The 144,179-nt window shown below is 42.1% G+C and overlaps 1 protein-coding gene across 4 annotated transcripts; it reads left to right on the top strand.

The window, feature by feature from the left end:
• The first annotated feature begins 44,677 nt into the window (after positions 1-44,677).
• CNOT6 (CCR4-NOT transcription complex subunit 6) lies at positions 44,678-109,618 on the top strand. 4 transcript variants are annotated; one of them, XM_075542091.1, is made up of 12 exons: positions 44,678-44,695; positions 64,000-64,113; positions 84,744-84,930; positions 88,590-88,675; positions 98,649-98,753; positions 98,836-98,904; positions 100,087-100,244; positions 101,476-101,630; positions 102,195-102,349; positions 103,086-103,316; positions 104,989-105,191; positions 107,296-109,618. In XM_075542091.1, exons 2-12 carry the CDS (start codon positions 64,002-64,004, stop codon positions 107,506-107,508), a joined length of 1,674 nt encoding a protein of 557 aa, XP_075398206.1. In that variant the 5' UTR covers positions 44,678-44,695; positions 64,000-64,001; the 3' UTR covers positions 107,509-109,618. The 4 variants fall into 4 exon arrangements, with proteins under 4 accessions (XP_075398206.1, XP_075398207.1, XP_075398208.1 ...); XM_075542092.1 differs by lacking the exon at positions 44,678-44,695 and adding an exon at positions 44,709-44,861 and having other exon boundaries at positions 98,649-98,738; XM_075542093.1 differs by lacking the exon at positions 44,678-44,695 and adding an exon at positions 44,709-44,861 and having other exon boundaries at positions 107,332-109,618.
• Positions 109,619-144,179: the final 34,561 nt, after the last annotated feature.

Here is a 144,179-nt window from a genome sequence, read left to right as displayed (position 1 = left end):
AGCCACGGAGAGGGCAGCAGAGGCCCCCTGCTGAAAGACGGTTGCAACCACGTTGCCTTGGATGTGTACCGAGCGCCACAGTCCAGGCAGCAATCCAGTCTCCTGCATCAGGATCCTGAAGAGGCCTAAGCCTCTTCTGAGTCTCTCCTTCCAGAATTTCAGCCTATGATTTCCCCTGTTGTGGTTACCACCCCAGGCATGGCACGTTTTGGTTCACCTTAGTTTTGCTTTTTTGGCAAAGCCTACAGCAGTTTGAAAACATTTAAAGCTTCGTTTCCCCTTCAGCAAGATCTAAGTGACCAGATTTTAACACAGGTTAAGCAGAACGCCAGCGGGACACCATTGATACAACTCCTATCCTGGCGAAACAGCCACATGGCAGCTGAAAACCGTCTACCCTAGCTTGTCGTGCATTCTTTCCAAACATCGGGACCTTTTTAAAACGCAGCAGGACACGGGGAAAATTGTTAAAAATCGGGACTGTCCTGCCGAAAGTGGGACGTCTGGTCACTTAGAGCAAGATCTGCTGGCCCATGAAAGACCCCCAGTGGAAGACATCCTTCGGGGGAGAACAGGAATAAAACCAGCAAACCAAATTCACTGCCATCAATTCAATTCAAGCTCCCAGTGACCCTATAGCACAGGGCAGAACTGCCTTTGTGGGGTCCCGGGACTGCCATGATTTACAGTTGGTAAGAGCCTTGTCTTTCTCCTTCACAGCTGCTGGTGGCTTCAAACTGCTGACCTCGTGGTTAGCAGCCTAACATGTAACCACTACGCCACCTGGGCGCCAGAGCTGAGGCGTAGTTAGACTAAACTCAACAGTAGTTCAGCCCACGGGTCCAAGAGGCCCAGTCCAGACAGCAGACAGCTCTCCCTCTGCAGGGTTCTTGCACCTCCACATATCTAGGGTAGTTGAGGACCAAAACAAACAAACAAAAGCTCACATGTATCAAGTCGATTCTGACTCATAGAAACCCCATAGGAAAGACCAGAACTGGCCCTGTAGGTTTCTAAGACTATACATCTTCATGGGAGTAGAAAGCCTCACTTTCCTCCTGTTGACTAGTTCCCCCAGAAACCTGCATGTGGTTCGGTACACACCTGTCTGCCAAAAGCGCTGTGGTTGAGGGCTGACCTGGGCAAGCAACTCATTCTGCAGAGCTCTCTCTGCAGCAAACTTTGTCTCCCACCAGACAGTGTTAGGTTGGGTTAGGTTTGCCTCAGTTTCCAAGGCTGACCAACATCCTGCCCAGGCTCCCACATACTGTGTTTCAGGTGTTGTACACGCCCAGGTCAAGAATTCCTAGCAATTTGGCTGTTCCCACATGTACCAGATCACATCTAGAGGGTGGGGATGTCCCTGGCAGGCATTTGGAGCACAGCTAGTGTTCCAGTCTGAGCGGACGGTGAGGGAGTTCCCTTGCAATAGTTCTTGGGTAACAGCAGGCCCAAAGGTCTGAGCATTGGTACAGGCACATAAGGGCGGCCTGACACTCCACCCCTAGAACACCAGATTAATGAACGCGGCCCTGGTACCCACTCTGAGGCTATCTGTGCTTCTGCAGTGCCACAGACGACTGCAACTGGGCTTCTCAGCGAGGGAGAAAGTCCTGGGAGGACAGGTCACCAGGGAGGCTTGCCAGAAGTGAAAGGCTTGACCCGGCACCAAGAGACTGGGTAGCAACAGAAGGTGTCAGTGAGCGAGCCTGGAGCGGTGTTGGGGAGGCAGGGTGCGGTTCCGTCTGAGGCCAGCAATGATCTTGGAATTCCCCAGGGCTTTCCAGATGCCAGAGAGCCAGGGTGGAGTGGGCTGTGCCTTCTGTCTTGTCTCTCCTGCCCAAGCCACGGCTGGGAAACCCTGGGGAGGGCCCAAAGGCATCTGATGTGAGAGTAACTAAGGGGGCTTGGTAGGAGGTGGGGAAGGAGGAGAGGCATTTTGGGAGGCAGGTATCAGGCTCGGCCCTGACCTCAACTCTAGACAGGAATGGAATCAAGAGAAGCAAGCGGGGAGAGAGAGATGAAGGAAGCTGCCCCATTCCAGCAGTTGTGCAAGGAGAAAGGCATGTTTCTGGTTTCAGTTCAGAACCAGACCTCGGGTCAGCCCAGCAAGTCCCCGCCTCACTGCCCCAGAGGATCTGAAAAGGAGGAGGTGGGAAACCATGCCATACTCATCGTCAGATAGGAAACCACCTCACCCCATTGACCGACTGGGGCTCGGGAAGTGGATGAAGCCAGCCTGAGGGCCAGGCGGGAGGTGGTGGGCTGGGCAATGACCCTGACTCTGGACTGGGGAAAGGAGGAACTAGAGGGCCCATGCTGGGAAAGGGCACACACCAAGTGTGGCAGTTACATAATCTGTCAACCTGAGGGAAGGGGTGGAGTCGGGCCTTCTCCTGAGGATTCTGAGAACTCCAGTCTTCCTCCCTGGAGGTGGGACAGGCACTTTCTCAGTTTCACATTCCTGTTGGCAAGCCACAGGGACACACACTGATGGAACCAGGGCCCTGGAGCTGGAGGAGCCACTTGGAGACCACTGCCAGTGCTGAGATGCTCCCACCACCACTGGATCCACAAGACTTTCCACCCACTGGCCTGTGACCTTCCTGCATTCGGCATCATTGCATGGCTGTGTGAATCTAAAGAGGAATTTATGGACTAGTATTGGACCTATGGGCTAATATTGGACTTTTGGACTTGATCTGGACTGGGCTGGGCTGTTTACTTAATATATGATTGCTTTTTAATATAAGGCTCTTTCTTATGCACATATGAGTGTCTGTGGATTTATTTCTCTAGTCTATCCAGACTAACACACCAAAGGAGCAGTTGTAATGACTGACCTAGAGAACAGGAGGTCTGCCGTCAGGGGCAGACTGGGAAGACCAGCAGCATTGGGGGCAGAGAAACCGCGGAATGAAAGCAGAACTAGTCTCGGGCCTCTGGGGGGCTTCCTCTGCCTTTGGGAATAAAGTCCAGCCTCTTCCTGCTGATGTTTGAGTCCCTCTGAGTTCATATCTCAGCTCCCCTGCATCTGTCCCCATGAACTCCTACTTTACACAGGCTGCTTCTTTCCTGTCCCATAAGCACACTTCAGTCACATCTCTCATGTTGCTCCTGCCCAAAATAGTCTGTACTTATACAAATCCTGCCCCCTCCTTCAAGCTTTATCTCAGGAAGGCCTTTTCCCCATCACTCCAGTCGCAGAGACCTGGAATGTCTCTGGATCCTGGAGCATGTCATTCGGTCACTCAACACCCAGCAGGAATACAAGGGAGTGCTGCGTACTCGGGGTAAAAACATCATGGACTGTCCTCCCTGTGCAGAGCTGACCGGATTAGGGGGGTGACTGGCAATGACCACATCAGTGAGCACATCCGTGTTCGCGCTTTGGTGTTTGTAATGACGAAAACCTGCCACCGGTCTGCCAGCTTCTTGTCCTGTGCTGCCCGGTGAAGCTAGAAGCTATGGCCCTAGTATTTCGTACACCTGCAGGGTCACCCAGCATGGAGAAGTTTAAGTGGAGCGTCCAGATTAGACCAGACTGGGAAGAAAGGCCTGTGATCTACTTATGACAATCAGTCCATGAAAACCCTGTGGGCGCAACAGAACACTGTCCCAGAGCGTGCTTACAGTGCCCTTGACAGAGTTACGGCAAAGCTTAGCATAACCAAATACCTGAGGGAATGAGTCTCTAGACTTGGGGGTCTCACGACGACCATCTCAGGGATGCCAAGCTCAATTGGCATAGTATAGTACACAAAGACAATATTCTTTTTAAAACATTATTTTATTGGGGGGGGGTCTTATATCTTGCAACAAACCATCATTCAACAGTATTAAGCAAACTTGTACATATGTTGCCATCAGCATTTCCAAAATAATTTCGTTCTACTTGAGCCCTTGGTATCAACGCCCCTCACAAAGACAATATTCTGCATCCTAATTTGATGCGCAGTAAGTAGTGTCTTCAAAGTTTGTCAGCAGCCTCTCTGGAGGAAACAGAAGAATTCCTGTTCTCTCACTGCCATCCACGCTTTGTTACGATCCACACAATTGACTGCTTTTTCAGAGTCCAAAGAACACAAACATTTTTCTGCTGTCAGCCAAGATTCATCTGACATATGAATGATATCCTTCATAACATGTCTTCTTCTGAATCTGGCTTGAATTCCTGGCAGTTCCTTGTTGCTGTATTTCTATAACCGTTATTTGATGATACTGAGGAAATTTCACGTGCACGTGATGGGAATGATATTGCTTGATAATTTCTGCATTCATGTGGGTCACCTTTCTTTGGAATGACCATAACTGTGGATCTCTTTCAGTCAATTGGCCAAGTACCTGTTTCCAAATTTCCTGGCATAGACGAAGGGGTACTTCTTCATCAGTTGATATTACACTGAGCTCTGAAGCCGTCAGTGCAGCTTGGACTTATTTCTTCACTATCACTGGTTCTTGATCATAAACTACCTCTTAAATAGTTGAATTTGGACCAGTTCCTTTGGGTGTAGTGATTCTGTGGTCTTCTTCCATCTTTTCATTGCTATGCACCTCTCAATGCTATGCCCATAGAATCTTTCAATATTGCAACTGGAGGCTTGGGTTTTTTTTTTTTTTCTTTAGTTCTTTCAGCTTAAAATACGTTGGGCATGTTCTTCCTTTTTGGTTTTAGAAACTTAGATTTGTGCACATTTCATTAAAATATTTTACTTCTTGAGTTGCCCTTTGAAGTCTTCTGCTCAGCTCTTTGACTTCATTACTCCTTCCAATTTTTTTTAGTTATTTCATACTCCAGAGCAAGTTTACAAATCTCTTCTAACACCCACCTTGTTCTTTCCTCTCTTTCCAGTCTTTTGAATGACCTTTTATTTTCTTCATGAATGGCGTTCTTGGTGCCATCAGGTCTTATGTCATTGCTGTTCAATGCATCAAGTCTATTCCCAAAATTCAAGTGAGATATTCTTGCAGTCTTATGTTAGATCTTGTGGACTTGTTTTAATATTCTTCAACTTCAACCAGAACTTACATATGAGCAATTGATGGTCTATTCCCACGTCGTTTCTTCCCACAGATGTAGTCAAATTGATTTCTATGTCTTCTATCTGGAGAAGTCTGTGTGTATAGTTATCATTGATGTTGAAAAAAAGGGGTATTTGCAGTGAAGAAGTAGTTGATCCGGTAAAATTCTATCATGTAATCACCAGCTTCATTTCTATCACCAAGGCCATTTTCCAATGACTATTCTTTCCTCTTTGTTTTCAAGTTTCAAATCCTAATTGCCAATAACCATCCACTCATCCTGATTGCATGTTTGATCAATTTTAGATGTTCAAAAAAATTGGTAGAATTCTTCAAGTTTTTCATCAATAGCTTTAGTGGCTGGTGCATACTTTTAAATAATAAACCTATTAACGGTATTTCCTTGTAGGTATATAGATCTTGATATGTTCTTTATGACGATAAATATGACGTCATTCCTCTTGAGGCTATCATTCTTGGCACTATAAGGCATGTAATCGTATGGTTCAAAATGACCAGTACCAGCCCATTTCAGCCGAAGAAAAGTCTGAGAGAAAAGAAGAAAACGAATTGAGTTTTAAAAAGAAAGAAAGAAAATGAGCCCCCTAGGAGATCGATCTTCGTGTGGTCCATTTGATCTTTCATGACTTTCGACTTCTCTGCATTCGCCCTGCGTACACACCACTCTTTATTATTAGCTATTTGCAGCTGTTTCTTCTTGTTTTGAGTTGTGTCCCATCAGTAAGTGAAAGTCCCTAGGCTTCATTCATCCATGTCATTAAATTCAACTGTCCTTTGAGAAGGCGGCTCTTCCCTAGTCATATCTTAAGTGGCTTCTGATGTGAGGGGCGCCCTAGTGGCATGTAGGCTATGCGTTGGGTTGCTATGTCCCCAAGACAGAAGTTAGAAACCACCAGCCACTCCATGAAAGAAAGCGGGGCTTTCTCCTCCCATTAACAGGTACAACCTCAGAGACCGTTCTCCCCTGTCTGATAGGGTCTCTCTGAGTCGGCATCAACTCTGTGGCAGTGAGTTTTATTTGGTCTTGGTCCAATGTGAAGAGCTCATCTTCCAGCAGAATATCTGACAAGGCTTGTTTGTGAGTCATAAGATTTTCAGTGGCTAATCCCTGAGTAATGGGCGACACCATGCTTCAATCTTAGTCTGGAAGCTCCTCTGAAACTTATTCACCTTGGGTGACAATGCCGGCATTGGAAATACAAGGACACAGTTTACATCATCACAGCAACATTCAAGTCACCACAGTACGACAAACTGACAGGCCAGTGGTGAAGACAGGTCTGTAAGGGGAACAACAGCACTGGAGAGACACACACAGTTGGAAGCACTGGTGCTGAGGGAACATGGGGTAGCAGCCCAGGAAGGGCTGGAGGGGTAGCTGTGCCCCCGCCTCTCAAGTGCTGAGCACCTGGTGGGAGGTCAGGGCTTGGTTCCATGAGTAATGGAAAGCCAAGTCGAAGCCTACGCTGGGGCATGTGGAAACAAATCGGTATTTCAGAAAGATCCCTTTGGCTGCTGGTGGTTGAAATGGGTTGGAGAAATCCAAAGTAAATCCAGGTCATTACTTGGAAGTCATGGCGGTCATCCAAGTTCAAGGTGTCTTTGGACCATGTGGTAGCAGTTGGATTGAAGAGAAGTGGGTGGATGTGGGGAGCAGAGTCTACAAGACTTGAAGATGAAATGGAGAGAGTATGCCCAGCTGTTGCCCAGGATTCTGACAGAAGCCGTCAGGTGCAGAGTGAGGCCACTCACGGAGGGGAAGCTAGGGCGGCAGCAGCCTCGGGGCAGACGTGTGCAGGTGAACAGCCGTGAGTTCACTGAAGACCAGTGAAGGAGAAGGTGGGGAAGTCTGAGGAGGAGTTGGACACAGACTCTGGCATCTCTGAAGAAGGGCCTTAGCAGAAGACACAAACCCGAGACTTCTCATGGCATCAAGGAGCATGGTCTGAAGCAGACGTAAGCTTTAGCTCGTGCCTCTGAACAATAAGAGTTGAATTCAGTTGTGCCAGATCTGACCCCACCACACCGAGGCAAAACACTAAGGGCTTGCAACAGAACAGCAAGGGGAGCAGAGCAAGGAAGTCCCGAGGGAGTACCAAAAGTAGACTTTGGGGTCAGGGTGTGGCACCCCATCAGACTCCACCTGAAAATATTCCTAAAGATTAACAAACAGACCTTGAACTATTTTCAGGCTTTTCTCTTTTGGGGGCACTGGTTTTTTTGTTGTTGTTTTGTTTTGTTTTCTTTTGTTGCTTTGTTTTGCTCTGTCTTATTTTTTTGTGAATATTACTATCTTTGCAGGTCTATCTAGATAAGATGGATGGGATAAACAATCTGGAGGAGAAAACAATAGGACTGACAATTCTGGGGGGCACATGGGAGAGGGAGAGCTGGGGGAAAGGAAGTGGTGTTAACAAACCAAGGGACAAGGGAACAACAAGTGATCCAAAATCGGTGGTAAGGAGGGTGTAAGAGGCCTGGTAGGGCTTGATCAAGGGCAATATAACCGAGAGGAATTACCAAAACCCAAATGAAGGCCGAGCATGATAGTGGGACAAGAGGAAAGTAAAAGGAAATAGAGGAAAGAACTAGGAGGCAAAGGGCATTTATAGAGGTCTAAATATAGGCATGTACATATATAAATATATTTATATATGATGATGGGGAAATAGATCTATGTTGATATATTTATTGGTTTACTATGAAGGTAGCAGATGGACATCGGGCCTCCACTCAAGTACTCCCTCAATGCAAGAATACTTTGTTCTATTAAACTGGCATTCCATGATGCTCACCTTCCTGACACGTTTGCTAAAGACAAAGTGGGTGCATAAGAAAATGTGGTGAAGAAAGCTGATGGTGCCCGGCTATCAAAAGATATAGTGTTTGGTGTCTTAAAGATTTGAAAATAAACAAGTGGCCATCTAGCTCAGAAGCAACAAAGCCCACATGGATGGAGCACACCAGCCTGTGTGATCACGAGGTGTCAAAGGGATCAGGTATCAAAGAACAAAAAAGTCATATCATTGTGAATGAGAGGGAGTGCACAGTGGGGACCCAGAGCCCATCTGTAGGCAACTGGACATCCCCTTACAGAAGGGTCACGGGGAGGAGATAAGCCAGTCAGGGTGCATTGTAGCATTGTTGAAACATACAACTTTCCTCTCTAGTTCTTTAATGCTTCCTTCCCCCACTATCATGATCCCAATGCTACCTTACAAATTCAGCTAGACAAGAGGATGTACACTCGTATAGATAGGAACTGGAAACACAGGTAATCCAGGTCAGATGAGCCCCTCAGGACCAGTGGTAAGAGTGGGGATACCAGAAGGGTAGAGGGAAGGTTGGTAGAAAGGGGGAACTGATCACATGGATCTACATATAACCCCCTTCCTGGGGGATGAACAACAGAAAAATGGGTGAAGGGATATGTCAGACAGTGTAAGACGTGAAAAAAATAATAATTTATAATGATCAAGTGTTCATGAGGGAGGGGCAGGGAGGAAGGGGAAAACGAGGAGCTGATATCTAGGGCTCAAGTAGAAAGAAAATGTTTTTGAGAAAATGGTGGCAACAGATGTACAAATGTACTTGACACAATGTATGAATGTATGGATTTTGAGAAGAGTTGTACGAGCCCCTAATAAAATGATTTTTTTTAAAGCTGAATTCAGATGTCACTCTGGCACATATCACTTGCTAGCTTTGGCCACCTTCAATCCACCTGCTCTCCCTGAGGGATTTTATCTGCACTCAGGACTTCAGCCACCACAGGTGTGCTCATAGCTCCCAGAGCTACATCTCCTGCCAGATCGCACCCTCCTCCTGAGCTTCAGGTACATGCCCAGACCCTCCCAGACACTGCACCTGGGTGTCCTCTGGTACCTCCAAATGTAGGAGATCCAAGTAGAACTTACCCTTTCCTCTTGATCCCACCGCTGGACCTCCTCCAGTCTTTAGCATGCCATTGCTGCCCGTTCACACCCACCAGACACAGAAACCTAGGATTCACTTTTAAACTTTCAAATCTTTTTAGAACTTGTCAAAATGTAAAGTATGGTACGTCTGACTCCCCCGGAAGTCAGTGACTCTGCATTTTTAACAAGCCCCCAAGTGCCACTGATGCTGCGGGTCCTTGACCGCCTTTGGGAGAGTGGGCTTTTCTGGACTAGTTCCTCTGCTTTCATCTCCAAATTGAACAGATCCCCAACTCCTGGATACTCCGCCTCGCCACCCACCATCCCAGAGGTCAGGCTCCATTGTTTCTAATGTGGACGATTTCACTGACCACCTGACAGCTCTGTGGTTAAAGATGCTGAGGGCTGTTCCCAGGAGAAAGCATTGGGTTTGGGTCTGTGGGGGTGCTGCTAAAGCATTCCCCTTCCAGCCCAGTGGCTCCAGGCCTCGACACTATGGCCAACGGCAGAACACAGGGCCCAGGATTCAGGTGACCCACAGACACTGTACATGGGGCTGGCAATGGAGGCTAAGTTTAACAATGGGCCTGACGTTTTAAACTGGGAGAGAGGGAGCCTATGGGGATGCACCACTCCAGAAAGAAGGACGGAGAGAATTCTGCACCCTTTCACCTGCCACTCAGAATGAGAGTGTGGATGAGAATTCCAGCCTCAGTGATTCTGGTTCTACCGGAATGAGGTGGGAGAAGCCAGAGATGTAAGAGGAAAAGCAATAATAATAATAATGAAAATCGCACAGGAGATGCAGACGCCAGTCCAAATTTGAGCTCTGCTGGAGATGCACGTTTTTGGATTTGGCTTTTTGATGTGGGCTCTTCAGCACGGATGCCATGGTCCCCCTGGTGGCCTTTGTGTGAATTACACCATATTCCTAAAGGGACACTGCCATCTTGTACCAGGGATCATAAGGTCTACCACACAGTGTAGTATTTTTTGCAAAGTTCCCAACAACCTTTTTCAGTAGAAAGTCTCATACCTATTTCATTTAGGAGGAATTTGAGGCTCAAAAATGGAAGCTATGTCTGCAATATCCATTTGGAAGTGTCAGGATTCGACTACAGAACACCAGCCCTGCCATCTCTACCAGTGGCTTGTAAATCTGACTGGTAAGCAAAATACCCCCAGTGATCTTTTGCATAATAGAGACAAGGACTACCGAAACCTCAAAGGTGTGTGAGGACAGTCAAAACAGACACCCGTGGGAAGACTGTGGACACCCAGAGCTGAGGCTGGCCTAGAGCCGGGGGGAACTGTGTCCCACCCCACCTGCTAAAGCAGAGCCTATCACACCAGGTGCTGGACTGTGTGTGTGTGTGTGTGTGTGTGTGTGTGTGTGTGTGTGTGTGTGTGTGTGTGTGTGTGTGTGTGTGTGATCCTGAAGGCCCCAAGAAAGGGGCTGAGGCTTCGGGGAGAATACTTGGTTGGAGGGGCTCAGCATAACACTTATCTACTTATCAGAGGGGAAATGTATCAGGGTTTTAACAACTGGTACAATTTTTAAAAATCATTTCATTGGGGGCCCTTGTAGTTCTTATAACAATCCATACATTGATTGTATCGAGCATATTGGTGCAGTTTTTTTAAGGCCCAACGTAGAAGCATGGGGGAACAGAAGAAGAATCGACAGCAATAAAACTTCCAAAGCTGGAAAGCAGCTACTTGAGCAGCCCCTGAATATGCATCCCCTGAATGCCTGCCTTTCCCAAAGGCCACGCTAAAATAAGAGCAACGGCTGAAAGGCCTCATGAGCCCTCCTTAGTTTCCCAGTAACAACACCTGCTGTTGTAACAACCACACGTTACAGCATCAAAGACGCCACAAGTGGATGGCTTTGAAAAAAACACAGAAATGTGTTGTCTCACTGTTTGGGAGGCTAGAAGTGCAAATCAGCAAAGGAGCTGGGCAGCTGCTCTCAGGGAGCTACTTTGCTGCTAGTCTCAGGTTTTTCTTGGCTTGTAATAGTTCCTCACTGGATCTCCATCCCAGTCTGTGCTTTGTATCAAATACAACTTAGAAAGCACTGATTTTAGAACCCATCCAACACTGTGATGACTTCACTGGTAGCATAGTGGTTACAAAATGGGCTGCGATCCTCATAGTCAGCAGTTCGATACTAACGGCAGTGCTGAGGGAGAAAGGATAGGCTTTTCACTCCCATAAACAGTTACAGTCTTGGAAGCCCATATAGGCCTCTAGGGTTCACTATGAGTCAGCATTGACTCGATGGCAGTGTGCTTGATTTGAAGTCTACCTATTGCCTCCTTTAGATCTCAGTTAGATTGCTTTCCCTCTCTGAGTCTTCAAATATATTGCCCCAGTCTAATTGTACCTTCTTATCACCTTTCTTGCAGAGAGAGCGAGAGAGAGAGAGAAAGAGAGTGTGTGATTTTATGCATATAAGTCTACCCCATTCCTCATAAGTTCTGGGCATGCCAATGTCATATTCATTGATTCTCAAGTATATCCCTAATGCCTATAATTTCCCAGCACATGGTATGCATTCAAGGAGCTGTTTGCTCCCATAAATAGTTACAATCTTGGAAACCCACAGTGGGTCACTGAGTCAGCATTGACTCGATGGCAGTGAGTTTGGTTTGGAACATAACAAAAACATTTCCATGTAGGATCACATTTACGGATGTAGGAATTGAACAACATATGTACAAATGTGCTTGACATAATGGGTTGTAGTAAGAGCTGTGTGAACCCCCAAGAAAATGATTTAAGAGATAGATAGATAGATAGATAGATAGATAGATAGATAGATAGATAATCAGAACTTCCATTCAATCCCCAACAGCCCCTAACACAAAGAAAAGGGAGCGGGACTAATTAAAAGTTTACACAGAAACTTGGGGTGTGGGAGTGGGTACGTTTAATTAAGGCAGCACCTCTTAGGCTAATCAAGGACACTTAGTCATGGAGGACTCTGGGCGCTCCACCTAGTTGCCCTGGAGAGACAGTGCCAGGCTGGCGGAAATGAGGACAAGGTATCTGTGTTCTGCAGCGTCAGCCCTGTGGTGGCAGCTACCAGTCATGAAGCCCTACCTGCCACCTCTGGTTGGCATTTTGATTTCTTTCCTCTAACTGTCATCGGACAAGAGCAGCTCCTGAGAGTTGAGGAGGGGCAGCTTTCTGAAAGGACAGATCAAGTCAGAGAGGCCCAAAACATGGCCCCTGGGAGTGGAAAAGAAATGGGAAAGGACAGCTCTACTTTCAATCTTCAGACAGATTACAGACAGTGTTGCCTATTTTACCCTCCAATAAGATATCTGCACCTCGCTTCTTTTGCTCAACAATGTTCATGAAATTCAAATTATGGTGACAGACATTCAGACTAATTTCTTTTTCTATTTCCCCACTATTTATAAATAATACTTAGTAGCCCCAGGACCTTTGAAAAGTACTTTTAACTTTACTGGACTTCTGTTTACAAACACATTCTTTTTATAGATACTTATTTGTAAAATAGAGATGTCCATAGAATTTTCCACATGGGTTTGCAATGAGATTAAATGAATTCATAATTATAAACCCATAGAATAGTGGTTCTTAACCAGTTGAGAGAGGTCACATTTGTGCTTGTTATAAATTAGGAAGAGAGTAGTGTGCTACTGGTATCTAGTGGGCAGCTGGAGGGCAGGAATACTGCTAAACATTCCATGAACATCCCACAAAACAGCTTCCCATGATAAAGGGTTCCAGTCCAGCTGCTGTCCAATCAGTTTCACCTTGTGGCAAATAAGTCCATGCATATCAGAGTAGAATTGTGCTTCACAAATAACTCTTTCTTTTAGATGAATTAATACCAAACTGGTCCCAAGGAGTTGGAGATTAAAGATGTCCCAATGTCCAACTCTTCCAAGATGCTATCCTGTTCTATCCACTATCATCCTAACCCCTCCCTTTTTCAGTATATTCCCTCATGTTTTGGAGTTCTACACTGCCCTACAACATCTCATGAAACTTTAAGGAAATGTCTCACATGATTGTGGGTGCTGTTAAGTCCCAAATGCAAAGGTCAGGCAAAGGTAAGCGAAATGCAGGTTCTAGAGCCAAGCCCTCCCCGCCCCCCCGCCCTGTGCCCACAAAAACAAGCTGACTGCCATCAAGTCGATGCCAACTCATAGCAACCCTACAGAATAGATGAATATGCTCCCGTCAGTTTCCAAGACTGTTTACAGGAGTAGGAAATCCAGTCTTTCTCCCATGGAGCAGCTGATAGTTTTGAGCTACTGACATTTCAGTTTGCAGCCCAGTGCCTAACCACTATGCCATTAGGGATCCAAACGTTTCTGACTGTCAAAGTAGGTCTTCTTGCTTCTACCAATGCTCAATCAGGCAATGAAGGTTAAAAAAAAAAGGGTAGGATTTGATGAAGGTGTGGTTTATCTTCCAGCAGGTCATACTCCGAAAGAAAACTTAAGTCAGACCCTCTCCTATTGGAAAGACTAAAAGATACATGCACCTTAATTCTGTAACAGAGAACTCCGACCAAAATACAATTATAACTCTAGACATAGAGGCTAGAATGTATACCTGAACTGAGGGCAAGATGGTTTCTTTACTCTGAGCCGCTCTCAAGGAATAATCATGCTGCATAACCTCTTCCTTGGCCTTCAGTTAGTATTTCTCCTTTCTTACATTTGTCATTTATTTCCCCCAAAATCTCTCATCTTAGGAAAGGACATCAGGCTCAGCTGCTGTGCCAGTCCAGATGGCTGGTAGCAAGGCGAGTCTAGCAAGTGCTTCTCCCTCAGTCCATGCTTGTTCATATTTGGATGAGGTCACATAGGTACAAGACTAATGGGCTCTCTTAACAACTAGGCATTACACAAGAACACCTCGTTCTATTAAATTGGCATTCCATGACGCACACCTTCCCGACACGATCGCTGAAGACAAATGTGTGCATAAGCAAATGTGGTGAAGAAAGCAGATGGTGCTCAGCAATCAAAAGTTACAGCATCTAGGGTCTTAAAGGCTTGAAGATAAATAAGCAGCCATCTAGCTGAGAAGCAACAAAGCCCATATGGAAGAAGCACACCAGCCTGTGTGATTATGAGGTGTCAAAGGGATCAGGTATCAGGCATCAAAGAACAACAAATTATATCATTGTAAATGAGGGTTAGTGCAGAGTTGAGACCCAAAGCCCATCTGTAGGTAACTGGACACCCCCTTACAGAAGGGTTTCGGGGAGGAGACAAGCTAGTCAGGGTGCAGGGTAGTAATGATGAAACATACAATGTTCCTATAGTTCTTAAATGCCTCCCCCCCCCCCACGCACACACACTATCATGATCCCAATTCTACCTTACAAATCTGGCTAGACCAGAGGATGGACACTGTTACAGATAGGAACTGGAAACACAGGGAATCCAGGACAGATAATCCTTTCAGGACCAGTGGTGAGAGTGGCGATACCGGAAGGGTAGAGGGGAGGTGGGGTAGAAAAGAGGAACTGATTACAAGGACCTACATATAACCTCCTCCCTGGGGGATGGACAACAGAAAGGTAGGTGAAAGGAGACGTTGGACAGTATAAGATATGACAAAATAATACTTTATACATTATCAAGGGTTCACGAGGGTGGGGGAAGGGGAGGGGAGGAGGAAAGGGAAGGGGAAAAATGAGTAGCTGATGCCAGGGGCTTAAGTGGAGAACAAATGTTTTGAGAATAATGAGGGCAATGAATGTACAAGTGTGCTTTACACAATTGCGATATAGATAGATAGATAGATTGCGATAAGAGTTGTATGAGCCCCTAATAAAATGATTTTTAAAATAATAGTAATAAAAATACACATTAAAAAAAAGAAAATGTCTATTGTCGTGAGGATCCATTTGTAACCACTTGTTATGACTGGGGGCGACGGTCCGCTATAATTAATTTGCCATCTGTGTGCAGAAACTTCCCCTCTTGGATCCTACCCCAAAGCTACCTGCCACCTCTGTCTTTCTTGTGTGCAGACAGAGCGTTTTGTATCTCAGAGGATGCAATGAGGAGGTGTCTCGATTCAGCCCATCTCTGCAATGCTATAGCACACCCATGTCTACTCATCTCTGGACCCAATTGGCCACCTCAAGGGAGCATATCAACATGCCTACTTGCTCATTCCAGTCACCTTATAATTCAAGAAGGGGATTCTTCTGGTAGGCATCAATATTTCCTACAATAATTAAAACAAAACTGTCAGAAACTGCCATCAAGTCGAGTCCCAGTTATAATGGCTCTATAGGACAGTGTAGAACTGCCCCTGTGAGTTTTCTAGAGTACACATCTTTACAGGAGTAGAAAACCACGTGGTCTCTTATCATGGCCCAATTCTTCCTTAACTCCTAGGAAAACAGTATGCAATTCAACCCATCAAGTGGGCCTGTTCTTGCCTTCTTCAATTAGAGACTTTTTATCTGTTGGTCTTAATGAAGCATCTTTCCACATTAGATGTTGTCCGTGTACCCTGCAATTCCCATCTACACACCAAGCAACCTTTTGGTTTATAGGGCACTGGCCATGTAGCAACTGGCTCTGGCAATCTCTGAGGTGGTTCCAGGTGAGACCTATGGGAAAAGAAGCTAACTGTTCCTGGATACAATGGGTACCACTCTGTATTATCCCAGTATAGCTTTTTAAATAATTAAATCATTTTATTGGGGACTTGTACAACTCTTATCACAGTCCATCCATCCACCCATTGTGTCAAGCACTTTTGTACATTTGTTTTCCTCATCATTCTCAATCTCGTTCATGTAAGAACCATCTACAGTTTATCATGGAACCATTTTGGGTACCACCTTCCTTATTTAAGAGTTTCTCTCATGTCACTCATGACATGATGGGTATCTCAGGTCTCGTGATGCTTGTATGTCCTTCTGTCATTGAGGCAGTCCCAATCAACACGCAGCTGAGTATGACTCTCAAATGGTGTGTATTGCATTGCACTTTCTGAAAGCGTCATAGTTCAGAAGCCCGTTGGTTGTTGTAGGGCAGAGTTCTCAGACCACATAAGCAAATGAGGCAGAAATCTAAAAAATTGTGTCTCAATGTGGGTCATAAGACTTCCAGGCAAGGAGAGTGAGACTGCTTTCCGTAACTCACATAGCCTGCTGTTGCTCAGGTCCCCAGTTAAACACAGTTTTCTTCTGAGTGGTTTTATGCAAAGGAGCTATCAATGTTCCCAGGTGTGAAATGAGTCCTACGAGATCCAAATAGACCAACCAAATGCTAGGTCTCCTGCTTAGTCTTGGGTAGTAGCCGTAATTTGTTCTTGGTTGCCTGTGGAATGTCATGAGTGACTCCTTCCCCAGTTATTCCCAAGAACTTCACCATTTGAGCAGGGTTCTGGATTTTTTCCTGCATCTATTAATCAGCCTCTATTGGACACAGGGTTGCTGTGAGTTAGAACTGACTGGACAGTACCTAACCACAACAATTGGTCATGTAAGCCACCACTCTTTTCAATCTGCCTTAGTCTGTTCTTCTACATTTGATATTGACATTATACCATCAATGTAATGTACCCTTGAGAGCCATAAGAAGCCCAAGACTCTTCTAAGTAAATTATAGGAGATGGCTAAAGCATTTAAATAACCTTGAAGCAATGTAGTAGAAACATATTGTAATCCTTCTCACATGAAAGCAAATTTGACCTTTTTTTTTTTTTTTGCCCTCTGAGATTAGGATAGAAGAAAGGACATTTTCAAGAATAACCACTGAGTGCCAGTCTCCTTAAACCTGCTGTATTTTTCTGAGCTGTCTGGAACAGCTGAAATTGCCAGTGGTGCGTCTTTATTTAGGCCTCAGTAATCTACTGTCAGCCCCCAGGAGCCATGTGCCCTTTTCACGGGCCAGATAGAACTGCTTCACAAAGCATTAGCTGGCACCAACACTCCAGCCATCATATTTGTCTTTAAGCAAATCCATAATCTCTTTTTGTCTCTAGGTGTCCTATAGTGTTTCAGATTAATAATCCGAGTGGGTTCAGGAAATTGTAAGGGCTCCTATGTAGCATACATAGGAACTGGCCTACAGGCATGCTTACATGCCTTCAGTTTTACAATATCAAGTAGAGTTTCCCAACTAGACATACTATCCATGCCAATAATACATTCAAGTAAAGAAGAAGTATTTAATTCATTCAAGATTTGTTTAAATCTTCCAATTCTCGCTCAAATTTTTACCTCCATACCATCAACTGTTGCACCGCCATATCAAACAAGTCTAACCTTGTTGCTATTGTTGTGAGGCGTGATCAAGTCAGTTCCTTCACAAAGCAACCCTCTATACATCAGAACACGGCACTGCCCAGTCAGGCCATCCTCACAGTTGCTATGCTCAAGCTCATCCTTTCAGCCAGTGTTAATCCGTCTCATTGAGGGCTTTCTCTCTTCTGCTGCCCCTCTACCAAGCATGATGAGATTCCATCAGTTCCTGGGATCTTGTCTTTGGCTAATATCTTCAGTGCAACTTTGACTTCTTCCTTCAGAACCATGGGTTCTTGAACACATGCTATGTCTTGAAAAGGTTGAATGTTGATTAGTTCTTTTGACACCATAACTCGTTATATTCTTTCTATCTTCTCTTGATGCTTCCTGCATCTTTCAATATTTTCCCCAAAGAATCTTTTATTATTGTTACTCAAGGCTTGAATTTTTTCTTCAATTCTTTCCATTTAAAATCTGCTGAGTGTGTTCTCCTTTTTGGTTTTCTTACTTTAGTCTTTGCCCATTTCCCTGTAAAACTTCACTTTGTCTTCCCCTACTTCCCTTTGAAATTTCCATTCGGTTATTTTAAGTCATCATTTCTTCCATTGGCTTGGCTGCTCTATGGTTAAGAACAAGTTTCAGAGCCTCTTCTGACATACACTTGGATCTTTTCTTTCTTCCCTGTCTTTTGAATGACCTTTTGCTTTCTTCACTTTCTTCTGTGTGATGTTCCTGATATCATCCGACAGCTTATCAGGTTTTCTGTTACTAATGTTCAATAAAGCAAATCTGTTCTTGAAATACGCTTGAAATTCAGGTAGGATACATTCAAGGCTACATTTTAGCTCTAAGAACTTATTTTCATGTTCTTAGCTTCAACCTGAACTTTCACATGAGAAATTGATGGTCTGCTCCACAGTTAGCTATGGGTCTTATTTTAGCTGGTAATATGGAGTTTCTCCATTGTCTCTTCCCACATATACAGTTAGTTTGGTTTCTGTGTATTCTATATGTACACCCACATGAATAGTTGCCATTTGTGTTGTATAATAAGGTTTTTGTGATGAAGAAGTCATTGGTCTTGTACAATTTTGTAACGAGATCTCCAGTTTCATTTCTATCACCAAGATCATATTTTCCAACTACTGTTTGGTTCCAGCTTTTTCATTCCAACAGCCAGTAATTATTAATCTAGTTTGATTGCATATTTGACTAATTTGAGATTGAAGACATTGGTAAAATTCTTCCATTTCTTCATCAATAGCTTTAGTGATTGGTGCATAAATTTGAATAATAGTTGTATTAACTGGAGTTCCTTGTATGTGTAGATATTATCCTATCACAGACAGCATTGTGCTTCAAGATTAATCTTGAAATGTCATTTTTTTTACATTGAATACAATGTCATTGCTCTTGAATTTTTTATTCCAGGCATAGTAAACCATATGATTGCCTCATTCAAAATGGCCAACACGGTCCTTTTCACTTCCCTAAGGCCTAGGATATTGGTCTTTATGCATTCCATTTTATTTTTGATGACTTCCAATTTTCTTGGATTCATACTTCATACATTCAAAGTTCCAATTATTAACAGATGTTTGCAGCAATCTCTTCTCACTTCGAGTCATCCCAGAGCAACAAACGAAGGTCCTGAAGGCTTTACTCGATCTGTGCACCGTAAGCACTATTTTGAGAAGCAGTTCTTCCTCGGTCACATTCTGAGTGCCTTCCAACCTGAGGCGGTCGTCTTCTAGCCTTACATCTGACAATATTCTGCTGTTAGTCATGAAGTGTTCAGTGCCTGGCAATGCTCCACTGCTACTCATAGAGTTTTCATTGGTTATTTTCTCAGTAGTGGACATCCTAGTTCTTCTTCATAATCTGGTCTTAGCCTGAAAGCTCTGCTGAAAATGTTCACTTTGGATGATGCTCCTGGTGTTTGAAATAACAGAGACGTAGCTTTCAGCATCACAGCAACACACAAGACACCACCGTACGACAAACCGACAGGGAAGAAGTCGAATCCAACCTGAGGCTCCTTCAAAATTATATCGACAGATTTGTGGACTGCAGTACATTGTACTCCAGTGTCTAGGAGCCATAAAAGGTCTCGTTCCCACCCACCTCACCCCAGGCGATTTTAATCACGTATCTCCATATGCCCTCAAATTCCCTTGTGGGCGCTGGGCCAGAAGACCTCAGTCTCATATGGTTGTGGGTGCTGGTAATTTCCAAATCCAAAGGTCAGGCAGAGGTAAGTCAAATGCAACCTCCAGAGACAAAAGCCACAGACGCGTAGGTTGTTGAACTCGATTCATTCCAAAGTCATGTGAACCACCAAAAAATTCTTAGACTGAACATATTTCTTCCCATAAGAAATAATGGAAAGCCAAATAATTGGTTTTGAGGATCCAAAATTACACTTAAATGTTCATTTTTCCAGGACTTTAACACAAAGTTAACAGCCCTAGGCTGTTAGGAAATACCTCCTAAAACATCTAAACACAATAAATATAATACATTAAACATCAAAACACAATACAGTCAATGTAATGATGTTACCTTATGCAAAACACAAGGCCAAAAAAGCACACCCATGAATGTTTTCATGCACCAGCACAGCACTCTGTGTTGTCTGAGCGAGAGCGGTACGTAGGGAAGTGCGCCCCTTGTGTCTGTAGCGAGACTCTGCTCCTGACTCACTCGGAGCCTTACAGGGTTTTCTCAAGTCAGAGTCGACGTCGGGCGAAGTGTGAACAAGAGCAGACTGTTTTCAAAGTTTGCTGTTCAAGTAGTGGAAAGTCTACCTAGGAGCCAGCCCTAGGCCACTGAGGGCGCACTGTAATGGAAAAAGCAAATAATTGGTCCTGAGGCCCCAAAATCACACATATAAATTCCTTTTCCCACGACTTTAAGCCACTGTAGAGGCGTTTAGACTTCTCAAAAATCACTAACTCAAATACGCTATTGCCATCCAGCTGTTTCTGAGTTATGCAAATTCACAGCTGTTTTTCTACCTCTTCAGTGGGCTGGGGTCTCTGTTTCATGGCTAAAGATGGCACACCTTTTACTACATTTAGTTGCTTTAATCACATTCCCACTCCCACTCCCCCGTAAAAAAATGTCTGCAATGGCGACTTAGTGCGCATTCTGCCACCAAATCAGACAAGTGGCGAGCTGATGAACCGTTGGCAGTAAGTTCTTTCTTTACCGTGGTTCTCAGTTTTCTTAGCTTTACTGCTGGTCTCACTAGCTTTCATCGAACCATGGCTACAATATTTTACACAAATAAAGAGCAAAAACAAAGCACAAAGACCATGTTTCATCACCCTAACACTAGCACCAGATGTTGCCTGAGTGAGCGCAGCACTTTGATGGAATGTCATCCTTCTGTATCTGTGTTGACCCTGGACTAGAGACTCACGCTTGGCCCTTGCAGGTTTCTCAAGTTGAATTTTCAGTTACGCAAAGTTACGAACACCGAGCAGATTTTTTGTGTGTGCAAACTTTGCTGTTTGACTAATGGAAAGTGTGAGCATACAGCCATTCAACAACCCTGCGTGTCTGAAAGGCAGAATAGGTCTTATTACTTCTACCAGTGCTTCATCAGGAAATGGAAGTCACCAAACATCGGGCAGGCTTTGTTAGAGGTGTGATTTTTATCTTTCATCAGACAATATTCCCAGGGAAAACTTAAGTTACACTCTCTGTTAGAGGAAGAAACAAAAATACATTCTATCTTAATCCAGGAACAGAGAACACCCTCCAAAATGGAATGATAACCCATAGACATGGAGGCTAGAATTTACAGCACACCCCAAATGGAATTATGGCAAAAATAATCGTGGCTAGAAGGACCATATTAAGTAATTGACTACCTCTCAGTACTTTTCAATGGCAGACTTTACAGAAGTAGATTGCTAGCTTCTCTTCCAAGGGGTTGCTGGTGGATTCAAACCTCCAACCTTTCAGTTATCAGGAGAGCATGTTAACCTTTTGCACAGCCCATAAATACAGCCCCAAATGCCAACAGTACTAAATTCAAGAAACCTTCTGTATGGCACATAGTAAGCACTCAGTATACACTAGTTACTTTTCAAGAGTTACAATGAAAAGGTTTTTCTTATCTCCTATATATGAATGTATGAGTATCTCTTGAAAGCAATCACTTCTTTCAGATAATCTAGCCATCAAAAAACAACCCATGTCAATAAATTCTAAACTGTAAAAAGTACGCATGACACAATACACAAAAAAATTAACCGACAAAAGAGAGTCTTTTCCTACTCCATCCTAAGTCTTCTTCAACCTCACCAGCATTCCAAAATCACCTAGGACTTTCAAACCTTTATAAATGACAATTTATTAAAGAACCATAAGGTGAAATATTGCTAATTGTCTGAGTTGACTAAAGAAACAAATCCAGAGACACTCGTATGTGTACAGGAAAGAGCTTTATGTAAACAGTAATTGTACATTAAGAAAACATCCCAGCCCGGTCCAGGTCAAGTCCATAAGTCTGATATAAGTCCATATGTACAGTACCAGTCTGTCAATTCCTCTTCAGACTCAGGCAACACATGCATTGATGCCAAATGCAGGAAGATCACAGGCCAGTGGGTGGGAAGTCTTGCTGATCCAGTGGTGGTGGAAGCATCTCAGTGCTGGTGCGGGTCTCCATGTGGCTCCTCCAGCTCCAGAGCTCTGGCTCTCTCTCCATAGCTCCATGTGGCTTGTCAACAGGAATGTCTTGCAGGGAGGGTGTCTCTCCCACCTCTAGCAAGCTCTTTATCTCCTTAGCACCTCCAAATGAGGTCATCAAGCTGCGACTTGATTGACAGGTTAACTCCATCCCTTCACTCTTAATCCTCTCAAATTGACAACAGATTATGTAACCACCACACTAATAAAGCAACATCAATGAAAATGTTATGTGTGAAAAACTCTTAAATAGAACAAAGGAAAAGTCAGAATAGTCTTATGAAATTTTATAAAATAAATCTGTAAGTGAATGAACTAAGCTCTTATATCTAGAAAGAAAATGGATAACAAAAGAGATACCAGGAGAATAAAGAGAGGCAATTAATAAAGAAAATGATGAAATACAAACCAAAAGTAGAAATACAGCTTTCATGTTGTTGTTGTGTGCCACTGAGATGGTTCCAACTCATAGGCACCTGATGCACAACAGAACGAAACACCCCCCACTCCTGCACCATCCTCCAAGTGTCCCTATGCTTGAGCTCATTCTTGCAGCCACAGTGTCAGTCTGTCTCCTGAGGGCCTTCCTCTTCTTCTCTACCCTCTACATTACCAAACATGAGGTCCTCCTGCAGACACTGCTCTCCCCTGACAACATGTCCCAAAGAAGTAAGACAAAGTCTCGCCATCCTCGCCTCTAAGGAACCTTCTGGCTGTGCTTCCAGAACAGATCTGTTTGTCTTTTTAGTAGCCCATGGTATTTTCAATATTCTTCTCCAGTAGCACGATTCAAATGCATTGGCCTGCATACCAGTGTGTTAATAAGTCTTCTTCCAATCCGGATGCCACAGTCTTCTTCAATAATCCAGCTTCTCTGATGACTTGCTCAGCATGCCGATTGAATAAGTATGGTGAGAGGATGCAACCCTGATGCACACCTTTCCTGATTTTAAGCCATGGAAGCATTCTCTTTTTCTGTTTGCACAACTGCCTCTTGATCCATGTGCAAGCTTCTCATGAACACAAAGAGTTCCCAGTCTTCTGAAGGCTGTCCGTGGTTTGTTCTGATCCACACAGTCGAATGCCTTGGCATAGTCTATAAAACCCAAGTAAACATCTTTCTGGTATTCTCTGCTTGGAGCCAAGATCCATCTGATATCAGCAAAGATACTCCTTGTTCCACATCTTCTAAATCTGAACCTCGGTGCTTCCCTTTCAATATACTGCTGAGCACAACTGCTGTTGGATCACCTTCAGCAACATTTTACTTAAAAGTGATATCAATGATATTGTTCTATAATTTGAGCATTCTGTTGAATCACCTTTCTTTGGAATGGGTACAAATATGGATCTTTTCCAGTTAATTAGCCAACGAGATTTCTTTCCAACAAGTGAGTGCTTCATCAGCATGTTGGAACATTTTAATTGATATTCCATCAATTCCCAGAGCCTTGGTTTGGGCTAGTACTTTCATTGAAGCTTACACTTCTTCCTTCAGCACCATTGTCTCTTGCTCACATCATACCTCCTGATATGGTGGGATGTTGATGAGTTATTTTTTTGGTACAGTGAATCTATGTATTTTTCCATAGTCTTTTGATGTTTCCTGCATCATTCAATATGTTTCTCATAGAGTCTTTGAATATTGCAACTCAGAGCTTGAATTTTTTCCTTTAGTTTTTTCAGTTTGACATATGCTAAGCATGTTCTTCCTGTTGGTTTTCTAATTGTAGGTATTTGCGCACTTCATTATAATATTTGACTTTGACTTCTTGACCTGCCCTGTGAAATTTTCTGCTCAGCTCTTTGACTTCTCCATTCACCACTCTTGTTTTAACTCCAGTAAAATAGACAAGACTCTGACACTGAGAAGGAAGAAGCAAAAGACAGAAATAAGCAATATTGGTAATGAGGACAGTGATATAACCATAGATATATGGATTAAATGGTACAATTCTTTAAAAAATTGAGTACACTTGTCTGATTTCATTAACTCCCAAATACCCATGAAAACTATAGTAAAAAGATGGGGAGAAACATAAACCCAGAAGACAAAAATGAAGAGACCAAAGACGGAACCACGGGAATAAAACTTTGGAAACTGGAAAGAAGACACTAGACTCTAGACAATATAAACTAATCAAAAAATAGGAATGCTAAGAAACTACAGGAATAAAATTGGGAAACACAGCCCTTGCACCACAGCCTAGACTAGAGATCCATCAATTCCACCAGTAGCCCCAGAGCAGTGATGTCCCAGGCCATCCCCACCAGCCCTGCTCCACACTGGAGTTCTGCCAAACCCTGCAGTGTTGTTGCCGTTGTTACGTGCCGTGGAGGTGGCCTTGGCTCATCGTGACTCCATGTACAGTGCAATAAAACACTGGCCAGACCGGCACCACCACAACGGCTCTTATGTTTGCACCCATTGTTGCAGCCACCGTGGCCATCCGTCTCATTCAAGACCTTTCTCTTTTTCTCTGCCCCTCTGCTTTCTGAAGCATGATTTCCTGCTCAAGGGACTTGTCTTTCCTGAGAACACATACAAAGCACATGAGATGAAGTCTTGCCATCTACTGAGCAGTCTGTCTGTCTGTCTTCCAAGTCAGATGTGTTTGTGCTTTCATCAGTCCATGATATGTCCAATAGTCTTTTCCAACACCATAGTTCACATGCGTCAATTCTTCTTCAGTCTTCTTCATTCAATGTCCAGCTTTCACATGTATATATGGCAATTGTAAATACCATGGCTTGGGTCAGGCACACCTTAGTCCTCAAAGTAACACCCTTGCTTTACAAAACATTGAAGTGATAGTATCAGCTACCCCTGGCCTCCATGTACTGGCATAAGGAGCCTCAGGCCCAATGACTCTGGCCCCCTCTCAAAAAGGCCACCGAGCAACAGCAGGAAAAAAAAAATTTTAAGTGCCTTTTGGCCTCACAGAAGACACCTGCAAGAATTGAGTGTGAGCCCAGGAGCGCCAGATGAACAAAGCATCACAAAACTATCATTGGAACAAGCGCTCCCTCCCCTACACATTAAGTAGGCTGACTGCCTGCCGAAAGAAATGACTTATATATTTCCAAGGCTCTCCTGACACACTAAAAATGATAGACAAATGGCCAAGAAGTACACTGAAAGATGCTCAACATTATTAACCACGACTGTTGTTGTCGTTGTTGTTAGTTGTTGTTGAATTGGTTCTGCCTCACAGTGACCTTATAATATACAACACAATGAAGCACTGCCCCGTCCTGCCCTGTCCTCACAATTGTCACTGTTGGAGTTCACTGTTACAGCCACTATGTCAATCCATTTTGTTGAGCAGTTTCCTCTTTTTTCAATGACCACTGCTTTATCAAGTATGACGTCCTTCAACAGGGACTAATTTGTCCTGATAACATGTCCAAAGTCTCCTCCCATCCTCATTTCAAGGGAGCAATCTGGCTGAACTTCTCTTAAAGCCAATTAAATAGTTCACCCCATGGTATAGATGTAATATTCGTCCTCAGCACCGCAATTCAAAAGCATCGAATCTTCTTCATTGTCCAGCCTTCTCGTGCACGTCAGGTGATTAAAACCACTATGGCTTGGGCCAGGTGCACCTTAGTTGCTAAAGTGACATTTTTGCTCTTTAGCATTTTAAAGAGGTCTTTTACAGCAGATGTGCCCACTGCAATAAATGGTTTGATTCCTTCACTGCTGCTCCCACAAGCTTTGATTTTGGATCCAAGCAAGTGAACTTCTTGACAACGTGAACCTTTTCTCTGTCGGGATGTTGCTTATTAGTCCAGCTGGGAGGGTTTTTCCTTACGTCGAGGTATGATCCATCCTGAAGGCTGCAATCTTTGATCTGTACCCCTGAGTGCTGCATGTTTTCTTTACTTTCAGAAAGTACAGTAGAATCAACTGCATAGTGCAAGTTGTTAATGAGACATCCTCAAAATGCAGATTCCACCTTTTTCTTCATATAGTTCATCTTCTCTGATGATTTCTTCAGCCTGTAGACTGAGTAAGTATGGCAAATACAACTCGGATGCACACCTTTCCTCATTTTAAACCACACAGTAGCCCCTTGCTTTGTTCAAACGACTACCTCTTGGTCTAGGTCCAGGTTCTGCAGGTCCCATTCTTGGCACTGTTAGCCATAATTTTTATGATCCACATCTGGAATGAATTTTCATAGTCAATAAAACACAGGTTAGGTTATATTGTTAGCTATCTCTGTGACAGTCTCTGCTTTCAGCCTAGATCCATCTGACGTCAGCGGAGACATTTTGTTGTCGTTGTTGTTCCACATCCTCTTCCGAATTCAGTTTGTTTTTCTGACAGTTTCCTGTTGAGGCACAGCTGCAACTGCTTGTGCGTTTTGAATGGTGAATGTAAGGGGAACTGAATGAAAGTGAGTCTTCTACACTTTTCTTGGCATGCTCAAATGTCAACACCAGCAAGCTAAGTTAAATAAGTATTTAACAAACCCTAAAACAACCACTAAGTACAATATACTAAGTCGATGCGGCAGTTAAATTTTACATCACTTTGAAAATATCTGAAAGTCTAGAGGTGGAGACCCCTTTCCCTGTGACTTTGTCTTCCCGCTGGCTGGGACAACTCTGCTGGTGAGCCTGAGAGCTGTCGGAACCCTGCCACGTTCCCACCAACTGTGAGTCACGCACATCGGCCATCACTGGCCTCTGATTTTCCTGCTTCCCAGTTCACCATTCTGCATCACTGACCTGACACTAGGTGAGTCTGGAGAGGGACTTACAGACGATCATTAAACTTATGGACTTGAGTTCGGCTGGAATGCCTACTTGAGAAGTAACTATTTCTTGATAGAAAGCTCTTTCTTCTACTTAGATGGTGTGACCAGATTTGTTTATCTAGGCAACCTTTCCTAACACAGTGGAATACTAAAACAAAATGAGACAATACTCATCAAAGCAGAATTCTAAAATTGTTCAAGCAGCCTATGGAAAGGCAAAAAGAAAGAAACAGAACAATGATAATCAGATAATAAGATGGCATAATAAGGCCCAATATACTTACCATCACTCTAGCTGCAAACAGACACCCAAATGTGCATAAGAAAGGGCTTTATATCAAAGAGAAATTGTATATTAAGAAAACACCCCAACCCAGTCCACATCAAGTCCAAAAGTCTGAAATTAGTGCATATGTCTGTTAGATTCGGGAAAGGAAGGCGAGCTCACTTTGGACGCACGGAATGAACATGACCACTTGAGATACAAAAGCGGCAAAAGGAGTTTATTTGCTAGCTCGAGCTAGGGCTTTCTTCCCTCTGTCACCCAGCATAGCAGGGACCCAGCATCCAAAGGAAATAGGCACGAGTCCTTTGTTGGCTGGGTTTTTATGGGGCAAGGGACAGGGGGCAGTCCAGTGTTGTTGTTCTTCGAATTCATTGGAGAAAACTTCTGGCACCAGCATTGTCCAGCGATGGTTGGTAGGCCGTTCTGCGTGTGCTTCCCGGATTGGTCAGTTGGTGGCGGGCTGCAGTTTGAATTTTACTGGTCAGCCCAGGTCAGGCGATGGGTTTCATTGGTCAATTTGGAACAGGCAATGTCTCATCCGACGGAGTTGCATCGTAACCAGGAATTTGAAACTGAAACTTTGGCCTACTTGGGGTTCAGACTTTTAGAAGCCTGTCATGGCGCAAGGTCAGGCAAATACAAACTAAAATACAATCTAACATGTCCAATACCAGTCTATAACCTCCTCTTCAGAATCACACAGCACATGCAATGATGCTGAATGCAGGAACAACACAGGCCAGTCGGTAGAAAGTCTTATGAATCAAGCAGTGGTGGAAGTATCTCAGCACAGGCAGGGGTCTACGTGGCTCCTTCAGCTCCAGGGCTCTAGCTCCATCAGCTTAGCTCCATGTGTCTTGTCAGCAGGAAGACGAAGCAGAGAATGGGGGTGTTGCCTCCAGTGAGCTATTTATCTCCTTAACATCAACAAATGAGGTCAACAAGCTGCGACCTGCTTGACAGGCTAAACTCCACCCCTTCACTCTTAATAGTCTCAAGTTGATACCATATTATTTAACTACCACACAAATAGTTTAAATACAGCTATTAAAGGTAAAGAGTAGAAGACTGAGACTTTTAAATAACAAACCATGTGTTGCCCCCCAAATTTAACTGCAAACATATATAAATTTCCATGCAAAACCAACTGTCTTTCTAAATACTGGTAACAAACAAATCAAACTCAAATAAAAATATCATTTACAATTACCCCAAATAAATTAAATTATTAAGTGTAAATATGTTAGAATTATATAATAAGGAAGACAGAGAGATTCAACGGCGGGAGAAAGCTTTACTGGAGGAAATCTGAGAGGGACCTCTTACCCAAGTCAAAAGGTACTCTCTGTACAGACTAGCAGGGTTTTATAGGCCTGGTCAAGGGGGTCCATTTGTGGGTGTGGATGTGTTGTGCGATTTAGCTAATTCTGGGAATCAGGCTCATCTTCAGGCCGGTGGGAGATTAGTGGACCAGATGTTTCTTCAGGGGTGTCCTTGCTGTCTTTGCAAGAAATCACTGAACAGGATGTTTCTGCATGCAGAAGTTTCTGAGAGTCATTATCCTTTCAAAATCTAACAAGGCATGTCCAGATTCTGTATGGTAAAAATTACGTAATGCTAATGAAATAAACCAATGGAGATCTAAATAAATAATGTGGGAGACATGACATATTCAAGACTTGGAAGAATCAATATATTGAAGAAATATATTCTTTCAAAATTGATCTATATGCTTGTTGCAATTTCCACAGAAAGCATCAGGGGGGGATATATATATATATATGAAATGAATATATATATATATGAAATGAAAGATACCACAGTAGTAAAAAAATTATAAAAAAATTATTCTTCCAAAAGTTAAGAATTACTATTATTGACAGTAATCAAGACACACAGGTCCATTCAACTGGTCGAGGCCCAGAAACAGATCTAGAAAAATATGCCCAGTTACTTTGGACAAAAGAACAAAGGGAAGCCAGTGGGGGAGGGTCACTTAGAGCCATTGGGCATCCAGATGCTGCCCCTTCAAACAACAAAACCCTGAACTGATTCTCGCCTCTTCTAAAAATTCTAACACAAAATGGGCCACAGACTTAAATGTAAAACATAAAACTGTTTAAAAAGTGTGGGGAGAAAATCTTTAGATCTCAGGATAAATGAACAGAGAGTCCTTAGGCTTAACACTAAAAGCACAATCCAAAACTGATTGCTCAAACTTCATCAAAATTAAAAACCTTACAGACTGGAAAAAAATGTTAATCACATCTCTGTAAAGGAACTGGTTTCAAATGCATGAAACACTCTGAAAGCTCCACGTTAAAAAAAAATCAAACAGGGGATAGATACCCTTTGAATTTGGAACTGAGCCGATTACTGGAGGTCATGTTGCAGCTAAATAACAGACTAGATCATAAAATAAGCACTATCATTAGTGAACACTGAGTTCCTTAAAAATGAAAAGAAATAAAATGATCTATAAAAGACCAAATGATTGACACTTACTCAGTGGGAAAGATGAGATGGTAGGAGAAGCAAGAACACTAGATTAATGAAAACAGGACAACTGAAATGGAAATACAGAGGATGCTGGCACATTATGAAATGCAGCAAATGCTGCTGAACACTAGGCATAGAACTTGTTAGAGTTGGGCCATTTTTTTGTGTAAACTTTCATGAAATACATAATAAAATAATATTAAAAGAAAAAAGCAATCAATTAGAAAATGGGCAGATAGTAAGCACAGGTATTTCATCGAAAAGGATCTATGGTTGGCATCATTAGCCTCATATAAAGTTATAATTAAACATACGATGAGATATTAGCACACGCCTATCGGGATGACTCATATTGAAAACAGTGGTAGGATTATTTTTAGGCTAACAAGGATACAGACCAACATTGCCGTCAGGAGTGTCCAAAGATACGTGCACTCTGGAAGACAGTTTGGCAATTGTTTTTAAGAGTTGTATGAGCCCCTAATAAAATGTAAAAAAAGAAAATGAGTAGGGCAAAGAATGTACAGATGTGCTTTATACAATTGATGTATGTATATGTATGGATTGTGATAAGAGTTGTATGAGCCCCTAATAAAATGTTTTTAAAAAAAGTACTCTCAAATTTTATCATGGTGAAAGGAAAAACTATTTTCAAGTACAAACTTGTACACAAACGTTCATATCAGCTTTATTTATAATAGACCCAAACTAGTAACTACCCAAATAGCCCGTCGAAATGGCCGGCACTGAGAAGGAGTGAACTGCACAAGCATTCAACAACTCGGATGAGTCTCAAGGAAATGAATGGCACTGCGTCAGTCTCAAAGACACATGCTGCATGATTCCCTTTATATAACATTTGTGAAATAGAATGGGTGGGAGGGGAAGAGGCATTTCAATGCAAAAAGCACCTATGAGGATTCGTTTTAAACTGTTGAATAACCTGTCAGAGCTGGTAATGAAAACTTTCATGGCAAATAGAAAGTATTCGTTGACACCACTCCTCCAAGTGGTCCCCAGGGTTCCGACCACAGCTGACACACCCCAACTACTGCTCGGGGGAGGATAAATGTGGCTACGAAGGGGTGACTTCACAGGGAAACGTATAGCAATAGTACCTATAAGTGTCATGGTTATAATAGTGGTTATAAAACACGATGCATGATAGAATCACATAGACTTACACGTTCACCACTATTGAATACATGCTTAAGTGGTGAAGGGGGTCAAATGATTATTCAATTTTAGAATCTTCACCTACATATGGGAGATCTGAATATGATTCTCATCAATGTGCCTCATGTTCAGCCACAACCTGTGTGTCAGTGGAGGTTTGTGTGTTATTATTACGCTGCACAGATTTCAACTCAGTTTACAGATTATGACACCCAGGAAGGAAGGCCTGGTGATCTCTCTTCAAAGAACTGTCAACATAAAGTGTGTGTATCCACAGAGACCAGGCTTACTGGTCAGATAGAGACTGTTGGTCCTCCAAGACTATGGCCCTCAGTTGCCCTTCAGGTCTGAAAATGAACTCACAGCCCCCCCCCCTCATTTTTCAGCCAAACAATAGATTGGTCTATAAGGGAACAATAATACTAGTGATATGGAAACACCTTAGAATCATCAATCATTTAAAATAAAAAGGGCAGATTTTACATAAGGACAAAGTGCAGAAAGGAATGGCAAAAAGAAACAAAGGGTGAGGGTGGGTGAGGTAGTTAGTTATTGTGCCAACCTGGCCAATAAGCACATGTGGGGTTAATTGAAGGGCAGAGGGATAAATGGCTCAATGAGCCTCACCTTTCTAGTTCTTGGGTCTCTTTCACTCTCATGGTCACATCAGGGTGCAGCTGCCTTAGCAGTTCCCTGCTTCAGTTTGCAAGGATGACTTCCTGCAAGACATCCCCAAGGAGAAGCTGCATGGACCTACCCCGATGCAGCCCTAGGTGCTGGAGCCACCTGTGTGGAGACCCCTGCCAGCGCTGAGATGCTTACACCTTCACTGACTTGGCTTTCCTCTTGCTGTTGGCATCATAGCGTTTGTTCTGTGAGATGCAGGAGGACTTTGTGGATTGGTGTTGGACATGTGGGTTAATGGGTTAATGTTGGACTTGTGGGCTTGTGCAGCACTGGGTTGGGATGTTTTCTTGATGCTCACTTAACCTTTATATAAAACTCTCTCTTATAGATGAGTTTCTGTGGATTTGTTTCTCTAAAGTACCCAGATTTACAGAGTGGGATAAGTGGTGCATTGAGGGATTGCAATGAGGAGCTGAAACAAACAAGACATGAATTATTGAACGTAAAACCAGTGTGATCTGATCTGTAGACCTTCACCCAATACACAATATCAATGAAAAAACCCACTTTATTTATCACACTCTCTGATCCCCAGCCAATTAGAGACACCACAGAAATGGCAGCATTTCATTGTGCACAGGATCATATGAATCAGGAGCGGACAGGGTGGCAGTTAACAATAACATCACTGGTGACATCTGAATAAGCTGTATGGCTCATAGCAATATCAACTTTCTGGTTTGAGTGTTTGTGTTGGGCTGGGTTCTCTAAGGAAGCAAAATCACACATCTATAGTAGCATATACACACATACACATATAGGAAGGAAGAAATTTCTATCAGGAAAGTCAAGACAGCAAGCTGTTGGTTCAAATTCAAAGAACTGGAAGTTGATGCGACAGGTGTAGGACCTAGGCCAGCAAGAAATTCTTCACGGTAGATAGATAGATAGATAGATAGATAGATAGATAGATAGATAGATAGATAGATAGATAGATATCGATATAGATATAGATAGCCCACACCTCAGAGAAAGCATCATTATAGCTGTGCCCTAAGTAGGAGTTACACCTTACCCTAACCTTGCCATAACTGCTTGGCTACTCATAGTAGACCCCATCATGGAGTTTCCACATCATGTTAGGACCCATCGTGAAAGAGGCCTCAACTGTCAAACTACTGGGAATTCTGACCCAGCCGAGTTAACACAAAACCTAATTATCACAATTTTGTAATGTAATTGTGCCAGCTGTTATACGGGAGGTATTTTGTTTAAATGTTCTCAAGACCTCTCCATAGTTTCTTTGTCACTTCTTTGTAACTCCATGCGTATCTATTAATTATTTCATAATGAAAGATTTTTTCTTTAAAGAAAAGAAAAAAGGAGAAAGAACTCCCAAGAAAATAAACAAGCAAATCAAAACAAAAATTTCAAAATCCTCAAAAGTCTAAAAATTTGGCACCAACTCCCTCAGAACTGAAAGTATATTGTTGCTACTCTTAGGTGTTGTGCTAGTCCAGGTAGACTAGAGAAACAAATTCAGGGAGACTCATATATGTATAGGAAAGAGCTTGATAAAAAAGAGTAATTGTATATTAAGAGAACATCCCAACCCAATCCAGTCCAAGTCCATATTAGCCCATATATCTGATACCAGTCTATAAATTCCTCTTCAGACTCACATAACACATGCAATGACACCAAATGCAGGAAGATCACAGGTTAGTGGGTAGAGAGTCTTGTGGATCCAGTGGTGTCAGAAGCATCTTAGCGCTGGTGTGGGTCTTCATGTGGCTCCTCCATCTCCAAAGCTCTGGCTCCATCAGTGCGTCTTCATGTGACTTGTCAACATGAATGACAAATTATCTCTAGGGATAATTTCCCTAGAGAGAGTGTGTCTGGCCTCCAGTGATCTATTTATCTCCTTCGTGCCTGCAAATGAGGTCATCAAGCTGTGACCTGATTGACAGGCTAAACTCCATCCCTTCACTCTTAATAGTCTCAAGTAATAATTTATAAATTATCAAGGATTCATGAGAGAGGGGGAAGGGAAGGAGGGGAAAATTGAGAAGCTGATACCAAGGGCTCAAGTAGAAAGAAAATATTTTGAGAATGATGATGGCAACAGATGTACAAATGTGCTTGACACAGTGTATGAATGTATGGTTTGTGATAAGAGCTGTATGGGGCCCCCAATAAAATGATTTAAAAAAGAAAAAAAGAAGTCTCAAGTTGACACCAGATTATGTAACTACAACAGGTGTCAAGTCAGCTGCCACTAGTAGCGACCATGTACACAACAGAATGGAGCACTGCCCAGTACGGTGCCATTCTCACAACCATTGCTAGGTTTGAGGCCAGTGGTACAGCCCCTGTGCCAATCCATCTCACCGAGGGTCTCTTCTTTGCCAATGACCTCTACATGATCAAGCACGAGGTCCGTCTCCAGGAACTGGGCCTTCCTGATAACATATATCCAAAGTACATGAGAGGAAGTCCCACTAGGACTGCTTGAAGGAGTATTTTGGCGGGACTTTTTTTCAAGATAGAATTGTTTGCCCTTCTGGCAGTTCATAATGTATTCAATAGGCTTTGTCAACGCCATCATTCAAAGGCATCGATGCTTCTTCCACACTCCTTTTTCATTGTCCAGTTTTCATTCATCTATATGGTGCAATTGAAAAGATCATGGCTTTGGTCAGGCTTGCCTTACTTCTCAAGGTGACTTTTAAAAAACCACTTTGAAGAGGTCTTTGCAGCGGATTTGCCAATGTAGCATGTTGTTTCATTTCTGGGCTGCTGCTTCCCTGGACATTGGTTGTGGATCTGAATGAAATGAAATATTTAAGAACATCTATCTTTCCTGTGTTTATTATCATGTTGCTTATTGGTCCAATTGTGGGTGTTTTTATTTTCTTTATACTGAGTTGTAATCTATACCTAGAGGCTGTAGTCCTTTATCTTCATCAGTAAATACTTCAAATTCTCTTCACTGAGATATGTTGTGTCTTGGCATATCTCAGGTTGTTAATGAGCCTTTCCCTAATGCGGATGTCACATTCTTTTTCATATAATCCAGATCTCAGACTACTTTCTCAGCATAATGGTTGAATTAATATGTTGACCAATTCTGACCCACCCTTTCTGGATTTTAAATCATGCACTAGCCCTTATTCTGTTCCTATGACTGCCTCTTGCTCTATGTAAAGATTCCATATGAGCACGACGAAATGTTTTGGAATTCCCACTCGCCACCATGTTTTCCATAATTTGTGTGACCTACACAGCCCTTGCATAGTCAGTAAGGCACAGGTATTTGTTCCTTTTGGCCAAGATTCGTTTGATAATTCTCATTCCAAGTCCTCTTCTAACCTGGCTTGAATTTTTGGAAGCTCCCTGTCCCTAAACTGTTGTAACTGTTTTTAATTATCAACAAAATTTTACTTATGTGAGATATTAATGATATGATTCCATCTTTTCTGCATTCTTTGGAATTGCTCTTCCAGCCAGGTGCCAAGGCAGCTGTCTTCTACATTTCTCAGCAGAGAGTAGTGAGTATCTGCAGCACCGCATCCTGTGCTGAAACAGACCTCGGTCACCACTCCATCCCTGGAGCCGTGGTTTGTGGTCAAGCCTTCAGTGCAGCTTGGCATCTTCCTTCAATATCATTGATTCTTGATACTTTTCTACCCCTTGAAATGGTTGAATGACTATGTGTATATATGTAAATACATGTATGTATATATGTATGTGTATATATATATACACACACAGTGATTTTACATTCCTTTCTTTTAATACTTCCTGTGTCATTCAGAAGGGGCCCTGGTGGTGTAGTGGTATGAGCTTAGCCGCAATCAGAAAGCACCGGCTGCTCAGGGAGAGAATGGCAGGGCTTTCTACTCCCGTGAGCAGTGCTGGGGCAGTTCTTATGCTGTCCTAGAAGGTTCACTATGATGCAGCATTGACTGGATAGCAGTGAGTCTGTTTGTTCTCCACTGTGTCATTCAATATATCGCACACAGAATCGTTCAATATTGCAACCAGAGGTTTGAGTTTCTTCTTCAGTCCTTTCAGCTTGAAGAATGCCAAGCATTTTCTTCTCTTTGGGTTTTCTAATGCCAGGTTTAAAAAATATTTATTATAATATTTTACTTTATCTTCTTGGGTCACCCTTTGACATCTTCCGTTTAGCCCTTTTACTTCATTGTGTCTTCATTCTGCTTGACCTAATCTGCATTTAGGAACAAGTTTCAAAGTCTCTTCTGACATCCCTGCAGTTCTTTTCTTTCTTTTTAATGACATTTTGCTTTCTTCAAGTATGATGATGTTTTTGATATCACCCCCAATTCTTCCGGTATTCACTTACCAGTGTTCAGTGCTTTAAATCTGCTCTTGTGATGGTCTCTAAATTTAGGGGTGATCCTACTGTCATACTTTGTCTCTAGTGACAGTCTTGGGTTCTGCGCAGATTCAATATTCAAAGTGGTACACAATTCTAAATTTCTTCCATCCAGGTTCATTTAATTCTATCCCTGAGTTCCATCCATAGACTCTTCTAGTTGCTGAGTCCAAATCCCTTCGTGTCATCCGTGGCTCTTCTATTGTCTTCTTACCACACACTAAATCATCAGAGTATAATTCATACACTACCAAGTACCCAGAAAAGATTAGAGTACACGGAAGGGTATTTATTGTTTGTGTTTCTTGTTTTTAGATCAACTATAGGATCCAACTTAGTGGTAATTCATCTGAACTGGTATCTGGTAGTTGAAGAAAAACATATTGAGTTATTATTTGAAATATAACTAACATAACTGCTTAAAAAAATTAATCCTGTTTCTAGACCTTTTAGACATCTGCACTGAGCTTTAATTGAAACAATACAAAAGGCTGCCCTACATTTGGATTTTCTATTATGTGCATCAGTAAGTATCCTCATTTAGAAAACATGTCGGAGGTTGTCTTGTTTTGTTTTTTAAGGTCCAAACATTCTAATCAATTCAACTTTTTGGCTTTGGGAAGTGAGGCTGGGTTGCGGGTAGCACATGAAGCATCTGTGATAGGTTTTATGTGAACTTGGGTGGACCAGGATTCTCCCATGATATGACCTAACAGTGTGGGCAATCCCATGATGGAATCTTCTGTGACCCAGCCAAGCAGTTGTGGGGAGAGCAGACCTTTTCAACTTGGCCACAGCCTTGATACAAACGAGGGAGGTTTTCTTCAGTGGGTGACCTACTCAGTATAAATTGACAGTGTGAAAGTTAGCGCACTTCCATGACTGGATTTGGGTCCTGCATGTTTTTGGTTTTTTTTTTTTTTTACCATCTTTTATAACGCTTACCCATCTCAGAGGGAGCCATCTGCAGACCACCAACCGTGGATTCATTCAGATCTCAGATTCATTTAGCTCAGCATCCACCAGCGAGTGGTCTTCTTGCTTCATCTTCCTGCTTTCTGTTTGCCAGACCCTGCAACTACAGGAGTCAGGAGAAGCCTTCAGCTGACACCTGACCCACGAACTGTGTGAGTCATTTCTTGATATAAACCTCTTTGTATACACACAGATCTACAAGTCACAGTTTCCGCTTTCTTAAGAACCCAGCCTGAAACAGCACCTATGTTCTTTTCCATGCTTTTCGGCTTTTTAGTTTTAATTAAAAAACAGCAGGACTGTGGCCACATACCGTTTTATAATAATAAAAAGTGGTTTAATCTTAAAACAACATGTTTTAAAATAGTCCCAAAAGTTAGTCTTTAGATAGAGTATCTGAGCCCTGAAATGAAAGTGTTCTCTGTTATCTCTCATTCTTAGGCATCTGCCACCTTCTCTGGCTTCAGCCCAGGCTGAGATAAGTGTCTAGGGACGCAACTACCAGGGGTCTGCATGAGGCCTGAACCTTCTTGCCATTCAACATCTATTCCTCTCTTTCTGGATTGGAGGGGGAGCTTCCTAAGTTTTGAGGTAGGATTCCTCCCCACGCCCCCATGCTTCCCCTATATGTTTGGTGTGAGGCTGGAGATAATCCAGATTCTGTGGGAGACATGCCGATTTATTTCTGGATACGGTATGGCATGCCTCCGAATAAAGGTGGGCACCAAAATAAGTTCGGCTCAGGAGTTTGTTCAACTGCTGTGGAAACCTTTCTGCAGGGCTTGGACTTTGTAGGCACTGGCAGTTATTCTGTTTCTCTGACACCTGGTGATAATGTCTCCGTGGAAGTGACCAGAGCTGAGAGTGGTGTTGGTCTTCAGGTCGAGCCACACCTGGTATTGAAACATCTTTCTGGCTTTTTCAAGCTATTTGAGCCAACCCATTACTTTTTTCGTAAGGCTGTTTGAGTCTTCAATCAATTAGCAGTTAATCTTGTGAACCCAGAAGCAACGAGAGATATGAATGGGGTCTGGGACTCTCTCTGCTGGACGGGCCATCTGAAGTGGACTGTGGCTCAGTGGCCAGCCTCAAAGAAGGCGACAGTGAAGGCCAGGATTTACCACTGTCCTTGGCGCTGAGTAAGTATGCAGAAGGGGCATCAGACTATCAGGGCTGAAAGGCTCCCCAGGGTGCATTCCAGGCTCATCAAGCAATACTGGAAATGGCTTGGCTTCCCACATCTTTTCTATTGGAGCCTTCTACTCGAGCATTCTGGTCATGCAGCAACTCGGTGTGCCTTACAAATAAACCTTGGCGCCTGCTACATCCAGCACTTTCCTAGGAATTTTAGCAATTGTAATCAGTCTGATCAACTCCCACCCTTTCCATCTCGGTGGGTCAAGGCAACTTGAGTTTCTGGACTCTGGAAGGTACATTCCCATGTCTTGTATCTTCCCTGTGTTTGAACTTTAATGCTGCACCCATCCACAGCACCATTAGAGGTCATGACCCCACATGGTTGCTGATCTTCATTATTCATCCCGCTAACCATCTATCTAATATTTCCTGAGCATCAAATCAGAATTATGCGATTGCAAGTGATAGAAGCCTAACTCTAACGTCGGCAAAATGCGAATGTATGGACTCATGGGCCTGGGATAGGTCACGGATCAGCATCAGGACCTCGGGACAGGACATGAGACTCGGTATCACCAAGAAAATCTCCCTGCAGAATCCTCTTACTTTTTGCATGCAGTGGGGAAAAGGTGGCTGGCTGACTGTTCCTAATTCATATCACCTAGCTGAACACCTTATTGGAGTAAGTACTCTCCTCCAACATCCACATATCGATCCTAGACTGGTCTTGAGTGGGTCACATTCGCATCTCTGGGGCTAAGGGCAAGACTCTTGTCAGAGGACATTGATTAGGAAGGCCTGCAGGAAGAAAAGGTGCAAAACAACTCAAGTTGCCTGCACGGAGCCGTAAACACCTGGTGCCCTTGGCAGAGCCTAGCAGGAGAGGTGGAGGAGCCAATGATCACCGCAGTCTGGCAAGTGCTGTGATACAGGGACAAGGGGCTGGGGACCCCGAAGACGACAGTGCTGCCAGGGAAGGCTTCACAGAAAAGGGCGAGATTAATCTTACCCCTTTCTTCCGGTGGCTACACCCAACTTTCCTTGAAGAAATAGCCTCTCCCTCCTCCCTAACAATACCTTAGCTTCAGGTGGTGCTACCCTCACATCTAGCTTCAGGGTGGAGACAGGATTTCGGCCAGACCAATGGGAGCTTGCTTTGGATCATTTGCTTAAAGCATTAGGAACAGTGCTCTATCTGTCCAAGTGAGAAAGTTAGTAGAACCTGAGCCTGCCGGTGCTGGGGGTCACATTTCACACTTAACCTTGAAGGCTATATGAGGAGGCCTGCAGAAAGGAGAGCAGAATGGAGGGGGATGGGGACGAGTGAGATAGAGCCTGATGACTTTCTACATGGCCTCAATTTTGCAGTTATGCGACACTCTGAATAAATTCAGTTTTTGTATACGTCTAGTTGAGTTGGGGTTCTATACTATGCAATAGAAGGTCTTGCCTGGCATGGTATGTTATGGATCTGAAAAGGTGAGTGGGCAATTGGTAGAGCTCTCTTTGGGGATTCAGAAAGACCAGGATGTGTAATGGCAGGGCCACCATGCATACTTTCCTTGTGGCAGCTACTCTGCTGAATTGGTCCTAAATGAGTCTGTCCCTCCCTCTGCATGCATGTAGCTCTTCCATCGCTCTTTTGAATTTGGGCTGGGCCTATGACTATTTTGACCAATAGAACCCAAAAATGACAAGAAGGCCTGGCAGTGTTTTCTCTCTCTCTCTCTCTCTGACCTCTGAGTTTCCATGTAAGAAGGGCAGGTTCACTTGCTGGAGAATGGCCACATGGGGAGCCAGAGAGGGTTTGCTGGGGAGCACTGAGGTGCCACACATCCAATTCAGTCACCAGTTGAAACATGAGCGTGGGACACCCCACATGAGACCAGAGGAAAAAATGTATAGCTGGATTTCAGAATCATAACATTGTTTCATGCCACCAACACACACGTATGCGCAATTATGCACATTAAATCACCAAAAGTAGCTCACTCTGGGCAGATGAATTGCAAAAAGGTACCTTCCTCCAGGCTAGAGCACTGGCTGCCTGGGCTCAGTATTCACAAAGGGAGGAGAGGCCTCCCTAGCCCCACAGCTTAGTGATACTTCCTACATTCACTGCACAACCCCAGTGACCGCTAGTCCTGGGGGTTAGAGGTTGCAGGGGGAGGGAAGGGCCTTCAGGCAGGTAGTCTGTCCATGTTCCCATCAACCTCTTACATCTCCTGGCCTTTTCCTGGTGTCCCTTTTCCAGTGTTGCTGGCACCAGACACCTAGGCTGTTACTGCTGATTTCTTGTCAAATTACAGGAAAGGGCCATCCAGAGGTCATGTTGAGAGAGGCAAGCAAATAGCTTTTGTTCCTCCATCCTTTCCTGGTCCTTCCAGCAACTGCCCCACCCTCACAGCTGGACAGCTCGCTCCCTGCCAGCAAGTCCATGCCGACTCTTAGCAACCCTACACGACAGAGTCGAACTGCCCCTGTGGTTTTCCAAGATGGAAACTCTTTACAGGATTTGAAAACCTCATCTTTCTCCCACTGAGTGGCTGCTGATTTAGAACTGCCGACCTCGCAGTTAACAGTCCGTGTAACCCACTGTGCCACCAGGGCTCCTGTTGCCTGGATAGCAGCCACCCAATTTCCCACACTGCGTAATAGTTTGATCAGTTTATGTCAACTTGAAGATTTATGAACGTGTAGGGGTGGAGTCCAACCTGTCAATCAGGTCAAAACCTGGTGCTGTCCCCTTGAGAGTGTGGCCTCCTATGAGGAAGACTCTGGGACCCGGCCACTCTCTCTCCGCCTTGCCCTTCCTGCTTGCAAGCCCAGAGAGCTGCCAAAGCCCTGCTGTGTTTCCAACTTCCTTGGGTCCACAACGTCACACCTACTGGTCTGTGATCTTCCTGCATTCTGCATCATTGCATGTGGCAGCTTAAGTCTGAAGAGGGATTTATGGACTAGTATTCGACTCACAGACTTGAGTTCACTGGGCTAGGATATTTTCTTGATATAAAGCTCTTTACACGTATGGGTCACCAGATTTGTTTCTGTAGCCTACCTGGCCTAATACACTCTGTATCAAGGAGTTCTGATGGTGTAGCAGTTATGAGTTTGGCTGTTAACGGCAAGGTCAGCAGTTTGAAAGACGCGGCGTCTTACTCGTGTAAAGAGTTGCAGGCTTGGAATATTCAGAGGGGGGCAGTTCTACCTTGTCTAGTAGGGTTACCATGATTCGGCATCGACTTGATACCAAACAGTGAGTTTGGTATCAAGTCAGGTTTTAGTTTTCAGGAAAGGTTGTTTGTGTATTTTGATTTGCTATTGCTAGTACCTGGAACCCGTTCCTCACTTCTTAAAAGTTGATTTTTCTAGGAAGGAGTCGGTAACCTTTCCTAATTTGCCATCTCAGTAGGAGGAAAGCAATTTCTTTTTCTTCCATGACCTTCAGCATGTGCCTCTAATAGACTAAAACTCAACTGGGTGTTTTTCTTGCCCACAAATAATGGGCTTTCTCAGATCAGGGAGGAACCTGATTCAGATCTGTGCCTGGTCTCAGTACAGGGCAGAGCCTCGATTACCAGTCAGTTACTGTCTTGATACCAGCCTCATTCGGCAGCTTTACAACCCTAATCAATTGCCTTCCAGCTGATTCCGACTCAGTGACCTTACAGGCAGAGCAGACCTGCCCCACAGGGTTGCAAAGGCTGCACATCATTAAGGTAGAAGACTGGCCCATCTTTCTTCTGAGGAGTTGGTAAGTCCAAACCACCACTTTTCTGTTAGCGGCACAATGCTTAACCCAATGTGCTAGGGCCCCTTTATGATGACAATTCTCTTTGCTAACCGTCCGCCACCACAATTTTCCCTGAATACGACATCTTGACCTCACCTGTAGCTCTTGTCAGTTACTCAGGGTAGGACCTCACCACCCAACTGTCCACTAATTTACAAGGCTGGATGACTAGTAATACATGGAAATGGCCCATTAATGTACTTTTCAGCATCATTGAAGCATAAAGATTTAAGGGACTCTTCATGATCAAATTTCTGGTTTGAGGGCTGTGGTAATTACATAAGCTGTTGTCAATTTGAGAGTATTAAAAGTGAAGGGGTGGAGTTTAGCCTGTCAATCAGGTGGCAGCTTGATGACCTCATTTGGATGCAGTAAGGCAGTGGTTCTCAATCTGTGGGTCATGACCACTTTGGGGGTCGAACAACCCTTTCACAGGGGTCACCTGAATCATAACAGTAGCAAAATTACAATGATGAAGTAGCAACGGAAATAATGTTATGGTTGGGGGGCTCACCACAACATAACTGTATTAAAGGGTCGAGGCATTAACCACTGTGCTAAAGAGATAAATAGCTCGCTTGAGGTGGGACACACCTCGCTCTCTCCCTGAAAGACAGACAATGCAAGCTCGCTCTCTCTCTGAAAGACAATGCAATGGACAACACATGGCACTATTAGTGACCTGAGCTGGGGGAGCCATGTGGAGCCCTCTGCCAGAGCTGAGATGCTTACATTACAGCGCCACTGGAACCACAAGACTTCCCACCCACTGGCCTGTGATCTTCCTGCATTCAGCGTCATTGCATGTGCTTCGTGAGTCTGAAGAAAACCTTATAGACTGGTATCAGGCACATGGGCTAATATCAGACTTATGGACTTGATCTGGACTAGATGTTTTCTTTTTTTATAATAGGTTTATTAGGGGCTCATACAACTCTTATCACAATCCATACATACATCAATTGTGTAAAGCACATTTGTACATTCATTGCCCTCATCATTCTCAAAACATTTGCTCTCCACCTAAGCCCCTGACATCAGGTCCTTACTTTTTACCCTCCCTCCCCGTTTCCCACTCCCTCATGAACCCTTGATAATTTATACATTATTATTTTGTCATATCTTGGCCTGTCTGACGTCTCCCTTCACCCACTTTTCAGTTGTCCGTCCCCCAGGGAGGAAGTTATATGTAGATCCTTGTAATTGGTTCCCCCTTTTCAATCTACCCTCCCTCTACCCTCTCAGTATTGCCACTCACACCACTGGTCCTGAAGGGATCATCCACCCTGGATTCTCTGTGTTTCCAGTTCCTGTCTGGACCACAGTACATCCTCTGGTCTAGCCAGACTTGCAAGGTAGAATTCGGATCATGATAGTGGGTGTCGGGAGGGGGAGGAAGCATTGCTCTATCTTGTTTTTGTTCATGTTATCTCCGCAGATCTGTCTAAATAAGATAGGCTGGATGAACAATCAGGAGGAGAAAACAACAGGACCAACAGTTTGGGGGGACGTGGGAGAGGTGGAGGTGGGGGAAAGGTAGTGGTGTTAACAAACCTAGGGACAAGGGAACAAGTGATCCAAATCGGTGGTGAGGAGGGTGTGGGAGGCCTGGTAGGGCATGATCAAGGGTAATGTAACCAAGAGGAATTGCTGAAACCCTGGTGGGGACTAAGCATAATAGTGGGACCGGAAGAAAGTCAAGGGAAATAGAGGAAAGAGCTGGGAGGCAAAGGGCATTGATAGAGGTCTAGATAAAGGCATGTACATATGCAAATATATTTATATGCGAGGATGGGGAAATAGATCTATGTGCATATATTTATAGATTTAGTAGTAAGGTAGCAGAAGGACATTAGGTCTCCACTCCAGTACTCCCTCAATGCAAGAATATTTTCTTCTATCAAATTGGCATTCCATGATGCTCACCTTCCCGACACAACCGTTGAGAAAGCGGGTGAATAAGCAAATGTGGTGAAGAAACCTGAAGGTGCCCAGCTATCAAGAGATAGTGTCTGGGATCTTAAAGGCTTGAAGCTAAACAAGCGGCCATCTAGCTCAGAAGCAACAAAGCCCACATGGAAGAAGCACATCAGCCTGTGCGATCACGGGGTGTCAAAGGGATCAGGTATAATCAGAACAAAACATCTTATCATGAATAAGGGGGGAGTGCAGAGTGGAGACCCAAAGCCCATTTGCAGGCCACTGGACATCCCCTTACAGAAGGGTCTTGGGGAGGAGATGAGCCAGTCAGGGTGGGATGTAGCAATGATGAAAAATACAACTTTCCTCTAGTTCCTAAATACTTCCTACTCCCCGCCCCCAATCATTATCCCAATTCTACCCTACAAGATGTTTTTTAATGTACAATTACTTAATGTTAAATTATATAAAGCTCTTTCTTATACACATATGAGTCTCCCTGGATTTGTTTTCTCTAGTCTATCCAGCCTAACACAGGGGCCCATCAAAATAAACAAACAGCTGAGGCCAAAGTCAAGGTGAGAGCAACTTGTGTCTTCCAGGGATGTGGCCCGCCAAGCCCTAGGCCCGAAGGGAAGGAAAGGCAGAGAGAACAAGGTAAAGGAAGGAAGAGAGGAGGCAGAAGTGAACAGCCGGTGACCGAAAAAAGAAGGTAAATGGAGACGGGAGGAAGGCGAGTTAAGAAGCCCATCCCAGGCCAGGCCAGGCCAGGCCAGGCGAGGAGAGCGGGAAGAGAGAGGGCGGGCCGAGCCGGGAGCGCGCGGGCCGGCTCACCCTGCAGGCGCGGGCGGGGGGGAGGGGGGCGGGGCCTGGGGCGGAGGCGTGTGGGAAGCAGCCTCCCGCCGAGCTGCGAATGGTCGCGTCCACGGGCGGCAGCCAATGGGGGGCCGGGATGTTGGAAGGGCGGCCGCAGTCGGGGCGCTCGCTGGCCGGGGGACGGCGCTCGCCGCCATGATGCTTGTTTGCTTTCAATGAAAACGAGGGGGGCGCGGAGGAGGAGGCGGCGGCGTCGGTGGCGGCGGCGTCGGCGGCGCGGAGGCGAAGGCGGCGGCGGGCGCTGCGAAGAGGGCGAGGCCCGGGGCGGAGAAGGCGGGAGGGAGTAGTGGCGACCCGGCGAGGCGGCTGAGGTGGGCAGCCGGAGCGGTGGCACACGGAGGGGGAACAAAGAGCGGCGGCGGCGGCGGCGCGGCGGCAGCGGGCGGGACTGGTATGGTGGTTCCACAGCTCAGACCCCGCTGCACTCAGAGGGAGGAGGCGGCGGCAGCGGCGGAAGGAGGCAGCGCATCCCGAGAGGTGAGCGAGACGGGCCCGAGGCCCGGCCTGCGCTGCCGCTCGCCCCGGCCGCGCTGGGATCCCCGGCCTGTCATGCCCTCGCGCCCCGAGCGGGAGAGCGCGGTCGGAAGCAACTTTTGTGTGTTGGGTGGCGGTCCAGTCCCTTAGCGGAGCTGGCGGCTGTTGGGGAGCCCCCCCGCCCCCACACCCCTACACCCCCTTCTACGCGCTGCGGTTGCGATCCCGCCCCTCCTGGGGCCTCGCCCCCACGCGGAGTGCGAGTCCGAGGCTCGGGGCGTTGATTGACGGCGGCGGCGTGCCAGGGGGCGGGCGCCCCTGCCGGAGCCCCGGGCTCTTGTCAACCGGCGGGGGACACGAGGTGCTGCCCCAGGGTTCGTAGTCTGGACGGGTGGCAACTTGAGCGAAGTGGCTGTGAGCCTTTGGGATGACACACCGGAGCGTGGGTGCGCACGTCCTGTGGCTGCCGGAGCATAAAGTAGTAAGCCAACCTGTTCCACCGCGGCAAATTATTTAACGTCAGGCCAGTTGGCGGGCGGCTTTCTCCCCCGTGCCCCCCAAAGCTGCCGCACAGTGATACTGTTAGGGAAATGCTTCGCATCAGAAGAGGTGGTGCCTTACTGTAGTGGATTGCTGACGATACGGAGAGCCTTGCTCTGTGCTACACTACCCGTGTGTGATATTCTAGGTATGCTGTAATCCTTCATTTTGCGATCGGATGGAAGGGGAGTTTCTTGGGGGGTGTGGCCTGTATGTAGCATATATGAACGTTCTGGCAAAGCTCAGACACTTGATCCTGCATCCTACCTTGTCATGGTCTGACCTCTCTGCTTCTTGAGATAAGAACTAGCAGTGGACAGCTTGACCAGCAGAATTTTGGATTTGTGAGCTCCTCTGATGTGTGAGTCATAGACCCTGTTGCCTGGCTAACCTCAGTTTGGGTTTGTTAGCCCCTGCAACCACTTAAGTCCGGAAGAGCCTCCAGTCTGTTGCCAAATTCACAGATTTTGGACTTGCCAGCACCCCCAAGTATGTGGGCCACTTCTTGAAATAAATCTCAATACATACATGCTCTACTGGTTTTACTCCTCTAGAGAAGCCTGGCTAAGACATTTGGTACTGAGAATGGTTTTACCCCCAAACCCATTGTAAGTGAGTTGAGTCCAGTGCATAGTGAACTCCCGAAGCTTTCCAAGACGGTAAATAATTACCGGAGCACATAGCCTTATCGTTACCCCTTTGGCAGTTAACTGTCTCAATACTTAACCTACTGCTCCACCAGGGCTCTTTTGAGCACTCTCAAAAGTGGAACAAAACCTTTGGTTTTCTAAATTGGTTGGTTGGCCTTGCTTTCACAAGGCAAATTGGTGAAAGAAGAGATAAACTTCAGGCTTCAGATTTACAGCTCTAGTGCCGCATAGAAGAGCCCTGAAACTTTATTTCTTGTAGTAACCAAATCAGTAGTGTCAAATAGCCACATTTGGCTGCTAAGCCACCCTCCCTAGTAAAATCATCCCCCGTCCATCCCTATGTGATTGTGATTAACACAAACTCTGGCTGAAGAGTCTGAGATACTGGGGGAAACTTATACCAAAACGCAACACACACAGCCATCAAGTTGATGGGAACTCTTAGTGACACCATAGAACAGGGTAGAATGGTCCCTGTGAGTTTCTGACACTAACTCTTTGAACAAGAGTAGAGAGCTTCATCTTTCTCCTATGGAGCAACTGGTGGTTTGGAACTGCTAACTTCAGGAGTAGCAGCCCAAAATGTAACTACTGTGTCATCATGGCTCCTATAGGAGCTTATAAGACATTACTAAATGTCCCCAAGATTTATTTCTAGACCTATACTAGGCATGCAAACAGAAACATGGGAACTGTGTGTGGGAAAGACTATTAAGGATGTGGGATAATGGTACAAGAAGGTGATTGGAAAAGTAGTAAGGTATGAGGCAGAGAGAGCTCTCTGGGTTATAAAAATGAAGACATTTTATATCATGTGAACGCTCACCAAAGGGTGAGCTTGTTTAGAAGAAGATTTTAATAGTCATTTAGATAGGATGATGTACTGTGTGGAAAACAGCCCTCCTCTTTTCCCACCCACTTCTGCCATTGCCCAATGGGCTTATGAACCAAAGTGGCAAGGGTGGGGGTTATTTAATTGGACAGCACCATGGAGTTACACTCACCAAGGCTAATGTGGTTACAGCTATGGCTGAGTACCCAGTCTGCCAGCAGTAGAGACTCACATTGAGTCCCTGATATGGCTCTGTTCCTTTCGGTGATCAGCCAGCAACCTGATGGCAGACTGGTTGCCTTGGAACACTTCCAGTATGTAAAGGGTAATGTTTTATTCTTGCTTGGAAAAGATACTTTGGAGATGGATTTGCCTTCCCAGCATACAATGCTTCTGCCAAAACTACCATCTGTGGCTTTGCAGAATACCTCCTCCACCGTCATGGCATGCCATATAGCATGGGCTCAGATCAAGGGATTAACTAAACAGCAAATCAGGTGTGGTAGTGGGCCCATGCTTTCGAAATTACTGGTTTTTACGTTTCTTATTCTGAAGCAGCTGGCTTGATAGAATAATGGAATCTTCTAAAGATAATTATGGTGTCAGCTAGATGGCAATACTTTGCATGGTGGAGACTAGGAGGATGTGCATGCTCTAAAACTGTTCAATATATGCCATTTATCCCTTCACCAGGATTCATAGGAATGGGATGAATGTGGTCCTGAACTACTTATTCATGTTTACCCATTATGACCCACTCCCATCAATTTGCTTCCTGTTCTTGTGACCCTGTGCTCTCTGGGTCTGGAGGTGTTTGGTCCAAAGGGAGGAATATTTCCACTTGGAGGTACAACAGTAATTTCATTGAACAGGTTATTGTTCCTTATGACTCTGGGCCAACAGGCAAAGAAAGGAGTTGCTGTATTGGCTGGTGTGATTGATCCTGATTGTCAAGTAGGAACTGGATTGATACTACATAATGGAGGTACTAATGTGTCTGGAATACAGGAGACCCCATAATCCATTTTGAGTAGTACCGTGTTGCTATTAAAGTTGATGGTCCACTACAGCAATGCAGTTCCCTGTAGAAGTGTAGGTTTGGATCACCTCCACTAGACAAAGAGCCATGATAACTGAAGTGCTTGCTGAGGGTAAAAAGAATATGGTAAAATGAGGTAGTTTTAAATACCAGTGGCAGAAACGACCCATTATGAGTCTTTCTCATGTGTTAAACATTGCCTGTTGAGCACTTATTTTTCTTTTCTTCCCTCATGTAAGATGAAAATGAGGCGAGTGCATTTTTTATTGTATATACGTTCATTGTATTGTAAGGTGCAAGTGTGACTTTATAGTTGTTATTTAAAAATTGTGGTTTAAGGAGATGTGTACAGGTGCTAAGTTGACAAGCGGTGGACTATGTTGGTTAACATGTGTCAGCTTGGGGAGCCTATGGCTTTCGGTCTTATGTAATTAATCCTCCATTTTGTGATCTGATGTAGGAGGAGTTTCTTTGGGGATGTGGCTTACATCCAGGATATATGGCTGGCTGACAAAACTCTTTCTTCATCTCACTTGTCATCCTCTGGCTTCCACTTCTTGGAATATGAACTAGCAGCCTTCCACCAGACTTGCTGATTTTAGGTTTGTCCGCCATGGGACCACGGGAGCCAGGAAAAGCCTCCAGCCTTTGGGACTTGTCAGCTTCCAATGGTATGAGCTGTGTCTGTGAAATCAATCTCTCTCTACACTCTGCTGGTTTTGCTGCTCTACAGAGCCCAACTAAGAAAACTCAGAGTCATATCTTAGCTATTTTGTTTTTAAATGCCATTTTCTTCTGAAACAAACCCACCCTTTTCCCTTTGACCATCTCAATGTCACCTTCCCCAGGCCCAAAACCCATTGTCCTCAAGTTATTTCTGACTCAGAGATGCCTTATAGCAGTGGTTCTCAACCTGTGGGTTGTGACCCCTTTGGGGATCGAACGACCCTTTCACAGGGGTCGTCTAATAACAGCAGCAAAATTACAGTTAGGAAGTAGCAATGAAAATAATTTTATGGTGGGGGGGGTCACCACAATGAGGAACTATATTAAAAGTCGCAGCATTGGGAAGGTTGAGTGGCTGGGCTGCAATCTTTGTTGGCACTAATTTCCATAACTTTCTACCTCAGAGCATCTTGGGTTCAAACTGCTGACTTCTGATAACAACCAGGAATTTACCTGCTGTTCCTTCCATCCTCAAAGAGCCTTTATTTCTTTAAAGTGGTATTGGATAGCATCGTGAATGGTAGTTTTGCTTGACTTTCTTGCACTTGTGATAAGTTGCTTGAATTTGTGTTCGCATGCTTACCTATTTTCCAGATGAATTAGCCTAGTATTTATTGCTAGTGTCAAATTTATTTTGTTTCTTAATCTGATGTATGGGAATTAGATTTTTGAGGAGAAAGAGAAAATTAGGAATAAGTGGGAAATGAAATGGTAATAGGACTTTATGTGGTGGTGTTTTTTTTCCTTCACACTACCTGTCTTAAATGGTCAGAAAAGAGGGTGTGACAAAGTAAAGTTTCTTTTGAGACTCAACATTCTCTGGAAGTCTGTCATTGTATTAAAATGCTTTGAGCAGTGCTAACAGGGCAAGAAGCTCCTTTTGAATGGTTAGATGTAGGTGTTTTTGAGCTTGTTAGATGAATCTTGGTGGCAAAGTAAGCCTACAATTACTGGGAAATTTGAACAGACATTTGGTCAATACTATAAATAAACCCATCCCCCTCTAATTTAGGATTTATAAGTATGCATTTTGGTTAATGTTTAAAACATCTCACTTAACTCTTCGGTTTTGTAAAGTGTAAATGTGTATGTGTGTGTAACAAACAGCCCAGTCGAAAAGGGTAATATATAGAAGACATACTGAGATAAATGGCCAAGACTGCTCATAGTTAGAGCCTTTGGACTGTGAGGGGATCAATATGATCAGTACATTCTTATGTTTAACCCATTCCTCTATTCAGCACATGGGTTGGAATGCTCTGCTTTAAAACCCTTACTGTTTTGGAGAAGTTCAAATATGTTTTGCTAAGAATATTTTGCTATGGAAATAAGATTTGGATTTGTAGGTATGCGATAGAATTTACACCTGGAGCCCTTGAGCCTTTGTGGCGGATGTAGTTACAAGTTGGGCTGATAATCACAAGATCAGCTGTTCAAAACCACCAGCTGCTGGCTTGGTGAAAAGATGAGGCTTTCTACTCCCATAAAGAGTTACAATCTCACAAGCCCACAGGGTCACTTCTACCCTGTCCTATAGGGTCACTTCTACCCTGTCCTATAGGGTCACTTCAGTGAATCGGCATCACAGTGAGGTTTTGGGGGAATATGATTTACACTCTTAGTGATTGGAATCTAGTGTATCTAGAAAACAAAGTCCGTTTAATTTTCAATCCCCGCCATTGTCATCTAGTTGATTCCAGCTCAAAGCTACTCTATATATAACTACCCATATATGTCTCTCTTGAAATTTGAATACTAAAACTTGCTTTAAAGCCTAAGAGCTTCTAATACAGCTGTTAATTTATAATCCATTCAGCCACAAAACACATAGGTTCCTAAAAGTAATGCTCCCTGCAGTCACACAGTAGATAGCACGGTGCTTATGGGGAAAAAAATGGGATTTGGACACAATGTTCAAGAATTCAGTAAGTAACACTTTAAAGCAATAAGATTCACATAAAAGTGGTAGAGCAGTTTAGCATCTTAAATACCGTATATACTCGAGTATATGCCAGCCCAAATATCAGCCAAGGCACCTAATTTTACCACAAAAACTGCATTAAAAATGTGCTGGAAAACTTGACTTATACAGGAGTATATCCAGTAGTTTAAAAGTACATAAATATTAAGTAAATGGGGCTCTTTACCATGGGGGGGGGGAATCTAGTTTGCTTGTGGAAGCAGGTATCAGAAGGTTGTAGCTTTTGAGTTAAACTCTTCCAAAAATTGGTTCTTTTATGATTTGATTTTGTTGTTGAAACCATGTTTTCAAGAATGCAAGGGATTTTGAATGAAATAAAAAGAAATGTTAAGGTTGTACAGATTTTGATAAATTGGTGGGACACATATCTCCCAAGGGGCTCTCTAGTGGTGGGTTGGTGGGCTGAGATTTGCTTCTTCACACAGTTACACAGGCCCCTCCAGATGGTGACATGCACTAAAAGCGAGATAACAGCTTCCCATCAAACCCTAGTGGTGGAAAGTGTAGGTAGGCGCTGTATGCTCCACAGGTCACAAAGAAGGTTAAAGGAGGGAAGATGGTCTGAAATTAGAAGTGTGTAACAGCTGGTGTGGATGGATGTGGCTTATAATACACATAGTGAGCTGATGTAGTACAGCTCATTTTAACTGGATGCTGTTTTCTAACTTCATTTAGTGGTCTCAGACTTGCTCATAAAGCAAAGAGTTAATTTGTAATTTGCATTATGTTCATATTGTTTCCATAATAAATCATGTTGGAAAAAATTCTTATTTTCAGAAGAGTATTATACATAACCGATTATACTGAGCACAGCATTTTAAATTAGTGCCATTTCAGAAATTTTTGTTGGGTACCTGTGTTTTAAGCATATCTATGTATACTCTAGTAGTGTAGTGGTTACACTTTGGGCTGTGATCTTAATGGTTGGCAGTTTGAAACCAGCAGCAGCTCTGCAGGAGAAAGACTGTGCTTGTTACTTCGGTAAAGTTACAGTCTTGGAAAACCATAGGGGGTACTTTGAGTCAGCATTGACTCAAAACTCAATGGCAGTGAGTTTGGTTTTGAGTTTTATGTATCAGGTCCCATATATATACTTGGCTACTGTTGTGAGACTTAGGATCTGCTGTCCCCTATGGGTTTACAGTGATATAGGGGAGAAAGATAAATGAAGCAATACAACACTCATTCATTGGTTATATCATAAATTAGGAATGTACAAAATATTTGGGGCATGCTAAGGAAAGAGCAGTTAATTTTGCTTGGGAAACTAGAGAAAGTCATCTCAAAGGACCTTATGCTGAGTTTTAAAAGGTGAATAGGGAGTTGTTAGGCTAAGAAGGACTTTTAAGGGGAAGAAACATTGTATGCAATAACTTGACTTTAAGTCATATATGAGGCTAAGTCAAAAAGAAGTGCTACTAAGTTTCCAGTTCATACATGTGAAGGTTTATTCCAAACAAAGCATGTTTAAATATGTATCTGCAATCAGTAGATGGCTGCAGACAAGAGTGATACATCTGTCTTAAACTCATTTGGGTACCTTAAAAAGAGTTCTAATCAAAACTGGCTTCTGAGGGAATCTGCTATGTACTTCAGTTCAAAGCCGAGAGCTCAGGAGGTTGTAGTGACTGAATATTGGTATGTCAAAGGGATAGTTTTTGTATAGTTGATTGAAGGATGGCAGTGTTGGGTGAACATTGGGTTGCTAAGCCTAAAGTTGGTGGTTCAACTCCACCAACCTCTGCAGGAGAAAGTGGAGACTTATCTGCTCCTATCTTTTATCCTTGAAAACCCTATACAGGGGGTTGTAGAAGTCAGAATTGACTCTGACGGGTTGGCTTTAGTTAGGACAAGGTCAGGAAAGTAGATTTGAACTGAATTTTTTTCACGTTAAAAAATTTGAGAAAACTATATTTACCTCTTTTTGGGTGTGGCGAAAGGATGGACTATAGAAACCTTCAGTTTCTTAGAAATACTAAGATGCTACTTGCCTTCTTCATTTTCATTCTGGAGTTTTCCAGAAGCTAACACAATGGTGTATGATATCCTATCAGATTAAATGTAGAGAAGGTAAGAGCATTTGACTTGCATTTAGTATGCCTCAAGGAGTTGGAGATTAAAGATGTCCCAAATATTCAACTCTCCCAAGGTGCTATTCATACCCCCACCCCAGACCCTACCCCCTTACTTCCTTGAGTATACTCCCTGGGTTCTGAAATTCTCTGCAGCACCCCACAGACACTCCTGAAACTACGGAAATGTCTCATGTGGTGGTGGGTGCTTTTTAGTCCCAATTCAAAGGTCAGTCAAGCCAAAAATATCCAAAAGTCTTCTATTGAAGCTCAGTCAGGAAGAAGTAACGGCTTTCCAGGTGAGGCAGTGTGTGTTATAACTGTACAGGAGTGCCAGAAGTTATACCCCATCCAAGGGCAAAGATGATGTCTTAAGTCACATCCTCTAGTAAAGTAGTCTTAAAGGTGCCCCCAAGGAAACAAAACGTCTGACTTGGTTCATACCCTCTACTAAAACCCCCAAAAAGGTCACTACCACTTGATTGTGATTCCTAGTGACACTATAGGACATTTGTAGAACTGTTTCTGAGACTGTTTTGAATTGTTATCCTTGTGGTTCGCAGCCCAACTTGTAACCACAATGCCACCAGGCCTCCATACCATACCCTCTACTAAAGTCCTTCCTAATCCTGTCCATGAATACAATATAGAACTCCCTCCTAAATGGATTTACAGCCACAGAGTCTAGAATGATAATGCATCATTAAAGATAATTACGAAAACATAGAACAGTGCTAATCTATGATAGCCTTGTTTTTTATGGAGTTAAATATTTTTTAACTTCCCTATTTTAATTTTTTGATATGGCAAAAATGATAGTTGTAGCTCACATAAAGCTATTTCATGTCATTCTTAATTTTTAAGAGTTCAGATGCCTCCTGAAATGATAAAGTATGAGATGGGTTTTTTTAAAAATTTAAATCATTTTATTGGGGCTCATACAACTCTTATCACAATCCATACATACATCTATTGAGTAAAAACCCCTTATACATTCGTTGCCCTATTATTCTCAAAATTCGCCTTCCGCTTGGGGAGATTGGTTTTCTTAAAAGAGTAATGTGAAAGGTTTGTGAGTAAAGATGAGAGGAGGTTAGCTTGGGAAAGAGGTTACGTTTAAGAAGTAAACTAGAGGGGTTGTCCTAGCGAAATCATCTTTGGACAATGACAATGAGATGTTGGTTTTGTTGGTGTCAGGTGAAAGCAGTGAAATGAGCCCTGGTGGCGTACTGCTTATGCTTTCAGCTTCAGGCCAGAACCACCAGCCGCTCGCGGGAGCAAGACTTTCTACTCCTGTAAGCATTGACGGACTCTGAGACTCACTGAGGCAGTTCTACCCTGTCGTGCAAGGGTCACTGGGACCCAGCATTGACTCAGTGGCAGGATCCACCACCACCATGAAGCAGTGATGTGCTTTGGAGCTAGTTGTCCCAGTCAAATCCATGCTCTACCACTTGCTAAGAGTGCGTAATCTTGGGCAAGTTTTTTAAAGTTTAGATTTCAGTTTCCTAATTCACAAACAAGATGTTCTACCACAGTGATTCGCAACCTTCCTCATGCCACGACCCTTTAACACAGTTCCTCATGTTGTGGTTACCTTAAACCATAAAATTATTTTCATTGCTACTTCATAACTGTAATTTTGCTACTGTTATGACTTGGGTGATCCCTGTGAAAGGGTCTTTCGACTCCCAAAGGGGTCACGACCCACAGGTTGAGAGCCGCTGTTCTGCCACATTTAGTATGAGAATGATTAAACTGAGATTAACACAGCTTTTAAAACTCATCGTGGGTTAAAATCACAATTGTTACTTAGTATTTCTGTGACTTCAGACAAGGTCATTCTCTAGACCTCAGTTTCATTACCTAGATTAGGAGAACACTCATACCTACCTACAGAAGTGTTGAGGATTAAATGAAATATGTTTAGTACCTATACTATGCCTGACAAGTTTCTTTTTTTTAATGCTTAAAAATGTTCACTTCGGGTTAGGGTTAGGGGTAGGGGTAGGGTAAAAAAAAAAAGTTCACTTCATGCAGTGCTCACGCTTTTTCCATCACCCTAAAACATTGGCTCTTATTTTGACATAGTTTGTTGCTAAAATTGGGTTTATACAGGTTAGCTTCTTAATTCATATTCTTTCATGTTATCCCAGTCTAAGAAAAAAAAGTCTTAGCTCCTTTGGTCATTAAGCTCTTTTTCTGTCTGATTTCTTTAGATCTTTTCCTCAATCTTAGAAGCCTAGTTATTTTTTCTTTTTCCTGGAAATGTGGACATGGCTTCTGTTGCTTACAAAATGTATGGTTTTTTTCCCCTCTACTATCACAGCTTAGTCACTTAAATATAAAATATTCAGTTTACAAACTCAAGAGTCCTATATTGTGTTAGGTGGACTGGAAGTATCAAAAAAATAGATGAGACTAATCAATACACCACTAGAAATCTTTCCAACATTCATTGGAACCTAGGGGAGGAATGAGAAATTCCTCTGTCTGGGACAGATAGGAAAGCAGGTTGGAAGGGTCTTTTGAAGCTGGTGATATTTGAATTACAATTTGAAGGATGACTAGGCCTTTGGGTGGGAAGATGGGGCATGTTGGGCAGAAGCAAGAGCATACACTAAAGTATGGAGATTTGTGAGCAGAAGAGAACTGGCGAGACCCAGATTGTGAGGCTGGGACACAGGACCTGACACAGGAGTCAGGTCACAAAAATAACTTAGGTATTTGTTAATAGGTTTGCTTTAGATCAATAGTTATTTGCACTTTTTTTCTCTTTTTGCTGGTGCCCTGTCAAATTCATAGGATGCATTAGAGATATTTTAGGACCATAAAGGAAGTGCTGTTGTTTTTAGGTAGACCACTTTGGACAGTGTTAGGATGGATGAAAGATAGGTATGAGTCAGAATGGACTCGATGACAGTGAGAGTGGGAAATGTGAGAGGGCGTCAACAGTCTGAAACTAGCTTAGAGGAGGGCGAATTAAGTCAAAGTGGATGAGAGAAAGATTTAGGAGGTAAAATGGGCTTGGATTAGAGACTGGATGGAACGGCTGTGACTAGAAGGAAGCGAATGGAAGAGAATACTAATTTCTGGCTTGGAAACTGGGTAGAGAAGGTAGGTTTGGAGACTGAGGTCATAATTTTACCTTTTTGTGAGATCTTTTTGATACCTAGCGTTTTCCTACCTCTTTTAATGTTACCCTTCCTATGCAACTTAAATACTCAGCTTTGAAGGAGTAATCCGAGGCTATACAATACCTGCTACCGTATCATCAGCTATTTATAATAATAGTCAAAATCCACATGTGATAGTTTTAAAATAATTTCTGTCTGTAATCTGAAATTTTTGGCGAAAGTCAAGTAATTGCAATCCTTGATGTTTGCCGAGAAAATTTAAAATGTCACTTTACATATACCAAATGTTCAAATAAATTCACTAAGTATAGAAATATGACAAGATTGTCTGGTGGGCTCCTAATTTTCCACAGCAGCTCTGCTGGCATAGTGGTTATTAGTTGGGCTGCTATACTTGGCAATGTCCACAGTTTGAAACCACCACCTGCTTAAGGGACAAAGGTGGGACTTTCTACTCTGATAAAGAGTTAGAGTCTCTGGAACTCACAGGCACAGTTTTACCCTGTCCCATAGGATTGTTATGAGTCAACATCAACTTGAAGGCAGTGAAGTGTTTTTTCTTTACGTTTCGAACTCGTGCACACAAATAAGTTCTATGCTACAAGAAGGCCTGTCTGAGACAAATTACCTCAGAATATACTTAGAATTTTTAGGATTGAAGTCAGATATTTCAGAACACATAACAGGATATGGGAATTCCAGAACATTTCATTGTGCTCATTCAGAACTTGAACATGAATCCAGATAGAGGCAGCTGTATGAACAGACCAAGGGAATACTGCATGGTTTAAAATCAGGAAAGGTATGGGTCAGGGTTGTATTCGCTCACCATACTTGGTCAAACTGTATGCTGGGAAAATCATCAGAGAAGCTGGATGATATGGAGAAGAATGTGGCATCAAGATCGGAGAAAGGCTAATTAACCTACAGTGTGCAGATGACACAGCCTTGCTTGCTGAAAGTAAAGAGAGCTTGAAACACTTGCAGCTTCAGTATGGAACTCACTGTCAAAAAGACCAAAATCCTCACACTGGACCAATAAGTTACAACATGATACATGGAGAAAAAGTTGAAGTTGTCAAAGATTCGTCTTGCTGTGGATCCACAATTGGTGCTTATGGAGGCAGCAGTCAGGAGATCAAAAGGCATGTTGCATTGGGTAAATCTGCTGCACAAGACCTCCTTAGAGGATTGAAGAGCAAGGATATTACTTTGAGGACGAAGGTGTTCCTGACCCTTACCAACTGCATGCTTCATTGCATCGTATGTTTGTGAAAGTTGGACATTGACTAAGGAAGACCATAGATTAATTTGAAACGCGGTGCTGAAGAATAGGGTATCGTGGACTGGAAGGGCAAATTGTTGGAAGAAGTAAGGCCAGAGCGCTCCTTAGAGGCAAGGATGGCAAGACTCCCTGGAGAAGGGCATCATGTTCGGTGAAGTGGAAGGGCAGCCAAAAAAAAGAAAGGTCCTCTAGGAGATGGAGCTACACAGTGGCTGCATCAATAGGCCCAGGCATAGGACAGTTTTGAGAACGGCACAGGACCGTGCAGTGTTTCATTCTCTGTGCGTAGGGTTGCTGTGGGTCAGAGCCGACTCGGCACCTAACAACAACAGAATATGACCTAATTAATTCTTCTTCCAGATAATTGTACAAAAATCCACAGAACTATTCCTGTTACCTCAACTCAAAATTCTAATAACAAAATAGGACTAAATTTGGACTAGGATGGTTTCAAAAATTAGTAGTGCAGAGTTTTTATGTGATGTCTTGTTTCTTTATATGAGTACAAATTTATTTAAAACACCATATGTCATGTAGAAAGTCAATACAGCATTCATTAACAACACATGTCTATGGCTGAGAATCAGTATTTGATCTGTTGGGAAGAATAAAGAAAACCATTTCTGAAGGAGAGAAGAGAATATTTTTTAAATGGCAATAGGGGGAAAAACTGTTCCCTAAAATAAAAGGGCCACTAATTGAGAACACTGTTACTTTCACTGATATTTAAAAGCATTGTCTGTATTAGCAGTCATTATGTATCAAAAACCTCCGAGCCTTCTAGTTGGTGCTGATTCAGTCGCAACCCTTTAAGATAGGGTAGCACTGCTGCTGTGTTTCTGAGGCCGACTTTTAGGAGTAGAAAGCCTGCCCTGTCTTTTGTATATAAAAATGTAGACACTGCATGGTGACTAAGCAGCTTTGAAATAAATCTATAGTTTAAGTCACAGCATGCACAAACAGTTTATAACTGTTCATTTAAATGTGAATATGTTTTCAATAAGCATACAAATTTCAAATTAATGAAAAATATGATTGCAGTATCTTATTTTGCTGAGTTACATTTAAGAAAAAGAAACTAGCTGCTTTACCTATTTTAATAGTAGTTTTAATTCTAGATCATATTATACAAATACTTAACTAGAAACATAAAAGCTGAAACATTTTCCATGAGAAAACATTATTTAGTTTGTCATTTGCCTGTATTCGGGAAATATTTTAACACTGCTAAAGTGAAAAGTGACACGAGAACAGATTTTTACTGTAATGATGCTGGTGTACTTCTACACAAGACCTCTTACTATTGATCCACTGGAGTTAGAAACTTATCAATGAATTGCTTGATGTCCATCATTTTCTGTTGACATGATTGTGCCTTCGTTGGTAATTTTCTATCTCTAAGCGTTTCTCACGAAGGGGACCAAACATCGTAGGGGGACTAAAGGTTTGCTATCTCCATGCCACTGCAGTGTAGAAATATCTTTATTAGCACCACTAATAGGGCCCTGTGGAAATGGGGACCAAGTACAAGTGATTATCTGAGCCTGGCGATGACAGACTGTTGCACGGTAAGAGCAGTGTGAAAGATAAAAGCTCCTCCCTGAGAAACTCCCAAAATAATTCTGTTAGAAGAAATTCTTACAAATGGACTTGGGGCTTTCACAGTCATCCTTAGCCGTCTGCAAAGTGAGTTAGACTTTATTACTTTTTAAATATCTTTGTGGGTGGTGGTAATGTTGCCAGTGTTAGGGGGGAACAGCTTGGGCGTAGTTTATGCCACTGTGTAGTTTAGACGGGAATGTTTAGACTAAACCTTGAATGAGGGCAAGATTTGGGTGTGAATGTTACTAAGTGATGATGAGTTGGTCCTGACTGATATATCGCAACCAGTGTACAATGGAACGAAACATTGCACAGTCCTGTGCGTCCTCACAGGTTTTCTGGTGTTGATCCCATTGTTGCAGCCGCGATGTCAGTCTTTCTCATTTAGGGCCTTCCTCATTTTTCTTGCCCTTCACTTTACCAGGCATTGCGTTCTTCTCAAGGGTCTGGTCTACCAATAACTCATCCAGAGTTTGAGATGAAGTTGTGTCATCCTTGTCTGTAAGGAACACTCTGACCATCCTTCTTTCAAGACAAATTTGTTTGTTCTTGTGTCAGTCCATGGTACTTTAAGTATTCTTTGCCAACACCGTTGTTCAAATGCATCCGTTTTTCTCCAGTCTCCCATAGTCAGTATTCGATAGTATCCATTATGGCTTTGAGATAGGGCAGTTCTCTCGCTGCTGGTGGGCTTTGCATTGTCTTCTTGTCTGACAGTTGTGAATAAAGCTGTTGTGGATAAAATACATGTTTAAAGGGTGTTTTCTTGGGGATGGAATTCTAAGTTGTACCTGCCCCCAGCCCTCTTCTCCTTTTTTCTTTCTTTGCGAAAGCTATCTTTCCCTTGTCTACTGGCTTGCATGGGTTCTGTTAGTTTCTTGATATTTTAAAGAAGTAATTGTTCTGCGTTCCCTCTCTTTCCTCTTACTGAGATGCTAATTGCATGAATGTTTGACTGCTTCATGTTATCCCACATGTTGCAACCTTAAAACATTTTTTTTAATTCTCAGGATTAATTTTGACTGATCTTTCAGACCACTCACCCCTTTTTTTAATGCCCTGCCTGCTATTAAGTTTTGGAGGCTTGCTGTTCCTGTTATTTTTTTTTGACATTTTATTTTTTAGTTCTGAAGTTCTTTTCCAAAGTTGGTATTTTGTAATGAGCTTGCTCTTCTGTTGACTCATTGTAGCTATCTTTTCATTTACGTCATCAAATTTTACTAGTTGTTTTAAAGTTCGCTGTTTAGCATCTGGGTTATCTTGTCCTTCCTATTTTACTCTTTCTTTTGGCTGTGGATCATTGTTTGGATAATGGACATTCTGGTTTATATGTGACAGAGAATCAAGACTGTTGTTTTCCTCTGAAGGGTTGATTTTTGTTCTAGGGGATATTCAAGTTATTTATGTCTTGACTTCAGTCTTAGGAGTCCTGGTGGCATAGTGAGCAGTGTGACTCCGCCAGCCACTCTGCAGGAGAAAGATGGGGCTTTCTATACCTGTAAAGATTTACAGCCTTGGAAACCCTGTGGGGCAGTTTAACTGTGTCTTATAGAGTCTCTGTGAATTGGAAATGACTTAGTGGATTTTGACCTCAGTGTTGGGACAAATCTCTTAAACTTACTCCGAGTATGTGGTCTCTTTATGCTTAAAATAATGCCTTTTGAAGTGTACAAAGGGAACTCCAAGGTGTATATGCCTGCTCATCTCTTAATTTTGGGATTTCCTGTCTTCACCTTTGTATTTGTCAGGAAGTTTTGGCTCAGCCTTTTCAGTCTGCAAGCACCTCTCTACGGGGCATGTTGCTGTGTCCATGCATGTGTAATACAGGCGTCAGCCAAAGTGATGTTTCTGTGCAGATTTTTTCCAGCAGCTTACTCCTTTCAGGGTTTCCCCTCCTTTACTTCAGCTGATCTGGTAACTCCGAACTTCATCTTTGATACCTGAAGCCCCAAACTGTATTTTTCCTCCTTGAATTCTTGTTCCCACATGCCTCCTAAACTAAACATTACTTTCAGGGGAAATATTGTATAGCTGAGGCTCTCAAACACTAGTTCTTTTGAGGGTCAAATCCTTTCTAATTTCTGCTTGTTTGGGGAGGTAGGATTCTCTGTTTCCCTTTAGATAGCTTACAAACTTGTTCAAATTGAGAAGTTTCACCTGCAGCTCTTCTACTATTACTAGAACCAGGACTCTAGAGTTTAAAAAATCATAATCTTTGCCCTTCAGAATTCCACAAATGTTTCATGGTTTTCTAGCATCTCGTGTTATAGACAAGAAATCCACTGATACTATGATTTTCTTGCCACCAAGATAAAAAATCTGCAAATTAATTCATTTTACATTCTATTTTCATTTTTAGTGGAAATGTACATAGCAAAGAACAAACAAATTCAACATGTACAAGTCAGTGACCCTGTTAACATGCAACCATTCCTTGCCACATTCCTCCAAATCATTTCAGCACCATTAACAAATGTATTGCCGCCTTAGCTTCTAATCTAACCTTTCCATGTACTATTTGATCATGTAAAAATGCTGAGGGTGGTGAGAGGTTTGGGGAGGGGAGCTTCTGCTGCTTCTGACTTCACAAGAGGGAAAACCAACCTCACTGTCACTGAGTCAGTGCTGACTCAGCAATACTATAGGGCAGGGTAGAACTACTCCTGTGGGTTTCCCCAGACTGTACCTCTTTGCAGGGAGTAGGAAACCACCCCATCTTTCTTCGACAGAGCAGCTGGTGGTTTCATACTGCTGACCTTGTAGTTAGCAACCCAACGCAGAACCACTGTGCCACCAGGGCTCCTTCACAAGAGGGAAGGAAGAACAAATTCAACATCAGCTTAAGGCTGATTCTACTGATGCGAAAATCAGACATGCCCCCATCCCCTAACCTTCTTTACCAGCTCTGGCATTAATCATCCTTCCCACAGCACTTTCATCTTCTTTGCTGGGTTCAATAATTCACTGCAGTGGCCACACACAATTCACAGACAGTACTCAAAGGGGGCTTATTAGGACAGTTCAGGATCACAAATGCCCAGGATACTGTTCGGTGGTCATACCAGCTGCTTCTCAGTCATGACTAGGCATGCCTCTCCCTGGTTCTTTGCCTCACAGGTATGAATCCCCTTACTCTCTTCCAGAAAACCTCAGCCTAAAGGCACTCAACTCAGTTCTACCTCCCTGGGCCAGGAAACCTGCAAGGGTCTGTATCATGTTCCCTCTACTGCCACCTCTTTGCTGTCTCACTATCTATTTCTGTGCCCATCTCTGGTGTCACAGCTCTTGTCTCTTGAATGGAGGAGGTTCAGCATGCAGGAATCTCAGGGTCTAAATGATATGTTCGACCCCCAGCTAAACTTTTTGATGGTACTGAGATTACCCCACCCCCAGCCTGTATTTAAGATGGCTCATTTTGAACTTAGTGGATGATAAAAACTGACTGATTTTCCCTTGTTAGAGTTTTATCGTCCCTATTTGCATGACCCCATCCCATGTATGTCATGTATCTTACTTTAATTATTAGCAAGCTGTCTAATGACTTGAGCCATAAACACCTCACATTTTTTATAGTCGGGCCCTGTCATTTGTAGGAATTATAAAGACTGGCTGGAAAAGTCACCTCAGTGACCAAAGTCGTCACAAAAAGTCACATCAGTGACAATAGTAACCAAACTATTGTTTGGTTTAAAGAGGCTTTCTTGGAACAATTTTGGATTAAGGTTTAAAGATCAGGTTAGAGAGTAAAATTTGCAAATTTATAATGAATACCATTGGTTATAAGATAGTGTAATTTCAGAGATAGTAAAATGAAAATTTGCTTCTTAGAAGTGTTAAACTATCGCGTGTCTGTAGATTACATTTTAGGATGAAAGAGGAGTTGGAGAACTGTACCTAGATCTATACTGAGGCTTTTTACCGTCGAGAGGAAAAAGCAGTGGGAGGGGCAGAGTCAGAGAGGGTTAAGATCTTTTTTTGATAGGGGAAATGATACCACCCATGTATATATTCTGAGGAAATAGATCTTCTGGAAGGGGAAATTGATGGAGGAGATAATTTCTGGAGTAATGTCCATAATTAGACAAGATGATGTGGGTTTCGGTACATTAAATGGACTAAGTGCTAAGAGGACAGGCAGATTGTCCATAGATTGTCCAGAGTATAGATGGGACATTTGTGGGGGTTCTTGGTATTTTCTGATTGTTCCTTGTTTTCCTGAGAAAGTAGAAGTGAGGTCCTTAGCTGAGGGGAGGAAGTGTTAGGGGTTTGAAGAGGGAAGTCATATGGAGATGGAATAAACTAAAATTCACAGTATAATTTTTGGGCACTGGTAAGACCATCGTTGAGATAAGTTATGTCTAATTGCTCACTTGTAATTCACGAGCATCTAAGTTTTTTTCCAGGTGTGTAGGTTTGTAGGTATATAGAGTAGGTGGAGACTTAGTTAATCCAGATGAATAAAAAAATGAAAGTGGAACCATGAATTGGAAGGACTGTGCAAGAAAACGCTCCATCACTGCCCTTAAACATGCCTGTGTGCATCTCTAAGCACTGTGCTGACCATTGGGTTTAGGAGTGATAGCCTGAACCATTCATTGGGGAGGGGGGCAGTTTGGTTTTGTTTTGAGACTCTATTCCCAAGAAGAATGACAGCCTCAGAACCTCATAAAGGCAGTTCTACTCAGTCCTATAGGGTCACTATGAGTAGGAATCAACTCGATGACAATAATTAAGCATTTTAACAATCTTATTAAAGATTATCATTGACTGGATATTATTTCATTAGGGTTTGTAAATGTAAGATTTTCTAATTATATAACTTCTACATTTATTAACTGAAATTCTAGTTTCTGCCAGACATGCAAGATAAATGCTTGAGTCCCATTTTTTTTTTCTTTCAATTTTCAGGTAACTGACCTTTTCTTTCTTCCTTTTTTAAAATTAAAATTAATGAGTTCATCCGGTTCATAATGACTCATTACAGTTACTCTTAATATTCAGTGTCTTATCTTTGTCCAGTGATTGTCTTGTCATTTTCCAGTGAAAGTCTTTTCAGATTGGCTCGTGTATACTTCATAACCACAATGGCTTTGTTAGGTTCCCAGGCTTATTTTGTAATTTTCCTCTCTCAGATTTGAAATCATTTGTTCAAGGACCCTGTAGGTGTTTGTAGTGGGAAATGGTATTAAGAGACCATAATTTGGATATCTGTTTTTTAGAAAGTTGTTATTATTTGATTCTTAAGAATACTGATTAGTTTCTTTTCTTAATTTGCAGGCATGCCCAAAGAAAAATACGAACCCCCTGACCCTCGGAGGATGTACACAATTATGTCCTCTGAGGAAGCAGCAAATGGAAAGAAATCACATTGGGCAGAGCTTGAAATAAGTGGTAAGGCATGGAAACATGAATTCATGGTATGGAAATTATGATATGTTAGAAAATTAACTTTTCTATAACTGATAAATAAAACAAGCAATGAGAGCACTGCACAGATATATCTTAGAAGCAAGAAAGTTTAGTGGGGAAAACATACTTGAAGCCAAAGCTCAAAACCTATTCATCGCTTAGAATCAGTGGCCTCATAAAATGTAGGTAATGGTATCAAGAGTGGAGTGAAAATAGCATATTTGGAATGTTTAGTGCCCAGAGATTGGTTTTGATGCTAAATTTTCTGTTGGTGGAGGATTGTATTTTTTAAACCTTATCAAATAGTAGGTTGCTAGTGGAATAGGAGAGCTTTGTAGGTTTGAGGATCCATTCATGTCTCCTTACTCATTTTCTTTGGGTCTCTGAGGACATTCTTATTCATAAACACAAAATCTTAGAGTTTGAAGCAGATTGCAAGTTCCTTTTAACAACTTAGGTAGTCTAGATGTGCTCCAAAAATATATTTGCCCTGTGTCCCACAGAAGATAACCCTTTCTCCAGCATTTCTGCAAGAGGGCATTCAGCCTATTCTTAATACTCCAGATATGATAAAAGCACATGATTTTAATTCTTGAGACAATGAGAAAGAACTTTTCTCTTAATGTTGGCCTAATACCTTCTATATTTTCTTACAGTTTGATATGGTTTTTACTTGATCGCATTATAACAAAGTTTAACTTTTCTTTCATCTGACTGTCCTTGATTTTTTTTGGTCTTATGTAATGCAACAAACATACGGAGTATATATTTTGTGTAAACCATTTTACGAGGTGGAAGGTACATAGATGAAAACACACAATAAACACACAATAATTGTCTTTATAGAGCTTATATGTTTGAGAGTGAAGAAGAGATAAAATATAACTGCCAAGTCTAAGAACAATAGTCCTAAATTGAAAGCAAGAAGGAAATTGTGAAATTGCCATTCCTCCCTGGCAGCTCAAAACTTGTTCACTTGATAAATAAATTTAAAACCCTCCAAACTAGAATTAGATACACACGTCTCCTGTTTTTCTTTCTCCCACTTTCTAGCGTGCTGGCTTTAATTAAACTAAGTTCTTATCAACAAAGTAGATTTGTGGTGGTAGTGAGTAAAATTTCTCTTTCCTTTTGGCTCTGCTGTGAAATTTTGCTTCCTGTACTTGGAAGTGCCTTTTCATTTATTACCTCAAAATTCACTGCCACTGAATCGATTCCGTCTCATGAAGACCCTGTAGGACAGAGTAGCACAACTACCTCTATGGATTTCCGAGGCCGTAACTCCAGGGAAGCAGAAAGCCCCCTCTTTCCCCCTCAAGGTGGTTGGCGGAGTTGGACTTTGGGATTAGCAGCCCCACATTTAACCCACGGTACTACCAGGGCCCCTGCACTAACCAGTTCTTTTAGTACAGAATGACTGCAATGGCACTTTCCCCTTGTTTTTCCATTTTTCTTCACTTTACATTAGCAATTTTTGAATTATCTTTTGCTTGTATGAAAGTTTCCCCTTTCTCACAATTTAAGGATAAACTAGAATAGCACTTAGGTCAGTGAGAGTATGTCTCTGAAGATAAGGAGATTCTCCTTTAATCCTTCTTTCCATTACTTCATGTTGGAAGCACCTTGGCAGCTTTGAATTTCTGCTTATTTGGAATGTTCTTGGTGCAAGATGGGAAGAAAGGATGGAGGGAACTATTAGAGCAGTCCTTTCAACACTTAGTCATATTGTTAGCAGCTATTGTAATGGAAGACACTTGGTTAAGAAGCTTTATAGATTGGAATCTTAGCATATCATTTAAAATCCAGAAGTAGGAATATCATTTCTTTGTCTTAATCAGTCCTTAGTACATGAGCTCCTATGTCTGGAGATCAGGTCAAATTCTTTTCATGCTAAGGCAGTTATTTCATTTACATGTGTTAGTAGTTCCTTAAAAACCTGTAATAAAAAGTTCTAGAGATCTGAGGTTATTGAGTTTTCAATCTCCTTATCTGGTATATTCTGCTCTGTCTCCAGGGGATGGGTGAATTCTTTGTGCCATTTGGAGGTAACTAGACAAATCAGATGGCTCTGTTAATCATTTACTTTAAAAAGAAAACCTTTTGTGTTAGAAAATAAAGGAAACCACACAAAACACCACTTCATATAAGACCAGCCAACTATCCAACTCTTTCACCCAAGTAAGATGTTTCTCTTTATGCTGCATCCAGTTGCAACCTTCTCTGCTCCTCAAAATAGCTGTTATTCCAACTTTATAATAATTACTTTGTTTCTTTATAGTTATAACATTACATTATGTGTACTTATTCTACGTTACATCAGTTAAGGGCTCCCCTCCAGTCTCCTCTTTTCCTTATAATTTATCTGTGAAGACCCTGGGTAGTATTATGTATAGTTTCTAATGGTCTGGGTTTTGCTAGTTAACATTACTCAGGATGCAAGTCAACCTATTTGCAGTCTGCAGCATTTCAGGACAGCATTGGAGCACAACTGACGTGGATATTTTACAGGTGGCGGCGGCAGCGGTGGTGTAGGTTAAGTGTTGGCTGCTTATCATCATGTTGATAAGTCAAATCTGATCGCCTGGTAGAAGACAGATGAGTCTGTTTGTTCTCCTCAAGGTTTACGGTCTAGACAAGCTTAAAGTGCAGTTCTACTTGGTCCAAGCTGATAGCATGCTTTTTCTTCTTCAAGAGGAGCATAAAGTTTTAAATGCCTTCCTTTCTATTGAGGTCCAGTGCCTGGAGCCATTAATTCTTCGAGGTTTGCCAAACTAAGGATATTGTAATCTTCCCAATTCTTTTTCATTTGTTTACTGAGATATGTCTACAAAGATACACTTTAATCTTATTTATTGGGAGTGTACAAGCAGAAGGAAAAACGGGGGGTGGTGGTGCTTGTTTGTTTTCACTAATTTTAATAATAAAATGTCAGTCTTCAAGAGTGACCAATGAAGTATTTTTTAACTAGTGCATTTAAGTATTTCTTAAATTAAAAAAATATTATTAATTGAGATTTAATACATATATCATTCCATAGTTCAATCATGGCAAGTAGAATTGTACAGTAGTTACCACAGTCCGTATGCAAACATTTTTTTTCTGCATGGACTCTCTGACATCTTATTTTATGCTCTGGTTGATTAATGGGAGAGAACGCCTCTTTAACTGGTTTCTGAGTAGTTTGACCCAATGTAGTTGTGTTTGGTAGCTTCTTTATTATCTAGTATAGCAAGAAAATTCCTAGATTACCATATATATTTCTTGTCTCAGGCCTGGATTAAACTATTTCTTCTAAGAAGTTTGATTTTCTTTTAATAACACATGAAAATATCAAGATTGTTTCTGTGTGCTAGGGTAAGTTTATTGCTGCTGGATTGGTTTGTGTAATCATATGTTTATGATACATTATATGGACATACTTATAGATAATACATTTAAAATATTTAAAGTTAAATACCATGTGAAAACATATTGATACTTTTGATAACGATTCAGGATAATATTTTTAACCTTTTTTACCCTCATTTAATACTGTTTCTTGGGTATGTAGATATAGCATTTGACTATCTCATTGTTAATTTCCTTTATCCCATTGTATATTAATAGTCTCCGAGTAGTAATATTAATATCACATATCTGATTCCCGAGTTTAGATTAAAATGTGCTGTCTAGTATCATCTTGACTTTTTAACGAGTGTGCTCTAGCTTCGTTGTCAAGAGGAAGTAGCTGTTGTATACGATCAGCCTTGTTTGCTTGTTTTAATACTATTGTTTTATTTTAACTTTTCTTTTTTTACACATACTATCAGCTTTCTTATTTAAACTGTATTTAGACTCAGTTTTGCAAGTAACTAAAAGGCAGTTCGTATATCTGTTTAATTATTTTGGTCCCAAAACTTGTTCTTAGGATGATTCTTTAGATAGGACTTTCATACTGCTATTGCAAAAATTTCATGAGTTGGTAGCTTTTTTTTCTTTCTTTCTTCCTTGTTTCGCAGTTTATCATGATGTTGTCTATTGGTCTAGCTGTGATTTTGGTTTACACTACTGAGTTACAATCCAGACTGTAGGTTGCAGTGCTTGGTTTTCATCGGCAAGTGCTTCAAGTCCTCCTCCCTTACAGCTATCAAGATTGTGTCATCTGCACATCACAGGCTGTTAATGAGCCTGATGCAGAGTGCTTCAGGTAGCCCAGTGCCCCAAAGTATTTGCTCAGCATGCAAATGGAATAAGCATAGTGAGAGGATACAACCCTGATGCACACCTTTCTGATTTTAACCCATGTAAGCTTCCCTAGCTCTATTCAAACAACTGCCTCTAGGTCATGTATTGGTTCCCAATGAGCACAGTGAAATGTTTGGGAATTCTCATTCTTCTCAAGACTAGCTTTAGTTTGTTAGGCCCCACACAGTTGAATGCCTTTGTATAGTCAATAAAACAAAAATAAATCTTTCTGGTATTCTCCGCTTTCAGCCCAGATCACTGTGAATGCAATAACATCCCTCGTTCTAGAGTTGGTGTCTTTAACGAACTTAATTCCTCTCAGCTGGGGAAGCTAGAAGTCCTAATAGAGAGCATGAGCTATAAGGGAAGGCTATCTCTGGGGAAAATGGTGCCTTTTTAAAAAATTTTAAATGGAGCTACTAACTTTATTTCAAGATCTTCACCTGGCATGTAAAAGTGCCGTAGAGTTGATAGTGCTTTCTAATGATGCCATGTGGGAACATGGGATCATTAGAAAGCAAAGCCTAAGTAGAACTTCCCCATAGAGTTTTCTTGATGACAAACTTTCTGAAAGCACGTTACCAGGTTTTTTTTCTAGGTCATTGACACGGTGGGTTCATACCACCAGCCTTTTGGTTTGACGCTGAACACTTAACTGTTTCCACTACCAGGTGTCTTCCACCAGGTTTAAGGGATAGGATTTATAGCACATTTTTTCAGGGGGATAATTAAATCCATAAAGCATATGAAACTATAATGTGGGGATTGGTCAGTTTTACCATCATTCTGAGTTTAAAATGAGCCATCTCAGAATCTGAAAGGGGGAATCTCACCACCACCAAGAAAGAAGAACTCTTCTAGGGACTCTTGAGTAGAGGCATTCAAAATGGTTCCGTTTTTGGCCTGTGGATGTTTAAACTGTCCTACAATATGGCCTCTAACAAAACTAGGCTATCCCAAGCCCCTGGTAACAGGATTGCTTACCTTTAGATGAAGAAGAAAGATGGGACCTTCGACTTTTCCTAAGTAGTTACAGCCTTGGAAACTCACAGGGCCAATTCTACCTTGTATTTCTGGGTCCCTGAGTCAGCATTGACTCAGTGGCAGTGAGTTAGTTTTTTAACATACAAAAAAGGTTGGTAATGCACAAAAGTCTCCATCTGAGGTGTACCCAGGCGGACTTTGAGGGGTTCATGCTGTGAGACCTGAGGTTGCCCAAAACAAACATGTCAGCAAGGTCTATGGTTTATCCATGTGTGCTACATGTGTCTAAGACAGGATCAGGTGTGCTTTTCTTACTGAGGAGCGGAAAATGTGAAAATGTTGCACAAGCAGAGTCAGAAAGTTAAATAAACACAAATGAAACTTTTTTGAATAATAAAGAAATCAAATGACTAAAAAGAAAGAAGAGCCACAAGTGGAGTGTGACCTCAAGATTTCTGTGCTGAGCTTCATTGGTTTAGGAGACAAGAGTTGTGACACCAGAGATGGTGAGAGACAGCAGTGATAGCAGAGACAGGAGAACAAAGAGCACAAGAGTGAGTGATAGGCTTGTCCCTTAGAGCAAGAAAGCTGAGTGCCTTGGTAAGTAAGGAGTCTTATAGGTGGAGGAGAGTCCTTTTGGACAGTGAGCAGCAGAACTAAAGGAGCCTGGGCAGGACAGAGGGCAAGAGGTTACATGGCTGAGAGGCTGAGTTCCAAATAAAGCACGTTGTTACTGTTACTCGTTAGGTACCATCGAGTTGGTTCCAGCTGAGACCTTATATACAGTGGAACACAGCTCTGGTGTGCCATCCTCAAAGCTGTTTGAGCTCATCATCAGCGCAGTCACTGCGTCAGTCCTTCTTATGGAAAGTCTTCCTCCTTTTTTTGATGTCTTATTACTTTAGCAAGCATGATGTTCTTCTCTAGAGACTGGTTTCTCCTGCCAACATGTCCAAAGTATGTGAACAAAATCTTGCCATCCTTGCCTCTAAGGAGCACTCTGGATGTACGTATAAGACGAATTTGCTTGTTCTTTTGGAAATTTGTGGGATTTTCAATATTCTTTGCCAGTACCATAATATAAATGCTTCTTCAGCCTTCCTTAATCACATGCATGTGAGGTGATTGAAAAGACCATGGCTTAGGCCTCAATTTAACAGCCTTGGTTTTTTCTATTTGAAAGATCGTGTGCAACATATTTACCAGTACAATGCTTTGTTTGATCTCTGGATGGCTACTTCTGTGGGTGTTGATTGTGGTTGCAAACAAGATGAAATGCTAGACAATTTCAACCTTTTCTCTATTTATGATGTAAGCTATTGGTTCAGTTGTGAGGGTTGTGGTGGTCTTTACATTGGGTGGTAATTCATACTGAAAGCTGCAGTTCTTGATCTTCAACAGCAGCAAGCCCAAGGTTGTGCCATCTGCATATTGCAGGTTGTTCATCAGTCTTTCTCTTGTGGTGCCACATTCTTCTTCATATAATTCAGCTTCTCTGATGATTCACTCAGCATACTAGTTGAATAAATATGATGAGAAAATGCAAACCTGACACACACCTTTTTTGATTGTGGCCATGAAACAAATGATCAAACCCAGCACAGAGTGTCATGGTAGGATGGTTGGTGTCAGAGTTGATGAAAAGGTTGTAGGATAGAAGTATGTCTGGTTTTTACCTCAAGACAATGAGTCTTTGGCTGATGCTGTATTTGATACTCTTTTCCCCCCTTAAAGATGCCAGGAGATCAGAGGTCACCTCTACCCCATTCTTACTCAGGGTCTTTCATTGTGTATTTAAGTCTAAGTGATTGAATGTCGCAAGAGAAATATCAAAAGGTAGGATGGAATAGGGCCCATACCTGGGCTAATCTTTCTGAGAAGAACCAAGTGCCTCAGTTTTGAAACTCTTATTTCTTCCTGTTGATTAAGGATTTCTTTAACGTCCTTTGATTACTATTATGTAAATTAAGTGCATGGGTTTGCAATGATTGCAGGGGGTGATAGCTGAATTCTCAGATAAGGAGTTACATGGGAAAACCTTTGAGACTCCTGGCATCACTAGTGTTTAGTAGTTGGGCTCCATGTGACCTTTTCACCTTGCCATGGCTTAGTATGCTCAGCTTCTGTAATCTTGATGTGGGGGTGGGGAATGACTGTGTGGAGTAAGCCACAATTGATGGACAACTTGATAGTTCAGAAGAGTGGTTCAGGTTTTGAATTCAAGTTTCTTGGGAAATGGAGCTCATCTTTTTACATACTTCTTTTCATAGGCATTCAGTTGGTCTTCTGTTGCATAACATTTGTTCTACATTTCAGGGAACACTGGATTACGCTCATAATTATTAGCACTTTAAAGAATATCAATCTAGTTAGAAATGAGAACCTAATTCTGGATCCGTACCTCTAGGTAACCTGAGTCTTTTATATGTAACCAGATAGCTTTTCAAAAAAATCTCCTTGTTCTCGTGGGTGATATTAATCCAGGTGTAACAAGAAGTAGTTGCTGTAGCACAGACACTTCCTGGTGGGCTAAAGGAAACTTAGAAATACTCCATTATCTAAAATCATCTTTGCAAGACTGGTTTAGTGATTCGTTCTAGGCTGTCATTCCGTTAGCATTTAATTTATGAAGGCAGACAAATTCTAGAGCACCTCCTCTAATTCGACTACTCCATCAAAAGAATGGCGGCCTTAAAAATCTATGTCCCAAGCCAAGCCAGAGTTTATGAGTTTTCAGACCAAGCCAAGATTTTTAAACTGCTGGCCAGTGAGCACTTACATTATAGCAGTATCTTTCCAATGGGACGCCTTAATGGTCTAGAGTACCATTTTCCATCCATCCAGACAGAGCAGTGTGCAGCATGAGGTTCATCTGGCTTTGGTTTATTAGCACAGGGATAGTTTGATCCTCCACATTAAGAACACAACTTAAGAGGGGAACAAAGCATACTTTTTCTGTTGGTATCGGACATGGTGGCGGGGAGGGGACGGGTGGTGGTGCTGAGGTGGTTTGACTAGCCACATCAAGTCAGTTGTAAAGGGTCTACAAAAGGCTCGCGGAAAAATTCCACTTTTTACCATAAAGTTTTTTGAAGACCCTCTGTGTTCGTTAGAGAGTTTTTACAAATTGGTTTGCATCCTATTTCTAGAAGTACTAGCATCCAAATATTTTCCTTGCTGGACCTCAAGCAAGCTAGATCACTAGGTTAACTGCAAGGAGACCCATTAGGAATATAGGGAATTTGGCTTAGGAAATTAAAAACTGTAGGGACAGTGTTCATGGTGATTCCAAGCTGCATTCGAGCACTTTTCCGTTTTAATAAAAGTTAAGCTAAAACAAGGAATTTAGCAGTCGCGCTAATAATCCAGGGGAATAGCAAGAATCTACCATAGTTTGTTTACAGGTGATATTAAAATGAGTATTGTAGGAACCATAGAACTATACTCAGTGCAAGAAAAGCTAGAGGATCCGAGTTTTTGTGAACTGTTTGTGGGAAGGAATGGTAGATCCAATTGCTTACTAAATTAGCACTGCTAGGTACTGATCGGGTAATCTAACAATTCTTTCCGAGCCCGGTGGAAAAGGTTAAGAGGGTGAAATGTTATATCATTTAATTTGCCAGTTAATTTATACAAGTGGGTAGAAAAAGGCTAGTTCAAAGGCCCAAGTTCCAAACTCACTACTGTAGAGTCAATTGGAACTCCTAGCAACCATGTGGGTTTCTGAGTGTGTAACTTTACGGGAGCAGAAAGCTTAATCTGTCTCCCTTGGAGTGACTGGTGGTATCCAGCTGTTGACTTTACAGTTAGCAGACCGACCAAAACCTACCATGTCAACTGGGACTACCAAGCAAAATTCCTTGATTACTTAACATGGAAAGAAAATATTAAAGCAGGGAATTACACTATAATCAATAAAGTGATTGATAAAGTATAGTAAAAACTATAAAGCAGAACCTACAGATTTTAATAACTTGTACTGTAAGTTTTATTCTGTGATTTTGGAAGTAGCTGTCCCTTCTAAAGTCATCTGCTATTTATTGGCTCCCTTGGCATTTGAGGATGATGAGTATGTGGGTTCACCTGTCGTGGGATCATTAGTCCAGGTGGGTCCTTTGACTTTCTTCAGCTGTATGAGATGAACCGAAGAGTTCACACCTACCTTGGTGGCACAAGAGTTGGTTAGCACTTTGCTGACCAGTTATTACAAACCAAAATTAGCCTATGTAACTGACTATTTTTCTGCAATTGAGTATAGAATGAAAACATTAATATAAGTAAACAGAAACTTCTTTATACTCTATTGGTAATTTCCATCCATGGTGAAATTTTAGCACAGGTTTTGTGACATTTTTCCATTTGGCGATCGTGTAAGCTGGTTTTGAGAAATAATTAGATGAAAGAAATCATTATCAAAATGTAAATTTGCTACTTCATTTTTACTCTGTGGGTCTCCACGTTGAACAGTTAGTTATGCCTGAAGTAGTTATGTAATCCTTCAGGGTTGGTAAAATGTCATTTTCATCCATTTTTCTTCAGACTTACCTTCACTGTTGGACACTATGTGATTTTTTTTTTTTTTTTTTTTGGTCTTCATGATGGTCTAATGTCAGTCATTACTTTTTTTCTGATAAGGAACCATATTCCAGCTGGCTACAATCTATTCCATAATCAAAGTGTCTGCACATAATTTCAGGCAAAAGTTCTCCATTGCCACAACACGTTATTTTTGCCACTTTTGCTGTACTCAGATACTGGTAGAAGTCGGAAGAACTGCACATCACATCTCTGGGCTTACTGATTAAACACTTCAGTGAAAACATCCCAAAGGGGAAAAGTTGGGTACAGCCAAAATTAGAGATGGACATTTAAATGCCTCGGCTTCTCTCAATCATGAGCATTACTTAGAACCCTAGCCTAAACAAACATAGTAACTTAAAAAAGCAATCTAGAACACTCATGAAAAGACTTATATTGCTTTCAGGTTTAAAACTGCAGAAACTAATGTAGGTACAAACAGGTTAATTCAAGACCAGTCATCACCATACAGGCATGAAAACATGAGTAATTTTTGTGACCAGTCAGCAAAGTGTAGGATATTTTCCGGGTCCTAAGAAAAGCTTTCGTTGATGTCATTTCAAATAGACAAAATTACATGGGAAAACTTTGAGTCAAAACTGAATTAGGTTCATCGTGAATTATTAAAAGCTGCTTGAATTTGGGGGAAATGCCTTTTTGAATAATGCATTAAATTGGTAGTATTTAAATATATTTTGTATTAAAGTATGAGTTCTTGGAAACCTTGCATGCCAAGGACATGAGTCTGCCAGTTACTGTTTATTAAGGAGTGTTACTCGTCCTTTCCAAATGGAATACAAGGGGACATTCAAACTTCGCTGAGAAATGGAGTCAAAGGATAATGAAATGCTTTAACATACTTTTTGAAGCTCCTGTATACATCTGAAATTTAGAAGGACTAAGAATTTTAGTAGAGGGCAGTGTCAGTGACTCACAAAGTGTAAACTATTTGGCTTTCAATTACAGCATTGGTTCTTCCCCTCAATCCAAATGACTGTATACATCATATGCAGTCTTGATAACTTAGAAGATTTTTTCTATTAATTTAAAACAAGTTTTAGTAGTAATTGGGAGTTAATACATATTCCATAACTCAGTCACATCAAGTAGAATTGTACATTTGCTACCACAATCAGGTTTCAAACATTCTTTTTCTTCCTCGTCTCCTTTTTATCCTCCCACTACCACTATACCCCTCCTTCCCCTGAAAACCCTTATTCTACTTGTCCATATGGGTTCATCTCTATAGGTATCTATGTGTCCCTATAGGTACAGTTCTGGGTTTCATATACTGAAAAACAGGAAAACATACCTTTCTGGGGGTGACCATCAATGCCGTAACACCTCTGAAATGTACCCTAATATGAACAAATAAAACTAAACAATACAAACCAAAAATACAGGAAATTTTGGAAACCACATCAATCTAATGTGCTTTGGGGGCAGAGGGCTGGGGTGGGATCTGACAAAGTTTTAACTGTTCAAGTCAGATTTATGCCTTTGATCTTTTATACTCTTCTTTCCAGTGCACTCTTTCTAGTAACCAATTTCCTCCCATTGTGGACAGAGGGAGTTTCCTGGACAAATCTCGGGCTCCCACTGTCATCCATAGCCTTCTGCACACGGAGTCTCACCATGTAGGCTCTGATCCTAATCACTCCTCCCACTTCGCATTATATGGTTTACAATTCTTCAGTGACTGATGGCAACTGTGCTTCTTCATGTGGACTTAGTGGACATCTCACTTAGATGGCTGCTTATTTGAAGACAAGCCTGTAAGATCCCAGAGGCTATTTTATCTGATAGCTAGGCACCATCTAAATTCTTGGTCATGTTTTACTATAGCATCTGTATTTTTATGTTCCCTTCCTGAGGGCGAGTATAGAGCAGGATCATGATGTAAGAACTAATTGTTCTTAAGTGGGAACAAGGATTTAATGCGAGCCCAAAACCCATTCCTGGATCGATGGTGAGTTTTTTTTCTTTTATTATTACTTGGTAGTTAATACATATGTCATATCATTCCATAGTTTAATCATGTCAAGCAGAGTTATACAATTGCTTCCATAATTGGTTTCCAAACTTTTCCTTACTGGACTCCTTAACATTGTCTCCCTTATACCCTCCCCGCCAACCCTGAGCTCCCACACCCCCTGAAACCCCTGTTATATTTGCTGTCCCTATAGGTTCCTCAATCCTGGGTTTCATCCACATGAAAATAGAAAAACAACACAACTTAAGAGGGTGATCCCCAATGACATAATATCCCTAATAAGAGTAAACAATATCAAGCAGAATGTCCATCACAGGTTTTCCAGAATAATGTATATCTTAATACAGCATATAAGGCGTCGACTGTAGCAAGACCTTACTTGTCCTACCAACAGTTCACCACTCTTGGTACAGTTGTGTTCTATTTCCTTGGATGCCATGTATTTTCTGACTCAAATCCTCAGATTACAAGTGTGCCTGAAGTTGACTCCAGCTCACTCATTTACCTATCCTTTTAATCACTTGACCAGTAAAGTGAGTACTCCAGGCACTCCTCAGAGTTTTTGGAGCTTCCCAAGTGGGTATAATAATAGTCTAATAATTTGGTGGCCACCAGAGTAGCAGTAGCATTTTTACATGGAAAAGCTTCTGTCCAACATGAGCTTAAACAATTATTGGGATCTTCTTAGATCCATCTAATGGTGAGAGCGAATGAAGTCTAATAGCCATTTAAGCAGAGGCTCAGAACATAAGGGGTATTTTCCCGAAGACACTTAAAGGTGCTTCCAGGGTGATAACTGGGACAAAGGCAGTAATAGTTGGTTTTGCGTTCAGCTTCACAAAATGTGTCTCATCCTATTTGAGTATTAACATGCATAGCATATCATATGCATAGCCGTAGGACATGTAGAGATAGGAGAAAGACAGGCTTATTATGAAAAGTGCCCTGCAAAGTCATTTAAACTGTAAAGTGAAAGGCTTCTAGGGGATAAGTGAAGGAGCTTCAAAAAGTTTGTGGGCAAATTCTTTATCTTTTGATTAAAAATTTCCACCAAGTGTTTTGAAGCCCTTTTACATTAGAAAGAAGTAAATGTAGATTAGGAATCACAGGAAATCTAGGAACCACGGTACTATTAGTGGCATATCGATCCTGTACAAAGCTCTAATCATGGTTATTTGCATAACTGAAACAGGAGTGTTAGTGGCTGGCTGCAAGGAGTAAGTTAAACCTTTAGCAAGACAACCTAGAATTGTTGCGGTAGTCCTTCTCTGGACAAGATGAGGCTTTCTGCTTTGGTAAGGATTTGTAGCTTCTGAAACCCAAGGGGCAATTCTCTATAAGGTCACTATTACGTCAGAATGAACTCAATGGCAGTGACTTTGCTTTTTGGTTTTGGGGGATTTTAGGTAAAGGTTTGGAGGTATCAACTTGAATTACGATAGAATCTGCTGACAACACCCAACCATCTCTGGAAGTTGTGACCTCAGGGTTTCTGGTACTGAAGCGAAACAGTCTAAAGGAGTGAAAGGAAACTGAGGAGCTTCCTTCCTGTAGGGGCAAAGTAAGTGCTTTAAGTAACAAAACACCCCTTAGAGGTTCCCTCAATTTTGTGGTAGGGAATTCTAATATTTCCTCTTTTCATTAGATTGTATGGAACCATTCCACTTGGCTAGTAAGTCTCTCATTAAATTAGCTGGGGTATCTTGACGAAGGAGAAAAAGATGTAGCCCCCCTCTCCTCCACAGAACCAAAATACATAGGAATGGGCGTAGAGTGGGTTAGAGTGTTCTTGATGACTTGCCTCAGCAACTTCAGAGATTTTGGTACTTTGGGGCAGAGGCTGCTCTGAACATGTGGGATTGATGGTCAACAGGGTGGCATCAGAATTGGTTAAATATTGCACTATTTCTCATTAACTTGGCTAAGTGTTTTTCCTTGAGGAATTAAAGTAACCGTAGGAGTCCTTTTGTCCCTGGAGCTTCTTCATTCTGATCTAGATGGAGTCTTGTCTAATGGTTATTGTTAGGTGCTATTGAGTTGGTTCCAACTCATGATAGTCCTATGTACAACAGAACAGCCAGGGTAGACCTCTCAAGGTTCCCAAGAATCCCAAAATCTTTTTGGATTTTGACTACCTCATGTTTGTCCCACCGAGTAGCTGAGGAGTTCACACTGCTGCTGTGGAAGTTAGCAGCCCGATGTGTAATCCCCAATACCGCCAGGGTTCATTAAGTTTATACAATCCTTAAAATGCTTAAAATGGTTTTTTTGTACTAATAAATGCTAGACTTAATGCTTCCAAAGGATATTAATCCTTTTTGATAGACTGTGTTTTAAACCTATCAATATGGTAGTTTTGGCACTTTGTTTACTTTCTAAGGTTTGAGCAAGTTCGTAAACTAAACCAGCTGGGTTGGCCATGAAGGAGGCCATTTTACTATGTTCTGAAAGTTGCAGGCTAAAGTCATTTTATTGGGGGCTCGTACAACTCTTATCACAATCCATACATACATTCATTGTGTCAAACATATTTGTACATTGTTGCCCTCATCAATCTCAAACATAGGTTATATTTTTATGAAGTAAAATCAAGAACTATACATACTACATTCTGATTGTAAAAGAGTTAGTCTCAGAAACTCACAGAGGCAGTTTTACCCTATCGAGTCGCTATGAGTTGGAATCAACTTTGTGGCAGTGAGGTTTTTAATTTATTTTGTTTTGTTATGTACTTAAATCTTATTAAGGGTTTGAGGTTTGCAGCTCAAATAGCAAGTGCTAAGATTGAGTTGGGACTCAGACCTGAGCTGCTCAGTCTTGATTTCAGAACTCATATATCTTTAATGTCCACTTAAATGCATTTTTTCTCCCATCTTTTCTTTTGTTTCCTTTAAAAAAATCATTTATTGGGGGTTCGTACAACTCTATCACAATCCATCCATCCATCCATTGTGTCTCGCACATTTGTTCATTTGTTGGCCTCGTCATTCTCAAAACATTTTCTTTCTCCTTGAGCCCTTGGTATTAGCTCTTTATTTTTCTCTTCCCTCACGAACCCTTGACAACTTATAAATTATTATTATTTTGTCATGTCTTATTCTGTCCAACGTCTCCCTTCACCCACTCTTCTGTTGTCCATCCCCCGGGGTGGGGGGTGGGGTGTTATAAGTAGATACTTGTGATGGAGTTCCCCTTTCTATCCCACTTTCCCCTTACCCTCCAGGTTTTGCTACTCATTATTGGTCCTGAGGGGTTTATCTTTCCTGGATTCCCTGTGTTTCCAGCTTTTTCCCGTACCTTTGGTCTAGCTGGATATATAAAGTAGAATTGGGATCATGATAGTGGGGGTGGGGGGGAAGCCTTAACTTTAAACCAAGAATATAAATTCCAGGAAGTGTTTGGCTATATATAAGCAGTGTCTATAACTTGCACATTAATTGTTGGTAAAACATTATAACCCATGAGTTACCCCTTCAATTTTAGATGTATAGCTTAGTGACATAAAAAGAAACACTAAAAATCAAAACAGAAATCAACGTAATTGCAAATAATGGAGAAAAGTCAACAAAGCCAAAAGATGATTCTTTTAAAAGACCAGCAGAACTTATAACTTTTAGCCATGCTGTCTTGATGATGCAAATCACTAATTGAGAAAAATGAGCTATCATTACTGTTTCCATGGATATGAAATGGATGATAAAGGAATATTAGAAACAATTCTATGCCCATGATACAATAAACCAAAATTTAAAAAACAAACAAAACTAGCTGTCATCAAGTTGATTCTGACTCTAGCAACACTATAGGACAGAGCAGAACTGCCCCTATGAGTTTCCTAGACCAGTTCTTTTTTTCCCTTCCAATTAATCATTTTATTGGTAGCTCTCACAGATAATTATAACGTTCCATAAGATCAAGCATAATTGTACAATTGTTACCACAGTCAGTATCCAAACATTTTCTTTCTTCTTGAACTTTTTGGTATCAGCTCCTAGACCAATTTTTTATGGGTGTATAAAGCCTCAATTTTCTCCCACAGAGCAGCTGGTGGTTTCAAATTGCTTACCTTCAGTTAGCGGCCCAACGTGTAATCCATTACATTACACCACCAGGGCTCCAAAAATTTACAAAGGAGAAACATAAAAAGAAGAGAATCTGAAAAGAAATTAAATCAATAATCAGTAACCTTTTGTGTTGTTTTAATTAGTATTCTGTATTTCTAGCTTCTGATATCCACTGTAGTGGCTGTACAGTACTCGTAGACAGTGTTCATGATTAAAGGGTTTATTAAGGTAGTTAACAGGTTATAATGCAAGTGAGAAATGTTCAGAAGATAGAGTTGTTTATCAGCACACATCACAAAGTGTTTTCAGGTCTGCTAATAAGTGTCTAAAGGTATATATCATTCCACTGTAAGCCTTAGCTGGCACTCACCTTGGTAAACCTAAGCCGTATTCCACAAGCCAGCCTCCTGCACAAAAGTACTCACTTTTACCTGCTCCATGGGCTGGGAATTCCATCACTTCTCCATGCTCTTGCTCCTGGTTCTCCCGCTTTTCCTCTGATGTTACAGATATCTTCTGAATTCAAGAGGTTAACTGTACAGGGATTTCAAGTCCAGCTGATGCATTCCACTTCTGGCTCTTCCCTCCCCTGCTTCTCAGAAGGGCTCGTTTTATACCCACAGGACGGCTTTCCAGGGAAACTTGTTTACAGTTACTCACAGGCAAATCTTAGCAATATCTTCCCCCACTTTCTTAGTAGATCCTTTAGAGAAGGTCCTTAGGTGGGAGTTAGAGACTGGCTAGAAAAGCCACATTAAATAAGTCACCATTTCTTTCAAAGCAGAAATACCAGGTCCAAATGGTTTCTGATGCTTGGTAAATTCTACCAAACATAAAGAAGTAATACGAATTCCTTAACGATTTTTCCAGAAAAAAGAAGCAGAGGAGGTACTTCCTAACTCATTCTGAGCTAAGCATTACCCTGATAACCCAAACTATACAGAAATATTACAAGAGAGAAAAACTACAGACCAAATCTCTCATATAATGCCCTTCTAGTGAATGGATAAACAAAATGTGATATACACACATACAATGGAATATTATTTCACCATAATTAAAAATGAAATTTTAATACATGCTGACATGGGTGATCTTAAAAATTATACAATCTCTAGGGCTTGGGGGCTGTAGCTTTTTAGGAGCAACAAATCTCCAACCCTTTGTCCGGGCACCACTAGGTGGGTCTGAAACGGCAGTGTTCGCCAGAGTGAGCAGTATGCTGCCCTTAGGAGGAGTCCTGGAACATTCCAGGGGACTGTAAAAGCAGATGCCTGTACTTTATCCTGGGTTATAGGCCATCATGGCCATGGAATGCTCATTTTAAAAAAATTTATGAGCGTGCAGGTGGACCAATTAAGTTTTGGGAACCTATCGGCTAGTGTTTAACCACTTTAGCTACCCCGGAACTCCATAATATTATGGTTATTTTAAATTCCTGATCTGATCATTTAAAAATCTCTTAATAAGTCTGGTTCTGATACTAGGTTCGTCTCTTCTGTTTTTTGCCTTCAGTGCTTTCTTTGTAACTCTCTGATGAAACCCTACCAGATGTACCTGGTAAAAACAGGTAAAACGGTGGTTAGTGTAAAGTTTTTTGTTTCTTACTAAGAATTAGGCCATGTTAACTTTTCCTTAATCTATGACTCATTCCTCGACGTTCCATTGGCATCCTTTTTCTCTTGTCATTGGGTTTCCATAGATTGTTATGGTCGTTAGCTGCTTTCGAGTCAGTTTTGACTCATAGGAACCCTCTGCACAACAGAAAGAAACAATGCTTGGGTCTGTGTTATCCTCACAATTGTTGTATCTGAGCTCCTTGTTGCAGCCACTTGGTCAATGCACCTCATCGATCATCTTCCTCTTTTCCCTTGCTCCCCCACGTTACCCAGCATGATGTCCATTTTCCTGGACTAGTTTCTCCTGATAACATGTCCAAAGTGCATGAGTGTCCTCATGCACGTTTCTTTCAAGGAGTGTTCTGGCTGTACTTCGTCTAATAAGTTGGTTCTTTTGGCAGTTCTTTAGTACATTCAGTATTCTTAGTTAACCCCATAATTGAAATCCACCAATTCTGCCATATCTTTGTGGTCATTGTCCAATTTTCACATGCATCTGAAGCAATTGGAATTTCCATGATTTGGATCAGGCGCACCTTAGTCCTTGTCCTCCAAGTGACATCCTTGCTCTTCAACACTTTAAATAGTTCTTATGCAGCAGATTATCCCACTGCAACACACCACAGAGTTGCCTTCTAAAACAGGGTCTAGCAGACCTTTTAAGCTGTATCTACAGGAGGTGCACCCCCACCCCTCGACCCTTTACAAACTGTTACTTTATTTATTTTTTTAGGGTCACTTTATTTATTTATAAACATTTTATTAGGGGCTCATACAACTCTTACAACAATCCATACATATACATATATCAGTTGTATAAAGCACATCTGTACATTCTTTGACTTTATTTTTTTAATCATTTTTATTGGGGGTTCATACAATTCTTATCACAATCCATACATCCATCGTGTCAGGAACATATGTACATTTGTTGCCATCATCATTCTCAAAACATTTGCCTTCTACTTGAGCCCTTAATATCTGCTGCTCATTTCCCCTCTCTCTCCGCACTTCCTCCTACCTCCTGAACCCTTCATCATTTATATTATTATTATTTTGTCATATATTACATTGTCTGACATCTCCCTCTGCTCTCTTCTCTGCTGTTCCTCCCCCAGGGAAGAGGCTATACGAAGATTCCTGTAATCAGTTCCCCCTTTCTACCCTACATTCTCTCCACCTTCCAGGCATCGCCACTCTCATCACTGGTTCTGGAGGAGCAAACTGTTATTTTATTGTTGAAAAGCTATGTATTAAAACTTAGACCACTTCAACCATTTCCATGAGCAATTCAGTGACCTTGATTCTATTTCTATTTCACCCTCCTTTTCTGAGTTACTGCCCCTCCCCCAATCTTTTTTTTAACCTCTTCCTATCATTTGAATACGGTTGTCAAGTTGATCCTGTGTGTTAGAGCATAATGCTAAAGTAGACATTTTCTAATGGTTAAGCTAGACTGTTTACTTTTAATAAGACTTGAGGAGATATTTTCGATATAAATTGTAAAGATTATATCTAGTCAATAGCTTCAGCCTCATGGCTCTAGAACAGATGTCCTCAAACTATGGCCCGTAGGCCACATGTGGCCCGCCAAATACATTTATCCGGCCTGCCAGGTGTTTTTGCTCCATTTGTTTTTTTACTTCAAAATTATGTGCAGCATGCATAGGAGTTTGTTCATAGTTTTTTTTTAAAACTATAGTCCGGCCCTCCAACAGGTCTGAGGGACAGTGAACTGGCCTCCTGTTTAAAAAGTTTGAGGACCCCTGCTCTAGAAAATCTGGCATCGTATGATGATGTATCCGTATTTGAGTGAGCTTGTTTTCAGGGGCGGTGACTTTCACAAATAATCAGCTTTTTCTTTCTCCCACCCCCACACACAGCCAACCTCCTTAGGTGAGACAAGAGGACTAAACAGGGCTCGATTAGGTTTTTCTCTTGCCCTAGGTTGGCTGTTAACTGATGTTAGTGTCAGCAAGTAGATTTTGGTTCATAGTGACCCTCATGTGACAGTAGAAATGCCCCATATCTTGGCTGTAATCTTTATGGAAACAAATTCACTAGGTCTTTCTCCCATTAAATTGCAAGGTGGGTTCAAACTGCCTATCTTTTCCGTTAGCAGCCTAGCCTAGCACTTAATCAGGTTGCAGCCTAGCCTAGCGCCTTTCAGGTTGCTTAGGCTCTGGTAAGATCCAAGCCAGGAAGGATCCACTAAAATAGCTTGCCTTGAAGGTAAGCCTAAAGGGAAATTCAAGAATTCTGATCAGCGAGACCTGGGAAAACTGGAACTTACGTAAGGCAAAAACCTGTCAGAGAAACTCAACTCAGGTATTTTCCATTGCAACAAGCTGTTTCTACCCTGTCAGATGGACACCAGAAAAACAAGACAGTCCCAGCTCTCACAGGTTTCACTGCATTGTTTTTAACTGGCTACTTTCCTCCTCTCCCTGTTGGAAGAAGGGAAGATTCTCTAACCTTCAGAATAAGTGTTCTGGAACTTTTATACGTAATGCTCAGTAAGGTATGGGGTACCCCAGAGACTTTTTCTTTGCACCTCTCTGCCCTTTTACTACTGGTGTGTATGTCTCGAGCTAGTCCACCTGGTAGCCCCAGCATTTGCAGCTTATATTGTCACAAGCAGTCATGATTCTAGCAATGGTTTTCTGGTCTTGTGATTCTGTTCCCATCAGCTGTTGATTCTCTGAATCTATGTTTTCTGTTTTAGGGACAGCAATGTGCCTAATAATTTTAATTCTCTGATGGATCTAAGAAAAATTAATGGATTTTTAATCGTTCAGCTTTTTCCCACTGAGAGCAGGATTGACCATTTTCAAGCTGTTTAGATGTAAATCCGCAATTCTGAGATCATTCTAAAGGACGAATTCTTTTCTATAGTGCTCTTAAAAATAAAAACGTAATTTAAGCATTGTGTATTTTTTGTTTTAATATGTTTGATACAAAATTTATAGCTTAATTATAGCATTGATTTTTTTCAAACATAGGTTTCTTATTAACTTAAAATTTCTAGGATAATAAGTTATTTTAAGTTACTCATCAAAAGAGGTAAATCTTAATTTAATTCCAGTACCAGAATTAAAACAGTCAAAAACATTGTATTAATCCTCCTTTTAAATTTTTTCTCTCTTATAGGAAAAGTAAGAAGTTTAAGTTCATCTTTGTGGTCACTAACTCACTTGACAGCTTTGCATCTGAGTGACAACTCCCTGTCCCGCATTCCTTCAGACATTGCCAAGCTTCACAATCTGGTGTATCTGGACCTGTCCTCTAATAAAATTCGTAGTTTACCCGCAGAACTCGGAAACATGGTATCACTCAGGTATGCAAATGCAACTTAGAACATAACTGTGTTGTCGTTAAATGTCATTGATTGAGTTGGTTCCAACTCACAGTGACCTTATGCACAACAGAATGAAACACTGACCAGTCCTAGACCATCTTCACAAGTGTTCCATGCCGAGATCACCATTGCAGCCACGGTCCACCTCATTTTTTGCTGCTACTCTACTTTATCAAGCATGATGTCCTTCTCCAGGCACTGGACTCTTGACAACATGTTCAGAGTATTTAAGATGAAGTCTTCCCATCCTTGCCTCTAAGGAGCACTCCTGCAACTATAACCCCCCTAAAACAAATCATTAGATTGTTTTTGTTTTTAGCAGTTGATTAACGTAAGTTCACACCATGCACTTCAAGAGCTCAGTCAGAGAGCTATGCAGTCATCAGCACAATCATTTTAGAACATGTTCTTCTTGTACTCACTGTTGTTAGTTCCTGTTTCCCCCAAAGCCTCCACGGCCACACCCTTAGGAGCCTATCCATCCAACTATGTCTATAGATTTACCTATCTGTATTTCAGAAAACAAACTTAGAAAACCAACCCCAATAATAAAATCTAGAAAAACCTCAATCAAAAAGAAGCCAAATATGTTTAAAACTACAACCAATTTCAAAAGGGTGAGATGGGAGGTGAAATGTTAAATTTTAATTTGCGCCTGCCGTACCCCACTTTGCAGTGCACTCTAGCTGATAGCAAGGACGCGCATGTGCCTAGGCTGTGGGCACAGGAGCTCCATCCTTGTGGAAATGCTGCAAATAGATTTTGGGCTTTCACTGTCCTCCAAAGCCTTCTGCAAACTGGGTCCTCAGAACTTACTCTAATTCCATTCCATTCTCCAGTCTTTGATTTTATTATTTATACTCCTTAGATCACACTCGTTGATGTACTCCTATCATGTGGATTTAGCTGTCACTTCACATGGGTGGCTCTGTGCTTTAAGATAAGCCTTGAACCCCCCCCAGACTATTCTTTCTGATAGCCAGGCACCATCTGATTTCTTCACACTTTGCTATAGTTATCATCTTCAGTGATCTCTCATGAAGGCAAGTATCAATTAGGGCCACATCACAAGAACTAATTGTTCTTAGATTAAGGTTACAATTCATAGGAGCCCTGGTGGCACAGTGCTTAGGTGGGCTATGAACCGAAAAGTCAGCAGTTCAAAACCACCAGCCACTCTTTGGGGAAAGATGAAGCTTTCTACTCCCATAAAGTCACAGAAACCCACAGGGGGCAGTTTATCCTCTCCTATAGCATCCCCATGAGTTGTAATCGATTGATGGCAGTGAGTTCGTTTTTTAAAGGGCTACGATTAAGTGGACCTCAAAATCTACTCAAATATATGTTTTATATATGTCCCTTGTTCACTTTAGAGATAACATTATCCTTTTAATGGGGAACATTATAAGTTATCTCTTTATGTAATTCTATTGATAGTATCTTTAATTTAGCCAGTGGTATAGAATTTAAAACATTTGTTTAGAAAAGGAATGTATACATGTATAGAGTAGCTTTTAGGGCCCAAAATACATGGTTTGTTGACTTGTATAGATTAAAATTTTAAGTGACTGGACACTGTGCACAAACAATGAGGGTTGGAGATAAGGTAGACTTTACAATAACACTCATTCACAAAGGCACAATCTTGCTTGCTAGCCTAAGACATAAAAAAGCAAAGCGAACATGAAAATAACAAATATTCAACAATCCTGAGCCAACATTTTTTTTAGCACTGTTGTGAAAAACTATCAGTTTAGATCAGTTTAGTAGTATTGGAACAGTATATATCTTTTATGTATGTAAAAGTTGCTAGAAAATTGATTGTCAGCTAAAAAATGTTCAAGTAGATCCATTGTCTGAATATTTTATTGTTGTTTTGTGTAGTAGACGTCATTCCTGAACTAAAATTTTGAGATCAAATGAGAAAAACAAATCAAAGGAGCATACTTGGATTATCCCCACACATACATGTACCTGTGACACGTTTTTCATCATTGCGCTTTTCCTTATTACATCCTGGAGTCCAAGAAGCCATGGAATCTTTTGGCCGTCTCAAGGCTTATGTGTATGATAGTATTAAAGCCTAGACTTGAAAGAAGTTAGAATTACTTTAATTTGAGAGATTATAGTTGGGTGTATAGGACACAGCTTGGGATTTGGAATTTTGATTTAGCAATTTACATATTGTGTGATCTTGGGACAAGCTTCTTAACCCCATTGCACCTATTGGTACATCTGTAAAGCTGTTGCAACGCCTCCCCAGCCAGGCTGGGATGGATATTTGAGATAATGGGTAATAAGCTACTAAGATCTCCTAGAGCATATTGGTATTTAATAAATATTACTTACTATTTTCTGTTCTGTATTCTGTTGTATAAGGTGGATGAGATACCATAAAGTTGAATATAAATCCAAAATCCAGCTAGTATGCTGATCCCAATGAAAAATCTTATCCTAATTCATATTACCTGCCTTTTCTGATTTGTTCCACTGGCTGTTCTACTGCCTTCTACCAAGTGCTACTAGAATAAAAGAATAAGAAACTTTCTTGAAAGTTTCTTTGCTTCTATTACTCCCTTTAACTTTTTCCTAGACTTAGCAAGTATATACTGCCAATAGTTTTAATCCCTGGCACCAAATTTACTGAAAAGATCTTCTTTCCCACATGATATAGTTCAAAATAAACAGTGATCAATTATTCAGAGCCATTTTTTCCATGTGTTTGGTTTATGGCTCAGGAGTAACTGAGGTTCACTAAATTTTTAAGAATGACAAACTATAAAAATAATTCTCCTTCGCACTTAAAAATGGAAGCAGTAGAAAATACAACTATTGCCGTGTTGGATGGATGTCCTGTTCTCCCCTACTCCCACAGCACACACAAGATTCTTTTGATACTTGTATTTTTTGCAAAACATCATTATAGTAATCGTCAGTAGTTAAAGTAACTGATGTCGTTTCTAAAATGCAACTTGAATACACTTGGAGAAATATTAATTGTAAACTTAATTGTGCCACTGTCACAAGCTACATAGAGTTGGTGTTACAGAATTATTTGAATTCTCTCTCAATTCGCACGCTAGGATGGTTTCCCTTTTTCATTTTTTAAAACCTGAATAGTAGATCCCAAAGGAGCTAGACCAATAAAGTTTTTAGGTCATCTGTAAATGAGTATTGACCTGCAAATTGTGCCACCAGTCTGTATGAGTTAGAAGTAACAATTGAGATGGGTGTACACCTGTGGACTCTAGTGACTTTAAAGTGAGAGCTTACGTTTTATATCAGGAGAAAGAGGAGGCTTTCTACTCTCACAAAGAATAATAGTCTTGGAAACCCCTGCTTAGAGGGTTGCTAGGTGTCGGTGAACTGGGTAGTAATGAGTTTTGAGTGTATATTTGTATTTGGTTTTCTTCTTTCATTTTTCTAGTAATTTCCCTCCCCCTTGTATTTAATAAAAATATTCATCTGTAAGTTTGATTTTCTTCTTTTTACCACATACAATTTGAAACCACTGACTAGAAAATGAAGATGAAATTTTGCCATACTTGAGCTTATATTCCTAGAAATTATACTGTGTATTTTGTTTGTTAGTTGAAAGTTACTATGTCTTCTGACTGGAATTTTTACTTCAACAACAGGGAACTCCATTTAAATAACAACCTGTTACGAGTTCTACCTTTTGAGCTGGGAAAACTGTTTCAGTTGCAGACTTTAGGCCTGAAAGGTATGACTTTCATGTTCACTTACTGACTTGCTTGTGTGTCTTTGTATCTAAAGAAGCAGTGAGAGAGAAGCGTTTTATCAGGATTTGCAGGATCACTTTCCCCTAAATGTTATCTATCTTAGATACATACCATTGGTTTTCTCTCTTGTTTATTAGATTAGTAGTGTCTACTAATTTTTATATTCTTTGGGAAAATCATTTTGCTAATGGCCCAAGCTTGCTTCTTCAGCCTATGTTTTAATTACCTATATGCTCTGGCTATACATTCCTGAGACAATACTTATTTTATGTTGTAAACAACTATTTCTGCTTATCCTCAAATCTCAAAAAATAGAGACACTCTCAAAGTGCAATAAAAAATAAGTTGAAAATTTGGATTTAAGCATATTTTTGAAACTTGTTTTATGCAGGCTTGATTAGTGTATTAGAACATGGGAATACAATTTATTAAGTAAGAGTTAATGGAAAATACTGTTTTAAAGTCAACAACATTAAAAGTCACATTTTACCATGTTGGTGCCTATCATCTTTTTATTTCCTTAAATGATTCTTCATTAATTGTCTTAGTTTCTTAATGCTATTATAACAGAAATAGGACAAATTGGGTAGCTTTGTGGAGCAGGAATTGATTTTCTCAAAGTTTAGGAGTCCAGAGGTTCAAATTTAGGACAGTGTTAAAATTTTCTTAACCATGCTTTCAGCCATACAAATTTTGATAATATAGGCAGTCACCAAATCACGAACATCTGACTTACACACAACCTGTAGTTAAGATTAGCCCGTATATATCATTCCTTGAGCACAAACTCTGAGCATGCATAGAATGGGACTGAGTGGTGCCTTGCACCAAAGGGCAGCACCTGGGCAGTGCCCTCCTTGAACTAAGCTTGGGAGCTGATGGTGGTATATATGGCAGGCAATATCACTTCAGCCACAGCCGTGGAGCCGGCATGGGCTCCAGCTGGGGCTGAAGGGGAAGAGGTGTGGAGCAAGAACTAGCCAGGAGGCTGCAGGCATGACCCTAACTTCACAGAGTTTGATGCCAGGCTCCCAAGGACAATGGAGAGGAACAGCCACCACTGCTAGAGGCACCACTAGGGACTAGGGACTTTTCACCTAAATCACTGTCAACATACAATAGGTCCTAATAATAAAGTCATTAGTTTGTGATACATATCAAAACATTATCATTACTATACTATGTTAAAAGATTTGAGGTGTATCAAGAAGTGTTTCTTTAATTTTTACACAGAAAGGCAGCTAAGACAAACATTTGATTAACTGACATTAATTATAATCCACACCTAGCTGTTCTGAATTAATGTATACATTTGAGTTAAGGACAGGTTTAGTAATGGAACTCTTGGTAAGCCAGAGATTGCATATATTATGTTTTTATCTTCATTCACTTCAGTGTGTTTTTATATTTCTCTTTGACCAGTAGATTTATAAGTATGTTGTTTATCTTCTAAATGTTTGAAGATTTTCATTCCTTTGTATTAAGATTTTTTGTTTTATTCCATTGATTTGTTGAAATTTATTTTATGGCCAACATACCTGTTTTGGGATGTGTTTTTAGGGACCCAGTAGAGAATGTATCATCTGCTGTTCTTGTCAGGAGATGTTGTATAAAATTATTAGACCATGTTAGTCTAATACGTGTTGGACTGATAGTGTTGTTAGGGGGCATAGTGGGTTATGTGTTTGGTTGCTAACCACAAAACCAGCATTTTGAAACTGTCAGCTGCTCCATGGAAGAAAGATGAGACTTTCTATTTCAGTGAAGAGTTACACTCTTGGAAACTCACAAGGACAGTTGTACCCAGTCCTTAAAGGATCACTGAGTTTGAATTGACTTGATGGCAATGAGTTTTTGAATGAGGGTGTTTTTGAGTTCTGTATATTTCTGTCAGTTGTTGAGAGAGGAGTGTTCAAGTTGATTTGTTTTACTTTACGTTCTATTTTTACTTCAAATATTTTATACTTCTTTCATAGATAACATATTTAGAATTGTCATGGAGGAAGGTACTCTGGTGGTGTTGTGGGCTAGGTGTTGGGCTGCTAAGCACAAGATTGGCAGTGCAAACCCACCAGCCTCTCTGGGAGAAAGTTGGGGCCGTTTGCTCCTATGTAGAGTTGCTGAGTCATAAACAACTCAGTGACAATGAGTTTGGTTTATGTGTTAGAGGAGTATCCTTTATGATTGCATAATACTGCCTTCTGTCTGTGGTAATTTTATTTCCTTTGGTGTTCATTTTAATGTTCAAAAGTGTAGCTTTGATATGGAATGCTTTGTTATTAATATAGTTACTCGTGCTTTCTTTTGATTAATGTTTATGTGATACACCTTTTCAGCCCCCCCCCCCCCATCCCACCCCCTCTGACTTTCAACCTGCATATGTATGAGTTGACTTTTGTGGATGTCAGGTTGGGTCGTGTATTTTTTTTTTTTTTACATTTTATTAGGGGCTCATACAACTCTTATCACAATCCATACATATACATACATCAATTGTATAAAGCACATCCGTACATTCTTTGCCCTAATCATTTTCTTTCTTTTTTTTAAATCTTTTTATTGGGGCTCATAAGGCTCTTATCACAATCTGTACATACATCAAATGAGCAAAGCACCCTTATACATTCGTTGCACTCGTCACTCTCATAATTCACCTTCCACTTGGGTTCCTGGAATCAGCTCGGTTTCCCTTTTTTTCCCCCATCCCCCTCCCTCCCCAATCCCACCCCTGGTCCCTTGATAGTTTATAAATAATTATTATATCTTATCTTACACTCCCCGGCGTCTCCCCTCACCCGCCTCCCCCTTGCCAATCTCCCAGAGAGGAGGTTACACATAGATCTCCGAGATCGGTTCTCCCTTTCTACATGCCCTTCCCTCCTGGTGTCGCCACTCCCACCGCTGGTGTTGAAGGGTTCGTCTGTCCTAGATTCCCTGTGCCTCCAGATCCCCACTGCACCGCTGTACATCCTCTGGTATAACCAGGTCCGCAAGGCAAGGTAGAATTGGGGTCATGATGATTGGGAGGGGAGGAAGCGTTCAGGAACTAGAGGAAGGTTTTGAGTTTCATTGTTGTTACACTGAACCCTGTGTGGCCCATCTCCTCCTCACTACCCCTCTGGAAGGGGTGTTCAGCTCTCTATGGGTCGTGTGTTTTAATCCACTCTGCCAACATCTGCTTTTTAATTTGTACCTTTAGACCATTTACGTTTTTGTAATTATTAATATTTTAGGGTTTAAGTGATTTGTCATTTTTCTTTTCTCTTTCTCTGTGGTTCTCTCAATTTGTAGTCACTGAACATTTCATATACTAGTGGCTCAATCGTTATATGTGTACAGAAGCACATAATTTATTATAATCTTCTTGTTATCAATTTTAAGGATGGACACCTTCAGAATCAACTTAGTAACCGATTTTGGGGGGAGTTGTTTGTGTGTTTAGAACTCTTTAACTCTTTGTGTTCCTTTACCATCTCTCATTTATTATGTAGTTGTTTTGAATATGTCTTCTGTATACTTAGAACTCTATTTGATGTGTGTTATTTGTAGTTGCTACTACTGGTCTTCAGATGCTGTGATGGTATAGTGGGTTGCTCCTGGAATGTTAACTGAAGGCCAGTGGTACAAACCCACCAGCTGCTCCAAAGGAGAAGATGAAGCTTTTTGCTCCCTTGAAGATTTACAATCTCAGAAAGCCCACTAAGCAGTTCACCCGATCTTATGGGTTGCTCTTGGTTGGAATTGACTTGATGGCAATGAGTTTGTTTTTTTGTTTGGTTGGGGCTTTAAAAATTCAACAAGAAAATTATTTTCTTTGGACAGAAAATAACTTTTTTTTCCCTTTCAATAGTTTTAATGGCACTTCATCCACATATCATACAATTCAATAGTTACATCATAACTAGAAGAGTTGTACAATCATTACCACAATTTCAGACCATTTTCTTTTTCCTCATACTCATTCATGTAATTTTTTACCCGTTTTGGAAAAATATACAAGAAAACATTCAACAATTCAACAAGTTCTGTAATTCAATGCCATTGATCATACTCTTTGTGTTGTTACCCATCTCCAAATTTTCCATCACCATTAAAATGATCTCAATTCCCCCTCAGCAGGAATTTTTCTTCCTTCACTCATGGTAACCATAGGTGAAGTTGATTTCTTTGTTCTCTTGACATGATAGTCACATAGACACTTTCATTCTAAAAACAGTTGTGTATACATCATCATAATCAGCTCTGATGCCGCCTGCTCCCTCCCATCCCCACTGATGGCTCCCCAGTTCCCTTTCCCCATCCTTCCCTCCCTAGAAGCATTGCATCAGAAAACAATAATAAGAAAAAGAAAGAGTAAGAAAGGAAAAAAAACCCACCAAGAATATTTTAAAAGCCAGGTAGTTATATCTTTATATCCTTTTCCTTCTGAAAGATTTTCACTGAGTATAGTATTCTGGACATCATGCTTGGTAAAGTACAGGAGCAACAGAAAAAGCCCTTGATAAGGACTACAACAATGAGTTAAACATAGAAACAATTCTGAGGTCGATGCAGGACCAGGCTGTGTTTTGTTCTGTTGTACATGACTCAGAACCCACTAGATGACTTATAGCAATGATGATAATAAGATTCTGGATTGCCAGTTTTCTTTCAGCACTTGAAAAACAATGTGCCACTCTGGCTTACATGGTTTATGTTGAGAAATCCTATGTCATTTGAATTATTTTTCTTGGGATCTTTAAAGATTTTTTTGTTTCTCTTTAATGTTCAAAAGTGTAGCTTTGATAGGGAATGCTTTGAGTTTGCCCTGTTTGGGATTTGTTCAGGTTATTGAATCTGTAAGTTTGGGTGTGTTTTTCATACTGCCTTTGGCCTTCTAGGGTTCCATACATAAGTGTTCTGGTATATTTTGTTTAGCCCCACAGATCTCTGAAAATCACTGCCTGAGTGATTTCTCTCTTTTTTTCATTTCAGTGATTTTTTTTTTCCCCAGTTCATTTTGTTAATGAGCCACCCACTGAGCCTTTTATATTTTTCAGTACTAAATTTTTCATTTGGCTACTTTTATCTAATGTTTATGTACAGAGAATTTCATTTTCTTTGTTGAGTCTTCCTTTTTAAATTATTTCACTCTTGTTTATAAATGCATATGAAGCATTTTTATTAATAGATGCAGAGAATTATGTCGGTTGAGGTCTGGGAGGAGTAGTCATAACACATTTACCCCCCCCAAAGAGCACACTACCCTCTCCGGATTGTGGTCATTGAACAACAAGCCCTAACTAAAACTAATGAAAGCAAATGTCAAATTGCTCCCACATGTAGCAATAGGCAACCTTCTGAAAGGCTTTGAGATTTATTTTGTTGCTATTAGGTCTCATGAAGTCTGTACTGACTCGTTAATGAGGAAACAGTTCAGTCCTGTGCCATGCTCACAATTATGTTTGAGTCCCCTGTGTCCGTCCATCGCATTGAGGGTTTTCTTGTTTTAGGCCGACCCTTTACCAGGCTGTTTTACTGAGCATGATGTTCTTTTGCAGGAATTAGTCCCTCTTGATAACATGTCCAAGAGTGGGAGATGAAATGTCTCCATTCTCTTCTCAGGGAGGAATGGTCTGTACTTCCCCCAAGACAGATTTGTTTGTCCTCTGGTAGTCCATGGCACTTTCAATATTCTTCAACAATACCATAATTCAAGTATATAAATTCTTCTGTGTTGTATTCATTATCTAGCTTTCACATACATATAAAGCAATTAAAATGTGCCAAGGCTTAGGTCATAGATATATTTATGTAAATTCTTAAGATTGTTTTATTTTTGGCACTTAAAATTAATTTACAGATGACTGAAGGTCCTGCAGTTTTTGCCACCCTTTTATGTTAACCCTTAAAACCAAACTTGCTCTTATCTCTTGATGTTTTTATTACAGTATCAGGAGGATTTTAAAAATCTTAAGTGTGAGATTGTATTGGACTTCATTGCATTGTTAAATTTTAATTGTCTGGTTCATTATAATTATAATAACTATAAAGATAGTGATTGTCATGACAGTCCCACGCCTTGTCTGTTAGTTTGTTGTCCTGTGGTGGCTTGTGTGTTTCTGTGATGCTGGAAGCTATGTCACTAGTATTTCAGATGCCATCAGGGGCACCCAAAGTACACAGGTATCAGCAGAACTTCCAGACAAAGACAACAAAGAAGGACTCGACTCCCCACTTCCGAGGAAGAAGTCCCCGTAAACCTTATGCATAATATCTTTGCAGGCGGGTCAGATACTGAAAGCCTAAACAAAAGAAGTAGAACATCATCAGAGACACTGCCTGCAGATGGGCCTCTCAGGTCCAAGGGCATTTGAATGTGACTGAAGAGGAGCTGATTTCTTGGAAGGGGGTGGACCATGGTGATTGTTAGTTCAGTAAAGCATATGGGAGTAGAACCTTCCGGATCTTCATTTACTGATGGGGCATGACTCAAGATAAAGAGAAACAGCTGCAAAAATCTTTCGGTGGTTGGAACTTGGAATGTGCAAAGTATGAGTTTAGGAAAATTGGAAATGGTCAAAAATGAAATGGTATGCATGAAAGTGGATATCCTAGGTATTAGTGAGCTGAAATGGACTGGTATTTGGCCATTTTGAATCATAAAATTGTGTAATATATTATGCCAGGAGTCACACAATCAAGAAGAATGGTGTGGCATTTCATTGTCAGAGAAACTTGCTGAGTCCATCATGCAGTACAATCCTGTCCAAAAGGATTATATAGCTCTACCTTCGAGGAAATGTAATCAATACAACTATTCGACTTTATGCACCAAACACAGAAGCTAGTGATGAAGAAATTGAATAGTTCTGCTCACGATTTCAGTTAGAAATTAATCAAACATGCATTCAAAATGCATTTTTATAGGTGATTGGAATGCAAAAGTTGGAAACGAGAAAGGAATAGTAAGTGGAAAATGAGTTTGGTGATAGAAATGAAGTGGAGATCGCATGAGAGAATTTTGCTAAACCAAAAACGTGCTCGTAGCAAATACCTTTTGTGAACAACACAAACGGTTTCCTGTGCACGTGGACTTCCCCAGATGGAATTCACAGCAGTCACATTGACTGCGTCTCTGGGAAGACAACAGCGGAGGAGTGCAGTATCAGCAGCGAAACCAGCCCGGGGGCTGGCCATAGAACACTACACCAATTGCTTATGTGTAAATTCAGAATAAAACTGAAGAAAACCAAAACAAGTCCACAGAAATGAAAATACGACCCTGAGTCTAATCTCACCTGAATCTTGAAAGCATCTCCACAGATTTGACTCATTGAAGAACATTAATGACAGGAAACCTGATGGACTGTGAGGGGGCACATCAAGACCGTCAGTCATGAAGAAATTAAAAACAGGAACGAAATGATCAAAGTGCATGTCAGAAGAGACTGAAGTTTGCTCTTAATCATAGAGTAGCTAAAGCAAACGGAAGAAGAAAAAGAGCTGACCATAAAAGGGCAGCCAGAGAAGATAAAGCCGAATGTAATGAAATGTGCAAAGACCTAGACTTAGAAAAACAGAAAGGAAGAACATGTGTTGCTCAGTATATCTGAATCTGAAAGAACTCAAGAAAAAGCCAAGCCTCGAATTGCAACTTTGAAAGATTCTATCGGCAAAATACTGAGTAATCCCGAAAGCATCAAGAGAATGGAAAGAATACTCAGCATGTGAGCAGAGCCAGCGAGTCCTGCTGAAGGGAGATGTTCAAACTGCGAGGCTGCTGGGGCTGCTGGAATGCCCACAGAGGTGTTTCAGAAAGCTAAAGAAGCACAGGAAGCACTAATTCATCTATGCCAGGAAATTTAGACGACACCTTTTTGGCTAACTAACTGGAAGAGATTCATATTTGTGCCCATTCCAAAGAAAGGTGAGCTAACAAAACGCTCTAACTAGAATGATATTGTTGTTATGGCACACAAGTAGAATTTTGCTTAGGATAGTCCAACAATGGCTGCAGCAACACATTGACAGGGAACTGCCAGAAGTTCAGGATGGATTCTAAAGACATGGAACCAGGGATATTATTGCTGATGCCAGCTGGATCTTGGCTTCAAGCGGAGAATACGGAGATGTTTACTTGTATTTCATTGACTGTGCAGAGGTATTTTACTGTGTGGACCATGATAAACTGTGTGTAACCTTGAGAAGAATGGGAATTCTAGAACAATTTGCTGTGCTCATTTGTAACTTGCATATGGATCCAGAGGCAGCTGTGTGGACAGTACAAGGGTAATACTTTGGTTTAAAATCAGGAAAAGTGTGTGTCAGGATTTTCACATACTTAACTTTTAATGCCGAGCAAATCATCAGAGAAGTTGGATTAAGTGAAAAAGAGTACAGCATAAGGATGTGAGCAGAACCCGAGGCACTTGCTGATAAAAATCAAGGATTGTAGCCTTCAGTATGGATTAGAACTCAATGTAAGGAAACACCCAATTTCTTACAAACCGGACTAATATGTAACATTATGATAAATGGAGAAAAGATTGAAATTGTCTAGGATTTTATCTTACTTGTATCCACAATCAATGCTCATGGAAGCAGCAGTCAAGAGCTCAAAAGATATATTAGAGAAATCCTGCTGAACAAGGCTTCTTTTGAGTATTGAGCACATGACATTTCTTTGAGTACTAAGGTATGCCTGGCCCATCCATTGCCTCACATGCATGTCAAAGTCAGGCATTGAATAAGGACCCTAGAAGAACTGATGCATTTGAATTGTCATATTTGAAAGATAATTGAGAGGGTACTATAGGTTGCTGAAAGGACTAACTGTGAAGGGCAGAGTACTCTTTAGAACAGTGGTTCTCCTCTCTGGGCTTTAGCGCCATGAGAGCCAAGTGGAGGAAGAAGAGAATGCGCAGACTGAAGAGCAAGAGAAGAAAGATGAGGCAGAGGTCCAAGTAAACAACCAGCCGCCCCTCCGAAGCCACAGCTGCAGGACTAGGGAGTGCCTGAGGCCGGGACCCTGCTACAAGCTGTTGACTACGCGCTCCCCACCGTCTCCGCATCTGCAACTTGGTCGCCAAGAAACCCAGCCCCTTGCTCACACCTAACCGGTCTGGCTTTGAGCCTTTGCCCCGGGCCTAAGACATTCTGGACTCGTTCTGCCCGCAGTTGTGGCTCGATGTAATGTGCACAATAAATCATCTCTTCTGCCGTCTTGGCTGAACAATCAAAAAAAAAAAAAAAGAACAGTGGTTCTCAACCTTCCTAATGCTGGGAACCTTTAAGACAGTTCCTCATGTTGTGGTGACCCCCCCCCCCCAACAATAAAATTATTTTGTTGCTACCTCTTAGCTGTAATTCTGCTGTTATGAATTGGGCGGCCCCTGTGAAAGGGTCATTCAACCCCCAAAGGGTTGAGAGCTGCTGCCTTAGAAGCAAGAATGACAAGATTTTTTTGTTGTTGTCTTATTTTGACATACTGTCAGGAGAGACCAGTCTCTGGAAAAGCACAAAGGGGTGAAGGTGGGGGCAACAGAGAAGAGGAAGGCCTTCAAGGAGTTGGGCTGTCACTGTGTATGCCTCAGTGGGCTCAGGCCTAGAAACAATGGTGACACTGGCACAGGACTATGCAGTGCTTTGTTCTGTTGTGCATGGGCTTGCTTTGGGTCGTAGCCAACGTACCTCTTCCTTTCTAAGCCCTCTTTCTGCTCCTGAAATTCAGTTTCATGATACTGACCAGTTGGGAAAACACAGAACACTAGTAGCAATCTTCTAAATAGATATCAAGTATCAGTACTTTTCAGGAGATTTTTTTATGAAAAAAAAAATCATTTTTAGTCTTCATAGTCAAAACAAAAAAAATTTCTATAGTTTGAAAGGTTGGTAATCACATGCACTGTTGTAAATGGTGTGATGTTTTGATACTTAGTACATTTATAAATATTTTCCTGAAAATATTTCCAGGAAATCCACTTACCCAGGATATATTGAACCTTTATCAGGAACCAGATGGAACACGAAGGCTGCTAAGCTATTTGCTCGATAATTTGGCAGGTACTGCAAAAAGAAGTAAGTAGTTATTTGTTTAAATCATTTTTATTAGGAAGCTATGTAAGAATATTGCTTAATTTTCACTTTTATGTTCAACTAGTTTCAACAGAACAGCCACCTCCAAGATCTTGGATTATGCTACAAGAACCAGACAGAACAAGGCCAACTGGTTGGTGATCTCTGTTTCCCTTCCTACTTTTTAGTGGTCTTTATAAACATAACGGTATTGTTGATGTAGATTAGGAGCCTCATGAAGGTAGAATCTTATGGTTAATTGCATTGGGGAAGTAATAAGAAAGACTAAATTTATGCATATTTGACATCTATGTATATTGTGCTGTGTAGAAAGTATGCTGTGCAACTTTACTCCTCAATTTGGGTAATTTTATTTCTTGGGACATTATATATATGTGGGTAAATTTTTGGTGGTTATAACATGGAGTGTGTCTGTGTGTGTGTGTGTGTGTGTGTGTGTGCGCGCGCGCGCGCGCTGCGGGGGATAGAGAGGAGCGTATAGGTTGTTGGCCTACATGGCTAGAGACCACAGGTGCTGTTAAATATTTTATCCGACTCAGAAGGTCAGTGGTGTCCCTGTTGAGAAATCTGCAAAAAATTATTCACATTCAGTTATATATATACACAAAAATCTTTCTTGAAGTCTTTTTTTCTTTCTAGCATAAAACCTTCATGTTCCAATTGGTATCTTGACAACACAGAATTAGTAGATGGCCAAAACTTGTAGTTGAGAGAGAAAATTGAACTAATGATCTCTAATTTCATTTTAACCTAAATTTTGTCAGAGGGAGATGAAGAATTTCCATGGTCTGGGTAGCAGGATTCGTTCTATGATAGCCCCCATTTTTGCCTGTTACAATAATTGGCTTTAAATTTCAAAAATCCAGTCATTGGAAATGGACGATTCGATTCTGATACAGTGAGGTGCGCATGAGTCAGTGTTGACTGAGCAAGAACTCGTTGGTTCCGTAGAAGGAAGTTAGGCGTGCCTAGTGAGAAGACTACCTCTCACACTGACATTTGCCGAGTAGGTGGGGGGGTGGGGGAGGTGTTGTAGACATTAGAATCCTTGATCTCGGACGAGAAAAGCTTCTAGAATTTAGTCTTACAGCTTCCTAACCACCTGTGTGCACCTCTTTAATAGGCAACACATTATAATTTGCTCACATATTTGCCCTTTTGTTATCTATATTGTATACCCTGGATGTTTGATATATAATAGCTTATCAATATATATTGAAGGAATAAAGTCAAATGGAGCTTTTAAATGACATTATTACTGATTCTGTCCCCCCCCCACCACTTGTATGAATAAGTGAAGTTATCTTTCCTACAGCCTTGTTTTCTGTCATGTGCTATAATGTTCTTTGTGATAAATATGCGACCCGGCAGTTATACGGCTATTGTCCATCTTGGGCACTAAATTGGGACTACAGGAAAAAGGCCATTATTCAAGAAATCTTAAGCTGCAATGCTGATATTATAAGTCTTCAGGTAAGTCATTCAGGTTTTTGTTTAAATTACACAAATTCCCCAGAATAAATAAAAGGAAAGCAGAAATTTGTAATACATTACACTGACAACGTCCCAGCTTTCACAGTTCTTAAAATATTAGCTTTCCAATAGTTTCACTAAAAAAAAGTTTTCTGTGCTATTGCAACAATACATTTTTCTTATTCTCATATATGCGCAGCGTTTTCTAATAACTTCGACTGCCATATTGTTATCTTAAATGTGATTTCAATAATTCTGGTAAAGGGTCGTGTGAGAAATAACTGCAGAATTACTTGTTCCCTTTAGTTTTCTTAAAGCCTTAAATAGTAGACCAGTAAGTATTTGTTGGATGAACAAATGATTGAATTGAGGAAGGTATCACTGATTGATATAACTAATACATCTGAAATTGAAATTTATGGAGGTATAGTGGTTACTGGTTGGACCGCTAACTCTTGAGGTAAGCCGTTTGAAACCATCAATTGCTTCTCTGAAGAAAGACAGGGCTTTGTATTCCAAGAGGTACAACCTTAAAAATTCACAGGGACAGTTCTACCCTGCTTATAGGGTTGCTGTGAATAGGCATCAGCTCGATGGCAGTGAATTTGATTTTATTGAATATGACTTTGCCAAACTCAACCAGTAAACTGCTAAAAGGTTATTGCACTTATTAAAATTTTATGTATAATGTGTGTGTGTGTATGGATGGATATTAGCTTTTAGCTTTCAGTGAATCCTAGGAGCGCCTCTACCTGCTTCACGTCTTAGCACTGTTCCAGGTGAAACAAATGATTAAGTTGGGGTTGACGTAGTTGCTGAGGTAGCTATCCACCTTTAGCTGCCTGCTATCTCTTACACTGTTTCCTGGTTGGATGGCCCTGTCCCTGAATTATCGCTGAATTGCCAAGCTACAAATGTGCTTTACCACAAGTGTTGTTACCATAACCCGTGTGACTGTGACTAAGTCCTTTGTTTTAGACTATTGTTCCGCATGAATTCTAAAACATAAGGACAAGGCTATGTGTGTCTTTCTACTCGCTCCTGAACAATAAAGAATTGGTGATGGCAAAATGACAAGTAGTTCTGATGGGTTTCAGATAAATTGCATTGGATTGATGCTGCATTATTTATTCAGCAGACCTATCCTTTGATATTATTCTAAACTCTCAAATACTCTAATGTATAGGGCTGGTTTTTGTCTGACATAATTTTGCTATTTATAATTTTTCAGGAGGTTGAGACGGAGCAGTATTACACGTTTTTTATGGTAGAACTGAAAGAGCGTGGCTACAATGGATTCTTTAGTCCCAAGTCTAGAGCTCGAACGATGTCAGAACAAGAACGAAAGCATGTTGATGGCTGTGCAATATTCTTCAAGACAGAGAAGTGAGTCACTGTTTTCAAAAAGAAAATTCTCCCAGCATGTGCAGGATTGGGGCCAAGAATGTTGAAATTAGTTGGTAATTAAAAGAATGAGACACTAGATTATTAAAGAGAAACTTGTGGGGCTTTGTTTTATTTTTTTCAGTCCAAGAATTCTGTTTTTGAAACATTAAAGTACTGCTGTTTCTTCAGGTGTTGCCTAGTGCTTAACTCCAATTGTTCATTGAAACACCGTGTAGCTGGCATTCCTCTAGTAGAGTAGCAGAATTCTTAAGCTCATGCTCTGGAAAAGAACTATTTAAAATGATGAGATAGACGTATTTTAGCATGATGACCACAGTACGTGTGTGAAGGTATTCAAGGTGCTATTTGTATCAGTGACAGACTGAGAAGGCTTAAAAGTTAATGTGGAAGTTTGGTGTGGCCTTTAGAGGATTTTCCATAATGTCATTTTAAGTGCCATCATATCTTTTAAGGGATTTGGGGGGAACTCCATTTCCCACAAAGCTATTATATTGATATTCCCAAGTCTGTGTTTGTGTGTGTGTGTGTTTGTTTTTGTTTTAGATTTACTTTGGTTCAGAAACACACTGTTGAATTTAATCAGCTAGCAATGGCAAATTCAGAAGGGTCTGAAGCTATGCTGAACAGAGTCATGACCAAAGATAACATTGGAGTTGCAGTACTGCTAGAACTTCGAAAGGAGTTGATTGAAGTGTCATGTGAGTGACCCTTTCACTTCCTATAAAATTGACCTCCCAAATTTGAAATGTTTTGCCGTAACATCTTCTCAAAGAATAGAAAATGGGAAATTCACTATGTATTAACAGCCTTGTCTCTCTTAACACCTGAAGAAACTCAGTGAGAATTAAGAATACTACATCCTTTTTTTTGCTGTGCTATAAAATTTAATGTTAGAAAGCATTGCCCAGAAAAGTACGTTAAGCATTAACCTGACATGCTCAGAGATAGAGCTTGTGCCCTTCTTTCCATGACACTCCCCATCTTGGCCTACAGAAATAATTATTTTAAATGCCTTCTGAATAAATGAGCCACTTCTCTTATATTCAGAGTATATTTAAAATGACCTCGTGGAGAACTTAAGAATTCTATAATGTGAATAACTTGGAATTAAGATATTTAATCTAAAAAGTTGTACAAATATATAAAATGGTCTTAAATAGGTCTTTAAGAGATTTCATTTTGGGAAGCCTGATAGAAGACCAAAAATTTAAGGAGGTAGAAATATTTTAAAATAACTGTTATACTAAATTGAATGGCCTTGTCTTCATACAAATAGTGACTCCTTTATCTTGGAAATAATACAACAATGTTCTCAGGAAAATTGTTATTAGGTAAATTTTTTTTTTATTCTAAGACTGAAATAACTTGCTCTCAGACATTCTAAACATATGGACTGATGGGTGGGTCTTGTTTCTTTTGTTTTATTTACTATAGCTGGAAAGTCACATCTTGGAACAGAAAAGCAACTTATTCTTGTGGCTAATGCGCATATGCATTGGGACCCTGAGTATTCTGATGTGAAGCTGGTGCAAACTATGATGTTCCTCTCAGAAGTAAAGAATATTATCGATAAAGCCTCGAGAAACCTCAAATCCAGTTTAGTGGGAGAACTTGGAACTATTCCGCTTGTCTTATGTGCAGATCTTAATTCTTTGCCTGACTCTGGTAAGAAAACTTATTTTATGCGTAAAGCTTGTTCAGCTCAACATGTTTTGGTAATGCACTTCTAACTTTAGAATTCTAAATTTAGTCTAAATGAAAATTTTATAGTAGCATCCATTAATCCAGTTCAAGAAAATCCTAACCCCCATGGGGTGGGGAAACCATTTTGAAATTCAAACAGTAGTAGGGAAACCTAATATGGAGGATGAACATTAGTTATTTTTGGAAAGCACTTAGGTGATAACTTGAAATAACTCATTAAAGAACATGTCACTGTATTTAGTATCTTCAAGTGCTCTGAAATCCAGACTCTGAAAGTGTTACTAGAGTAGCCTCTGGGGTCCAGCAAAAACTGTTCATACAGGAGACCTTCAAGAAGCTCATGGAAAACGGAGTTGAAAACAGTGGAATTTTCCGATCGGTTTTTAGAAGCTCCCTTGTATGATCATCACAGTTTAAATTTGACCATATACTGCAGAATCTCAAATGTTACTACTTTTGTTGGGTTGGTTACAGCCCAACAGATATCCTTAGGTGGAAATTTAGGTTCTTAATTTACGTGGAATTTCTAGCCCCACCAAAAACCAAGGATCTTGGTTTTTATCACAATAGAAATCATTCACAAGTAGAATTCAGAAAACCTGCTTTTTGACCTTATCATGGTCCTTATAAAATAAAGACACTAAATATTTTCTTTTGCTTATCTTTATCATATCTCAGACATAATACTTTTCCTAAGATTTATGCCCATCACTCTCACACACATTTTGAAATGATTCAATTTAGTGTCACAACATTGACATCACAATAGATGCCATTAAGGAAAATAAAAGGTATTTAAGTTTTATCACACTAAGTTACTGCCCTGAAGCATTTGAGGATTCTTTTCTAACAATTTCTCTATATAATTACTATTCTGCATAGTGACAAAGTATTCAAGGGACAAGGAGAGAATCTAGTCAAATGATACTCAATCATACAGTATGTAAATAAAAGACATGGCAAAATGTTCAGCATTGTTGTGAAAGTTAAATATATTTGCAGTGCCAATCTTATAAACTCGTGGTCAGGGTGGGGAAGTTCTCTGTAAGGCATTTGTGATGGTCTTTCTGTAGTATTACTATAAAATGGTAAATGTAGTTCTAATCTTAGAAATTTATACTAAGTAATTGATTTAGCATAAGCAAAAAGTTATGTACTAAAGTTGCTTATGGTGTTATCTTTTTTTCTCTCAAATCATTTTATTGGGGGCTCATACAACGCTTACCACAATCCATACATAACATCCATTGTGTCGAGCACATTTGCACATTTGTTGCCATCAGATTATGGTGTTATCTTTTAACAAAATTAAGACAACTTTAATATTAAAAATAAGGTAAATAGTTTTAACAAATACTATCCACCAGCTCTATGGCAATGTCCAACCATTTAAGCATGGTAGTTGGGAAAGCACATAGGAAGATGTTTAATACAGTATTGAATGGAAAGAATAAAGTATATGCAATATGATTGAAACTATATGGAAATAGAATTGGACAAGTGCTAGAAAATTTTAAACAGACAAAATGAATCATTTTAGAAAGAATATATGTGTTTAAAACTTACTCATTCATAATCTTGTTACTTTGGTGTGCTGTATATTACACTCATCATTTGAATGACTGTATTATAGGAGTTGTAGAATATTTGAGCACTGGTGGAGTAGAAACAAATCATAAAGACTTTAAAGAGCTGAGATATAACGAAAGTCTCACAAACTTCAGCTGTAATGGAAAAAATGGAACAACCCACGGAAGGATCACGCATGGCTTTCAGTTACAGAGTGCCTATGAGAACGGCCTGATGCCTTACACAAACTATACTTTTGATTTCAAGGTGAGTTACGAGGGTCATGAGCTTTTAAAAACTCCGTGTTTTGAGAAAGTCTTATAACTTCAGCACTATGTACATAATGGAATTCAGCAATCTTACATTAGTTGACAGCAGTACTCTTGTTGCCCCTTTATAGAATTCCATGTGATTGGTGTCCTGTCCTTAACATCACAGATACTTATTAGGATAATTTCCAGGATAAGAAATTAGATGAAATAACAGTAGTAAATCAATTCCTGAGATATCTTTACTTTTTTTTATTAACAACTTTTTTTTTTTTACATATGTCAGTACTAATAACATCAGGGGCAGATAACATGTTATTCTCCACATTCCATGTGAAAATTTTCCCTGCAGACTAGTACGGAAGCACAGCCTGGATACTCCATTCCTAGCAGGGATTATAAATTTGAAACGAGTTTAGTTCGGTATTAGTACTATGGAGTTGGGAGAGTAACAAATGCCAGCCATACCTAGAAGTAGAATCTTTGTTGTGGTGATAAAAATATTAAATTGTTTACTGTTGATTAGTAAGCAAGCACAAGCTTGTGCTTACCTTGGTTGTTGAGTATTCTCACTTAGTATCAACAGGGGAAAAAACCCAAATAATCCCATTGAAAAATCGACAGAGAACATGAACAGACACTTGACTGAAGAAGATGGACAGCCCACAAAACATGGAGAAATGCTTTCCATCATTGGTCACTTGAGAGTTGCAAATCAAAACAACGAGAAATAACCTGACCCTGCCAACAATAACAAATCTCAACAACACATGCTGGAGGAGGGTATAAAGAAACTGATACTCCCCCATACATTGCTGGTGGGACTATAGAACTTGACAAATACCATACAATTTGACACTTTCTCAAAAGCTCGGACTAGAAATACCACATGACCTAGCAGTCCCTCCTCTTTGTATGTAGCCAAGAGAAGCAAGCCTTGGCCTGTATCGATATGTGGCCTTTCCTGTTGATTCCATCAATGTCCACAATAGCCAAAAAAGGAGCACCGGTGGAAGACTGGAGAGAGCTCAGTGCACCGTCATGGGAGGTTGTCAGGACAATTATGACGGCAGGGGGAGACGCTGGAAGGTTTACACGAGTTAAAGGCAACAGAAATACGTACTACATGCACAGTCCTGCAGTGGCAGTGCTCTTTGAGTAGATGCTTGGATAGACACATAGGCTAAACAGGGGGAAAGTTCTGAAAACTTAGACACAGGCAAACACTTTGAGGAACTAAGTCACGAGGCTTGGGCCCTCAGAACTGTAGACTCGGGGCACCAGGGTCTTGAAGTAACAGTTCACAAAAACATTGTTTGCCATTCTGCTTTGGTGAGTAGAGGCTGTGGTCTTAAAAACTCATGAGCAAACATGTTGGGGGCAACTGTTGGTCTCTCCCGATCCTTGGGAAAGAAGGGTGATAAAAGAAACACATGGCTACATCTAGTCCAGTAAACTAATGGATCACACAGGCATCACGCCCCTCCAGTCTTAGACCAGAAGAGCTGTGTGGTGCCTGGCCATCACTACCAAGTTCTCTGACAAGGATCGCATTAGGAAGTCCTGGATGGACTGAGAAAATTATTAATCAAAACCCAGAATCATAAAAGAGACCGGCCTACTGGTCGAATGGTAACTGTGGGGTCCCCACAGCAGTATAGCTCCTACTCACCCTTCAGGCCTGGCACTGAACTCACCCTTGTGTTAGACCAATCAGCTATTTAAGATTAAAAGGACAGCATTTACCCAAAGACAAACTTCAAAGGGTTAAGAAAGACAATTATATGAAAACAGGAAATATAAGTGAGTGTACATTGAGGGGCTTGCAATAGATGTGTTAAATTGTTATTATGACAGAATGATTTCTTTGATCTGCTCTGTGAACCTTCACCTAAACCAAAATTAAAAGTTGAATTTTAAAAAATTTTGTGAAAACCTAGAATGAATGATTATTATGTTTAAACTCTTTGCTATTACTGGATTTGATATTTGGGAGACTTTAGAAGCTAGGAAATTTGTTTCTTAAACATTTTGACTGTACAGGTTTTGAAATTTCCAGGGGTGTTTTATGTACTTTTCTTTTTTTAAAAAAACTTTTTCAGGGTATAATTGACTACATCTTCTACTCTAAACCTCAGCTGAACACGTTAGGCATTCTCGGACCTCTGGACCACCATTGGCTACTTGAGAATAATATCAGCGGCTGTCCACACCCACTCATCCCCTCTGACCACTTCTCCCTTTTTGCACAACTAGAGCTCTTACTGCCTTTCCTACCCCAAGTCAACGGCCTTCACCTTCCTGGCAGGAGGTAGTCAAGTACCTTCAGAAGACAACTCCAATTTCATTTGTCAACTTGTAAAATTCTGAATATAAGGGAGTGATGTTTGGCCCTAAGGATTTTTTTTAAATGATTTGAATTTGCAATCTGATTATTTGATAAGGATATAGTATGAAAGCCAGGTGCTAGCAACAGACAAATTCTGAGCCCAATATGCTTTATATACTGTTAGACAGGGATTGGTGTGTTGACACCTATCTTTAATTTGTTACAAGTAATTTTGCTGTGTCTTCTATCCAATGTATTTTCATGCCTTGAAATAGGAAAACGTTTGAACAGCTTATTCTCTTTGCACAGAACTCTGTAGCACTACTTTTTTGAGGCCAGTAGTAACATCTAGAGATCATTCTTCTGTACTATTCACCCTCCTTTTTCAGGCTTGTTTGTGAAATATAGAATTTGAATTTAGCCTTTATGATTGTATAAGATCCACGGAAGACCTGATTTGTGAAAATTTTGTACTTTAAAAAAAATCAGATTTGGAAATGATTGTATTATAACTAAGGCTAATTCTTTTTACCTGTTTCATATGTTTAAAAAGCCAGCTTGTCAAAGAAGTTGCAACAGACTTTCTCTGCTGATGATTTGCACTGTCAGGGTTTTGTTAGCCCTTTTGTACTACTTTATTTTTAAATTGAGAACGTTGCTTTTTAATTAAAGCTGTTTAAACCTTAGAACATTTTCTGGGACCTGAGACAACTTATTAATGAATTCCTGAATTTTTATGAAAACTATCTACCAGGACAGATAAGCTGAGCAGTGAATGATCTGTAGGCATTTATGGACTGAATGAAATAGTTGATGTATGTACATTCTGATGTTTTTAAAACTGTTAACTTTTTTAAGATGAAACATTGCAGCTGCTCTGGTACAGCTTCTTTCCTTCTTTCTCAGATCCTTCTTGCCCTCTCTCCACTGTGCCTGCCTAAATTTATTCTCACCAAGCACTGCCTGTGCATGCAGAGAAAATCTGTGCATCCTCTTTTATATTTTTTAAATACTGTTAGCATTTGTGAGAATTTTATGACAATGCTTTTGTATGAACTATGGTGTTTTTGTTTTGTTTTTTTTATTTCCATTTGTGAAGCATTGAATATCGCATTTTAGAGCGTGTTCAGATGGTGGGCCCCTGGGTCTTGGTCTACTCGACCCAGCACTGCTCCCTGGTGTCCGTCGTGCGCAGTGCTGTCTGTCACCCAGATGCTGCGATCATGTGAATTGATTGTTTTCCAGATAGTCCTAGTGCCCCTTCCCCCAATCATTCCTTTTCAAGAAAAAGTAATTTCCATTTATGAAGCAGTATGAATTCGATGCATTTTCAAAACAGGTCCCTAAAGTAATTTTTCTGATCATTTTTAAATGACTAAGTCATTTTAATGTCAACCAAGGTAAAAGTTATATTGTACCCTGTATTTTGCCCATAGTGCCATTAGTTGATTAGAGATTTAAAGCCAGCTTTAACTATAAATTTAATTCATATATGTTCTGTTCTTGTTCGTTTATTCTTTCAAAAATCATACGAATTCAATTCAGAGGGAGCTTAGTGTAACTGCTTTTGTTTCAACTGCAGGCAGGGGAGCAAAAGATACCATGTGAGCATTAAGGAAAAAATGGTTGAATGTTATTAACAATTTTTATATACAGAGACTGAGTCATTTTGGATAATGACTTAAAATTTATGAAAAATGTTGAGCACTTAAATGTGCCTGTTCTGTTTTTAAAAGAAAATAAAAACTTTACATACTGTTAAAAGATTCTTTTTTTTTTTAAACTCCCAAAAGGTTTTGATCTTGATTCTTGTCTGGGACCTGTTTTTGCCTTTGAGGTGTTTTGTTTTATTGTTGGTTTTTTAATAATTTGTTGTGATGTTTCTTTGTGTTTTCCTTTTTATTAAGTTGTGCTGACACCAAACATGTCCAGTTTATAATTAGAACATTAGAAAGCTGGTATTATTAATGTAGAATCAATGCAGAACTTTTGATGGGGTTTTTGTTTTTTATGTGGTTTTTTTGTTTGTTTTATTTTGGTTTGCCTTTTTTTGTGTGAAGTGTTAATAAAAAGTGTGTTTACTAATTTTTCCTGAACACTGTGTTAGTAATGTGCATCATGACAATTTCCAGTGAGAGTGAGCTAGAGTTGGACCCAGCAGATAGAGGACACTGCTTTTCCAGTGATCTGCATTATGTAAGAGCAAGTCCAGAAAGCTTTATGATAGGGGAAGGCGGAGAAGCACTTACTTCATTTGTATTTGTTAATGGAGGATGTTGTTCTTGTCACAGATTGCTGAAACTAGCATGCACTTGCTAGATAAAGGTTTGAGCTTTACACAAAATGCTTTTCATCCTGTATTGTCTACATTATATTTGAACTCTGGGGCAGCATAGTAAGATACAATGTCCTGTTAATGTCTTGAAATAGTTTTTTCTTGCCTGTTGCAGGAATACTACATCGTGTGGGTCAGTTTGAGCCAGCTTCTCCATCTTATTTACATAGTGATAAATGCAACCAAGAACATAGATTTTCAGTGCTATTCTTTTGGAGAACTATTTTGGGTCTCCAATAAATAAATGGTCACATCAAAAATAGATTACAATACTTTTGTTAAGCAAGGTTTTGTGTTAAAGTATTTTCTGTGTCCTGAATAATTTCCAATAATCAATACTCCCTAAAATGCAATAAAAACTGTATGTTTTCACAGTGCAGATTTTTCTAAAAAATTCTGTAACAAGTATATTTTATAGGCATTATTGCCATATATGATTTCAATGTTTTTTTCCAGATAAACTCATAAATGTTTTACAGAAAATTGGGAGTATGTTTTCTGGTGTAAGTAACAAATTTGGAGGCACTCAATTCTCTGTTGTAAGTCTCTTGAAGTACAGACTGTTTACCATATTTGTGATTATTTATGCTTTGAGAATTTAAATAATGTTCATCAAAATTAATTAATGGCATAATTTAGACTGACATAGAAATACATTGTTGTTTGCAACCTTACTCATCCTGAAAGATAGGCAAAGAACATCTCCAAAAAATGTGGCTTTGTTTTTAATTACACAACAACAGGAATTTAGGATTAGTACTATGAAACCTAGAGGCATTTATTAAATTGGGTAGAATGAACTTAAAGTGTTGAAATTGAAATTTCAGAGCTCTTATAAAATTCACATTTTCTATGATACATTCAGCCTTTACTCTTAGAATTGTTTTACTATTTGAATTTGCTGAACCAATTTCCACAATCCTAAGGTTTTGCGTGTATGTCACAAAAAGTCCAAAGCCAACCTAGGAAAGACAGATTTTCCTTTGAATGAAACAATCACAACATTTGGTATAAATGTTCTAGGTCATTCACCTTCAGCAAGTCCCTTCCCAATACATATACAGTATTAGAAGATGTTCACTTCACTCTTCTGTTTTGATACATAAGTTTTGATAACTCAGATATCTTGGTGTATTGGAGTAGTGTCTAAAACAGCATCTAGTCTTGATTCACAGTACATTATGTTGTGTAATGCACTGGACTGACTCTTGTTTACCATTCGTGTATCAAAACCCAGCACATTATCTGCACTAAGCTCAAAGGATGTTGCGTTTGCCTCTGCAGCTTCTTTGATAAGGGTAATGGGAAACGGGAATATGTACAATATGAACTGGCGGTAACAACTGGGCTCTTCAGTGGAACCTTTTGGTCATATTGTAACTAGCTAGTACTATATTTATATACAGGGTCTCTTTTCTTTACCGATGTATTTTCCTACTCATAGCCAACCAATAAATTCAGTATCTGTTGAAAATATTTTAAAAGTGTGCTTTCTATAGCCGTAGTGCTGAGGTTTGAGAAAAATCAATGTTAACCAGAGGACACACATTTAAAATTTTTAATAATTCATCTGGGCCAGCATTGTAACTCTCCCCTTTTGATGGTGTAAATATTTGTCTTTTCTTATTGGCTGTGTTATTCTGTATAACACTCAAATCTTTGCCAAAGTTCAGTTTTATATTAAGGCCATTGATGTCTCTTGCATTTAGCATTTTTTGTTGTTTCTACCTTATACCTCATAAGAAATAAATCTCTTGAAAGGAGGTTAACATTTTAAATGTTTTTAATTACAGTAGCAAATATGTGTTGGTATGGTCATACTAATGTATTAAGTGTTTTACTATGTATGTATTTTAATGTAGAAATGGGAAAATTCATTTATACTTTAATTCAGAAGACAATTTAGATAGAAAGGGATGCTGAGACATTATTTTAGGTGTTTTTTACCTACTCAGTAGCTCTACCCACAGGAATTTTGTTCTTCATGATTGTTGAAATATGTGTTAAAATAGGTTAATGAAGTGCTAAATGTTGAGACATATCTATGGAAACATGAACTGAAATCTAAAATGAATGTTAGAGGGTTTTTATAACAGTGTTATACATGCTGTGAATTCCCTTGGGGAGTACTAATTAGGCATTAGAATTCAAATTGATGTTAAAGTAAACTTTAACAAGTATTATAAAGCATTTTTAATATTTTGCAGTTTATCAGAATATTACATTGTTTTTTACTACTAGTCTATAAGATGTTGAGAAGCATTTCTATCATAACTAAATTTCCTTCAAAATGGTTTAAGTAGATTGTTTCCCAAATCAGTCTTAGAAGATGTTCCCTTTGCTCTTCTGTTTTGGTACTATAACTAGCCTATGGCCAGAATTTCAGAAAACTGCTAGATTAAAACGTGGTTTAATATCTATTTCTGCCATTTCTCTAGCAACATATTTAATATTTTAAATCACGTCAGATGAGTAGAGATGTTGATCTCATTTTCTTTCACCAACTTCAAGTCACTTTAGTCCAACCAAAAATTAGTAAGTTATATGGGGCCTATCATCAGAAACTATCAGAGTGATCCGAAGCTTATAGAACTCTTTAATAGTGAATTACAGATTTAGTCTTATTAGCAAAGTGAAGCTTCAGCTGCCCTCAGAAAAATGACTTCACAACTACTTTGCTACAACAATTTCAGTCAGGGTGTCTTCCCTTGATGATGATCCTGTGAATACTATTCTGTTTTCTAGCATTATGCCCCAAAATATGCTCCATGGGAGACATTCAGATCTGGCTGAAGCAGTGAGCAGAATGCAGGGTTTTTGTTTTCCCTTTTCAAAGGCATGTTACCATGGCGGTTTGATTCTTGAGGCAGCGAGTGGTGAAAGGATGGGTATGTACTGTAGATAGCAAGTTCATCAGAACCTTCTCCCCTCTCCATTAGGTAGGTAACAGATCTAATGGGTGGAAGATCTGACTACATATTACGCATAATTGCCCTATTTTGGTGAATCGTGTTTTGGAAGCACTTTCCTGGATTATATTGATCAGTACTTATTTAGGATTTCTTCTCCTTGGATACTATGCTTAGTTTATTAATAGAAATGTATCAGACATTGCTCACTACCATCTGGTGTAAAAAATGAGCAAAGTACAAGTGTGGAGAGAGCTGCATAGGTCTAAAACCTTAGGAGGTGAACTTTGAGCTTGATTTTGAAAGACTAAGAATTTCCTAAATGGATGATAGCAAGCTATATTGAAAACCTGTGTGAGGTGTATATAGCAACAAATGGGAAGGTTGTAAAAGCTGGATGGCAGTACTCGGGTGCAGAGCACGCTGATGGAATTGTTGATTATAGTAAGTGACTAGTGCAGTCCGCTTTTGGAACCTTGAACCAGCCACGTGCTAAAGTTTGAGCCTTTTTCCTGTAGATGGCACTAGCCATGCCAGTTCATGAACGGGAGTAGTAGTAAACCAGATTTGTGTTTTAGAAGGTTACTCTGGCAATGGTGTGGAGGATAGATTAAAAGAATACGAGTAATAGTCATAATCTGGTAGTTTTAGAAGACTTTGGAAGGAAATGAGAACTTCTATTCCTGGGGGGAAAGAAATAAGGTAAGTTGAAAAACCTTCGTAAGTATCTTGAGTCTACTCAGTATCTTCATTGGGCAGAATTTGACTCGACGTTGCTTGTGTCTTCACCACCAGGGCACTCCTGGCCTTTAATAACCAGGCAGAGCGCTCCGTCAAAGATATTGCTTCTCGGGCTGCACTTCGTTCCTCGCGGCCGCCTAGTGTTCAGAAGTGAACCAGTGTGCTGAACCAGAGTAATCCCAGAAGAAAAGGTGTTTGATGTGAGCTTGATTCTTCGGACTGGGCCGTTTGGATGCAGTCAAGGGCTGCTTTTTGTAGATGTCTTCGTAAGAGCAGGAGCCCTAGTGGCACAGTGGTTTTGCAGTGGGCTGCTAACTGCAAGGTCGGCAGCTTGAAACCATCAGCCACACCAAAGAAGAAAGACTGGCTTTCTACTCCTGTAAAGCCTTTCAGCTTCAGAAATGGGCAGTTCTTCCCTGCCTCACAGGGTTACTGAGTCAGCGTCAAAACTCATCAAGGCAGTGAGGTTTTGTTTTTTTCTATTTCAGTGAGTCAGCAGAGCAGCACATAAATTGAATCCATGAATTTTAAGTCCAAGATTCCCCTCTTGGGAGGGATTGTTAGGTGCCATTGGATTGTTCCAACCCATAGCAGTCCTTTGTACAACACTGCACAGCCCTGCGGCATCACAATTGTCCCTGTGCCTGAGTCGCCACTGTGTGAATCCATCTCGGGATGCTGCTCTACCAAGCATGATGTCTGTTAGAGACTGATCTGAAAACACGTCCAAAGTACGTAAGAACATCTTGCCCTCCTTCCCTCTAAGAAGCACTCTGGCCTTCCTTTTAACACAGATTGGTTTGCCCTTTAGCCTCCATTGTACCCTCGGTATTCCCCAGCACCCCACTGCAAATGCATCTACTGCACGCGTCCTTCGCCAGGGCACGAGGCAGTGGACAACGCTGTGTCTTATGAGGATTTTGATAGTCTTTACATTGAGTTGGAGGGGATTAGACCTGTACTGTTCAGAACTGATGTGGCTTTTGAGCACTTAAGATGTGGCTAATGTGACAAATACTTTTTCATTAAAATTTTTATAAAACCATATTTTGTTGCATGATGTAACATGGAACACACAACCAGTTAAATGACAAATAATCGGTTCCATTCTAATACTGTATTCACCAAGATAAGTTATAATGTATTAATATTTTAGGCATAGACTCCTCCCTGGGGGACAGACAACAGAAAAGTATTGAAGTGAGACATCGGTCAGTGTAAGACATGAAAACTTATAAATTATCAAGGGTTCAGAAGGGAAGGGGGTAAAAATGAGCCGATACCAAGTGCTCTAGTATAAAAAAATGTTTTGAAGATGATGATGGCAACATGTACAAATGTGATTGACAATGTGAATTGTGGTAAGAGCTATTCGAGCCCTCAGTAAAGTGATAGTACATATGTGTGCATATAATTTAGGTATAGGATGTTAGTGATAATGTAAGTCATGATTGTCAATGACAGATTATTTTCACTAATATTAAATTCTAGTTAAAAGGACAAAATTTGCATTTAATATCTGTTCTAAGGAGATGCAGTTAGTATTACAACTGGAATATTAAAGACAAGATGTACCACAAATTTCACAAGTGACACTGCAGTTCACAACAGTAAAAGGAAAAACATTTTAAGAACATGAAAGTAATGTAGTGAACAATATTAGACATTTTCAGCAAATACTGAATATATGAAATGTTCTCAATAGTCAGGATAGATGGTATTAGTTGTCTGAGATTGGTTAAATGCGCAAATACATTGAGTAAATTTTTTTTTTTTAACAATTTATTGGGGCTGATACAATTCTTTTCACAGTTCATACATATACATACATCAATTGTACATTGAGTAATTTTTAACAGGATCTGAACCTGTAGGTTTTGGTCTGCTATTAAACATTCTTGCACATGCGTACACATTTTTTTAGATGGCAAGTTGGTTAAGATATGTGTTACTTCTGCGATGGAGATTTTGTTAGAAAATTAGGAAAATACTAAAACACCATTCTCAAACTCTGGAATACAAAACCTTAGTATTGAGGGTTGCAGATGATTGACAGTTTGAAAACTCAGAGGATGTTTCTTCAGATTAAAAGAGTTGCATGATACAAGACATCATGCTTAGTTATTTTGGGTGTACTTAGTCTTAAAAGACAAACTTACCAAAAGAGGTAAATTCTTTGCCTGAAAATTCAAATAGATGACATTTCTTGAATTTTTTATATATTCTAGGAAATTGCAACCAAAGGAAAAATACTGCTTCCATCACTACAGTCAGTGCTCCATTATGTTAAGTCAGAAAGCTAAACTTACTGGAAATTTAAAATGAGGCTGATGCTTAATGTTTTTGTTGCCCCCATGTGTGCTGTACACTGAAAATAGTGCAGAGTTTTCTAAAGCTGACTCTTTGTGTCATGAATGCAGCTAACATGATTTAGTATATTATATACGTACAAATGTAGGCATCACCCCAGCTTATTAAATTGTTCAAAGAAATACTTATATTGTTATTTTTAGAAGTTGACGATTTAATTATCCTTTAATGATGTTCATTGGTTGAATTGTAGAGGTTTTATAGATTTCTTTTTAATTTAAAATTAACTTGAAACAGTGCTGGCCAAATATTAAAAAGCAAAAGCAATAATGTCATGCATGCTCCTCACTGATCCATATGCATATGAGTGAACAAAAATTGAAGCTTCAAAGGATATTTATGACCTTGACAGGTTTAAGATTTACATTGAAGTTGAAACTAATTCAAGAATCTTGAGTTTGCACATCTTTCTGACATTATTTATGAATTTTCAATTTTTGTAAACTGACTTCCGAAACTAAGGAACATTTTGATGTATGTAGAGTTGCTCTTCACAGTGTGCAACATGCCTTTGAGTTTATTGTTCATCTTGAGTTGACCCAAGCCTGGGAGTTTCCTTACAGGTTCGTAGAAAGAAATGAGAAGCCTTTGCTACCAAGTTAAATCAGCTCTTAAGAAATGAAACCGAGTTTTGTTCATGTAGATCAAACAATCTTTTACTGACTTTTGAAACTTCACTTACTGGAAAACATAGTTATTTGGAACAACTTGAAACAAACTTATTTTTCCAACTGTACAATTCATGAAATACACAAGACACTAAAATCTATTAGAGGAATTAAGTAAAAGGCTACTCTAGAAAATATTTCACTTCATGAGCGAATAGTAGAAATAAGGTCAGAGAAGACAAGGAAAAGAAGTAAACAGCCTTTAACAAGTAAAGCAATTTGATTTGTGAACAAAGGTAAGGCCACCCCCACCCCTCACCCCCCGTAAGAAAAGCCCATAGCAAAGGTGATAATTGTATTGATCAATAACTTTCTCGTTTCGGTTGAGTTGCCTTCTCTGGAATAGGCACAAATAACGCTCGGCCAGGTATACGTCCTCCCAAGTTTTTTGGTATAGACTCATGAGTGCTCCGAATGCATCAACCTCTTGAAACATTTCAATTAATGTTTTCAATTTCTGTACCCTTATTTTCACATGCCCTCAGGGCAGTTTGGACTTTTTGTTTGATTAATATCTTAATCATATGCTGCCTCTTAAAATAGATGGGCGTCAATTCTTGTACCATGACACTTCCATCTTCTCGATGCTGACAGTGCCTTTTGGCCCTTCGATATAACTCCAGGCTTCATTTTGTCCTCAGTTCTTCCAGTTTGAGAGATGTTGAGCACGTTCTTTTCGGCTTTCAAGCTCCAGGTGTTTCCGCTTTCATTATATAATACCTTCCCTTGTCTTCTCAGGGGAGCCCTGGTGGCATTGGTCTGCTAACTGCAAGGTCGATGCTTGGAAACCATCAGCTGCTCTTGGGAGAAAGACAGCTTTCTACTCCCGTAAAGAGTTACCGTCTTGGAAACTCCTCTGCCCTGTCCTATAGGGTCTCTCTGAGTTGGCATCGATCCGATGGCAGTGTTGTCTTCCCAAGCTTCCCTTAGAGGTTTTCTATTTGTCTCTTCATTTCTTTTAGGTACTATATGTTCAATACGCCTAATTACTTGTTGGCTTGATCTAATTCAAGTTTTCTTTTAAGGGTGATAGAAAAAAAATGGTTTCACAATATTGGTGTTGTATGCTTCCCCCCCAGAGGTTGATGTTACCTCATTGTCTCTCTATTGTTGGACTACCCGCCATTGATCAACATTTTTGCGTCTGCCCTACCAATTCATTGCAGTTTTCCAAGTGGTGATTAATTTTATTATTCTCTCACTTGTGTTTTATGAAAAGACATTTCCCCATGTTACCTGATGGTCTCCAACAGTATGTTTGTAGTCAGTAGTAGCGCAGTTTCTTGCCTGGCTTGATGAATGTCGTAGGGTAGGCCCCTCGGTTTGCCTTCTGCAGCTATAGGGAAGCAAAGTGGTTTAAAGCCAGGGAAATGGCTTTTCTGGGTGAAACATTGAAGACAGCACCAGAACTCCTGTTATTAAGGTGGCTAACATTATTTCCTTTATTCATCTTTCAGGCTAATTAGTTTATTCATGCCCTCTAAAGCTTTCCAAAAAGCTTATTTTCCCTGTGTTAAGAACTTAAGCAGTGCGTTTTCATTCATTTCAAATATTACTGTTACTAATGTGGAAATTGCCCCATGTCTGACCAGCAGGAGCAGGTGTCCTCTCTTGTTTGGACACAACCACAGCAGTCTTTGGTGGCTTTCTTGCGTCCCACGATTACAAGACATTACGGGTTCCGACCTCAGACATGCAGTCAGTCATTTCTATAAAGAGCCCTGACTCTTTCATGGAAAACGACATAGACCTCAATTTGGATGCTAGAATTCTTATTGCTACTGGGTTGGTCGGTTTCTAGGTTATTTCAGGATGTATATGTTTTTATAGATGATAAAAGGCATTTATAATTATATTTTCAATTAGCATCTTTGACTAAGGTTTTAATTAATCTTAATGATCTTACATTAGCGTCTTTCAATTTTGCTAAATTTGGGGGCCTCTGAAATTTAGCATAACATCACAAAATATGTAGAAAATGTCCTAAGTAGCAATGCCATCAGTAAGAAAAGGTAAGATTGTTTTTGCAGTTCCTCTTGTCGGGGGTGGGGTGGACTTACCATCCCATCATGTTGATGAAATGACTGAACTCTCCAGTTCCTCTCTGGGGGATTCGCTCTGAGGGTGCAGTGGCTTTAAGTGGGGCTCCTGACCACAAACCTAGTGGGTGAAACCCATACCTACTCCATGGGAGAAAGATGAGGGTCCTGCTCTGGAAGAGATGAACACTCTCGGACATTGCTTTTATTTTAAAAGATTTACATGGTTACATAGGCAAATTGGCAAAATATTTAAAGAAATGTTTTTCTTCCACTTGTCTTCTCCATTGGTAACCATTTAAAAACATTTTATCCTGTTGTTTTGTACACACACACCTTTGTTATATAAACAGTAACATACTTTCTTAAAAGGAGCTCTGGTGGTGGAGTTGATAACACACTGGGCTATTAACTGCAAAAGGGGTCTTGGTGGCTCTGTTGGGTAAGCAGTGGACCAGTAACCACAAGGCCAGCAGCTCAAACCCCCTTTCCCACCCCCAGTCATGGGAGTGGCAGAAAGATGCCAAGTGGTTGATCCCCGCTCTTGTAAATCTTTCGAGGCTCAGAAGGTAGGGAACACATCCACCTTTCTCTGTGAATCAGAACGGACCTGATTGGAGTGGGCTTTTAGGGCTTGGTACTTTCTTAAAATGGATCCACTGGAAACAGATTCTGAGAGATTTGGTTGTATGAATCTTACTGGAGAGGACAGAGCAGCAGAACAATCTTAAAGGTGCAACTAAGACACCAGCTTAGAGATGACACCTTGTGAAAATGGTGGGCCATTCTCCAGGACACGTTGCACACCCTAGATCAAAAACCATCATGTGGGGTGGAGGATACAGTAACACTGGGCAGGGGAACTTGAACTGTGATGCAATCATGCAGGTATCAGATTATGCCATGGGGGATTCTAATGCAGGAAAGCCATTTTGAGGTACAGGGCCAACCCATCAATACAAATATAGTCAAGGTAGGGGTGTGACCTTAACTGTCGGCAACTCTCAGCAACCTAGGTAATTGGTATCAACTGCCAGATATCCTAAGTGAGATAGGAATGAGTGCCTCGTCCTGAGCATGGCCTCTTACCAATATACTTCATTGTCCACTACAGTCTACCCCTTTACACTATCTCACTTGTATCATGCAATAGGTTCAGGAAACAATGCTTCCAGCATTATGCTTGGTCTCTTAGAATATTCAAGAGGAGGGAAATTAGCTTTTGTAACTAGTCTCAGAGCCTCCAGCAATACTCATAATCTCCCTCTTCTAAGCACTTGACTATTTCCCTTCAGTGTGTTTTTGGAGGGATTCCATCCATACATGGAGGGTGGCAGGGCTATTTCAAGATGGGATCCCTGTTTCCTTATCACAAACCCACCATCAGTTCCAATAAGTTCCTATAGCATATGATGTTCCCCCAGTAACTCATTTGATCGTTTTAGTCTAGTGTAGTAGTTGAGGAGCTGTTAATAGACAACCTGAAAATAACTGAGAAGGAAATGCTGGGTCATGTCAGGGTCTGTGCCTTGTCTTCTTTATCAGAAATATGATTAATGTTCTTGGTGCTAATGTGCAGACCCGGAGTTTTACAGACATAATCATAGCATTTGAGAGTCTCAGGGGTAATGTGCTACTAATGAGATTTACATTTCACTTGGATCCAAGTGGCTTCCTCGTTTTAATTTGCTTGTTAACTCATCAAATGACCAAAAGGTTATTACATCCCTGAGTATCTTAGTCAAAATGGGAACAGAAAGTTCCTTGTCTTAGCATAAAACAAATAAAAAGGAATTGTTTCTTCTAAGAGTATTGATAGTCAAAGTAACATGAAGCAGAGCTAGACTTTATTGCTTGGGTTGTTAATTTACTGATTACCAAGGTTTTAGTTATTTAGTAGGAAGTAAAACGACATCAGTGCCTGGATTCAGCGAGCATGTTGCCACCAGCATTTGGGATGGGTCCAGAGATGACAGTCCTTCAGATTCTGAATGGGATTGAAAGGTATTACCTACCAGTGAAAAGCATTGGAATCAATAAATAATGAAAGTGATTGAGGAATAGCTTAAGTGCAATACACAATTATCCTATTAACAGATTTTTATGCTAGAAAAAGGTATTTTTAGATGTCATTGCTTATATTTAATTGGACCATGCATTTGTGGAATGTAAAAAGTCCCAATTTCATTTTCAAGCCTGGCCTAATTCTGGTGCTTTTTGCAGTTTCATCTCTTACCGGCTCCATGCTTCCTGCCAAATTTCAGCAATCATATATACATACACATATATGCATACATACATGCACATCACATGCCATGCACATGCACACACAAGTCCCTAGGGCATGATGTGCACAGCCCCTGGATGGCAAGCTGTGAGCTGTGGTCCACCTCCAAGCCTGAGCTGTGGCCCCAGACCAAGACCTCTGCCCTTGGCTGGCATTGTTGCTTACAGAAAGAGGAAAACGAGGAGGAGGCATCAAAGCAAGGCAGAAACTCCATCTCAAAGCTGCTCTTCAACCATATTTATTGAGAAGGGAGGGGAAGGGGTGAACATCGAGGGCTGGGTCTCCGGGGTGTCCAGCGCATGCAAGTGGCCCATATCTTGTCTGCAGGCAGAGCTGCTCCGGATTTGGATCACCCAAAGTATGTTAGGGCTCCCTGGAAGGAAGAAGCAAGCTTGAGCAGCAGTCAGCCTCACATTGCCACTGGGAGAATTTGGGTGGCACTGGGGGAGAGCACAATGCCGAGCTGGAGTGGCCACTAGGACAAGGTGTCAGAGGGGCAGCTTGCATGCTAGGTTGACTGGCAGCCTCCCCCATGAGCAATGCCTTCCATACCGTACACCCTCACCCACCAGAGCCACCCTGCAATCAGATCGGATCGGCCCCATGGACAGGGCTCCGTGGAGTCAGACAAGGAACAAGTTCCCCTGGCGAAGGGCTGGGGCAGCTCCTGTGTGATGAGGGGTTGAGCACTCCCACTCTGTGGAAGGGGGCCGGGAGGGGTGCCCACACAGGGAGAAATGGCTAGGGAGCTCCATTACCATCAAGGTCTTCAGGACCCCCACAGTCTCGGGGCCTAACTCAGCCAAACACCTCGTGGACCCCTCTATGAGATGATCCACAGGGACCCCCATGCTGGCCAGCATTAACTTTAGCGGGTTGAAGGGTCTCAGAAGGGGGCTGACCACAGCGTCGGCCACAGCCTCGGCAGCAGGGGCAATGGCATCTACAGTTTGGGCTACAGGCTTCAACACCGTGTCCATCAAGAAAGCAGCAGCTGCAACACAAGGAGGGAAGAATCACCTACCCGGGCCTCTGGCCCCGTGATACCAGCCGAAGAAGCGCTCATGGGTGCCTGAAGAAGCCTTTATAACTTGCCCAGTGTCACCCGCTCACTGGTGGCTGGCCTGCACTGGGCACAGGGACCCAGGACCTGAAGCAGCCCCAACTCTGGAACAAGGAGTGTTAGCCTCCGGCGAGGGGTGGCTGTGGGGACAGAGAGCCGTGGTCCAGCCAGAAGATGGCTGCAAGAGGACAGAGCAAGTGGCCTGGAGGGCAGAGGATGAAAAGGCTGTTGGGGCACAGAGGCTTCCTGAGGAGGGAACACAAGCTGGGTGAGGAGGTGTTGCCGGCAGAGAGTAGATTTGGGTCAGCAGACTAGGGTGCAGTGTTGGTAAGCAAAAAGGAGACACAAGCTGGCGGGGGGGGGGGGAGTAGGGGGCAGCAGAGATCGTGATAGGAGGCCACAGGGTCCAGGCAGGTTGACTTCAGAGGGCTTTGAAGGCCACAAAAAGGGGAGAACTTAGCTCCCCCAAAGGGGTGGAGATCCCTGAGAGGCAGTTAGCAGGGGGTTACCTGGTTCCTCTTGGCAGTAGGGGAAGAGCTGGGGGGGCTGGAACCAAGGGAGAAGGGGGAGAATGAATATCCATGCCAGGGTCCCAGACACTCACCCGAGTTGCTTAACAGGGCCACACAGAGACCCAGGAAGGCAGCGGCGAGCTTCATGGTGCTGAGAGGCTCCGCAGATACTGCCAAACTGCAGGGCAAGCTTCTGAAAGTCTGGCCTGTGGGCTTCATATACCCTGTGCTCTCCCCCTCCAGGGGCTGGGCCTCACCCCATCTTCCTGATACACACTGTTTGCTCAGCCTGGGCCAACTTCCTGCTCTGGCTGGTGGGCCCCGGGACACCTGTGCCCCCCACTCTGCCCCGTTTTGGGGGACTTCCTCTTGGCAGGGTCTCCAGGACAGAAGGCCTCGCCCTTCTGAGAGCAGGAACCAAGGCTGTGGTTTGTCCCCACAAGCCCCCCTCCCTGCTTGGCCTTCGCAGCTGGTGCTTTCTGGCCTGACCCAGCACCTCACAGCAATGCTGTGGGGTCAGCAGTCTGGGATGTCAGCCAAGGTAGGGGAGATGCATCCACCTCGGGGCTGGGTGATGTGTACCGGACCCAGGGCTGGGAAGCTGCCAGTCTGTCTGTGGTCCGTCCCATCCCCTTTCTCCTAATCCTTTCTCTTACCGAGGGGGCTGCCAACTCCAGCCCACAGAGATGCCTTGTGGCTCCTTCTGATCACAGGTAGTCAGGGTACCTGAGAGAAGAATCCGGGGAGTACCTAGATTGTCAAGTCTTACTTCTGAACACCCTTCCGTAGCTACCAGCCATTTTCCCATTTTTGAAGTTAGTCTCGATGCTGGTGGATGGCATGTGTATTCCAGAGTTACTCTGAAAATTCTCCAGCATCTGCCATATACTGAAATCTGACAGGGGACAAAACAGAAGTTTTCCTATGAAGCCAGCTCTTGTGTTGGGAGGATGTGACTTTTCAAGGAGTACCCTGGATACCTGTGTTGTAGTGCCCCCCCCAAAAAAAGAAAGACCCCTAATCTCACGTGTAATTTATGGAGGACAGCGATTAAGTCTTAAAAACAACAAAGCAAAACAAAGACCAAGACAAGTTATCCAGATGAGGGAGACCATTGGCATGACGCCACCACGGTGCAGCCAGGGTTCACAGAGAGCCGACTGTCAGACCAGACACGGGAGGGCAGGGCAGACGGTCCCAGGAGCATGGCTGGCAGCAGGTCCACCCATCGCAGTTGTAGCTGAGACTACAGGCATGGGAATGGGACCGGGATTGAGTCATATACATTATGCTAGATTGAAAGCTTACAGACTTGGTTCAGGGCCCTCTCCCAAAGGCAGTCAGGGTATGAATCATGACTCTGCCACCCTGCTACCTCGGCTTTCATCAAGGACACACATAGGCTAGTCCCCTTGCCCCAGGAGAGTGATGGTGTGCCATTCTCTAAAGCACTCTGCTCGAGGGCCAAGACTCTCCACAGTGCTGGTCAATAGTCAAAAAGAACTCGGTGGCGACTGCGCCTACATGGAGACTGAAAATGGATTTAGGGTTTCTGCTGTAAACCAGAGCTTTGTGGAAATGTAGCCTTCAAAATTTTAGATCCAAATGTTCCCGTACCTTAGTTTAGGAGCCCTGGTGGTATAGTGGTTTCTTATTGGGCTGCGATCAGCATAGCCAGCGATTTGAAGCCGCCAGCAGCTCTATGGTAGAAAGACTGGGCTTTCTACTCCCATAAACCATTACGGTCTCAGAAACCCACCAGGGGTCAGCACGGACTCAATGGCAGGGAGTGGGCCTTAGTTTGTAGACATGCCTTTTTGACTTTTGCAGCCAGGTTTGGGTCTCTGGCCACTTGGAGCTACGGGGGCCAGAGCGCGAGACCCTGCTAGGACCACCTCTGCAGGTCTGTGGCAGCTTGGTGTCACCTGGCTGTGGCTTGTTACTAGTAAGTTTTGTCATTTGTATATTATTCATTTCTTTTTTTCCCAAAACCCATTTTATGTGGATATATATATATATATATATCTCCTTCCTGTAAAGAACATACAGATAAAGTCCCATAGTTCAAGCACAACAAGCAGCATTGTATAATTGCTACCACAATCAGTTTCCTCTTCCTTCTTGACAGCCCTTTTATTGCCACCACCCCCCCCCCACACACACACAGCATAGCCCACAGAAGCCCTTATTATTCTTGCTCTCCCCATAGGTCCATCAAGCCTGGGTTTCATTTACTGAAAATAGCAAACCATATGACTCCAATTCAACAGGGTGACCCCCAATGACAACACACCTGAGAAAAATCCCAATACGAACAAACCAAAACCAAACAAAGAAACTCAAAATCAGCACTAACGCGCATCCGAGGGGCGATGAACTGACAAGGACTTCACTGTTCACGCCAGGTTCATCCTTTTCATCCTCTGTACTCATCTCTCCAAAGCACGCTGTAAGCAGCTTCTTCCCATCCCTCCTTTGTAGAGAGGGACTCCCCGGGGGCTTATTTCCTATGTTGTTCCCACAAACGTATCTCGGGCTCCCACTGTCACCCAGCGCCTTCTGCACACCGGAGTCTCACGATTTAGGCTCTGCTACGGATCCTCCTACTTCGGAGTGGATGGATTCCAGTGCTGATGGTGTGCTTCTTCAATGTGGGCTAGTTGACATCCCTCTTAGATGGCTGCTTGTTTGGAAACAAGGCTTTAAGATCCCAGATGCTACTTTATCTGATAGCTGGCACCATCTAAATTCTTCACTACCTTTTGCCATAGCACAGTTCTGTAAAATGTTCACCACGTTTGCTCTAGCTGTGTTCCCTTCCTGAGGGCGAGTATGGAGCAAGGCCATGATGTAAGAACCAATTGTTCTTAAATTGGAGCTAGGATCTAGTGTGAGCCCCAAACCCATTCCTGGATCTATGTTTTTTTAAAATCTGCCTTTAGCTCCCTTTAGAGCCCTCCTTGTTAATTGATGGTAGATCTTCTGTTAATATTGTCGTTGATTAGCCCTGGTACTAGCGTTTTACAACACTATTGCCAATATAGGCTAACTCCATATGGTGGTACTTGAATTATTCACTTGTACAGAGTGAATCCTTTGGTGGCTGGCTGCTATTTACACAAACAATGGGAGTTAGTTGTCAAGGAATATTTAAAATAATATTCACTGAGAATTTCCGTCACAGGTTTGCTGGAATAATATATGTCTTACTTAATGCACATATGAGGCAATAATGTAATATATGATTAATTTATTATATGTTCCCTTTATGACAGTGGTTCTCAACCTGTGGGTCATAACCCCTTTCACAGGGGTCACCCGATTCATAACAGTAGTAAAATTACAGTGATGAAGTAGCAATGAAAATAGTTTTATGGTTGGTTTTCTCATCACACAACATGAGAAACTGTATTAAATGGTCACGGCATTAAGAAGGTTGAGAACCATTGCTTTACTGTTTTGTTTGGGGGATGTCTTAGTTTGGGGATGTGTGGTTTTCAAGGACAGAAGTGTATTTTTTCACTATGCTGAAGACTAGACATCTGCATTTTGTTTTTTACTACGTTGATTCCATTCTTATTGGTAGCCCAGGCACTTCTTGGCTGTGTGTCAGGGCCTGAAGTCTACAGGCATTTGGCCTGACGAAGGCTTTGGCTCCAGCCCGAGTCCTAACTCTATCTTGAGCGTTGACATCAGTTCAGATGCCATCTTGAGTTCTTTCCACATGTGTGATCTTGAACTACCAAAGTGATCTTGACAATTTCAGGAAAACAAGGAAAAGACGGGACCCTGACACATCCAGGGAGAGAGAGTTTACTTTCAGGAAGGTCCGATTAGCTGGTGTGCACACAGACAGATCTACGTGTCTGCTTTCAGAACACAGGCATGTAAATAAAGGGCAGGGACCACTCTATCTTCTTTCCTTTCCCAGACAGACGTTTGGACCAAAGGAGGCCTTCCTGACTATTGTGACCGCAACCTTGTAGCAGTGATCTTTGGGACTTGGCCTCTCTGTGAAAGATGAACCTGTGTTTCCTCTTGGTTGAATATGCTAAATAAAACCTCTTCTTTCTCTTTTCTTTTCCCTTCCTGTAACTTTGGCGATGTTTCTTGGCGATCGTCACACGGCATCCGTCTGTCTCCAGTGGGTTCCTATTTCTGTGTCCAGGCAGATGTTGAAAAGCAAACTCAGAACCGATCCGAGGTAGAGCCCACCCACTTGGTTATGATCTGGTTATGGTCTTGGTTATTCCCCTGGCACAGAGGGGAGGATTCCAGCACATTTGGGGTCAACAGTTCAGTCCAGAAGAGGTTTTTTGTTGGCTGGTTTCAGTGTTGTGTACTCGAAACACTGGTTTTGGTACGGATGTTGTCAAAGTAACTTCAAGAGAAAATGAATTCCAACTGGTGAAAATTTGACTTCCCAGGGGGTTTTCTAGAAGGAATGCCGCTGCTGAGGCCGGGACGAGTGTCCGTTCCTATCAGTGTAGCCACATTGGGAGGGAGGCTGGCCTGAGACTGCAGTGCTAGCATGCTTTAGCCTTGTGTGCGCAGCCGCAGGGCTGCTGCGGGGATGTGACTCTGCCCTCCCGAAAGCCCGCGCAGGACAGCTCAAGGGAGGACAGTGTCTCTGGGTCTGTGCGAAGTCCCGAGAGCTCCCCCAAATGGAGACTGGATCAGGCATGAGCAGGGGCAAACGGGAATTGTGGACATATTTGAAAGACTAATTTAAAATGAAGGATATTTTGCCTTTTCTCCCTTCCCTTTTCCTCTGTGCTGAGCTTCCCCCTTGAGAGCAGTCTCTTGGGATTTCTTCAGGCTGAGTCCAGAGATGGGGGTCTTGCCTCCACTGGTTCCTTCTGGGGCAACCACCTCAGCTTGGGGTGGAGACAAATGCTTTAAGGAGAAGCTGCTGTAGCAACTGAGAATGTGTCTAATATTTTCTAACTGTGCCTATCTGTGTGTGTGTGTGTGTGTGTGTGTGTGTAGCAGGTGTCCCTGCTGGAATGCTCTCACATGCCTGTGCATCCCTTGGAAACTTGGAAACACATCAGAACTAGACTTGGGCACATCTATCTGAGTTTGGAAGTGGGGAGGAATTAGTTTCAACACTTCTCAGAACCACCCACTGCAGAAGAGACCAGGACTCCACTCTGTGCCTGTGGACAATGGGAATGGGGATTCTCAGGCCCATACTGAGGAATTGACGAACATTGTGTAATAAATATATTTACAAAAATGACCAAATAAAAGTAGTTGCCAATCAGAAGACCCTTAACAAACAAATAAACCAAACCATATGGTTGAGAATGAGGGAGGTTGGAGGAGAGATCCAAAGCCCATCTGTAGACAATAGAACATCCCCACAGAGGGTCCCAGGGAAGGGTTGAGTCAACCAGGGTGTAGTAAAGCATCGATGAAACACACTATTCCTCTGGTTGCTTGAGGCTTCCTCACCTCCCACTGTCATGACCCCAGTGCTGCCTCTCACTTCGGACTAGACCGGAGCATGAACACAGGTGTAGATAAGAGCTAAGAGCTCACGACACTCGCAACCCAGGAGCAGGAATGGGAGTAGCTGTACCAGCTGGGTAGGGGGAGGGGAAGAATGGGGAGCCAAGCATAATGAATGGCACACACCTACACACTCCCCTCCAGGGGGGAGAACAACAGAAACCAAGAGGGAGGGGAGACAGCGGTCTGTGTGTGATAGGAATAATATGAATAATAACAAAGAAGAAGAATTTATATCTATCAAGGGGTCAGGAGGGTGGGGGTGGAAGGATAGGGAAGAAAGAGAAGCTGATACCAAGGGCTCAATAGAAAGTAATTGTCTAGAAAAGAATGATGGCAACATATGTACAAATATACCTGATACAATTGATGCAGGAACTATAATAAGAATTGTAAGAGCCCACAATAAAATGATCAAAAAAAGAAAGAAAGAAAAAGTAGCTTCTTTGTACAACCAACTACCACATGGGATTTGGTTCCCTGGTTTGGAAGTGTAAGGTCATGGTCTCACGAAGACCTTCATTAATTAAGCTAGTCGTGGTGGCGGTCTACCTCCTTCCTTGCACAGAGCCTGGAGTCTTTAAGGGTTCACAGCAACCATTCACAGCAGGGGAATTGATCTCTCGTCCCCTGCAGCAACGGAGAACGAAGAGGCGTCAGAAATAGGAGGAGGACATAGAATGCATGGCTAATGTCTTCCTGAATAACTGCCTCCTTTGCTTTGAGACCAGAAGAACTGGATAGCAACTGGCTATCGCTACTGAACATTTTGATCAAAGATTAGAAACAAGAGTCCTGATCAGTGGGTGAACAAGTAAATGTGGTGAAGAAAGCTGATGGTGCCCGGCTATCAAAAGAGATAGTGACTGGGGTCTTAAAGGCTTGAAGATAAACAAGCGGCCATCTAGCTCAGAAGCAACAAAGTCCACATGGAAGTGATCGAGTGGTCCCAGGGGGATCAGTTACCAGGCATCAAAGAACAAAAAATCTTATCATTGACTGCACACCTCCATGATAGGATCGCTGAAGACAAATGGGTGCATAAGCAAATGTGGTGAAGAAAGCTGATGGTGCCCGGCTATCAAAAGAGATAGTGTCTGGGGTCTTAAAGGCTTGAAGGTGAACAAGCGGCCATCTCGCTCAGAAGCAAAAAAGCCCACATGGAAGAAGCACACCGGCCAGTGCGATCACGAGGTGCCAAGGGACCAGGTATAAGGCATCATGCAAAAAAAACAACAACGATATAAGTGTGTGTATATATGTGTATATGTATATGCATATATATATACCATATTAAATGAAGGGGGAAGTGCAGAGTGGAGACCCAAGGCCCAAGTGTCGGCCAATGGAGAGCCCCTCATAGAGGCGTTTAGGAGAGGAGATGGGTTAATTAGGGTGCGAGGTAGTATCAATGAAGAACACAGCTTTCCCCCAGATCCTGGATGCTTCCTCCCCCCAACTACCATGATCCGAATTCTACCTTGCAGGCCTGGATAGGACAGAGGCTGTACACTGGTGCATATGAGGGCTGGAGGTACAGGGAATCCAGGGTGGATGATACCTTCAGGACCAAGGGTGTGAGGGACGATGCTGGGAGAGTGGAGGGTGAGTGTGTTGGAAGGGGGGAACTGATTGCAAGGATCCACATGTGACCTCTTCCCTGGGAGAGGGACAGCAGAGAAGGGGGGAAGGGAGACTCCTGATAGGGCAAGATATGACAAAATAACGAGGTATAAATTACCAAGGACACATGAGGGAGGGGGGAAAGGGGAGGGAGGGGAAAAAAAAGAGGACCTGATGCAAGGGGCTTAAGTGGAGAGCAAATGCTTTGAGAATGATTGGGGCAGGGAATGTATGGATGTGCTTTATACAATTGATGTATGTATATGTATGGATGGTGATAAGAGTTGTATGGGTCCCTAATAAAATGTAAAAAAAGAAAAGAGGAGAAAAAAATGATTAGGGCAGGGACTGTACAGATGTGCTTTATACAATTGATGTATGTATATGTATGAACTGTGATAAGAATTGTATGAGCCCCTAATAAATTGTTAAAATTTTAAAAAAAAAAAAAGAGTCCTGATCAAAGGGATCAGGAGATGCAGAACATAAATTTCAAATTATCACACACTCCATAAACTTCCTGGAACCATAAAGGTTGGATGAAGCCCAAGGAAATCCCATCAATACAATTATTATTTAAATTTATGCACCAACCACAAAAGCTAGTGATAAAGGACTGTGCAAACATCTTCAATAGAAAATATGTCTCAGAAGAAGTACAGACAGAATGTGCCTGAGAGACAAGGGTGGAGAAACTTCTCACATCCTTTCACACGTTATAGGAGAGCCCATGTCCCGGGGAAGGACATCATGCTTGGTAGAGTAGCAGGGTATCGAAAAAGAGGAAGGCCCTCAACAGCACAGTGGCTACAACCGTGGGCTCAGGCATACGAACAAGAATGGGGATGACGCAGGACCAGGCAATGTTCTGTGCTGTTGCACAGAGTCCTTATGCAATTAGAACGCACTCAATGGCACTTAACAACAACAACAACATGATTTACGTAACTAGTGTCTGATCACCTCAGTCCCGAACCTGTACAAGTTAACAGCGTGTGTATTGTAGTCTAAAAAGAAGTCCTACATATGTATAATTACTTTGCTCAATAGAATGTTAAATTCTATACCATTGACTAAAATAATGATACTATCAATAGAATTACCTTATCTCCCATGGGGATAACTTATGCTATATGCCAATAAAGTTATTTCTCTAAAATGAACTAGGGATATATATATATATATATCATAGATATATGAATAGATTTTGAGCTTCCACTTGATTGTAACCTTTATAGAAGAAAAATTGCTTTTTGTGACACAGCATCAGTCATCATACATACAATCAAGATGCATTGATAACTATTGGCAATTGGAATGCAAAAGTTGGGGGAATAAAGAGGGAGGAACAGTAGTTGAAAAATATGACCTTGGTGACCAAAATGAAGCTGGAGATCGCATCATAGAATTTTTGTTCTTTTAGCAGTCCATAGTACTTTCAATGTTCTTTACCAGCGCCACAGTTCAAACACACTGACCCTCCGCTGGTCTTCCTATTCAATGTCCAACTTTCACATGCACGTGAGCAAAGTGTAGTGAAGAAATCCGATGGTGCTAGACTATTAGAACAATTATCACCCGGAGTCTTAAAGGCTTGTCTCAAGACAAACAGCCATCTAAGTGAGGAGTCGGCTATGTCCACCTGCAAGAAGCACACTAGTCCATGTGATCCAAAGACCGAAGATAATAACATCCAAGCCCTGAGGAGGGAAAATGGAGTAGAGTCTAAATTCTAAACACCGGTTTACAGAATGTTACCGATGCAACATTTTTTGTTTTCTATCTTTGTTTTGGTACTTTTTTCTGTATAAGGAAGGCGGGATGGTGGATCTATGAAGAACAACAACAGGATTAATCATTATCTGGGGGCGTATTACACAGAAGGGGAGGAGGTGGAAGGGAATGGGGAGTCAATAGAGGGAATAAAATCTTCCAAAGTTGTTTGTGGTGATGAATGTACAACCTTACATAATATGATTGAACTATAGAATTGTATGGTATGCTTGTTGTAATCAATCAAGCAATCTTTTAATAAAATTGCCCTACTTTTAATGGTCATGAGATAATCTTTAAACCAAAAGCCAAAAATATCTCTTTAAGCCATCTTAAAATCAAGTAACTGTGTAGCTTGACTAGTAAAAATTGCTTATCTTGTACACTGTGCACTTTTTTTATTAGTTGGGATTTAATACATATACAATTATCATTCCACAGTTCAATCATGTCAAGGACAACGTACACTTGTGACCACAATCATTTTCCAAGCGTTCTTTTTCTACAGGGACTCCTTGGCATCATCTCCCTTTTCTCACCACTGTACCCCGCTCCCTCCAAGCCCCTTGTTGTACTTGCTGTCCCTATTGGTTAATCAATCTTGGGTTTATATACCAAAAAGTTGGGGAGGGGGGGAAACAAATCAGCTTTAAGAGGGTGTCCTCCAATGACAAAACACCATATGAACAAATGAAAACCAAAGAAAACAAACAATACAAACCAAATACAGAAAAATTTGGAAACCAGATCAGGTCCAGTCATAACATACGGCAGAATCTACTGACACAATTGTAACTGTTCGGGTCAGAGTTATGCCTTTGGTCTTCTGTACTCTCTCTCCCAAGCACTCTGTTCAGTGGTCTCTCTCCTCCCGTCCCTCGGTTTTAGATACGGGGGGTTCTCCCGAGGTTTATTTCCTAAGGAGTTCCACCAATGACTCTCGGGTTCCCACTGTCATCCAGCGCTTCTGCGCACCGGAGTCTCACAATTTAGGCTCTGATACGGATCCCTCCTTCCGCTTCGGATTATACGGATTCCAGTCCTTCAGTGACTGATGAGGGCGTGCTTCTTCCATGTGGACGTAGCTGACATCTCACTTAGCACCTGTATCTTCTGTGTTCCCTTCCTGAGGGTGAGTATTGAGCAGAGCCATGATGTAAGAACTAACTGTTCTTCAGTGCGAGCCCAAAACCCATTTCTGGAGTTTTGCTTTTTAAAAAAATTGTTGTTACTTTGGAGTTAATACATGTGTCATATCATTCCATAATTCAATCATGTCAAATATAATTGTACAATTGCTTCCATAATCAGTTTCCAAACAGACTTTTCCTTCCCGGACTTCATGACATCATGTCCCTCTTCTCTCTCCTTGCCCTCAATATCCCCCGCTCCTCAAACTCCTTGTTCTGTTTGCTTTCCCTGTAGGCTCAATGTACCTGGCTTTCATTTATGGAAAAACAGAGACAAATAACACAGCTTCCGCAGAGTGCCCTACTGTGTGCTCTTTTAAGAGCTAGTCATAGGGATCCAGGGGACAACAGCAACTCCAGAGATGAGACGGGAACCATGGGGAACGGTGCCTTGATGTTAATGAGGACAGCGCAGAGCTAGAGGCAAGTGGTGCACAACTGAAGAATCATCCATATAGAAATGGTTGAATCAGTCTCTGTTTTGCTCTGTGTGTTCTCAGCAACAAGATAAACACAGGTTTTTAAATAATAAATTAAGTCCCCATAGAGATGACTAGTCTAATCTTCCACTTTCTATTTTCTCATTTTCAACTGGTAGCTGTCACATTAATTGGTTATTTTAGTTATTAAATTCTTATCAGCCATATTCCAAAGATATTCTTGCAGTTGGTAATTTGTCTTTTCTTATCTCTGGTAAAGTCTTTTGATGGACAAAAGGTTTATTCTTCTCAGGTGTTGTTCATGTATTGGTCACTTTGAATTAGAACTGACAGAAGTGAGCTTTGATTTTTGTTTTATTAATTTATTTTATCTTTTGTTGTTTGTATTTTTTAAATATAATATTAGGTACTCAGTTTTCAATAGTTAGGCCTGACATTGCTGTCCTTGCATTTTTTTCTTAAAATTTTATACTTTCAGTTTCCCACTTAGGTCTTTAATCCATTTTGAATTTGTTTTCATGTATGGTGTGAGGCATGACTCCTGTTTAATTTTTATGCATATAGAAATCTGGTTTTCCCAATACCACTTAATAAAGAGACTTTCTTTCTTCATTAAATGGATTTATGACCCTTGTCAAAAATCCACTGGCCATGCCCATGTAGGTTTCCTCTGGGCTCTCCTAATTCTATTACGTTAGTCTCTGTGCTACACTAGTGCTGGTCTGTTTTGATTACTGTCGCTGTATAATATGCTTTACAGGAAGGAAGTCTCCGCCCTATTTGCTCTTCTCTTTCAACATTGCTGTATCTAACTGGGATCTCTTGTTATCCAGTAAAGTTGGTGATTGTTTTTTCCCATTTCTGTAAAAAAAAGGCTGTTGGAACTTTGAATTAGGATTTTATTGAACCTATGGATTGCTTTTTTATGAATATCTTAACAATATTAAGCTTTCTACCCCAAGAACACGGAACATAGGTTCACTTATTAAAGTCTTCTTTCATCTCTTTCAGCAAAATTTATATTTTCAACATAAAAATCCTTCATGTTTCTGGTTTGATTTAAATTTATTATTATTTATTAAAATTTGATCGTGGGGATTTGGGGTGAGAGTGTACTCTTGTTCAAATATTGCGCAGTTTTGTATTACAGGGTTCACTCAGACCACAATCTATTGTCTGTGGAGTTTGGACCACACAAGTGAACATAATGCCAAGTTGGTGTGTGTCTTAATTATCTGGTGCTCTTGTGTTAGTCTGGGTAGACTAGAGAAACAAATTCATAGACACTCATTTGTATATAAGAAAGAGTTTTATATAAGAGCAGTTGAAGAGTGAGAAAACATCCCAGCCCAGTCCAGAACAAGTCCATAAGTCTGATATTAGCCCATATGTCCAATACCAATCTATAAAGTCCTCTTCAGACTCACAAAACATATGCAATTGGCTCCAAATGAGGTCATCAAGTTGCGACCTGATTGACAGGCTGAACTCCACCCTTTCACTCTTAAGCCTCAAAATGACAACAGATTATGTAACCACCACAGCTCCTATACACAGAAATATCACCAGTGGATGATGTTAATGAACAGAAATTTATTTGGTCATTATTTAGGAGGTTAGATGTTTAAATGCAAGGCACTGGCGCTAGGGCGAGGCTTCTCTCTGTGTCAGCGCTGGAGGAAGAGCTTGTCTCTTCCTGGGTAATTTTCATGTAGCTTGGCATCTCCCTTCCGCCACCTCATCTTCTCTTACTGTCTTGTTTAATCTCTTTTATGTATCATAGTACAATGGCTCAAGACAGACCCTACACTAATTATGTCTCAAGAACACAATGAAGACAACTCATTCCCAAATAGGGCTATAGCCGTAGGAATAAAGGTTTGCAACACATAATTTTAGGAGATTCAATTCAATACTTAATAGTGTGTCTAGAGATAACATAATTGAACAACTCAAGGTTTTGGGGAGGGGAGGGGGGAACATAGTTTAGCAGCATTCTGAAAGGGATCGCCCGGTCACTGATAGGAGAGGCAAGGTGTTCCCTGACCCTCCCCACAGCCAGGTGATCCAATGATAAACAGAAGAAAAAGCTACATATAAGGGAAAATGTTCTCTACTTCTCTCCTGGCTTCCTTGCCTGGCCCAGTGAGGATGCTTCCTGCTGGCCAATCCCTGCAGTGTTGATGGGCAGGTCCCACTCATGGGCAGGGCCACCTGCTCTTCCTCTTGTTGATGTGTCTAGACAGTCCAATCCAGGCGGTCCTCCATTCAGCACAAAGATACCTTCTTCTGCCTCAACCCCTGGCATGGGGTAGCCGGAGGAGACAATCCCACCCACGTGCCCCAGCCCAGTGTGTCAGATCTTGGCAGGTTTCAATGCAAACTAGTCTGGGAGTCTGCCCTTCTTTGCCAATGTTTCCTGGAGGGCCCCCAACGGGAACAGGGGCATTATAATGAGGCAGCATTCCTTGGATATCCGGGAATACCCCAAAGTCCATTTAATGGCACCCCAATGGCAGCATCCCCTTAAAGAGGGGCAGATGGATCTTCCTGGAACTGTATCTGGTCTTCTTATCCAATGCGCTCCATAAGGGGTGGGTGGGGCGCGATAAGGGGTGGGTGGTGGGTGGGGCTCGATAAAGGGTGGGTGGTGGGTCCCACCCGGTGGGCCCACCCGAGGTGACGGGCAGAAGGGCTGCCCTGGCATGCCAGCCGGAGTGTGCTGGCATCAGAAAGCCTTCTTTCCCAGAGCCCGACCACTTGCGACTGCCCCCACCTCGGCCCTCATCCTCTGCTCCCGGGGTCCAGGCCCAGGGTTCCCATTTCAGCCGAGTGAGGCTCGTAAGACATAGTGAGTGAGGGTACAATTTTAAGCTAGTCTCTGGGAATCTTTCTTCTGGCTTGAGAACAAACCAGGGTGCCTCACGCGTCTCTGCTCCGTCTTGCACTGTGTGGTTACTCAGGTCTCCGGACATCGCCCCACCCCCCACCCCCGTTTCACCAGGTCCTCTGTTGGTGGTGGATTTTCACCCGGCTTCCTTGTCCCTCTGAGCAGATTCTCGCGGCCGCACCTTCTTGGGGATTCTCTTTGCCTCCGGGTGGGTTGTGTGCTTTCAATTGACCCCAGGGGTCGTCCGCAGTCTCGGTCAGGACCGTGTGGAGGGGTTCAACTGCCGATGGCGCAGTTCACCCAGCCTTCCTCGTGTGACTCTCAAACAGCCCCCAGGCTCAGCCCTTGCCTGGCCTTCTCTGCAGAGCCCGGTGCTGGGTGGGGCCTTGGTGCGCCCCTGGGCGCCACTGCGTTTCCTCTGCGCATTACCGCCAGCCCTCCTGTCCCATGCTCAGCTTTACAAAGGGTTGTATGTTTTGTCACTGTCTCCTTGCAAGGCCCTTTGTCCTGGTGGATTCACAACCTTCCGTTATTGGGAGCTGCCTTCCCAGCAGTCCCTGAGGCACGGCAGTCCCACGCGTCACCAAGTGCAACTGCGCCACTGGGGCTTGTTAATGGTCTCTAGTTCTTGGGAGCTGCTGGGTGGGGGTGCGCAGCTGGGTTCTCTAGGGACGCAGAATCACTGACTCTCCTATGTGGGTGTTTGTAGCAAGGGATTTATGTCAAGAAGCGGGCGACTGCTCCTGTGGCTGCAGGGGCTGACAAACAGGAAGCAGGAAGAGCACAGGCTGGTAGATGCTGAGCTGAATAAATCTCAAAGTGGCCAGTTGAATCCAAGGTCCATGGTCTGTGGGCCGCTCCCGAAGACCGACTAACCAGATGCAGGACTCAAATCCAGCAGAAGTGAGCTGGCTTCCACCCACACACTGTCAGTGTACACAACGACACCCCGAATGGAAACTCTCTCAATTGTATCAAGTCTGTGACCAGATTGACTGTGACCAGATTGGCGATCCCCTCCTGGAGTTCACCACACTATTTGAGATCCTGTCATGGGAGAATCTTGGCCTACCCAAGTCGCCGTGAAAACGAATTATCACCGTGGGCTTGACTAGCCACCCTTTAGGCTAGCAGCCTGTTGCAAGCCCCTAAATAACTCAAACCATTGTTCTTAAAGGGGTTTCATTTTCAGTAGGAATGTGGGAGCAAGTGAAGTCAATGCATATGTTGAATCTCCTTAGCCTGACAGGAAGTCCCAAGATAGAAATCTGAAAAGTTGGTGATGTTGTCCCAGCATCTTCTTTCTCCTGCGCTCTCAGGGGAAAGAAAACGGTTTTTAAGTCCTAATCAAGTTAAGCACAGAGAAAGAAAGACTTGCTATCTCTTTCCCAAAGAGATGGGGAGCACAGTGATTTTGAATCTTCGAATGACTTACTGGCAGAAGATGGAGGAAGCTTTAGGGGGCTGGGATTGCCAGTGTTCACGTCCCCCCAGGTACAGGTCGCCATTGAATTGACTCTGACTTTGACTCATGGCCTCCCTGCGTTGGTTCAGTGGAACTGCGCCCCAGAGGACCTTGGAAGACTGCAAGGTGTCTCTGGGTGGACGCCACCCTCCAACCTGTGAATTAGCAGACAAGTGTGCTAGCTATTTACACCACCCAGGGGCTCCAGTGAGGTCATTCTACAGGGACCAGCAATCTCTGACGGGATCTGAGAGGCCCATCTCTGTAGTTTCCTTCTGTGCAGATCTCTTTCTAGAAGTTAGTCGTGTGGCCAGGCATGCTGTGTTAGACCAGGTTGACTACAGAAACAAATTCAACGACAATCATATATGCTTAAGAGAGAACTTTATATCAAGAAGTAATTATGCATCAATAAAACACCCCAGCCCAGTCCAGATCAAGTCTATAAGTTCAATATTAGCCCATCTATCTGACATGTGCCCATGAATTCCTCTTCAGACTCACACAGCACATGCAATGGTGGCTCAATGCAGGACGATCACAGGCCGCTGGGTTGAAAGTCCTGTAGATCCAATGGCAGAGGACGCATCTCCAGGGCTCTGACAGCCGTCAGTGTGGCTCCATGCAGCTTGTCAACAGGATGATGTAGGGAACAGAGAGATAGAGATAGACAGACAGATAGCTAGATAGATAGAGGTCCACCTCTTCTAAAGGCAGAATCAAGAGAGAGTTCCCAGAATCCTCATGAGGTCACACCACAAGGAGGGATCATCAGGCTGTGACCTGATTGACAGGCTAGATTCCACCCCTTCATTCTTTTATCAAGTTGACATGAAATTATGTAATCATCACAAACAGCAACCAAAATTCCTTATCAGAATGTCCCCGGAAGCTGTTTAGAAAAGGAAGCAGCTTGCATGAGGATGCTGTGGCCCCCAGGCACTTTTGCTTCTGTGGGTCTCTTCCTCTATAAGAAAATATGAAACATCTACAAAAAGAAGTAAAAAAAAAATACAAGCTTGAGTCCAAACGTATTGTGAGCAGGGGTCTTGTTCGCACATGCGCAGGCTTATTCCCAACAGCCGCGTGGAAGCACGTCGTCGTGGGCGGCGGATAGCTGCTTGCAAGTACTCTCGGCCGCACACTCACCCTCTTAGGGTGCCTTCAGAGAAAGCCCCTCCCAGACAGGGGCTTCTGGGGGACTCTGCTGGGCCAGTCCCATTCAAGGCACTTCAGAAGGTTACGGTGACTACGCTTTGGGCCTCGAAAGGGGTCACCCTGCTGCAGTTTCTCACAGGCCGCAGGGTGACCGTGGGGGCTTTTTATGCAGAAGTCTTGAGACAGTTGAACCCTGCACTGGTGGAAGAAAAGGCCGTGACTATGTTCTATACGACAATACGACTGCTCCTTCTTCAAGGGCGGCGGGGGCCATCTCGCGAGAACTCTGTTCATCCTGCAGCGCCCATCTTTCCCCTTCAGACGCCACGCTTGCGCCCCAAACTCACTGAGCCGTGACGAGGAGCACGGCTTGCGCCCGCGAAGGTGCCGGGGCTGCTGCTGGACGCCGAGTGAACCGGCACGTGGAGAGCTCTGTGGCGGAAGGATCAGGACTTGAACACACCGTCTTCAGACGTGCATACGTTCTGATGGACGGAATGTCCAGAAATGATCGTTTCCACATTTGGACGTTTCTGTGACAAAGGTTTTCGTGATTTAACAGCCAGCGTTTTTGCTCCAAACGTTGAGGGCTCACAAAACTGCTTTTTATCGAAGGTCTCTTCAAGTCAGAAGCAAATGCAATAAAGCAGTAATAAACGCATACGCATGATTCCAGTCTGGCAACCCACTCATAACATATGCACTGCCGGAGTCTCTGGCTGGCGCAAACGGTTAATGCGCTTGGCTGGAAGCCAGAGCTTGGATGTTTGGGTTCACCCAGAGGTGCCCGAGCAGAAAGGCCGTGACTAGTTCTCAGAACCCAGCCATTGAAAACTCTGTGGACACAGTTCTACTCTGTCACACCCAAGGGGCCGTGACTCCGTCAAGGTGATGGCAGCTGATGGATGGGTAAACAGATCACTGGTTCTCAGCGCAGTGCTTCCTGGGTCCCCTGGAGAGGTCAGCCCTGAGGGGCCCTGGAAACTCACCACATTGGCACAGAAACTGCGCGCCCTCCGTGGTATGCCCACATCACAAATGATACAGGAAAGTGTTTCTAGTACAGACTACGGTGAAGGCTATGTATGTGTGCATATGTGGGAGGGTGAGGCAATAGCCTGTCCTCTCACTTCCCCCACCCTAACACCCCCAGATGTGTGTTGGCTGATTGCGGATATCCTCTGGGCTGGAAGGGAAGGCAATCAGAGGTTCCTGGTTCAAGGCCAGACTCTGCTACTGACATCCCCCAAGGTATCTTGTGTAGGTGAGGTCTTGACTGGATGTCTTGCTCTTTCTCCTGCTGGGAGAGCCTAGAAATGGGCCTGAGTTGTGATCGCTCAACCTCACCTCCTGGCCTCCCAAACCAACACCATCACAGAGGCAGTTCCCACTTACCCCCACACAGTGGGGCAAGGGTCTCGCCAAGCCTGGCCCTTCAGCAGGAGGCTGCGCTGGAGCCTTAGGGATTCAAGCCTTAAAATAAAGGTTCTGAGTGGAGGGATCATGGGAGGCATGCTGGGGCCATCTGCCACCATGTGGACTGAGACCAGAGGAGGCTGGGCAGCAAGAGAAGGCAAGAGTGAAGCCAGTGGTCATGAGGAGGTGACCGCAGGGGGTTGATGGGATCCTGAAGCAATCGGGGGTCCGATGACCTCCCGAATCCCCTTTCTGGTGTTCTTTATCTCTACACGATCTCCCCGCCCACTTTGCAGGCTGACAGGGGTTTGAGTGGGTGCATTCCTGGTTCCCCATGAGCCTGCAGACATCCCTCACCCCCCAAACACTCCCCAAGGTTTTCAAGTACAAAACCCCCTCCTTGGCCTCACTGTACCCTCACAGTCTCCTGAAGAAGGACTGGCCCTAGACACTCAGCGCCGGCGCCTGTCTAATCCTCCCCAACACTGACTCAGAGCTGCCCAGCTAGCCACCTGCAGCGGTGGTCCATGGAAACAGAAAGGGTCTGGCCTGTGTCCAGCTTCTGCCTGGCTGGCCGAGACCCGGGGATGCCTCTCTATGAGTTTCTCATGTCTGCTCTAACAAAGGACCCCAAATGCTGTGACTTAAAGCAACACACATCTGTTTCCTCTCAGTTCTAGAGAACATAAGTCTGAAATCACTGGGCTGGGATCAAATGGTTAGCAGCTGCCCTCCCTCTAGTGGTTCCAGGAGAGAATGCAGTCCATGGCTCCCCCACCTGCAGATGGGGCCACATTCTAATCTCTTGTCTGTGGTCACAGCTCCGTATGTCAAGTCTCCCTCTGCCTCTCTCCTAAAAATAACATGATTGGATTGTGACCCATCCAAATAAGCTCTTCAATGCATCATTTTAAATCACAATGGCTAAATCCCTTTTCCGCTAGAAAGTAACTTCCCAGGGTCAAGGTCTCTGGGCAATCCAAATGGCTTGCATTGGGCTGGTAGCCCCACAACTGGTGGTGTGAACCCACTTAGTGGTACTACAGAAGAAAGTCCTGGAGATCTGCTTCAATAAAGACTACAGCCAAGAAAACCCTACAGGGTCATTCTGCGCTGTCACACATGATGGTCGTCCTGGGTCCCAATTGTACCCACTTGACTCGGGGACACAAGATGACAGGATCTAAGTCTTCCAAGCTCTTAAGGAGCCCAGGCAGTGCCACCAGCTAGATGTCAACCCAAAAGATGATGCTTCAAATCCCCCCAGTAGCTCTAGAGGAAAGATTACAGCCAAGAGGCCCAATGAGGCAGTTCCACCTCAAATCTAGCACTTTTGTACCACTGCTACCCCAGGGTCTAGGGCCTGGGTGGTGGGCATCTTTGCAGGTCAAGAGTTGTTGCCCCCTCCCGTCCAGGCCTCCAGAGAGCTGTCGGAGTCTGTGTGGCACCAGGGACAGGGGTGTGGGTCCCTGGTGTGCAGAGGGTGCATGGCTGGGCCTGTGGCAACCTTAGCCCCCAACTCTGTCACTGCTTTGCCTGCTTACTGCAAGCAGAGGTCTGAGGTGATGCTGAGGAAAGGTCCGGTCACCTTCTGCAGAGAACATGGGCAGCCTGTCCTGGGTGATGTTTGCAGGACAGGTATTCAGGCCAAAACAAACATCGACATTCAGCAGCCCCTCTGGGAACGCAGGAAGTGTCAGAGGGTAAATAAGGACTGCGGTCAAGGGCCAAATGCTGCATTGAAGGCCAGACAAAGCACGAACCCAGCTGCCCGTGGAGGGATCACGGGGCCCACCGAGACCAAACTGGGAGTTGGTGCTCAGCCACCTGGGGGCTCCAGTGTGGGGGCCAGAGGGATCTGCCAACTGCCTCCTGCCAGGGCCCCCATTCCATCCCTTCCTTCAACAAACACCTAACCAAATCCTCGAGGTGCATGCTACCGAGACGGCCCGGGCAACCAGATCCATCCATCTTCTCGAGGTAAGTTTGTAGCACCAAGCTCAGACACTAGCCAGGCCTCCTTGGGCCCTGCTGTGCCATCCCTCACTTCTTGTGCTCTGGGGACCTCGAACTCCCTTGCTGGGCTCCGAGCCCATGCCTACTTCCCGGCCTACCCCGGGCCCCACAGCCACTTTGGGAAGTGGGAGTGGAGGGCAAATCTGTGGCTTGTACAAGGTATCAACACCAAAGCCCCCTGCTCAAATGCACTTGGGTTCCCTTATTTCTCTTCTCATCCCCGTTTTTCTCAAACCACAGTCTTGGTCTCTGAGACCTGGGACCCAGGAGCCCCCACTGACAGCCCTTCTGAGGCACATGGAGCAGATTGGGGGCGGCCACCTAGCCTGCGCTTCCCAACCCACCGAGTGAGCGTGCCCTCCTCACCGGGGCCAGGCCTCATGGTGCCCCAGCAGGGTTTTCTCCGCTTCACTTACTGTCTGGTCATCCCCCCAGGGCTAACTCACCTTTGGAAGACTAGTAGGTTAGTTAGCCCTTGTGGTCTGCGTGCTTTCAGATGTGTCTGTGATGTTCTCAAATAGAAATTGTCCATGTTTCTGTTTCATGATCCACACATGGCCTGGGAGCAAGCTCTGTGGCAACCCTTAGACCGTCTTCTGAGTTCTTTCCCAACGACCCTACCTCTTCCCAGAAGGCAGCGACGCATGGGGCAGCCCAAGGGGCTCAACCCAGCTCTTTGCCCCCTCCCAGGATCCTGGGGTCCCACAGAGGTCTCAGCCAGCACTGCCTCCTCCTGGGCACAGTGACCCTCTGGGGCCAAGACCAACACACTAGCTGTGGATGGTTAGGGATTATGTCTATTAGACTCTCCCGGCTAGGGGTGGCGTCGAACCTGTCAATCAGGTTGCAGCCGGATGACACCTCCTTGATGTCATAGCCTTTAGTATAAGAGCAGGACGGACAGAGACAATCTCTCTCTGAAACCTCGCCTTCTTGCTCGCTGCGATGCTGCCTCCAGGGACGGCTCTCTGTGGGCCACTTGATCCTGATGTCAAAGGTCGTCGTGTTTCCACTGGCTTTGGGCCTATGGGGCTCTGCACCTGCAGGCCTGGGAGCTTCCTGCAACCTGCCTCACCTGTCTGCATCCGCAGCCTGCAGCTCCGTGAGTCTCAGGAGGGCCCTGGCTTGCATCGGATGGACTGGTGGGCTTGAGTTGGACTGGCTGGGATGCCTTCTCTTGAAATAAGATTACTTGTTGATATAAAGCTCATTAAAAATTATTTTTAAAAGCACATTCTTATCCACGTGTCACTGGATTGGTTTCCTCTAGACCAGCAGTTCTCAACCTGTGGGTCGAGACCCCTTTGCGGGTGGAACGACCCTTTCACTGGGGTGGCCTGATTCATAGCAGTAGCAAATTTACAGTTATGAAGAAGCAACAAAAATACTTTGATGGCTGGGGTCACCGCAACATGAGGGACTGTATTAAAGGGTCGAGACATTAGGAAGGTGGAGAACCACTGCTCTAGACAACCTGGTCTACACACCAGACAACAGACAGACCTCTCCCTCCCTACGGAGTCCTGGGGGCACCAGCACGCACATCTGGGCTGTCTGGGAAGCGAAAACAGCCCAGCGCTCCCTGGTGTTTTTGGGTGAAATGCCCACGGGACAGAGCCTCAAGGAGGGCTTCCTTGTTCTTCCTTCTTCTCATCCTACCAGGCACACGCAGTCCCGTTCAAGGGTTGTGATAGCTCATGAGGCCCTGCCAGCACCCTTCTCCCACGGGCTCCACTTCCTCCTTCCGTGTAGCTCTCATCCATTGTGGGCCCAGGGGGTCGGGGCAGTGTCCCCCAGAGCACCCCGTCAACCGCCATGGGTACCTTCACTTTGGTCAATATTGATTTGGCTCTCCCAAGGACTTCCTTCTCCCCTGTCCCGGTCTGGGCAGGTGCTGAGGGTGGGAAGACAGTTGCCATCGACACGGGTCTTGCCCAGGGCGCCCGTGACAGTGGCAGGAAAGCCAAGCCCTGTTGGCTTCAGCAAACTCAGAAAATTCCAGGTGTTCCAGATTGAATTGGATCCACCTCAAAGATAGGACACGAGGAGGCTTCAACCCGCTCGTGGGGAAATTCCATTATCCGTTCATTTCATTTTTTCCCACGGACTTTTTGAAACTCCTTTCTGGGTTGAAATCCTCACCCCTTTGCCCTGGGAACATGAATTTGTTTGCAAACAGGGTCTTCGAAGTTGCTAACCCTTAATATGAGGTCATGCTGGGGGCCTTCCAATCTGAATTTTACTGGGC

The sequence above is a fragment of the Tenrec ecaudatus genome, chromosome 2 (genome assembly GCF_050624435.1).
Source record: "Tenrec ecaudatus isolate mTenEca1 chromosome 2, mTenEca1.hap1, whole genome shotgun sequence".
NCBI classification, from domain to species: domain Eukaryota; kingdom Metazoa; phylum Chordata; class Mammalia; order Afrosoricida; family Tenrecidae; genus Tenrec; species Tenrec ecaudatus.
Note: the sequence above shows the minus strand (reverse complement) of the source record. Positions and strands in the feature narration are given on the sequence as shown.

Coding starts and splice junctions, on each gene's coding strand:
- CNOT6 (XM_075542091.1), top strand. CDS start 64,002: ATGCCCAAAGAAAAATACGAACCCCCTGACCCTCGGAGGATGTACACA. Junction 88,676..98,648: donor GCAGACTTTAGGCCTGAAAG/GTATGACTTTCA, acceptor AAATATTTCCAG/GAAATCCACTTACCCAGGAT. Junction 100,245..101,475: donor CTGATATTATAAGTCTTCAG/GTAAGTCATTCA, acceptor ATAATTTTTCAG/GAGGTTGAGACGGAGCAGTA.